At 42.5% G+C, this 117,043-nt stretch overlaps 1 protein-coding gene across 5 annotated transcripts; it reads left to right on the plus strand.

Moving 5' to 3' along the window:
• Nucleotides 1–1,098: 1,098 nt before the first annotated feature.
• Nucleotides 1,099–112,194, plus strand: ppfibp2b (PPFIA binding protein 2b). Of its 5 annotated transcripts, XM_037767634.1 has the most exons (31): nucleotides 1,099–1,297; nucleotides 30,595–30,697; nucleotides 37,449–37,657; nucleotides 59,985–60,071; nucleotides 62,525–62,638; nucleotides 70,485–70,634; nucleotides 77,558–77,785; nucleotides 78,787–78,879; nucleotides 84,695–84,806; nucleotides 84,936–84,968; nucleotides 86,742–86,803; nucleotides 86,901–86,976; nucleotides 87,084–87,166; nucleotides 88,152–88,219; nucleotides 88,306–88,362; nucleotides 88,757–88,817; nucleotides 89,034–89,081; nucleotides 91,752–91,893; nucleotides 95,682–95,823; nucleotides 96,000–96,119; nucleotides 96,698–96,848; nucleotides 97,704–97,815; nucleotides 97,899–97,987; nucleotides 98,192–98,314; nucleotides 99,967–100,092; nucleotides 100,180–100,368; nucleotides 102,408–102,608; nucleotides 105,008–105,073; nucleotides 110,167–110,235; nucleotides 110,663–110,872; nucleotides 110,977–112,194. In XM_037767634.1, the coding sequence occupies exons 2-31, from the start codon at nucleotides 30,616–30,618 to the stop codon at nucleotides 111,520–111,522; spliced, it is 3,849 nt and encodes a 1,282-aa protein (XP_037623562.1). In that variant the 5' UTR covers nucleotides 1,099–1,297; nucleotides 30,595–30,615; the 3' UTR covers nucleotides 111,523–112,194. The 5 variants fall into 5 exon arrangements, with proteins under 5 accessions (XP_037623562.1, XP_037623563.1, XP_037623564.1 ...); XM_037767635.1 differs by lacking the exons at nucleotides 110,167–110,235; nucleotides 110,663–110,872; nucleotides 110,977–112,194 and adding an exon at nucleotides 106,584–108,693 and having other exon boundaries at nucleotides 1,157–1,297; XM_037767636.1 differs by lacking the exons at nucleotides 84,936–84,968; nucleotides 110,167–110,235; nucleotides 110,663–110,872; nucleotides 110,977–112,194 and adding an exon at nucleotides 106,584–108,693 and having other exon boundaries at nucleotides 1,160–1,297.
• The last annotated feature ends 4,849 nt before the right edge of the window (nucleotides 112,195–117,043 follow it).

A 117,043-nucleotide genomic window follows, 5' to 3' on the forward strand; every position in this document is an offset into this window, starting at 1 on the left:
TTTTCAACTATTACTTTAATCACCAACTATTTAAATAATCGATTGATCAATTTAAAGTAATTTTTTTAAGAAAAAAAAAAGTCTAAATTCTCTGATTCCAGCTTCTTAAATGTGAATATGTTCTGGTTTCTTTCCTCCTCTATGACAGTAAAGTGAATATCTTTGAGACATTTGAGGACGTCCTCTTGTGCTTTGGGAAACACTGATCCACATCTTTCACCATTTTATGACATTTTATAGACCAAACAACAATCGATTAATGGAGAAAATAATCGACAGCTTAATTGACAGTGAAAATAGGCGTTAGTTGTGGATGTAGCCCTAATTATTATTTTAATATATTATTATTACTTCCTACTGCTATTCCTGCTATTTTGCTGCCTTCAGGTACTGGCGGACATATGTATTTGTATACAGTATGTTGGTACAGTTAATGTTGCAACAAAGTTATGAAATATGGGAAAGTGCATTAGTCCTTTCTGTGAGGTCTGTGTTGCGAACACGCAATGTTTAAGACTTCAGTAGCATATTACCAGTAGCTTGGAATATCAATAGCACGTGCAAGTATGTCATTAATATTTGAGTGTGGCTTTTGAATATTAACTGTCATTATGTGTAAATGATCAACATGGCCAGCAGACAGTAATAAAAGGTCCAACATGAATCTGTCTGGCACTCGAGTGCGGGAGATATTCCGAGGGGCTCCTGAAGGCATCGCGCCTATCACATGGCAGGTGATAGTGGAGGAAGCTCGCGCCTCACTACAGATCACACAGAGGGATCAGACCCGGACCCAGACCCGAACCCAGCAGGAGCCCACCAGGGACCACAGGAGACTAGAGACACACCAGGGACCACAGGACACTACAGACCCACCAGGGACCACAGGAGACTACAGACCCACCAGGGACCTCAGGAGTCTACAGACACACCAGGGACCTCAGGAGACTACAGACCCACCAGGGACTTCAGGAGTCTACAGACCCACTAGGGACCTCAGGAGTCTACAGACCCACCAGGGACCTCAGGAGTCTACAGACACACCAGGGACCTCAGGAGACTACAGACCCACCAGGGACTTCAGGAGTCTACAGACCCACTAGGGACCTCAGGAGTCTACAGACCCACCAGGGACCTCAGGAGTCTACAGACCCACCAGAGACCACAAGAGACTACAGTCAGAGCAGCTGACATGTGTGACAGGTTCATGTGTGTGTGCGCGCTCACTTTATCTTCAAGTGTCTCCAGCAAACCAAGTTAAAGGATCTGGTTGGATAAAACCTGGAGGAGTCACATCGTAAGTAACTATCAGAATGACTGCTGTAAAGTGTCCTTAAAGTGTCGTTAAAGTGTTGTTATAGCTGGTCTATGTGTCGATTTAAAGTGTCGTTATAGCTGGTCTATGTGTCGATTTAAAGTGTCGTTATAGCTGGTCTATGTGTCGATTCAAAGTGTCGTTATAGCTGGTCTATGTGTCGATTTAAAGTGTCATTATAGCTGGTCTCTGTGTCGATTCAAAGTGTCGTTATAGCTGGTCTATGTGTCGATTTAAAGTGTTGTTATAGCTGGTCTCTGTGTCGATTCAAAGTGTCTTTATAGCTGGTCTGTGTCGATTCAAAGTGTCGTTATAGCTGGTCTATGTGTCGATTTAAAGTGTTGTTATAGCTGGTCTCTGTGTCGATTTAAAGTGTCGTTATAGCCGGTCTCTGTGTCGATTTAAAGTGTCGTTATAGCTGGTCTGTGTCGATTCTAAGTGTCATTATAGCTGGTCTCTGTGTTGATTTAAAGTGTCGTTATAGCTGGTCTGTGTCGATTCTAAGTGTCATTATAGCTGGTCTCTGTGTTGATTTAAAGTGTCGTTATAGCTGGTCTGTGTCGATTCTAAGTGTCGTTATAGCTGGTCTCTGTGTCGATTTAAAGTGTCGTTATAGCTGATCTCTGTGTCGATTTAAAGTGTCGTTATAGCCGGTCTCTGTGTCGATTTAAAGTGTCGTTATAGCTGGTCTGTGTCGATTCTAAGTGTCATTATAGCTGGTCTCTGTGTTGATTTAAAGTGTCGTTATAGCTGGTCTCTGTGTCGATTTAAATTGACATTATAGCTGGTCTCTGTGTCAATTCGAAGTGTCATTATAGCTGGTCTCTGTGTCGATTTAAAGTGTCGTTATAGCTGGTCTCTGTTGATTTGAAGTGTCATTATAGCTGGTCTCTGTGTCGATTCGAAGTGTCATTATAGCTGGTCTCTGTGTTGATTTAAAGTGTCGTTATAGCTGATCTCTGTGTCGATTTAAAGTGTCGTTATAGCTGGTCTCTGTGTCGATTTAAAGTGTCGTTATAGCTGATCTCTGTGTCGATTTAAAGTGTCGTTATAGCTGGTCTGTGTCGATTCTAAGTGTCATTATAGCTGGTCTCTGTGTTGATTTAAAGTGTCGTTATAGCTGGTCTCTGTGTTGATTCAAAGTGTCGTTATAGCTGGTCTCTGTGTCGATTTAAATTGACATTATAGCTGGTCTCTGTGTCGATTCGAAGTGTCATTATAGCTGGTCTCTGTGTTGATTTAAAGTGTCGTTATAGCTGGTCTCTGTGTTGATTCAAAGTGTCGTTATAGCTGGTCTCTGTGTCGATTTAAATTGACATTATAGCTGGTCTCTGTGTTGATTTAAAGTGTCGTTATAGCTGGTCTCTGTTGATTTAAAGTGTCGTTATAGCTGATCTCTGTGTCGATTTAAAGTGTCGTTACAGTCGGTCTCTGTGTCGATTCGAAGTGTCGTTATAGCTGGTCTCTGTGTTGATTTAAATTGACATTATAGCTGGTCTCTGTCGATTTAAAGTGTCGTTATAGCTGGTCTCTGTGTCGATTGAAATTGACATTATAGCTGGTCTCTGTGTCGATTCGAAGTGTCATTATAGCTGGTCTCTGTGTTGATTTAAAATGTCGTAACAGCTAGTCTCTGTGTTGATTTAAAGTGTTGTTATAGCTGGTCTCTGTGTTGATTTAAAGTGTCCTTATAGTTGGTCTCTGTGTTGATTTAAAGTGTCGTTATAGTTGGTCACTGTGTTGATTTAAAGTGTCGTTATAGCTGGTCTCTGTGTTGATTTAAAGTGTCGTTATAGCTGGTCTCTGTGTTGATTTAAAGTGTCCTTATAGTTAGTCTCTGTGTTGATTTAAAGTGTCCTTATAGTTGGTCTCTGTGTTGATTTAAAGTGTCGTTATAGCTGGTCTCTGTGTTGATTTAAAGTGTCCTTATAGTTGGTCTCTGTGTTGATTTAAAGTGTCCTTATAGTTGGTCTCTGTGTTGATTTAAAGTGTCGTTATAGCTGGTCTCTGTGTCGATTGAAAGTGTCGTTATAGCTGGTCTCTGTCTTGATTTAAAGTGTCGTTACAGCCGGTCTCTGTGTTGATTTCATCTGAACATTGTAGCAATGCTGTCGGAGATCAGTTTACTGTAAACTTAGCTAGCATCGGAGCGGAACAAACAACAAACCATAGTCCATAAAGCTGCATTTAAGGGACTGTCTTTAGTATCGTGCTGCTGGCCATCTTGGATAATTGTTCGGTTTTGTGATTTAGTGATTTCATGGTTCATCAACTATACTGTCCCTAAGGAAAAACGATGGCAGCCTAATATACCTAAAATATTAATATCTGTACTGAGACATTAGCATACCTTTCATCCTCTGTAGCTTCTTAGCATACAGGCTACTAATGCCTGGATATTCCCATGATTCAGGGATGTGGTACTCAGTAGTAAGTTTATCAGTCCTTATGGTCACCATATCTCATGTACTTCTCCTAGCTCATGTTAACAGTGTACCATTCCTGTGACAGTCGGAGAGGTGTGGGATATTTGATATGCACTTTTATTTTTTAGACTGGACTTTTTCCACATGACAGTAAATGTGACTTGTGGACAAGCGACGTGAGAAAAACATGGTATGCTACTTTTACTGCGAAGCTTGAAGCTTCTCTGCTTGCTCAGTCGTGTCCTGTCACCTCGGAGCTATTAAATGATGTTTAGTTGCACTGACACATGCTGTGTAATTGCAGATCATCAATTTCTGACAGCATGAGTAAAGGAGGGAGGGAGGGAGGAAAAAGAGGGGATGCTGATATGCTAATGGAGGAATATCAAGGCTGATGTGTGGCTCCCCTCTGCTGAAGCATCTGCTGCATCTAACGCTGGAGATAGTGTTCATAAATACACACACACACACACACACACACACACACACACACACACACACAGACATCACAGACAGGCGACTTGAGAGAGCTGAAGGATCCTCCTCCTGCCACTGAATACAACGGGCCGGAGCCTCTGTTCTATTGCAAATCTCATTTAAAAGGGAGAGAGTTGAAAGGCGTCGTTGCACTGACGACAGTGAATTGATTAAGGCTGCTTTGGTTGGCACTTGGGTGGCATTAGCACTCAAACAACAGAGGAAATAAAAACAGTAGCTGAAGTGAAGTGGCGATGGATAAATGACCCTAAATTTATTACCGTGTAACAGTTATAAAACAGTTTGTTTTGACAGTGTTATTAGCCTACTTTGGAGTAGGTTTCAAAGCTATTTGTGTGCACATACGCATGCACGGGATGAGCAGATGATGGCTTTCATCCCCTTGATCAAAACAAGCTGCTTGTGTAATACCAAAAGAGCGGTGTTTTCTCTGCAACCATATAGGTTTCAGATGATTGCTCTGTCATCTTAACTACTGCTGCTAATGTAGTTCACTCGAGGTAATCTACCGCTCCCTGATGGCGAGGAGCGACGCAGAAAAAAGGGAGAGAAGAATAAGAAATATGGGCGAGATTAAGGCTTTAAAAAGAGAGATGAGCGGAGCACATGGAGGGACAGGGTATAGAGACCAGGAAGACAAAGTCAGGCAGTTAATCTACAAGGAATAATCCTCTGCTTTCTGACGGAGTGGAAGAACAGATATTGGCAGAGAGAGGAAGGACTGTAGTTTATTAGAGGTTATCTCTGGTTGGCTGTCAAAGGAGAGACGAGGAAATGAGAAAACGTGGTAGAGAAGAGCACGTGCACGGATGATACACTGGTTATAGTCTTATTTCTGTTAGAGAAAGGAAGACATTAAAGGACCCATATCATGCTCATTTTCAGGTTCACACTTGTATTTTGTGTTTCTACTAGAACATGTTTACACGCTATAATGCTAAAAAAAACTTGTCGACATGAATATACCTGTATTCACCCTCTGTCTGAAACGCTCTGTTTTAGCGCATTTCGACGGAATTGTGACGAAATTGCAACAGAATTGCGTTGCTAGGCAACAGCTTGGGTCCATGTTTACTTCCTGTCAGCTGATGTCATTTACATACACTGCAACCAGGAATAAACTGGGACACATTTATAATGTTTACGTTTAAATCTGTGTAAAGGGTCTAAATATTGTATATTTGTGACATCACAAATGGACAGAAATCCTGATGGCTTGTTTATAACGCACAGTTTCTGAATACGGGCTGTGTGTATTTCCTTGTGGATTGAGCGTTTCGATACTTTCACAGTATTTATATAGGATTCAACCCTGCTTTATAATTAAAAAAAACATGAAAATCTCACTTTTTTATAATATGGGACCTTTAAAAGATGCTCATCGGCTATCCTTGGATTTCTGGAAAAGAGAGAAGAAAAAGTAAAGGAATGGATTATGTTTTGTTATTTTATTTTTCAGATATTTCTTTTCTTATTTGACAGTCAACACTACAGCAACCCAGCCTGTAGGTCGGAGTTAAAGGCTTAACATAGAAAGGAGTACCGTGCTGGTGGAAATGCTCGATAACATACAAATATGCAAATATAATGTAGTATCACCACGGAGTGCCATGGAACTTCACAACAACTTTAATCTCCTTATTGTGCAGCCGTTGCCGTCTTCATGCAGATTTCAGCACGCTCTCTTAAAACACAAAGCCTCCTGCTGTGAGAGAAGAAGGAGGTAGAATGATAATGGTCGGAGATGACTCACTGGAAGATGTTTCACTTAGTTGTGGTGTTTAGAAAACCAAAGCTAAATGGGTTTATAGGGGCATTATCATCCTGACTTCATTCACAAATAACTTTATATTGTAAGACGCATGATGAAGTCAGAGCTTCTTTTTTGAATATGTGAATTTCCTTATACTGTATGTTTATAAATGACATACTATAGAATTGGCAGCTCAATATGATGTGATTAAATTTGTAATTTACAGTCCTGGTTTCAGTCAGTTTAATGCAGTCTGTTATTTCATATACCTCCTGTGTTTCTAGTGTGTTCCAAGCCTGTTAATCCACTATCAGGCCTACATGTGTTGAATGTCAACACACGATTCCTCCTGTTCAGAGAGACTGTCGGCAACATGAAGTGAGGTTGAGGAGTGCAGGTTGAATGAAGGCAAAGGACAGAATGATGAAACACAGGTGGATGTCAAATATAAATCACTATTTACTTATATTCTGCAGTAGGACGTAGCCACTGTCACGTTACCCGTTGGTTTGTGGACTGCCGTTTTGAAGCCTCGAGTTTGGTATTCTGACCGTCGCCATCTTGGTTCTTTGCAACCAGATGTTGACACGAGAGGGTGAAGCTAAATAGAACCGAACGCAGAATAAAACGTTTCTAGGTAACTTAAAGATTATAATTAACTTCCATGAAGTGAAAACACACTGCGAAAGGGTTAAAATTGTAAGATGAAAACACGGACAACTCCCAACCTGTCAATCACAAGGTAGCCCCGCCCTAAAGCATCCCCTGCTTTCTGGTCTATTTGACTCTAAATGGGAACATTATTTACTAAATGAACATCATGCTGTATTGAAGAAGACTTGAAACTAGTGATTGAGATTATAAACTCATGTTTACAATGTTTACTGACGTAATAAATCAAGTGAGAAGTAGGCTCATTTTCTCATAGACTTCTATACAATCTGACTTCTTTTGGCAACCAGACAAGTCGCCCCCTGCTGGCTATTAGAAAGAATGCAGGTTTAAGGCACTTCAGCGTTGGCTTCACTTCTCAGGCCCGGAGGTCTAGCCGCCTGAGTCAGCCTTATTGATTTTCCCTTCTACGTACAACATAACTGAACTGACCTACAGCTGCACTATTTACTTAGGCATCTCTTTTTCTTGCCTGGTTGTCATAAACTTCATCATATTTTCTGAATGGACTTTAGTGGACCTCCATTAAAGGTCCCATATCATGCTTATTTTCAGGTTCATACTTGTATTTTGGGTTTCTACTAGAACATGTTTACATGCTTTAATGTTCAAACAACACATTCTTTTTTCATACTATCTTTCTGAATATACCTGTATTTACCCTCTGTCTGAAACGCTCTATTTTAGCGCATTTCAACGGAATGGCAACGGAATTGCGTTGCTAGGCAACAGTTTGGGTCCATGTTTACTTCCTGTCAGCTGATGCCATTCACATACACTGCAACAGGAAATAAACTGGGACACATTTAGAATGTTTACGTTTAAAACTGTGAAATTGTCTATTGTAGATTTGTGACATCACAAATGTACAGAAATCCTGACGGCTTGTTTCAAACGCACAGTTTCTGAATACGGGCTGTGTGTATTTATCTGTGGATTGAACGTTTTGATACCTTCACAGTATTTATAAAGCACTTAAACCTGCTTTATAATATAACAAATGTGAAAATCTTACTTTTTACAATATGGGACCTTTAAGAAATCAACATTGATTGACTGTAAAAAAGATCATCTTAGTCCATGAATGAATGCGCAAGAAAAAAAAGGGTTAGTAGGGGTGTGGACAGGAAACGCTAAAATGGCAAATAAGGATGGAAAGAAGGGAAATTAGCTGTGTTGTTAACAAACGAGTGGAGGATAAAAGCTTTCCATCAGCTCTCATTCTGCCCTCTGAGAAAACGGAGAGATTGTGAGAGCGTTAGATGATGCAGCAGAGCCAATATACTGTATTAATACATATCACAGTTCAGCATTAATGGAAAATGAAGTATGGGATGCCAATATTTATGTATTGAAGCTGGTATAACTAATGATTTTGTACCAGTATTCCAGATGCAGTATAAACAGAAAGTTTTTCCATGACATGCCGTCATTGAAGAAGTGATTTCTTCGGTATTCTCTGCTTTGGATACATACACATTACCCTTCCTTCAAAAAGTGGGGCGTGTGAGCATCGCTGGATTCATATCTATCTGTGTTTGACTTGTCAGAAACAATATAACACAGACAAGCAGACGAGAGAGGAGGTGAGGGGGAAAAACAGAATTAGGGCGATGAGGGAGAGAGGGCAGGAGAGTAGCAGCAGAGAAGACAGGGCTGGTAGTAGAGAGAGGGAGAGGTCAGAGGTCAGTGCTGCTGGATGACCGCTGGAGTTAGGAATGAGTTCAGGGTAGGGGTGGGCGATATGGCAAAAAGATCATATCATGATCTTTTTCAGGCAGGATCACTATCCGTGATCTTATCAAGTTTTTTTTTTCATGCTGGTTTTAAAGACAATTTTACACGTTACTGAACATTACAACCAAACTAATTTCCCCATTTAAAAAAAAAAATACAGCCCTATAAGCTAATAAAACATAAGGAAAACGAATAACAGATCATTCAGGCCAAACAGATTTTAATCAAGTGTGCAATTCTGCAAAGTATGAACATTCAACAAGAATATTGACCTGCATAAATCCCATCCCAAAATGAATATTGGTTTCAAAATATAAACAACAACACTCAAGTAAAGTGCACTCTTGCTACATAACATTAAAGGTCCCATATCGTGCTCATTTTCAGGTTCATACTTGTATTTTGTGTTTCTACTAGAACATGTTTACATGCTGTAATGTTAAAAAAAAAACTTTATTTTCCTCATACTGTCTGCCTGAATGTGCCTGTATTTACCCTCTGTCTTAAACGCTCCGTTTTAGCGCATTTCGACGAAATTGCAACAAAATTGCATTGCTAGGCAACAGCTTGGGTCCATGTGTACTTCCTGTCAGCTGATGTCATTCACATACACTGCAACCAGAAATAAACTAGGACACATTTAGAATATTTACTTTTAAATCTGTGTAAAGGGTCTAAATATTGTATATTTTTGACATCACAAATGGACAGAAATCCTGACAGCTTGTTTCAAATGCAGAGTTTCTGAATACAGGCTGCGTGTGTTTCCCTGTGGATTGAGCGTTTCGATACTTTCACAGTATTTATATAGGACTTAAGCCTGCTTTATAATAAAAAAAATGTGAAAATCTCACTTTTTTATAATATGGGACCTTTAAAGGAACTGACTTTGGAATTGTAAATCAGGTAGCTGATTAGACACAGATCCATAGGTGGAATATCGTCAGCCATAACAATTACTACTGTCAGCTCTCTCGGCAGATAGAAGGGTCGACACATAACCAGCCTCTAAATCAGGGGAACAGTGACTGTCAGTGATTCGGCTGTTCACCAGCCATTATGCACATAAATATATAAATTCGGTCCAGGCGGTGGATTGTGCAGCCTGCTAGCTGAACAGCAGCGCCGGGTATCAGCGGGTGAAGCCAGGTCTCCGTTATTAACATCAGGCAGCAGTCCCTGGCGGACTTGTTAGCTGCCTTCTGTAGCTCCAATTCTTCCATTCTGATCTGGCGTTAGAGAGAAAGATGCTTGGTAGCGGTGGTTTGTGTGGATGCTTCTTTAGCCTATAGCCAGCAGCCCGGCATCACCGTTTCTGCTTCCTCTCTCTACGCCGCCTACGTCGCTTCTGCAACTGGTAGAATGTACACTGTAGCGCTGTTCTAACGATCCAGCTGTAAAGGCAGATCATAGAGATATTTCAATCGTTCACGATCTAATATCGTCATATCGCATGCCCCTACGTCAGGGGACCGTTTGACCCCTGTGGATCAATAAAGTATTTATCCACCTTCAAATCAAAATGGAAACTGAAATCAATCTTGAATTTGTTTATTAGTCAAATGGAGTAAGAACTTCATTAGTCCTGATGCAGATTCTTGTGTCTGTGCAACAGTTCCTCTTGGCTGTGGATCAGCAAGACAACGGTCCTTTTAGGCGATTAGACAACATTCATGAAGTATTTTCTTTAAAGGAACTGTTTGTAAGAATCAGAAATGTCTTGTTAACAGCGACACCTGTGGCCGTTAAGTCAACGAAAGTCAGCGTCCTGTTGCTCGCGCTGGCGCTCATGCTCGCTCTACATAGACATGAACGAGCATCGCTCAAAACAGTGAGGCGACACACGTCAGCTAAAAGCACAATATCACTCTATATTTCACTAATAATGTAAATGTAATGTTATAGCTGACCAGACGAAGGTCTCTCCATGAATCACTGCTGATCCTAGTGTTGGCTTTTCCTGCCTCAGCCTCCCGACCGCGGCCGGAGGGAACAGGGGAGACACCGGAGTTTTGGTTGGAGACGATAACGTTTCTCTCTGCGGAGCCCCGTCACTTCACAAGACACGGGAAACCTCTGTTGGTCTGGAGGAGCTGCAGCAGTTATTTCTGCACAAACGTCCACTGTACATTCACTAGATATTCTCAGAGCTAAACTAACTCTTCTGCAGTGTGGAGTGTGCGCTCATGCACGTGAGAGTGGAGCGAAAGAGTGAGAAGGAGCGCGGTGTGTGAGTGAAGGCAGGCAGAGGGGCAGAGTACAGCAGAGACTCCGGTCCTGGAGACCAAAGCTACGGTCTCCCCCGCGTCCTCCGACCGCGGCCAACACTGTTTAACAGACGACCTTCACTAGATACAACTTTGTGGTTTTGGTGCTTCCGTGTAGTTTGTGTTGGAGTCTGAGTCTGAACAGCGTAGCCACACGCGAGCGCGCATGGGACACCGACCCGCAATGATTTATACGTGCAAGAAGTTACAAACAGTCCCTTTAAAATACGAGATCTAGATCAGTTTCAAAAGTTTTGAAATTAAGTGTGTGTGTGTGTGTGTGTGTGTGTGTGTGTGTGTGTGTGCGTGTGCACCTGCTTCCTGATGACATTTACCTGAGACCTGTTAAAGACTAATACACACAGCTGCTCACGTGAGTGTAACATAACCCTGTAATGTGAGCTGACTCAGTTCTTGGTAGCAGGTCGGCTCTGTGTAACTCTAGTCTCCGGTAGCTGAGGTGCTGGCCCTCTGAAGTGCAGCGCTGCTTGGCTGTCATTAGATACAAGTTTTGTGTTTAGTAGCTTTTTATAGTTGGTGGAGAATGCTTCTATTCAGACTGAATTTGGATGGAGGCTAATGAGGATGTAGAGTGATCTCCATCCGAATCAGCTGGCAGAACACGAACAGTTGACGGTCTCAGTTGGTTTAGTCCACCAGGGCTCCAGCAGGAGGTGGCGCCGGCATCTACCATTATTGTTACTTTTGCATGCAGGTCATGGTCTGATCTCTTTTGGTTCTTCAGATGAGCACTTGGATCTTGCTCTTTCATGTAAAATGGGTAAAAGATGTGAATGTATCCAGCGTTGGGGGAGATCGGCCCAAAGATGACAAAGGTGGGCTTTATTCAGAAAAACTCTACTGGCATAAAGCCTGCTGTGTTTTGGCTTAGAGTAGCATTCCACCAATTTTACACATAAAGGTCAGTTCACTAGTCATGAGGAGTACCTCTCAGCCAACAGTTATGTAGTGTCTTCTGTGATTCTGGAGGAGCTTTGTCATAGTCAAGATGATAAAATAGCCCAGATGATAACACCGGGGTTTGGATGAATACACATTTACAGTGAAAACTGAGGGTGTGGAGCATGATGAGCTGGGCATTTACCAGCCAGGGAGGGTCAAATGAAATTATGCTATTAGTGTCATAGGAAATGTGGATGGCCAAGGAATTTTGTATTCACTCTACCATGCCAGGGACAAAAAAAAAGGGGATTTCTCAGGCTGTGCTGCTTTGATTGTTGACCTTTTTGACCTTCTTTTTTCAGTGTCTGTTGCGAGGCTCCTAGTCTGACTCACCGGATGTAGACTGTGGGTGTAAGTCTGCCATTGGCCGCGTCTCTCACACAGCATTCTCCTCCTCTATCTATTATGCAAGGGCACTGTTGCTGCATCCCGTGATTAGCTCCGCCCGAGACGATCGTGATTGTTGTAAAGAAATACAAACAAGTCGGTGCGTTTTTTTTCCCCCTAAAGTAGAACGATAATGTGTGCAGCCAGAACTCTGTTTAGTGCTGACACAGCGCTGTAGAGAGAGCTATGAGAATATGAGGCCCCCAACTTAACCTAGTGCAACACTCCATTGCTTGACTAGCCCTTTAGATACAGTATCTGTGGAAAGATGCAGGTTAAAAGCCTGGCTAAAATAGTCCATACCTGACCCACACCTCCATGTAATTATGAAGTCTTTTCAGCATTGTAAAGTAAAGGTCAGAAAGTGATGTGTTAACATGTAAAAAGCACTTTAAAGGTCCCATATCATGCTCATTTTCAGTTTCATACTTTTTTTTTATGTTTCTACTAGAACATGTTTATATGCTGTAATGTTCAAAAAACACTTTATTTTTCTCATTCCTCATACTGTCTGCCTGAATATGCCTGTATTTATCCTCTGTCTGAAACGCTCCGTTTTCAACAGAACTGCAATGGGATTGCATTGCTAAGCAACAGTTTGAGTCCATGTTTACTTCCTGTCAGCTGATGTCATTCACATACACTGTAACCGGAAATAAACTGAGACACACTTAGAATATTTACGTTTAAAACTGTGAAATGATCTATATATATATAGATTGTAGATTTGTGACATCACAAATGAACAGAAATCCTGACAGCTTGTTTCAAAGGCACAGTTTTGATACTTTCACAGTATTTATATAGAACTTAAACCTGTTTTATAATAAAATGTACACGAAAATCTCACTTTTTTTACAGTATGGGACCTTTAATGTTGCTGGTTTGGTAACGCTCAGCCAGTACAGCTGTACTGGTGTGAAAAGTAGCCTACACTATTTCCCTCTAAAATTAGCTGGAGAAGATTTGTGAAATTGCACACATGGAAATACTCGTGTTAAGAACTGGTATTCTTAAAATGATAAGAAATATATATATATATACTGTATATATTGTATTCTTATCTCTGTCTTTAATATACCATTAACAGTCATCAGTATTACTGTAATGTTATCCTCTTTCTTTGGAAAATGCTACTCACATACAGCCACTCAACAGCTGTAGCAATTAAACCAATTTGTGGTGGCAGTACTTGGTTAAGTAGCTAATTAGACCTGGACTCCATGTGTCTCCTTAAACACAAAATAAAACCTGCATCTGCTTTGGAGAGACACAACTCTTCTTTTTTTTCTTTTTTTCGAAGCCAACAGTTGGAAAGGAGAAAGAAAGAATCAAGGTGCAGCAAGAGAGATGAAAAAGGCCATTTGAGTTTTTGTTGTTTTGTTATGAGGCTGTTAAAGTACTGTTAGCACATCCAGGCCTCCCTTCCGTGACTGATGTCCTGAGGCCTGTACTATGAAGCAGGATTTGGGATTAGCGACTATTTCTGACTTATTTAGTATTCCGTTAAATTAACAAATCTGTTAATTGACACATTCGCACATCGGCATTATTTCTTTTGCCAGCTGTCCTTCCTGTATTTGGCCGCTTCAACTGTGTTACTTTTAGCTTGGATTATGTGTTTAACTTCTTTGTATTAGTCTAATATTATAGTTTGCTCGTCCTTTGTAAAATATGCCGCTCTGCTGACAGTAGACTTGTCCATGTCTGTGATTGGTCATACAGTATGCTGCAAACTCTGCCCCTTTTATGTGAACGCGCTCATAGCCAGACTGAGAAACCCTGGGTTGAATTACCGAGTTGATAACCAGCGTCGTAGAACGGCTTAGCAGGATCATGGTTGTTAGGGTTAGTGAAGCCAGATAACGAGAAGATACCCTGGGTATGTTGAACTCACTTCATAGTACAGGCCTCTGGAGCTGCACCGCTCTGTAAAAGGTCTAGAGCTTTGATCACCAAGCTTCTACAACCACATATTTGGCAAAATCGTGGATGAACTTGACTGAGCCACTTTCTGGTGCGACCGGGCCATGTTGATGGCACACCTGGTAGCTGTTAGCCGTCTTTTTTCCGAACACCTTTCACCTGCTGCTCATGATGCTTTTAAAGTAGAACCGAAAGCTTGAGAAGTGTCACCATGCCTGTGTGTTTTTGGCAGTAACTCTACTCTTACAAGTGAACCAGTGCTCATTGTGTCTAAAACAGAGAGCCTGCTGGAGCCTACTGTTTCTGGATGTTTGTCCCCCATTAGACAAAATACATTTGAACCTTGAGAGACATTGTCACATAAATAACATTAGGATGTAACTTTTTTGCGAAGCATCACACATCAGCTGTGTTGTTGAACACGATCACGCTCCGTGCGTTTAGCTGCAGGTGTCAGTTACAGAAGTTCTGTGTCGGTTGCCAAGAAGATGGTTTGAGATGTCACAAGGAAGAGGAACAGGACCCGACTTGAAAACCGGAGAACTTGAGAACCATGTAGACGTGAGGCTGTATGTGTTCTGCCTGACAAACTCACTCTGACTCTTACTGCTGCTGCACAGTGTACTGCATCTGTGTGCAACATCGCTTGTCAAAGTCATTTTATACTCTGGTCATCACACACACACACACACACACACACACACACACACACACATACACACACACACACACACACACACACTAGAGACCTAACTAATGACCATATGCTGGTGAAGTGTGGTGAGGTGGAAGAGGTTGATATATCCTAGAGATCTCATCAAGCCATTTACCATTGTTCTGTAGAAACCATGGTGACAATCCAAAACTATGGATGTGTCTCAACTAAGGATGCTAATTTTAAATGTTTTTCTAACCGATAACCGACCCTCGTTAACCGATTATTAACCGCTAACTGAGATTAGTGCGTCGCATGCAGTGGTGCTATTTTTAGTGCCTAACAAGCCGCCCAGCTGCAACGAAAAGCCGCTGCACAAACAGGTTAAATCCATCATTTATAACCAGCTATAGTGTATGAACACAACGGACAACTGAGTCCTCAGTTCACCCGACCGGGAGAGTTAGCAGCTACAATACTACGTGTATTGTTCCAGTAAGTCTCCACCGCATCAGTTAGTTAGGTATAGTTAGTTTATCTGAGAGGTTGTCAGCAGTGTGTCTGCCCGGCGTAACGTTAGCGAGTGTCCGACAAACCACGTGTGTTTGTGCTACGTTAGCAGCTGTTGCTTTGCTGGTGGATTCTTGCTCGCTGTTGTCGCACACATACGGTCTGTCAGAGTGGCGTAACGTTAGCGAGTGTCCGACAGGCTGCGTGTGTGTGGCGGCGGTGAGTGTGTGTGGGGTTGTCGATAGCGTTGCAGCTGTGAGCGAAGCAGTGCAGTGTGTGTACAGTTTATTTGTTGGTGAATAAATGCTACAACTCCTCAAGACCGGAGCCAACCTCCTGTATCAACACTGGCCCAGACTCTCTTAAGGTGGACTGTTAAGGTGGACCAGCTATTCTCCTTTAAGTGACAAGCCGCTCCTCTATTTTGTAATATTTCTTTTAATAGTTTAACCGATAGCATTAATCGGTTCAAATTGTTAATGTCGGTTAAAGTGTCAGTAGGTAGTATATTTTGGCATCATTGGGCAAAAATTCCATAATAACCTTTCAGCATATTGTAATTCAGACTTCTACTCCTCCTCATGGCTCTGTTTTCAGGCTTTAAAAAATCTCCGTGACGGGAGACTTTGACCAATCACAGGTCATTTCAGAGAGAGAGCGTTCCTATCGGCTGTGCTCCGGTCATGTGACCGGAACTTGGCTTTCCTTCAAGCCATCTCAACCTGATCTCAACATGGCTGCCGGGTCACAAACGTTCTCATTTTACAGCTAAACCGTGCACTACAAGATGATTCTGAAAACATCTGAGGAGAGAAATCGGCATTAACGTAACAGAATATTGATTCATATTTGATCAGCGCTGCCTAGTTGACCTTTTGGTCGGAGTTTGCGAGTGATTGACAGCCGGCTCTCATAGACAGCAGATGGACAGCAGACCTCAGGTCTCAGAGTGTTAATATACAGTTCATTATCTAAAAAACTGCAACTTTTGAGCAGTTTTAACAAACGGCTAGACGTCTGTTCTGTTCTGTGCTGTCATCACTTCAGTTCAGCCTGACATTTGACATGTGTTATAGCACATGTGATTATGAGCTGCTCCAACAACAAGCTGAGAGTTCAAGATCCATGAATTCAATTTCATTTTTTATTCCTCTCCATTAAATCCTCATGTTCTACTGCACTCATATCTAGATTGGTACTTACGTTTCCACTTACAGTGTAATGGGTTAATGATTTTTACGAAGTTGTTCTTCTGATTTCAATGCAAGGAAGCATGCATTGCATGTAACGAGTATGTACTTTATTCACTGTAGAGGTCCCGCAGTAGACATTCATGTTGTTGTTGGTCCAAAACGTGTATCATAACCAAATTCACACTACAGTAGGCTGCCATCACCTGTCTGTTATTGGAGGTGACATAGGTACATGACTCACTATGCTGTAAGGGCAGTGCAGCCTCAGAGTGCAACACTGCAGGTGTCTATTAGTAAACCAATATATGAAGAGAGAGAGAGAGAGAGAGAGAGAGAGAGAGAGAAATAGATTGCATTCTCATACCCTTTTCACACCAGTGACCAGGCTTGGATCAGGGTTATCTGACCCTGGAGGATTACAGAGCAAGGGGATGATAGTGACATCATCAATTTGTGCAAAAACATAAAATGTCACAGAATGATGCATGTTTTTGGGATACATTGTAAATATAGTACACACAGTATTTTAAGCTTTATAAAATGTTTAACATACGTTGTGTGTATGGAGCTATAATGTATGCAAACAAGATCTTCAAGATCTTCCAGGGGCATTGAGTCCAGTCTGGCCAAGAATGAATAGCAAGCCTGGGTAAGTTATCCTGGAACACACAAACATCCATTTCTTTAAAAAGCACAGAGATTTCTTTTGATTATTCTGTGCAGGTCCTTCTCCTGAACTTCTATATTACACAGTGGAAGTCGAGGATGCTTTACTGTGTGAGGACCAGGCCAAAAATACAAGCCAAATAAGGCCTAGCAAATTGAGATGGCTACAATTTAGGGTTTGTGAAACCTAGCTTAAATTGAACCAAAAACCAACCCATGCCTGATTTACCGAGGGACACAGATAAAACCACGTTAGGGTGAGGTCAATATAATCTAGGGCAGGATATTTGAAATAAAGCCAATCCGAGCCAGATTCTACCAGGTTAGGTCAGGCTTTCATCGAGATAGAACCAAAAACTGCACTGATTTAGACAGGATGAGATGAGGACACGTAGGCTAGGAAATGACGGTGCCTAAATTATCCGGATAAGAAAATGAAACCACACCAGACCAATTCAATCAGGTTAATCCAGTATAGTCCAGTTTGATGCATCCGATCTTCATAGTCAAGTCTTTTTTAGTCATGAGTTCATTCCGAAAAGGAGCAAGACTGGACCTAACAAGCCTAGACCCAACCATTTAGGTAAGGTCCAAAGACATTTCCTTTGATTATACTGCGATGCAATTCAATGTAATCCAGTTCAAATCCAGTTTAACAACCATTACTCCACTTTAGTGGGTTCACACCTACACATACAGACAACATAGAGATTTACAGTATCTATCAATCAACATGAACCTTTTTTCCTCTGTCTATCTACAGTACCCATTTATCATATATCAGACCACATTGTGTTATCTAATATGATAATAGAGGCTACATTTACAAACGGATCAGACACTACTGAAGACTGAAATGTATATTTCACTTACTCCACCATCCCAGCTAAGATTTACTGGTAGACTTGCTAAAGTTGTTCAGCTGGACATGTGGCAACTGTTGGATAATGTAAGAGCTGGTCCAAATGTAATAAAATGAGTTTATATTTCATTTAGTTTGCTAATAATTTGATAATGTAATGAACTGGGACTGGGTTTGTTACTTTATAACAGAGAGAGCAGGCGACAGGTTGATCTTTTTGCAGGTTTATTTTGAAAGATAAAAAGTTAAAAAAGGTAACGTTATAAATAGAAGATGTGTAAACACACTTTATAAACAGAATGCCTAAGAGACAACCACAACAACACATAGCAGATGTAACTTACACTGTCTTTTATATACTCCTCTACTTCACGTTTTCTGTTTACATTTATCATTTGATATTGCAATATATTGTTGTTAATTGTTTTTTATTTATTTGTTTGTTTTATTGACACAACAAACATTAATTATTTCTGTATTGTTTTCCACCATTTCCATGTTCTTTTTAAATATATATATATATATATTGTAATTTGATATTTAATGAATTGTATATATGTATATATACTGTATGTTTTTGTTTTTATTAATTAATTAATTAATTTCTTATTATTGAATTGACGCTTTGGCAATATTGTTCACCTAACAGTCATGCCAATAAAGCATATTGAATTTAAATTTTTTTAAAAATGAGAGAGGGAGAGAGAGAGAGAGAGAGAAGGAGGTAGAGAGAGGTAGAGTAAGAGAGAGGTAGAGGTAGACTTTGAGACTGGTCTAAAGGACAGAACAGGGAACATCCTCATCCTAAATGTCACTGGTCCCGTCGCATTGATGTTAATTGGTGAAGAATCTGGTGTTTCTTGTTGGCTTTGCTCCACACACACACACACACATACACACACACACGCATACACACACACACACACACACACACACACACACACAGAGAGAGAGAGAGAGTTGTATTTAGCGTGTGTGACAGGAGGGCCTGGGGGGTTTAGGTCTGGCCTCTAGCTGGTGATACTAATCCAAACAGGCTAAGCCAAATGAGGAAGAACGGTAAACTCACACACCCCTTGCTGTGTGTGTGTGTGTGTGTGTGTGTGTGTGTGTGTGTCTTTCTCTTGTGTTTCTCTGTGTTAATGTTTGACTCGTCTTCTCAGCCATACAGGTTCACATGCATTCTGGTATTTCCTGTTCTCACAGGCCCGTCCCAGTAATTGATCCTTTGTGAATGTTTTTGGTGATGCTGGAATTTCAAATGTTTGAAGGTTTCCCACTTTGCAAATCAATGTCAGCTTTCTGTAGATATTTGACGAGAAGGTTCACTTAATATTCAACGCGTTGAAAGCCCTGACTCTCCTGCTTGTGTGTTACTGATTCATCCTGAAGGCACGTTTGTGTCACGCGCTTTCACCCCCCACCCCTACTGACAGGCTGGCTTTGGTCACTGGAGGTAGCATTTTACTTCAGTGTAATACTCTTAAAGGTCCCATATCGTGCTAATTTTCAGGTTCATACTTTCGTTTTGTGTTTCTAATAGAACATGTTTACATGCTGTTATGTTCAAAAAACAACTTTATTTTCCTCGTACTGTCTGTCTGAATATACCTGTATTTACCCTCTGTCTGAAACGCTCCGTTTTAGTGCATTTCAACGGAATTGCATTGCTAGGCAACAGCTTGGGTCCATGTTTACTTCCTGTCAGCTGATGTTATTTACATACACTGCAACAGGAAATAAACTGGAACACATTTAGAATGTTTACGTTTAAAACCGTGTAATGGTCTAAATATTGTATATTTGTGACATCACAAATGGACAGAAATCCTAACGGCTTGTTTCAAACACACAGTTTCTGAATACGGGCTGTGTGTATTCATCTGTGGATTGAGCGTTTTGATACTTTCACAGTATTTACATAGAACTTAAATCTGCTTTATAATATGAAAGACGTGAAAAATCTCACTTTTTACAATATGGGACCTTTAAGTAACTGTAAATACTGTTCTTTTTTGAGGAGATTTCATCATTTGCATGTGTAATGTATGCATATCCAAATGCTGGAATAACGCTCCCAGCCTCCTGTTCCTGTCAGGCAAGTTAGAAAACCAACTGCATATGGAACATTTTCTTCTCATAGATCTCAACTGTTACCGGTTCACTGCCTCACTTTCCTGAAATGTCCCTTTGGGTTATAGTCAGGAATGCAGTGATGAATGAAACCACCTTCATGTTTGCAAGAATAAAAAGTAAAAAAAAAGAGTCTTCAACATGCAAATTCATACTGTGTCATATATCGTAGTAAGTAGTATCAAACTGAATTAGTTGATTGAGTTCAATTATAGCATCTACAGTTTCTCATTGGGGAAGCTATAGTATTTAGCATTAGTAGGACACAGGGGGGCAACCTCCGGGGGAAGCCAATGCGGAAGGCCCTTAAAGGTCCCATATTGTAAAAAGTGACATTTTCATGGCTTTTATATTATAAAGCAGGTTTAAGTTCTATATAAATACTGTGAAAGTATCCAAACGCTTAATCCACAGAGAAATACACACAGCCCGTATTCAGAAACTGGGCTTTGAAAGAAGCCGTCGGGATTTCTGTCCATTTGTGATGTCACAAATCTACAATATTTTGACCATTTCAAAGTTTTAAACGTAAACATTCTAAATGTGTCCCAGTTTATTTCCTGTTGCAGTGGATGTGAAAGACACCAGCTGACAGGACGTAAACATGGACCCAGGCTGTTGCCTTGCAACGCAACTCTGTTGCAATTCCATTGAAATGTAATCAAACGGAGCGTTTCAGAGAGAGGGTGAATACAGGTATATTCAGACAGACAGTATGAGAAAAATAATGTATTTTTGAACATTAAAGCATGTAAACATGTTCTAGTAGAAACCCAAAATACAAGTATGAACCTGAAAATGAGCATGATATGGGACCTTTAAACTCGCATTCTTTCTAATAGCCAGCGGCGACTCCTCTGGTTGTATAGAAGTCTAGGAGAAAATGAGCCTACTTCTCACTTGGTTTATTATCTCAGTAAACATTGTAAACATGAGTTCTGTATTGAAGAAATAAGTCTTCTTCAATACAGCCTGATGTTCATTTAGTAAATTATGGTCCCATTTAGAGTCAAATAGACCATAAAGCAGGGGAGGCTTTAGGGCGGGGCTACCTTGTGATTGACAGGTCGCTACCACGGCGTTGTCTGGTCTGGGAGTTGTCCGTGTTTTCTTCTTAGAACTTTAACCCTTTCACTGTGTGTTTTCACTTCATCAAAGTTGATTTTAACCTTTTTGGTCACCTAAAAATCTCTTAATCAGCGTTGGGTCGTACTCAGCTCAGCCCTCTCGTGTCACTTCTGGTTCCAAAAAAACAAGATGGCGACAGCCAAAATGCTGAATTTGAGGCTTCAAAATGGCAGTCAACAAACCAACGTCATGGTGACTACGTCCACTTCTTCGATACAGTCAGTATAGAACTGTAAAGAAGTCAGTCAGTGAACGGTGGTAGGACAGCGCCCGTACAGATGTCTACACTTTAAACAAGGATTTCAGGTCTTCATCTCACAGTCCAAAGACATGCTGGTTAGGTTCATTGTTGACTCTAAATGTCCCGTAGGTGTGAATGTGAGCGTGAATGGTTGTCTGTCTTTATGTGTCAGCCCTGTGATAGTCTGGAGACATGTCCAGGGTGTACCCCGCCTTCGCCCAATGTCAGCTGGGATCGGCACTCTGAGAGCGCAGACCTCCGCCAAGGTGCCTGACTTTAAAAACAGGTCACAGCTCACAGCTGGCGGTACCGTGAGGTGGTTGGCTTGTTATTAACACGGTGTGTTTCCGTGTAACGTATCGGCGGATGCCTCTCTCATTCAGCAGCCATGTTATGTCTGTATAACGTTACACTATGTTGTCTCTCATCCCGTCAGCTACTGCTTTTTTCTTTCTCACCGCGGACGGACAGCAGCTCCCGCCGCACCCCCGGGAGTCCCGCCACACATCCACACACGTATCTCTCTGCTCGAAGAAGGAAGGAGGCGGGGTCACGCGTCATCAGTTACACTGCGCATGTGTTATAACCTGTGGTCTTAATGCTCAGGCTGATCGGAACTCTTCCAGATCATTATCCGGATCACCACCAAAATCTAATGCATTGTTCATTGTGCTACACTCCACCCCTCCAAATAATTTCATTCAAATCCATCGCGGAGTAATCCTGCAAACAGACAGACAGACGGACGGATGGACGGACGGATGGACGGACGGACGGACGGACGGACAGACAGACGGACAGAGAGACAAACCAACGCTGGTGAAAACATACCCTACTTGGCCCAAGGCCTTTGGCCTTGGCGGACGTAATTACATCCCAGACCCAACGCTGCCTAAGAAACTAAGTGAGCTTAATGCTATTTGCTATAGTGATGGGTTGGAATACTTGGAAGTCGTTTATTGCGCTGCTTTTGTCCATTCAAATATACACACGCAGGTCTTGTACAGGTTGAATCTATTGATCTGAGCTGTTGGTGCCCTGGGGCAAGTTGTCCCACCGATGATTACCATAGTCAAGCTGCTCCGCAACTGACATGACAAGAATGTAGTAATACTGGAAACTACAGGTGTGAGTGTGTGTATTGTGTATCTTCTGTTACAAGTTAAAGGTGTGCAGTCCAACGTGTGTGTTCATTCATCAAGGTGGTCAGCTGTTTTCATCCTCCACTGTAATTAATAAGCATGTGAAATGAGAGGAATCTGTAGCATTGACACTAAACTAAAACCTCTGCCTGTAAAGGTTCCTGCGACGCGGTCACATTAAAACGGTTTGCTTTGTCGCAGCGCATCTGTATCTGAAGGTCAAAGCATTCTAAACGTTTGAAAGCACGCGGTAGAGAGTACAGGGCGGTGTTGTGATGTCATACGGATCCTCTGACTTGTTTCTCTACCTTCCTGTGACTTTTGTCACCAGGCTGTAGTTCAGTCTCCAGCTGCTCAGTGTGGAGCATTCTCCTCCGTGCTGTTGTGTTTTACTGTGTTACCTCAGTTTACCCAACATTTTACCTCTAGATTTCTCCCACCTGACTCTTCATACTCTTCGTGACTTAAATGTATTGAACACATTAACACCAAGCTGATGACGAGTCATCGTGTCTTCTAAAGAAAAACGATTTGAAGTAATGTTTGTTACTCTCGTGGTGATCATTGACTGGAAGTCATGTGTTGTTTTGTATTACGGTTCATTAACCTCACTCTGACGGAAAAAAATAGATTACAGCGGAAATGAGAGAGGAAGTCAAGTGGACAGACAGAGTAGAACCCAGAGCACAGTGGAGGAGAACAGAATCAGATAATAGAGAGAGAAAGTGAGCAGAGTTGAATGAAATGCACTTTAGCAGGACTGGGACAATATAAAGAACAGAGCAGTACAGATGAAACTATATTCATGCCCCCCGCGCAGCAGCCATATATCAGCCACGGTTCACAGATCACACTGCCCACGGTCGTACACTAGAAAAGATCATCTAACCAGTGTTCGAGCCCACAGACTTAGCGGTAAGATGAGACTTTTTATAGCTTCTGCCTCTGCTGGGTCTGTGTGTCGGGCTGCAGTGAGCCTGGGGAGAGAGGAACCCACTTAAAGAGAAATAAGACGGTTCTGCTTCTTAGTGTCTTCACTGAGCAGATAGTGCAGTGTGTAGTTCTGCCAGTAGAGGTTGTCTCAGCAGGGAGGAAAGGTTTGACACAGAATTATTGTATTGGTTCATAATTTTAAGGTCCCATATTGTGCTTATTTTCAGGTTCATACTTGTATTTTGTGTTTCTACTAGAACATGTTTACAGGCTGTAATGTTCAAAAAAGCACATTATTTTTCTCATACTGTCTGTCTGAATATACCTGTATTCACCCTCTGTCTGACACACTCCGTTTTAGCGCATTTCAACGGAATGGCAATGGAATTGCGTTGCTAGGCAACAGTTTGGGTCCATGTTTACTTCCTGTCAGCTGATGTTATTTACATACACTGCAACAGGAAATAAACTGGGACACATTTAGTATGTTTACGTTTAAAACCGTGTAAATATTGTACATTTGTGACATCACAAATGGACAGAAATCCTGACGGCTTGTTTCAAACGCGCAATTTCTGAATACGGGCTGTGTGTAATTCTCCGTGGATTGAGTGTTTTGATACTTTCACAGTTTTTATATATCTTAACTTAAACCTGCTTTATGATATAAAAGACATGAAAATCTAATTTTTTACAATATGGGACCTTTAATATTTTGTCTAAGCACTTTGTTGTACCAGGACATGTGCAGCACAGTTGACCTTAGTGAAACTGTGCTGCTGTACATCCTGTATAAAGCAGGAGCAGGAGCAAATCCTGGAGCAGGATTAGTTGACACTGTTTAACAGACGGGCTTCACTAGATATAACTTTGCGGTTACCTCTAGATTTCCTTGTAGTTTGTGTTTGGAACAGCGTAGCCTCACATGAGCGCGCATGGGACACCGACCTGCAATGATTTATAAGAGTGTAAGTGTAAGAAGGTACAAACAGTCCCTTTAAAGCTGCATTAATCAATACTTTCATGTTTACAATGGATCAAGTGAATACATGTAATGTGAACGCGGTCACTTGTCGTGATGAAACCTACAGATAATTACCACCCATCATTTCCCCCTCTACTCCACTGAGCCTTTTAATGTCCTCCAACACATTGTTTTGGTTCACACACATTTCCTGTCTCTGCCAGTCTCACCGCTTTCTGCAGCTAATCCCAATATAAACTATCCTTCCAGCTGGTGAACATAGTGGAGCATGGAGCAGCAGATGTTGTTCTCAGGGGTTGGAGGACACTAAACCAGAGCTAAAAGGAGAATGAATATCAGACTGGAGTACATATCAAGTAGGCTTGCCAAAGAGATATAATACCCCCTTTCACACTGAGGACTCAACCAGGGTTGAACCAGGGTCGATTGTGTGTATGAAAGGGTTAACCTGCGTTGGTCGACTCGCCTTCGCGACCCAGGTCGAGAGGTGGGTTTGACCAGGGTTGGACCAGGGTCGATTTCGATGTGAATGGCACGGACCAGGGTCGCTAACAAACGGGGCGGGACAAAGCTCTTCGTTTGCAGATGAGGGTGCACGGTCTTTGTGATGGTCCTGGTGGCACTAATCATGAAGCTGCTCAGCCACAGGGAGATAGCCATAGCTTCTGATGGGTGCTTGCTGTACATAAACACACCCTCTTACCTGTCCACTCATCTCCTCCCTCCCTTCCTCTTCCTCTTCCTCTGTCTCTCTCTCACACAGGGATCTCTGTGTGGTTGAGTCTGACCGAGACTGGAGGGGAGAGGAGGAGTGAGGTTGGAGTAGAGCGGCGGACACACTGCTTTGTCTTCTGTCCTCACACCACAGGTGCAGCACACGGAAAAGATCTCTTGATATGATTGTTTGCACACAGGCGCCTAGCAGACGTTCATGGATAACAGGGCTGGAAAAGTGGAACTGTGTGTTTAGACATTGACTCGCTGAGTGGACCATTCCAACACCCGAATTCAGTCCGGCATTGGGTCTGAAAGTTGAAGCATTATCAGTGTTTACTGTAAACTGCTCCGTCAACATGCACAACATGGTCGACCTGCTGGCTGTAAAGGATTGAGTAGCCAATCCTGTTGGTTTCAGATTGAGTTTTTAATTCACGTGTTTGGAGCTCTTGGTCCATTTGACTTTCTCAACCTTGAATATTGTGTAAAAGTAGTTCTTATATTCTTCAGTGTTGAGTGCTGAGCTGAATGGCAGATTTGTATTTGCATGCTCATACTGTTAAGACTTCTTGTAGCTATCCAAAGTTTACAGCTCTATAGACACTACACGTCCTATCAGCACCTGATAGAGGTTTTCCCTCTCAGTGAAGCTGTCCGTTGTTAACACAACAGACAGATTGTAAAGAGAGACAACTTCCCTTTTGACTCCGGAGACGAGAGCTGTCAACACTAAAGCGGGTGTAGCTGTAAGAAACAGGTCACATATCGTCACGTTTGACAAACTGGTTTTTTTGGACGTCATTCTCTCTTGCTGAGGCACGTCTTGTTTCTACATCAACAATCAAGGAACACGGACAATGTGATTTAACCTCAGGAGCCCATCCTGCCATTCAGTAAAACAGGGATACTTGTCTGCGTATAATTCAAACAATGCAATGATTATTTAATGTGTGATTATTATTATTATTATTATTATTATTATTATTATTATTATTATTTTTAAGAGAGTAATGCACAACACGTGGCACTGGTAACCTACTGTAGCTGTCATATTATAATTTCTCCCTAATCCTCTCACTATAGAGTAACAAATACAAGTCTAAAATAAACCCTTAACTATGTATTCAACTTATTAACTTATTAAAAAAACTACAAAATACATTTTAATTGGGAACACCATGTATGGTGGTTACAACTTAAGAAGACACGAGCAAACAGACAAAACACAAATAAGGAAATCTTCACCAGTTTGACAACACACGCATAGCATTAGAAAAAAAACACTGAAAAGTGAGAAAACACATCAGATATAGAATTACTAGGGCTGGGACAATTCACCTGTCTCCCGATTTGAAACTATCATGATACTTGGGTGCCGATTCGATATGTATTGCGATTCGATACTGCGATTTATTGCGATTCTTTTTTAAAACTAGACCATGAGAAAAGGTTGAATTATACACTTCTAGGGACTTTTACTTTGATAAATATCTAAATTAGTACAGTAAAATGTTTGATTTTCAGCATGTCTGTAGTCAGAGATGTCCTGAAGTCAAATATATCAGTCATTGTCAGGAATTATTTATTACATTTTTTCCCAGCAACCCAAAAAATCAAAGAATAAAGACATTTACCAGACATTTTATTTTTAATTTATAAGGGACATGTAATGTTTTATACTTCTGGTGAATATAATCCATCAATCAATTTCCATAGATGTATTTTGGATATACAGTTCAGTGTCACATGTGTATACTTCCTCTATTTTCACCGAGTCCGTCGCAAGCTCTTACCGTCAGCTCCGTTCTCTTTATCCATCCATGGTCAGCTCCATCGGGGCCGTTTGAATGCAGAGAACATAAATGTCAGTATATTGGTGCTCTACAGTTGTTGCGTCGGCCCATTTAACCACGGAGACGAGAGCGACGGCCGGCTCCACCGCACATTACGATAACATTTCCTGTCCGTGACAGAGTTAGCATGCAGCTTTAGCTATGATGTCTAGCTCTGCTTTTCCTGTCAATGTGTGAAACCTAAAGTGTTCCCATCCTTTACTGGATGTGTATTGTTTACCACGCTGAATTTCACATGTGAGGGTGCAGGTCGTATCCACGCGGACCACTGAAACCACAACCAAATACAGAAACACCTTGCAAAAACACAGAAAACACAACAGAATACAGAAATACTCTGAAACACTGAAAACACAACCAAATACAGAAACAAGCTGCAAAAAAACAGAAAAGACCTATAATTTTTTTGTTTTAATTAAATGCAGCATGAGTTGTGTGTCAAATTGATGAATATGTTATATTCTTTTGCATTTGTTTTTCCCATCAGCATGTTTTTCACAAGTTACAGTAGAGTGTATTGATCTCTCAGGGCCACTGTACAAATCTCAGTTTTAAAAAACTGTCCTAAGCAAAAGGGTCGTGTCTAGAAGGTAACCCTCAATTTGGGAAACTCTCAGGAGATGTATAAGGTTAGGCATTATTACCTTGAATAGTTAAGGTTAGGATAGGTCATCGGTAGGTCTGTCCCGAAGGTCAGAGGTCAGGCTGACAGGTCAGAGGTCAGCAAGTGGATGACAATGTTTTCTATGTGACATGTCCTTTGAAGCATTGGGCTCAGCCCTAGTCATCGGTCTAATCACCTAGTCACGTGAGAGTTTTTGCGTGTTTTCGAAATTTGCGGGTTACCTTCTAGACAAGACAGAGCAAAACGCAAAAAACATCAACTAAAACATTACGTGACTAAAGGAAGTATCAAACCGTTACGTTACAGTGACACATTTGTATACACAGTTTTAAACATTCATTTGAATCTTTAGGCATCTCTTTACCAAGATCCTGAGGAGATCCAGAGAACCTCACACACACAGACACACCCTCACTATTCACTCTCCCCTCTCTCTCACTGTCTTTCCTACCAGCACACACACACGCACACACACACACAAACCCATTTCCACACATAGCAGTTGGAACAGCTGGAACAGGACAGTAATCTCTAAATTAGCACCTTTACAGACACTGTGTCACAATGGAACACACAGAATCATGAACAACACACACTATCCTTGCTTACACACACTCGGTGTCTCTGAAACTCTCTCTCTCTCACACACACACACACACACACGCACACACGCACACACACGCACACACACACAGAGAGACAAAGACACTGTTGTCACAGTGCTGGTGAACAGTGTCAGTCTGTCATACTGTCTGAATTGTGCCGTCACCCTCTGTCTCAACAAGATTAATACGGAGCCATTTATGATTATTAACAATAAAAATAGCAGACTTTTTTTTTCAAATACACACATCAGTATCTGTACACACTCGTGCATCATGGCAGCAGACACATGCTTTGACTGAAAAATGGGAGAACCGTGACGGCGCCAGTAATGACGGCGTGTTACTGTAAGTCCATTGCCATTGTGTGTTTTATACAGATTTTTCGGTGTTAGCTGTCACGATGAGCTGCTGCTGTGAAAGTTAGTGCTAATGTAGATGAGCATTAGGCTGCTCTGTAGGGGGTTTATTCTCCCCAAAGGCGTCAATAGATTACATCACTGTCCTTTCCCCTTGATTTCTGCATGTTGATGCCCGTTTGTCTGTAAGTCAGCATGACAGCATGACAGAGGGATGAGAGCCTTGAAGGAGAGATGACAGAGAGGGCATGAAAAGCAAGAGAGAAGGATGGCAGGAGATGGAGGGGCAGCCAGAGGCAGCGATGACGGATGAAGAGGAATAATATGCTTGTGTAGAGTGTTCATGTATGGGTTGCATGCATATATACATGAAATAAACACAGTGATATACAGTGTCGGTGGCAGAATCCTAAAAACGCAGTAAATAAACCCAACTTGTTACTTGTTGCAGAAAGCAGAGTTTTATATGACAACATTAAAGAGGCATTTGAAATCTTTAAAATCCGTGGACCTCTGTTCGTGACAGGTAGAAATGGCAACAACATCAGTAGAATTTAACTCTTGCTCGTCCTTTTAAGTAATCGTTGAGTCATTGGCATTGATCAATAACCATATCTTCACTGTCTCAAATATTTTATAGTCATTTTATATCCTGGAATCATGCAGAACAGGAGTGTGCACAAACCGCATAACCAACATAGCCTTGATATTTATAATGTAAACCATTCTCATGCATCACAGATGTTCCTTAGTCCCTCTCTGGTGTAACCCCTGTCATTGTTCTGTTTCTTAGTCCCTCTCTGGTGTAACCCCTGTCATTGTTCTGTTTCTTAGTCCCTCTCTAGTGTAAACCCTGTCATTGTTCTGTTTCTTAGTCCCTCTCTGGTGTAACCCCTGTCATTGTTCTGTTTCTTAGTCCCTCTCTAGTGTAAACCCTGTCATTGTTCTGTTTCTTAGTCCCTCTCTATTGTAAACCCTGTCATTGTTCTGTTTCTTAGTCCCTCTCTAGTGTAAACCCTGTCATTGTTCCTTTTCTTAGTCCCTCTCTATTGTAAACCCTGTCATTGTTCTGTTTCTTAGTCCCTCTCTAGTGTAAACCCTGTCATTGTTCTGTTTCTTAGTCCCTCTCTGGTGTAACCCCTGTCATTGTTCTGTTTCTTAGTCCCTCTCTAGTGTAAACCCTGTCATTGTTCTGTTTCTTAGTCCCTCTCTATTGTAAACCCTGTCATTGTTCTGTTTCTTAGTCCCTCTCTAGTGTAAACCCTGTCATTGTTCCTTTTCTTAGTCCCTCTCTATTGTAAACCCTGTCATTGTTCTGTTTCTTAGTCCCTCTCTAGTGTAAACCCTGTCATTGTTCTGTTTCTTAGTCCCTCTCTAGTGTAAACCCTGTCATTGTTCTGTTTCTTAGTCCCTCTCTATTGTAAACCCTGTCATTGTTCTGTTTCTTAGTCCCTCTCTAGTGTAAACCCTGTCATTGTTCCTTTTCTTAGTCCCTCTAAGGTGTGAACCCTGGCATTGTTCTGTTTCTTAGTCCCTCTCTAGTGTAAACTCTGTCATTGTTCCTTTTCTTAGTCCCTCTCTAGTGTAAACTCTGTCATTGTTCTGTTTCTTAGTCCCTCTCTGGTGTAACCCCTGTCATTGTTCTGTTCCTTAGTCCCTCTCTAGTGTTATCCCTGTCATTGTTCCTTTTCTTAGTCCCTCTAAGGTGTGAACCCTGTCATTGTTCTGTTTCTTAGTCCCTCTAAGGTGTAAACCCTGTCATTGTTCCTTTTCTTAGTCCCTCTAAGGTGTGAACCCTGTCATTGTTCTGTTTCTTAGTCCCTCTAAGGTGTAAACCCTGTCATTGTTCTGTTTCTTAGTCCCTCTAAGGTGTGAACCCTGTCATTGCTCCGTTTACTATTTCCTCTCTGGTGTAAACCCTGTCATTGTTCTGTTCCTTAGGTCCTCTGTAGTGTTTGAAGTGTCAACATCTTGCATACTTTAATGCATATAAAAAGACAGTGCTAAGTTGCTAATAAATCCAATTTTTTATTTTTCTTTCTACAGAAATTCAGAATTTGAGACCTGATGCTTCCCGCTATCACCATGGAAACGGAGGCCAGTCACATGCTGGAGGCGGCACTGGAGCAGATGGATGACATCATCGCAGGTAAGAGCTACGTAGTAGCAGCGTCGTCGTTGTGACGTGGGAGTGACTGGAAAAAGTTGTCAATACTGGTTGTAGAATCTTGTGTGAGATGATGTGGGTGAGTGGAAGTTACAGGATCTCACATGCACAGGTTCACCATCCTATCCATCTATAGACTGTGTCATTTGGTCAGTTAGTAGGTATGGGACGATACACCTATCTCCCTATTAGATACTTCACGATCATGATACTTGGGTGCCGATTTGATATGTATCGCGATTTTTAAGTATTGCGATTTTATATTGTGTTTTATTGTGATTTTTGTTAGACCATGGGGAAACGTTGAATCATACACTTCTAGGGCCTTTTACTTTGGAAAATATCTAAATTAATACAGTAAAAATGTTTGATTTTCAATATGTATGTAGTCAGAGATGTCCTGAAGTCAAATATATCAGTCATTGTCAGGAATTATTTCATACGGTTTTCCAGCAACCAAAAAAAATCAAAGAATAAAGACATTTCCCTCACAAATTAGTGGCATTTTCTCTTTAATTTATAAGGGACATGTAATGTTTTATACTGCTGATTAATATAATTCAATCAATCTTATTTACATATATTTATTTGTTAAGTTTCCTTTGTTAAAACCATATTTTGAAAACTGGACATATACACACGTGTATACTTTCACTAACTTCACCAAATCCATCGCTAGCTCTCCGGTCAGCTCTGTTCTCTTTATACATCCATGGTCAGCTCCATCGGGGCCGTTTTAATTAATTTAACATAAGTGTCAGTATATGGGTGCTGTACAGTTGTAGCGTCGGTCCATTTGACCAGGGAGATGAGAGCGACGGCCGGCTCGACCACCACGTTACCGCGATACGATAACGTTTCCTGTCCTTGACAGAGTTAGCACGCAGCTTTAGCCGTGATGTCTAGCTCTGCTTTTCCTGCAATGTGTGAAACCCAAAGTGTTTCCATCCTTTACTGGATGTGAAGTGTTTACCATTTTGGATTTAAAATATGAGGGTATGAGTAGTAGTAGTAGTAGTAGTAGTAGTAGTAGAGGCAGTAGGAACAGCAGCAGGAGCAGTTGCAGTAGTAGTAGTAGTAGTAGTAGTAGTAGTAGCAGTTGCAGTAGCTAGAACTTTTAAAACTGTAAGTCGCTAGACAGAAAATAGTAGATAGAGTTACTCTGTAGTGATTTTATTTTGAAAAAAAAATGTCCTGAGTTCCCTGTTTTATTTTGAAAAAAACAAAATAAAAAAAAAATTGGTCCCTCCCCAGTGACCTGTTAACATATAGTGAGAGTTGGGGGCTTTTATTTTGAAAAACAACCCCCATCCTGAGCTTCCTGTTGAGAAACAGTTACTCTCTGAGGCTTTTGTTTTGAAGGGGGGTATATGATAGGAAAAGGCCCTTTGGCCTACTGACTTTCTTTTAACTCTGGGGACAGACAGGAGTCCCGTATTCTGAGAGAGGAGAGTCCTGATTGGAGCATAAGGTTTGAGGAGATCTGGCAGGAAGGAAGGGGGGTGTCCATTTAAAATGTAAAGTCTGATCTGACATGATAGGTAGCCAATGAAGGGAAGCTAAAACTGGTGTAATAGGCCTTTTGTCTGAAAATGAGAGAGAGAGAGAGATTAATTTTTTCAGTGTGTGTGTGTGTGTGTGTGTGTGTGTGTGTGTGTGTGTGTTTGTGTGTGTGTGTGTGTGTGAGAGAAAGACAGAGGTTCTTTTAAACGTGAAACATCTGAAGGCTTGAATCTGCTAACAGTAAAAAACGTAGAGAGAGATCCCAAAAAGAGCTTAAGAGCCATGCACCAATCAGAGACAGGCAGAGAGTGATGGAGCTCTAATCAGCCAATCAGAATCACCTGTGTTTCTGTTTGAAAGTGCTGAGTCATGGTTGGGCATGACTGTTGAAAACACAGAAGGTGCTACCTGAAAAAGACACCCACAGTTAAAAACTATAAGTTTTATACCTGAATATCTTCCCTTTGAGCGCCTCAAGACCTTGATGAAGATGTAGACGTGTTATTTGTGTGGATAAAGTTAAAAATGACTGAGAACTGGCAGTTTAAAAAGCAAGCAAGCGCAGGAAAAATAGGTCCGACAAAAGTTCAGCTCAAAATGTTGCGGTTTAATTAAACTCAATGTTCCCAGTTCTTGACTTGACAAAGCTTCCACCACTGATGGTCATCCTTAGATAAAGGTGGAGGTGTGAGCAATCTCACTACTGAGTGGTCTTGGTAGAAGAGCTGACAACATAGCAAAACATTTCTGTTTTATTTGTATAATTTTGCACAAATGATAAATTGAGCAAAACGTGTGTTGATGGATGTAACATAAGTTGCAACTTCAGACCAATATCGGCAATTTCAAATTTTAAAATGTCACACATTGTAAGTATAAAATTGTGTGTTGCATTGTGGGACGATAGGGTCAGTCAAAATCACACTAAAAAATCAATCCAGGGATTTAAGGATGTGCGTTGGCAAGCATACGTTCTTCAATTACAACATATTATGTACAGAATTATAATTAGTATGGAGAATGTAATTGGGGCTTGGGCTGTTTAATGAATATGGAGTCCTATAACTTGTTGGCCCTAATAAAAACTACCAGTTTGAGTCTACTTTACCTATTTTCTGTGTGTGTGTGTGTGTTATACACATTTGTGTGTTCTTCTGTGTGTGCAACTGGGGTCATGTTTGCTGCAGCCTGTTCAGCCTTGACTAAAGAGATTGAACTAACAGTGGAGTAAATGTTTAATGTGGTCCACTGACAGTGTGTGGGAAAACAAAGGTTGAGCAGAGCAAAGTATCTAGAAAGAGACAGAGACAATTACTCAAAATTAGAACGTTTTCTGTGACTGATAATTACCTGAATACGAAGAATAACATTTGTGGCTAGGTTTCCTGCCCTCCTGCATCACATGATCTGACCCTCAGAATCAACATAACACCTCCTCACGTATAACTCAAGTGAACAACAACAGAGGGTATGAAGGTACCACTGTCACATCTGAGGCTCATCGAGCTCATCACTGCTGTTTGCCCAAAAACACGCTGACCTCATCGAGTGCTCTGAGCGTGCTATTCCGGCTCTCAGTGACCACAAATAGAAATACATTAAAAACCCCATTAGCGATAACATCGGCCAATCACTAACAAGGAAATTAGAGACACTTATCAACAGAATTTCGATATGCAGGACATATTGCTTTCTATGATCAACAGTTTGTTCTCTCTGGTTAAGCATCTTGTGGGAATACTAGTGAACACACTCCACTGGTTAATGACTCATACTGGTGTTGTTGTGACCATTCTCCCCATTAACCTCTAACCCCAGAGTGAGCTTCAGAAAAGAGAGCTGCCATGGATCATGGTTAAAAATAACTCTAATCTGGAAAAGGACAGCACACATTGTGAGTGGTGCAAATGATCAGAGGCAGACAGTGAACTAAGAGTACACATACAGACCTTAATCCAGAGTAGAAAAGCTGGGAATGCTTGTGAGATTAGTGGGTGTAGTAGTAGTAGTAGTAGTAGTTGCAGATCAGACTGCATGGACAGATGCAGCATGGCGCTGATACAGTGGCATCACAACCACACTATGTTACTAAGATGGCACTACTACAGCAGAACCTAGTACACTGTATGCCAGCTGTATCTCAACTCCAGACTACTAATTCTAAACAGGTTTTAAATATACCCCAATGAATACAGGATTGTTGAGGCTGATATCAATATTTGAGAGTTTAAAAAATCCAGTAACAATATATTTTAGTTTTTTTTATTTTCTGTCATAAACAAACATCATATGTCATATGCTTTCCCACAGTTACGCTGCACAATGACGCGTACTCACGCTGTATCATGTTTCAGTTTGTTTTTGACCGGAGCCACGGCTGAGAGAAAAAAAAAAAAACGCTCAACAGCATGGCGGTACTAAACCTGAGGGGCTCAACCTATTTTTCCTGGATAAAGCGACACTGTAAACAACAAATCTGTGTTTCGATTCCTTAAATAGCGGAGCTACTAACATTAACGGAGGTACCATTGAGTTATTATTATGAGGCGTTCACGGTCTGCTCAGCAAAATGACCATTGGGTGAAGGTAAATTACAACGTTATCATGATGCCTTCAAATGTAATCTCGTAAAATTAAGTTTTTAGCGAGAAACTTGAATAAATCCAGTTGTTTGAAGGAGATGTTTTTACAACAATATAAAGTAGATATTAGAGAGGGAATTATGACCTGTTTAACTTCGTAACAACTTACCAAGACTTTTTTTTTTTAATCAAAGCAAATTTTAAATAATCATAATCATTTAAATTGTGTGTTTTTATGCAAATAACCACTATAGGAGACAATAACAAAGTACAGTACTGTGTGAAGTAACCTCCTTCCCCCAAAAAATAGGGCTCCCCCAGACACTACGGTGTAATTAAACACTGTAATTAAACACAGTAATTTACTGTGAATATAATGCTTTTTATGTTAAATATATAGAATATTGAATGACTTCAGATCTGAAATGTTATTCCTTCACTTAGCGCAGAGATTTCAAAAGTGTCAGATAACATATCTGAGTGGCAGACAAAAAAAATACTTGAGTATTGAGTGCAGTGAAAAAAATTCATTTCAGACCCTGGTCCTTGGGCAAGACCCTGAACCCCAAATTGTTCCCAATAGTCAGGCCAGCACCTTAGACGGTACGTGTACGTGTACCTGCCACGGGTGTGTGAGTGAATGGGTGAATGAAAGACACATTATAAAGCTCTTTGGATAAAAGCACTACTGTATACATGCAGTTTGATAAGGATACCTGAAATGAGTTATTTTAGAGAATTGTCAGTAAGGTTGGCCTCCCTGTGTGATAAATAGTAAAGGAATCACAGTTTTGTTTCATAAATGTACAACGGATCTCCAAACCTGACAGCTTGATAAGTTGTGCTGCTCCTACAGTTGTTGTGCTGGAGGTGCTGATGGTTAGTATCTACACCGAGTTGACAGTGTGTGAATAATGTTTTCCTCTGTGTGCTCTGGCCCAAACACACTGCATGGATGGATGGATGGGGAGATCGATGTGTTCATGTTCTGTTAGTCATGTTGTAAACACTCATGTTCACTTCTCCTCAACCAGTCTATAAACTTCTTTGTTAATACAATGTGCAGTAAAGGCAGCAGTGAGTTAGTGCACAATGTCCCACTGTCTCTATTGATACTTGTACATCCTATGAGACTCACTGTGACTCACTTTCTTCATAACCTGTATCCTTCATATCAGCTCACACCCGGGTAAATAGATGTTTAGTACTTCAGTGATAACCCTGTGACGATTAGACCTTTTTTCCTTCTGCTACGCGAGTTCGATTTTTTAGATAAACTTCACTGACTCTGAGGCTTGGTTCTGCTGTACAGAGGCTGCTTTAAAGGGCCCATATTGTAAAAGGTGAGATTTTCTTGTCTTTTATATTATAAAGCAGGTTGAAGGGCTATTTGAATACTGTGAAAGTATCAAAACACTTGATCCATGGAGAAACACACAAAGCCCATATTAAGAAACTGTGTGTTTTAAACAAGCTGTCAGGATTTCTGTCATTTTGTGATGTCACAAATATACAATATATAGACCAGGGGTCTGCAACCTGCTGCTCCGGAGCCACATGCGTCTCTTTAGCCCCTCTCAAGGGGCTCCCTGTGGATTTTTTAAAATGGAAATTAATAACTATTTTTTTTTTACATTTTCATTTTTATTTATCATTGTTGTAGGTCTATGGTACGATGGAGTATTAGGGCCACATTGAGGGATAAAAAAATAAATCTAAGATTTCGACTTTATTCTCGTAATATTATGACTTTTTTTCTCGTAATATTATGACTTTATTCTGGAATTTTCAGATTTGTTTTTCCTTCAATGTAGCCCTAATACTCCGTAGTACATTTGCACTTTGGCCCTCACTACATTAGACTTGTATACTTTATACTTAGACTATAAGCTGTGTTACCTTCATCACATACTCAGACATATATACATATTTTTTTTTGCCTAAAATGGCTTTTGATAGTAAAGGTTGCTGACCCCTGATATAGACCATTTCACACTTTTAAATGTAAACATTCTGAATGTGTCCCAGTTTATTTCCTGTATGTAAATAACATCAGCTGACAGGAAGTAAACATGGACCCAAGCTGTTGCCTAGCAATGCAATCCAATTGCAGTTCCGTTGAAATGCACTAAAACGGAGCGTTTCAGACAGAGGGTAAATACAGGCATATTCAGGCCGACAGTATGAGGAAAAGAAATGTTTTTTTTAACATTACAGCATGTAAACATGTTCTAGTAGAAACACAAAATAGTATGAACCTGAAAATGAGCACGATATGGGACCTTTAAGACATTCAAGCAAAGATTGTTTTCATTATGTGATGTTTAATCATTTTGGACTCGATATACTGTATGGAAGGACTGTAATGTGTGGCTGCTTTTCACAGTCACAATTATTTGAGTGCATCCAGATGTGAGATGTGTGTGTGTGCGTGCGTGCCAGGGAAATGATCCAGGTGACACATGGACACTGTGTGTCTCTGAATAAATTCTGCTCTCCTAGTTTTCAAAGCTCCACTCCACTCGGTCCTCTTGCATTACCGGTAATAAACCTGACAGATTAGTCTAGCATATTGCAGTCATGTTTCAGTTTTGAATAATGACATTAATAATGTGTCCCTCCTCTCCCCCTTCCACACCCTCTTCCAGGTTCCAAAGCAGCAGCGGTCGAGCTTTCTCACAGCATGTATGACCTGGGTTCCCCCGTCAGCGCCGGTCCTCTGCAGGTCGTTCAGTTAGCCGAGGACCTCAAACTCGCCTTGGAGCTCTGGCCCAACCAGGACGACAGAGACGGCCTCAGAGCACAGTTACCTACAGAAACAGCACAGATTCTCATAGACTGGCTGCAGAGTGGAACTGTGAGTACAACTTCCATTAGAATGTGACTTGTTGTCTTATTTGTAGTCTCAAGATAAAGTTTGCTTTCTGCAGTTCAGTGTTCAAAGAAATGTAACGTCAGCGCCTGGAGTCAACTGGAGATGTCACAGTTCATTTCTCCTCCACATCATCATAATGTGTTTATGTTGTGTTTCTGTCCTCTTTAAGCAGTCAGAAAGGATGTGTTTCCAGTGTGTAACATTATTTCAGCATGGTAGATCGCCATTGAGTTGAAAAACATGAAGCAAATAGCTGAAGATGAGCATCAGTCCAGATGCACTCTCTGCTTTTTTTTCTGCTTGGCTTTTCAAGCATGAGGAACTGTTTCCTCATTCCCGTTAAGCATTGTTGTTGCAGATTATGTTCTCTCTCTCAGTGAACCACATGGAGAAGGTGTGTTGGTGTGTTGCTTAACCGGTGCCTCCAGAGTTTGCATGTATTTGTAGTCCTGACACACCTAATCTCGTTATCAATGAAGTTATTAACTGACAATTTGAAATGTCGGCTAACTCATTAAATATGTGGCTTTAGCTGCGTGATGTAGCACCACTGCAGTCATGCCTTCAGTAACCTAATTAATGCAAAATGTTACTAGTAAGTATTTGTGTGAGACAACTGCACAGTGTCTAGATAGTTTATGAAATAACATTTGAATACAACATTTAAACTGGACGAAAGACGAAAAGCCAGCACAGGCGTACATTAACATATACCCACCTCCTTAGCTTATGAAATGAGATAAGATTTTTGGTGGTCAGAGCTGGCGCCTATGCCCTGGTTACTTATTCAGCTCCAGTAATCAGTGTTAATAAGTCTACTTTCAACAAGACTTAAAGGTTCCATATTGTAAAAAGTAAGATTTTCATGTCTTTTATGTTATAAAGCAGGTTTAAATGCTATATAAATACTGTGAAAGTATCGTAGCACTCAATATACAGAGAAATACATACAGCCCGTATTCAGAAATTGTGCGTTTGAAGCAAGCTGTTAGGATTTCTGTCCATTTGTGATGTCACAAATGTACAATATATAGACCATTACACGGTTTTAAACGTAAACGTTCTTCATGTGTCCCTGTTTATTTCTGGTTGCAGTGTATGTAAATAACATCAGCTGACAGGATGTAAACATGGACCCAAGCTGTTGCCAGGCAACGCAATTCTTTTGCAATTCCGTTGAAATGCGCTAAAACGGAGCGTTTCAGACAGAGGGTAAATACAGGTACTGTATATTCAGGCAGACAGTATGAGGAAAATAAAGTTTTTTTGAACATTACGGCATGTAAACATGTTCTAGTAGAAACACAAAATACAAGTATGAACCTGAAAATGAGCATGATATGGGACCTTTAAACATGTCCACACAGGAGGTGAGGTGGTCTGGTTGTGAGCACGCACACAATACATTCAGGGACAACCTGAATGGTTGTAGGTCAACCAAATTATGGCAGCGTTCAGTGCGTAAAACACAGTTACAGTAGTTACACATGTAAAACGGAAGAAGGTGTGTTGTCTGTTCTTGAAGTGTAAAAATCTGTGTTTAAAATGCAGCCTGTGTAGACGGCTACATTGATTCAAATAGTAGCGTGTCTGTTCTGTTTGGTGCACAATGACAATGCTAACATGCTGATGCTAATGCTAAGTAGGTATAATGTTTTGTAGTTTATTGAGTTAGCATGCAAAATTTGCTAATTCATTCTAAACTCAAAGTAGAGCTGAGGCTGATGAGAAAGTTGTTAGTTTTGCAACTATTTAGTCATGAAATTATTGGACAAATTGAAATTTGGACCTGATGGTGGCGCTAGATGAAAATTCAGAGAATCACCAAAGTGATTATAATCCATCCACATTAATGTCCGTTCCGTTTTTTTTCTCTATTAACTTATTTGCTTATTTAATTTATTATTATTACTTTCTTTTGTTTGTATTATTATTATAATTTTTTTAAATTATTTTCTTTTCTTATTAATATTAATATTATTATTATTATTATTATTATTATTATTATTATTATTATTAATACTTTTTTTTTCTTAATTTTATTTCAATTTTGAATACTGAAGTTGTTTTCCCTAGTGTACTTATTTTGTTCGTCTCCAAGCTCAACTATTTAAAAAATTGGTTTATAAACTATTGTAATTACGAACTGTAAATTGCATATATGAAAACAACCTCGAAAAAATGAAGTATGAAAAAAAAGAATGTCCGTTCCAAATTTTCGCGGCAATCCATCCAATAGTTGTGAATACATTTGACTCAAAGCCACAAATTTGAACCTCACGGTTGCGCTAGAAGAAAGGTCAATATAGGAGTCATCCTCTGGGGACCATCACATTTTCATGAGAACCAATCTGGTAGTTGTTTAGATATTTCAGTCAGGACCAAAGTGATGGACCGACCATCTTGTGTTAATGACCAGAAGGTTTACAAAGCTGCTCATGACATTATGAATTAGTGGTGAAAGTCTCGCTGCCCTTAGAGATTACACAGCTGGGTTAGACGTTGCACTGTTTGCTCAGTGGACATGTCTCCGCTAATAAAAGTTGCGTTCACTGGCACTCAGAACAGGATGGATTGCCCAGTAAAGCACAAGCTCCATAACTATATTCATTGTGATGTTGACGCTCTCAGAGATATGCAACATGTTAAGCAAAAGAGCCAGCTGTTCTATGTTCAGGGAATATTTATGTTTATAGTGCACAATGTGTGTTTTTCTCTTCTTTTCTCTCTTCGTCTGAGTTATGAGGCTGGATTCATGTGTTCATCCAGCAGTAATTAGAACATGAGGCTGTTTCAGGGAGTGCTGGTTCTACACAACTATATTTTTCTACACCTCTAAGGTGACATTCTATGGTCAGAGCCGTTCAGCTTTATATTTAAAGGACCCATATCGGGCTCATTTTCAGGTTCATACTTGTATTTTGTGTTTGTACTGGAACATGTCTACATGCTGTAAACATCCAAATCCTTTATTTTCCTCATACTGTCTGCCTGAATATACCTGTATTTACCCTCTGTCTGAAACGCTCCGTCTTAGTGCATTTCAACGGAATTCTGTTGCTAGGCAACAGCTTTGGTCCATGTTTACTTCCTGTAAGCTGATGTCATTCACATACACTGCAACACGGCTTGATTCAAACACACAATTTCTGAATACGGGCTGTGTGTGTTTCTCCGTATATTGAGCGTTTTGATAGTTTAACAGTATTTCCATAACACTTAAACCTGCTTTATAATATAAAAGACATGAAAATCTCACTTTTTACAATATGGGACCTTTAAATGATGTCGCACACCAGGCCTGCATCACTTCAGATATTTAATCAAACACAGAGGGACAGTTTGAGTCTCAGTGAGACGGGTCAGCTGTCGGCTCAGAGGGAGAGGAGAGGAATTTAGCTGCTGTGCTACAGAACAGCTATTCTCTGCTGCAGTAGGTTGGCATGTCTGTGTGAGAGTAAACTCAGGGCTCATTGGGTCTCTGTGCCATCTATTCACCTGTTTCATCATCATCATCATCATCATCATCATCATCATCATCATCATCTCTCTCTCAGTTTCAGTTCAATGGGGCTTTATTGGCATGGTGTGAAATAAAAAATGTACGTACAATAAGTAAAAAACCTACTAGAAGAGAGAAATGTGTGAACAGAGCTGTGCACTATTGTAATAAAACATTGACAGTTGACAGTTTGATCGGCGGAGATCGGCAGTTTCGTGAGCAGTGATTGACGCCGCCCAGAGACTGCTCGAACACGCGAGTCAGAGGGTGCAAGCAAAACCCCGTGGCGCAATGAAAGTGAGAGCCGGCGCGCGCCGGCTGAGGTGGGATCCTGGCCCAGCAGAGTCGGGCACACCACCGGCCCGTCTCGCCCGCACCGTAGGGGAGGTGGAGTGAAAGTAAGGTGGTATCGGTGCCGTTGTATCGGAGCCGTTTTGCACGTACGAGTACATGAGCACAGTTTGAACCCGATACCTAATACTGGTATCGGTATCGGAGCATCCCTATTCACAGTGATAATACCGTATGCCGCTATAGTGTTTACAGCTTGCTTCTGTGGCCGTGCTTACATTAAATTACACACAACTTATCGTCACACAATAAACACGGGGCTTCTCGGGCCCCATGGGGGTCTGAGGCCCCGGGGCAGTAGCCTGTGTTTCCCTGTTGGTAACTCAGCTTGGGTGGAGCTACAGAGGCTACATGTAAACCTGGCTTTAATGACACTGATGACACTGTGCTGTTTGTAGCTATACTTTGCAGTGTTTTCACAGCGAGGGAAGGAGGGAAGAAAACAAGGGGAGAGGTTTGGGACGGGTTCCATCAAGTTGTCCTCAGGGACACTATTACAACTCGCCTATGATCAACTTCCTGCGCTGAGCTGCCCGCCTCACACCCTCCGTCTATCTTGCATGGCCTCTCAGCCGCTCCAACTTCTCTGTTTACAACATCCCTCACTATTTTACCTCCCTCCCTCTCTCTCTCTCTTTTCCACTGCATACTGCCACTCTCCCCCTCTCATTGCTACTCTGCATGTTTGGACGCCCTCCCTCTTCTTTCTGACATGAGTGTGTTGTAAATGAGGTACTAGTGTAGTAGTCAGGCGCTCCAGGCTCTGGCAGGAGGATTGCATTGCTCAGGACTGTGAAGGTGAGATCAGACTGAAACTCAAACATGGTGAAAGATCTCTCAATGTTTGTCTCAATGTATTGGATGTACTATTTTTGCTATGCATTATATAGTCAGAAGGTCTTTTTTTTCTGTTTTTGAATGTTGTTGTTTTGAATTTCTCCTGTTTCTTGCTGAACTCACTGACATACAGCTGTTCTACTCAGTCTGTTGCTGTTGCTGAGTGTTGTCCTGCAGAGGCTGCTGTTTTCTGCTCAGAAAGCAGCAGCGTTACACACTGATTGAGACAGTTGAGGCTGAAAAGGGAAAAGCGGATCTTGGATCCGGTTCAGCAGCTTTTTGAGCTCTTACATTGTTTCGACAGCAGATGTCTCACATGTTGCACACAGTCTCTGGCCAACCCCTCCCCTCTCTTTTTCTTTCTGTCTTTGTTTCTTACTTGGATTCCTCCAACTCTCTCTCTCTCTCTCTCTCTCTCTCTCTCTCTCTCTCCCCCTTTTCTCCCTTTCTCTTAGTCACTCCTCCCCTTCTGTCCCAGTTGTTATCTCTTTAGGGGTTGTCTTTATTAATCTATTCATTTACTTTATTTGACCATATAGAGGAGAGAGGTTCAGTCGATGGACTAGATGTGATGTGTTTAGAATCAGGTGAAACCCGTCAGCCGACTTCAGTGCCTGCGTTGTTTCCCTCGAAGCAATATTCCATCTCAAGTGAAACTGCTGTAATTATACTAGCAAAACGTCACCGTAGTCTCCTAAAGGGATCCATGCTATGCCTTTAATAATCTTCAATAAAGGCTCATTGGTTTTGATTTTTTACAAGTTTTAACCATAAAAATATGTGGATGTTTTTAAAGGAGCATATTGTTTTTTTCACCCTGACACATGCAGACCGTGTTGTTTCCTGCTGCAAACTTGTTGACACACGTCCACCACCATGTTTACAGTATACAAGGTGCTCTGGTTGTGAGCCCTCCTCACAATATGCTTCTGGAAATATTCAGAAGGTAAAGACAACATCAGCTGCTGATTATACACCGAGTCGAGTTCAAAGTAGCAGAAATGGGTACTTTAAAGGGACTATTTGTAAGAATCAGAAATGTCTTGTTAACAGCGACATCTGTGGCCGTTAAGTCAACGAAAGTCAGCGTCCTGTTGCTCGCGCTTGTGCTCGCTCTACATAGACATGAACGAGCATCGCTCAAAACAGTGAGGCGACACACGTCAGCTAAAAGCACAATATCACTCTATATCCCAGCTGCTTGGCAGTAATGTTAGCTGACCAGACGAAGGTCTCTCCATGAATCAATGCTGATCCTAGTGTTGGCTTTTCCTGCCTCAGCCTCCCGACCGCGGCCGGAGGGAACAGGGGAGACACCGGAGTTTTGGTCGGAGACGATAACGTTACTCGCTGTAGTGTGTAGTGTGCGCGCATGCATGTGAGAGTGGAGCGAAAGAGTGAGAACGAGCGCGGTGTGTGAGTGAAGGCAGGCAGAGGAGCAGAGGAGCAGAGTACAGCAGAGACTCTGGTCCTGGAGACCAAAGCTACGGTCTCCCCCGCATCCTCCGACCGCGGCCAACACTGTTTAACAGACGGGCTTCACTAGATACAACCAAGAGGTTTTGGTGCTTCCGTGTAGTTTGTGTTGGAGTCTTGTCTGAACAGTGTAGCCACACGCGAACGCGCATGGGACACCGACCCCCAATCATTTATACGTTTAAGAAGTTACAAACAGTCCCTTTAAGTGTTTACTAGTGTATATGTTGTACAATTTGCTTTTATTATCAAGGTTTTACATTTGCATCTGCGCATGGCCACTATGGTATATGGTTAAGGTTAGGAAAAGATCATTTACAGCTGATTACAGCTAATAGAACTGTAGGTTTTAGGGTTAGCAGCATTGAAAAGGTGCTTTTGAAAAACTCAAAAGAAACATTTGTTTCCAGAAACAGCATCCCAGTTATTGTGATAATCCACAATCCTCTGTCAACTGTTACCAAAGGGAGTGTTTTTCCAGTGGAGAGCAGTTCCTGTGAAGCTCAAAAGCCTGGCAGATTATCAAGGCAGCTAATACACATCTATTATACTGTATATGTAAGGTTGGCTGCTCCCTCTTTGTCCTCATACTATCCACCGTCTCCACCTTCCTGCTTGTTCCTGCTGACCAGAGGAACCAGTCTGCACACACACACACACACACACACACACACACACACACACACACATGTAAACACAGGAAGCATCATCAGTGTATTATTGGCAGGAAGTTGTGATATCCCGTGAGTGCTGCTCATTACAGCTGACCCAGAGACAGTAGCATGCAGGGTCTGAAATTAACTTTTTTCACTTCCTGCCACTGTGGCAGGCAAGTATTCTTTTTTGTCTGCCACTCAGAAATGTTATCTGCCACCTTTGAAATCCCTGCACTAAATGAAGACATAACATTTTAGATCTGATGTAATTCAATGTTCGATATATTTTACATAAAAAACATTATAGACATGGTAAATTACAGTGTTCCAATTAAACCGTAGCTTCCGGGAGAGCCCTATTTTTCGGGGGTGGGAGGGTAGTGTACACAGTACTTTACTTTGTTATTGTCATCTATAGTGGTTATTTGCATAAAAACACACAATTTAAATGATTATGAATATTTAAATATTTGCTTTGATTAAAAAAAATCTTGGTAAGTTGTTATGAAGTTAAACAGGTCATAATCCCCTCTTTTATATCTATTTTATATTGATGTGAAAACTTCTCCTGCAAACAACTGGATTTAATCAAGTTTCTTGCCAAAAAAATTATTTTACGAGATTACATTTGAACGCATCATGATAACATAGTAATTTACAGTACCTTCAGCCAATGGTCATTTTGCTGAGCTGACAATGAACGTCTCATAATAATAACTCAATGGCACCTCTGTTAACGTTAGTAGCTCTGCTATTTATCCAATCAGGACTGTGCTGCTAACGGCTGCTAACAGCTAACGTCACTAACGCTCCTCCTGCTGATTTCAGCACAGGTTTGTTGTTCACAGTGAAGCATTATCAGGGAATAATAGGGTGCGTCCCCTCAGGTTTAGTAGCGCCATGCTGTTGAGTGCTTTTTTTTCTCTCCACCGTGGCTCCGGTCCAAAACAAACTGAAACATGATACGGCGTGCGTATGCGTCATTGTGCATGTGTAACTGTCGGAAAGCATCAATAAGAGGAGTCGATAGTCACGGAGGCATGAGATGCCAAGAAAGCGGACAACTACTGTTCTCTTTTCCCATCTCTAGCGTTTTCCCTGCCTGCAAAAGTGGCGGGTGTCTTGATGATTTCACGGGTGCTAATTTCAGACCCTGGTAGCATGTCTTCAGATGATGTTCCTGTGTTCCTTACAGAGGTGACAATCTTTAGTTTTCCCAAACTTCCCAAACAGAATGTATTTGCCAAAGAGAAAGTGTTTTTTTCGCCACTTCAGGCAGCACAACAATCTGTAACACGACATAGACACATTATCACCTTTTACAGCTGATATATGTTAGTAGACAGTTAGTATTTACACATGTAGCAGTCACAGAGCAACCATTGATTTGGACTTACAAATGTGAGTCCAACATTCACCCACTCCTGAAAGAAATATCTGGCTCTTAGCTCCACTTAACTAACTGTTTCTGTCTGCTGCCTGGAGTTAGGCTGCTACTGCACATGTACTGTGGGCTCATCAGAGCTGTTTTGGTGAAAACAGTTGCCTGCTACGTCTGGAAACAACGCTGACGAGAGCAATACACCAAAACAATAAGCTGAAAGACACAAAATGTTTATTAAAGCAGCTTTAAAAGTTCGAAATCACTTTAAAGGTTGACATCACCGTTAATATATCATCAACAACTATTGTCTATGTAAAAATAGACAGTAGAGGAGTAATGTCTACCTGAGTCTATGATATCACAGCATTAATATATCATCAACAACTGTTGTTGCCAGATGACAGTGCAGTTTGAAGTATTCAGCTGAAGGTGACATGAAAGCATGTTTTACTTGATGTTTTAGTTAGCTAGCATTAGCGGTACAGCTAGCAAGCTAATAATTACACATTACATGAGTTTAGGTCATTCTGCAGATGGAAGAAATAGCTCCTTTCCAAGCTGAATATGTTACTATTGTTACTAAAATACCTCTATACTGTCAAAAATCAGTATTCCAACCAATGAAATAATAATAGCCAAGATGTACATCCTCTTTCTAGCCTTGTTTGTCTCTCATCCTGTACAGATCTTGAACTTACGGAAGAATATCAGGGCCAGGCATGAGGACAAAAAAATTAGAGGAGGAAGATTTATCTTTTCATTTTGCATTTCGAGCATAGACAGTATAAAATATGGACGCAGTCTCCGTGACGTCAACCATATGTTTCTGAGGAACAAAATGAAGCTCAAAGTGGGCGGCTCCCGGTGACCCCGACCGTCGCCATCTCGGCATAAACGTCTCCAGCTAATCCAAAAATGGGCAAAGAGGTGGAGCATGGATGGAGCTGAGGCTGCCTGAAGCCTGGTTACTGAGAAACACCCACCTAGCTCCAAGCTACCAAGCTAGCTAGCTAAGGCTAAGAAGCTTAGGCTAAGAAGTCGGGCTATATCATGGAAGAGAACAGGCTACATGCTACTCTGTGTAGCCGGCTAACGTTAACCAACAGTAGCCTAACGGCCAACACACCAGCAAAGGTCACCGCCAGCAAAACTCCGTGGACTTTTCCGGTATGTTCTGAGCCAGTTAGCGGGGGACCTCCGTGCACGGGGCATGGAGTGAGAACGGGTTCCATTACTGTTGCTCTCGGTTGCCAGTTGGTACCGGTGCTAACATATACATAAAATAATACTAACGTTAGAATTTCACTCACCGAAAAAAACTGGAGCACAGACTTCTTCAGTCAATCAGTAAATTTATTTGTCACACGAAATCGTACAAGGTAACGTTACAACTCCACAGAAATGCAATCCCGTCAGCTCCTTCAATTTGTGAATGAACGTTAACGTTATTCACCATAAAGCACACGCCTCCTACTTTTTTCTTAGAGTCCTCTGTTTTGTCAGATCGGTATATAGAATATATCTAATAATATATTATTTGTCTGATATGTTCATTGAAATATCTCCAAAAGGAACCAATATCACAAACACGGCCGAGAGGCTAAGTTCAATGACTCGAATTAGCAGATGTGACACCTAGCAGACAGCTAGCTAATATCATTTAAAAGGATGAGTTGTATAAAAATTCACCAAAACCATTTTTTGTACCAGGCTGTAAACATGTTTATTTCTGCTGTAAAGTCGGTCATTTTAACATGGGTGTCTATGGGGGCTGACTCCCGTTTGGAGCCAGCCTCAAGTGGCCATTCAATGAACTGCAGTTTTTGGCACTTCCGTGTTGGCTTCACTTCTCAGCACCGCAGGTTGCCGCTTGATTTTGAGCATAAAGTCAAAATGTCAAGAACAGGTTTAGAATAGAATATAACTTTAAGTATTAGTGCCAGGCATAAGAAATAAGAAATCAGAGGAGGACAATCTTTTTTTTTTTTTTTTTGGCATTTTGAGAATAAAGTCGAAATGTCAATAATAAAATTGAAATGTTGAGAATAAACATAGAATTTTTTAAGAATAACTCAAACTATTGAATACTGAAATTTTGACTTTATTCTCGACATTTCAACTTTATTCTTGAGATTCAAAATGTAAAAAAAAGTTCTTCCTCATTTTTCCTCCTTGTATACCTGGCCCTAATACTGCTTGGACACAGACATTTACTGCTCATTTTCTTGGAAAGATAGAGAGCATTCGCTCTCAAATTTCACCCAATCCACGAAATCCTCCCACCAACAATAATAATCCTGTTTCCTTCTCCCACTTTTAAACGGTTATCATCTCAGCATTATGTAAATAAATCTCTGTTTTTATCTGCCTTTTTTTTTTTAATCTGTAAAGCACATTGTAACCTTGTTAAGAAAAGTGGTATATAGATAACGTTTATTATTATGATATAATTACCATGTTATTTGACCCATCAACAGTAATCCTTTTATAGTCCTTCATACTGCAAAACGGACCCACCCTGCTCTGTACACTATGTACTACATTAGGCCTATGTGGACGTGTTCTACACATGTACAGTCCATGTGCACGTAAACTTTGGGCGTCGTAGATGTAAATTTACTCTCATGGACCAGATGAGGACATGCACGTCTCACAGAGCCTTGCAGCTCTGCACATGTGGAAAGTATCATTTGGGCTCATTAGACTCAGAGGTACACAATATACAACACACACAACATCAAGTTATGTGATCAGTTTCAAACATACACACACACACACACACACGCACGCACACACACACACACACACACACACACACACACACACACTCATTTGAAGACATTTTGAATAGCCCATAATCTACAGGGCAGTTATAATATATAGCAGTCGCAACAGCGATGCTGGTATTGTTTTCACCTTATGAGTCTCTCTGTCTGTCTGCCTGCATGTCTGCCTGTCTGTCTGCCTGTCTGTCTGTCTGTCCGTCTGTGGACAGAATGTGTCACCGCGATAGTGTCACAACTGTGCCAGATGCAGTCAGGAAACTTTACAGGTCTGTAGTTTGAAGATGGGTGTGGACTGAGCAAGGGCGCCGAAGTAGGGGATAAGAAGGGGCCCTCCCCCCCACACACTTTACGCCCCTGGCCTGATTTGGTGTTGTGGCCGGTGTGATCCATCACAAGAAGCTCTCTAGTTGGCTGATATTGTTATGGTCAACGGTTTTGTAAAATATACAGAAAATGGAAACCTAAGCTAACGGAGTTAAACATGAAGATGATAGAAAGAGAGACAGAGAGACAGGGAGAGAGAGAGAGAGTGAGAGAGGGAGCGAAACAGAGACACATAGAGAGAGAGAGAGAGAGAGAGAGACAGAGACGCACAGAGAGAGAGAAAGAAACAGAGAGAGAGCATGGGCCAAGACTTCGACATAAACAGATGACAGAGAAAGAAGAAAAAAAGTGCAGACCCTCCCACCACCCCCGTCCTCTCTGGGCTGAGCCCGGAGAGAGAGAAGACGAAAAAAAAACAAAAGAGAGTAGGAGAAGGAGGGAAGTGAAAGGAGGTGAAGGAGAAGAAGAGAAGAACAACTCCAACCAGAGCAGAGAGGAAGAGAGGAAGGAGGGTGAGGAGGGACAGAGAGTGTGTGATGGAAGGAGAGATAAAGTGAGGGAACAGAACATGTGGAGGAAGTAGAAGAGAGAAAAGAGAGAAGAGCTGCGCGGGAGGAGGGGGACAAACTGGGGGAGTTGTCCCACTCGGATCGTAAAACGCCCTCCTCCACAGCTGAGAACAACACACACACACACACACACACACACTTTCATGACAGTGCTCACATGCTACAGCAGTCTGCTAGCTCAGGAATCCGGTCTTACGTTGTCCCCGTGTGTGGGCTGGACAGTATGGTAGAGCGGGACCGGGACACAGAGGAGACAGGTCGGGCAGCTATGGGCTGGGAGCATGGATACTCCCATTGACTTCTACAGGCACTTCTCCTGGCTCAGAAAGGTGAGCGCTGAGCTTTCATTTCACTTTCCAATCTTTCATTTTTCTATGTATCACATTCCTTCCGTTAGATTGAGGCCATGAAGACGTTTGGAAAAGAGAGAAGAGCTGTTTGTGAGGAAGAGGAAGAGGGGGGAGCTCCTCTGGCCCCTGACAGATGCTTATTGTTCCCGCCACAGACTGATTTTTGATGTAATTTCCTGGGCTGCATCTCAACTTGTTGTGGTGGTGTGTGTCAGGGTGTGTGTGTGTGTGTGTGTGTGTGTGTGGACTGTGTTATCAGATTAGAAGCATTATCCATCAGCTGACTGTTGTTAACAAAGCAGCGTCTGATACCACTGGATTCAATCAGAGAGAGACTGTGCCATGTGTTGTTCAGGCATGAGGTCTTCAGGAATGACAGTGTTGAGCCGGAGCTCGGTTTGTTGCCGTCTCGAGTATAAGCGGATTATTGTAGATATAAATCAGCGCCTCGTCAAGTCTGTCATTTTGTCAGATGCCTTTACAGCGGGCTTGAAATATTTTGCTTTTAATACCCTAAAAACCATGCTGATTTCTTCTTCATTTCCATTCTTGTTAGTGTTACAGTGACCTTTAAAGTGACCTTCACAAACCTTTCAAAAGGATACTCTCAAACCACGATTCAGGCCATAAGCGATGCTCACACAGACAGGTAAAGCTGGGCATACACTGTACGATTCTAGCCCGTTTCCGGCCCGCATTTTGAGCCGCATGACTCATTTTGCCGTTGTTTGCCGCGCAGTGCACAGAGTGGACCGAGGACCGATTAACTCGGATGAATTTCTGACACAGATTTGGGTCGGCCGACCACAGGCTTTTGAACAGTTGAAGCAGAGCCACGAGCCGATTCCCCAACGTCAAGATAATACGACGGAGTATTAGGGCCACATAGAAGGAAAAAAAAATCGGAGATTTCGAGAATAAAGTCATAATATTACGAGAAAAAAAATTGTAATTTAATGAGAATCAAGTCGTACTATTTCAAAAAAAAGTCTTAATATTGCGAGAATAAAATCATAACTTTATGACAAATAAAGACGGAATATTACAAAAATAAAGTCATAACTTTACAGAAAAAAGTTGTAATATTACGAGAACAAAGTCAAAACTTTACGAAAAAAAAATTGTAATATTATGAGAATAAAGTCATAACTTTACGAGAAAAAAAGTCGTAATATTACGAGAATAAAGTCAAAACTTTACGAGAAAAAAAGTAATTTCCTCCTCCACAAAAGAGGCAATTTCCCCATCAGGTCCGTGTGGTTCTTCGGAATAAACTTCAAGGTCCTGATACTGATGATAATGTGGTGCTGATGTGCCAAAAGATGAAGTATTTCCTTATTTGTGAAACTTTTACTAAAGTAGAACTTCCCAAGATGCTCCACTTTATAATATTATGATTTTATTCTCACAATGCTACGACTTTTTTCTCTTAAACGTATGACTTTATTCTCAGAATATTACGACTTTATTTCTCGTAAACTTCTGATTTTATTCTCATAATATTATGACTTTTTTTTCTCGTAAACATGACTTTATTCTCGTAAATCTCAGATTAATTTTTTTCTCCTCAATGTGGCCCTAATACTCTGCAGTAAGATAACAATGTAGGTTACAATAGATCTAGTAAAACGTAGCTAGCTTCCCTCCAATTCTCTCTGCAAAATGGACAAGCCATTCAGTCCACATCTTCCTCGCCACAGCGAGTCCAGATAACGTTATGCTGCTGCCTCTTTTTGTTTTAGATGTTTCAGCAGACAGGATGTCACAGATGATGAAGGCAGCACGTTTCTGCATGGTTAGCATTGTGACCCGTACAGACCTCTGCTAGCAAACACACTTTACCTGCCTCTGAGCTTTCAAACAAATCTTTATTGACAACTGTCAACGGCCAGAACGGCCCTCAGGGGCCTATTTTACACGTCCAGTGTGAGCACTCAGGTCGTGGCTGATGATCGGACCGTACAGTGTGAGCACATAAGTCGTGAGCTTTGGCTTTAAACAGATCATTTATCATGCAATGATTTTGTTTACTCAAACCAATGAAGAAGGTTGTTTTCCTACAGAGCAGCAGCTTGCTGCTTGTCTCTGTGACACATCCTACTGTATGAATTTACACAATACTCACGTAAGTACAAAACGCTGGTGGTGCAAATCTGTTCAGATGACTGCAGCTGTCTCTCTTTATCTCCTTCAGTTGATGAGTAACAAGATGTACACCCACGTTTGGACCTCATTACTTTTTGCTTCAGTCATGTCATGTTGCATTCTGGGTACTTTTTGATCTGCTGATCCGCTCTGTTTTTTCTCTGATATCTAATGGATTGAGCCTGCAAAAGCAGATATCCTGCTATTTCTAGCCCGTACTGCTGTGTTTCTGATTCAGCAGATACATAGAGTAGAGGGAAGCTGGGGAAGATGTTTGAGTCTGAAAAGTCATCCAGTCATTGTTTCCTGTTCGTCTTTAATCTTTTTCTCATGTGATGCTTCTGAAATGTCCCTGTGTGTATGTGTGTGTGTGTGTGTGTGTGTGTTATGTGTGTATGTGTGTGTGTGTGTGTGTGTGTGCGCTCATGCGTGAATTAGCTCATGGCTATTTTGTTGCCAGGCCCATGTGCCTGTTTGTCTCAGAGTTATCACATGCTGTAGGGATGAGCGCTGTGGTTGAAATCAATCTCGTCATGTTGTTAAAAATACTAGATGTATGTTACATCACATAAAAAATGATGTTCACTGCAATGAATTGTTTATATTTTTCCTTCTGTTAAAGGGACTGTTTGTAAGAATCAGAAATGTCTTGTTAACAGCAACACCTGTAGCCGTTAAGTCAACGAAAGTCAGCGTCCTGTTGCTCGCCCTGCTGCCCGCTCTACATAGACATGATCGAGCATCACTCAAAACAGTGAGGAGACACACGTCAGCTAAAACCACAATATCACTCTATATTTCACCTGCTTGGCAGTAATGTTAGCTGACCAGACGAAGGTCTCTCCATGAATCACTGCTGATCCTAGTGTTGGCTTTTCCTGCCTCAGCCTTCCAACCGCGGCCGGAGGGAACAGGGGAGACACCGGAGTTTTGGTCGGAGACGATAACGTTTCTCTCTGTGGAGCCCCGTCACTTCACAAGACACGGGAAACCTCTGTTGGTCTGGAGGAGCTGCAGCAGTTATTTCTGAACAAACGTTCACTAGATATTCCCAGAGCTAAACTAACTCTTCTGAGTGAGTGAAGGCAGGCAGAGGAGCAGAGTACAGCAGAGACTCCGGTCCTGGAGACCAAAGCTACGGTCTCCCCCGCGTCCTCCGACCGCAGCCAACACTGTTTAACAGACGGGCTTCACTAGATACAACCAAGAGGCTTTGGTGCTTCCGTGTAGTTTGTGTTGGAGTCTGAGGCTGAACAGCGTAGCCACACGCGAGCGCGCATGGGACACCGACCCACAATGATTTATACGTGTAAGAAGTTACAAACAGTCCCTTTAAAATTCATATTCTGGAAAATAGTCCAACTGCAACTCCAATGAGACGAATATGAATCTGGACACAGCACACCTGTTGGGTTATCTCTTCAGGGAAATGTTATGGTGTACAGTGAGAGTGTCAAACAGAAGGCCCAGTTATTGCTGAAACATGCCCTCACCAAGCACCACCCACTGGACAGAAACCACCATGTCTATCCTGTGGGTTTTACCCTGGTTTGGTAACATCACTGTGTGTAGCATGATTAAGCATGTTTAGAGCATGCTTAACTATATCGAGAAAAGTATGTTTCAATGTAGATCTGCAGATCCAGCAAATGAAAAATGATTCACATTGAATTCCCACGCTCGGGAACATCGACAACTCAGACAGAACATTGAGAACATTGAATTGGACCATCTTTTTAAATCTGATTTAGAGACACAGTGGTGTGACTAGAGAGATTAGCTCAGCTAATGTGTTCCACGCGCTCCTGGACCAAATTACATGAATTGCTCACCACTGAATTTAATAGCAACACATTTGACCAGTGTTTTCACTCAAAATAGGAAAATGAACTCAACGGTAGACAATGACAAAGTGAGCACACGTTAGTAAAGTGCCTAAGTCCCGCCCCTTCCATTGGACCACCATGGGACCTTATTTCAGAAAAAATATGAACGTTAGTTAACGGAGAGAGACAAATATTTTTTTGATCCCGTTTGAATTGCTCCATGAATCACACATATGTTTGTCAATTTAAAATATTATATTTCAAGTCCAAAAAAGTCTCAATTTGTCGTAGTATCATTTAGTATTTCTTTGAAACCGCTCAGTGAACTATATCTCTCGTCTCGCACAACATCAGCTAGCTAGCTAACTTAGCTATGTTCCATGCAAAAATTAAACGCTATCTGACCTGATGTGTTTTATCAGAGACTCCTGGTCTTTTTATCAGCCGTGAAGAGAAAGAAGGATCAGACCCGTTACTGGTGTGAGTTCATCCCAGTAGGAAACACACGCCTCCTACAGAGATGTCACTACGCGACTTTTGGTTGTGTCGTCTTTCTAATTACGTATTTTCACAGTCTGATATTTCTGGTCCACCAGAAGGGGCGGGAATTAACCTCTTTATGTCTTAGAGGCTTTAAGTTCTAGTACAGTACGGTACGTTACCTGTTAGCAGCCGGTGGGCAGCACAGTCCTGACTGGATAAATAGCGGAGCTACTAACGTTAACGGAGGTGCCATTCAGTTATTATTATGAGGCGTTCAAAGTCTGCTGAGGAAAAAGTACTATTGGGTGAAGGTTAATTACAACGTTATCATGATGTGTTCAAATGTAATCTCGTAAAATTAAGTTTTATAAATAATAATAAATAAATTGAATAAATCCATTTGTTTGAAGGAGATGTTTTCACATCAATATAAAATAGATATTAGAGAGAGAATTATGACCTGTTTAACTTCATAACAGTAGCTCTAAGCAGCTTGCCAAAAAAATTTTTTAATCAGAGCAAATATTTAAATAATCATAATCATTTGAATTGTGTTTTTATGTAAATAACCACTACAGATGACAATAACTAAGTACAGTACAGTACTGTGTACACTACCCTCCCTCCACGGTGTAATTGGAACACTGTAATTTACCGTGTATATAATGTTTTTTTATGTAAAATATATGGAACATTGAATGACATCAGATCTAAAATGTTATTCCTTCCTTTAGCGCAGAGATTTCAAAAGTGGCAGATAAAAAAAAAAGACTTGTCTGCCACTATGGCAGGCAGTGAAAAAGTTCATTTCAGACACTGGGTACATCATACTGTTAGTGCTTTATATTTACAGTAAAGCCACTGTTATATGGAGCTTTTTTTGTGAGTCATTAAAAGTAGGTGCTGTCCTGGATGTTGTCATGCATTCTTAGACACTGGGATCATATGTATGTCATTAGGAGCTCCACCCGCTCCCTCTCACTCTCCCACTCCCACACTTGTTGAATAAAGACGAGCTACATGTTGTTAAACTCTGATTGTATTTCCATTAGTCTTGGAAAAATGCCCACAGACGTGATAACGTGATAACCTGCCGTCCACACTGACAGACAGACAGACAGTAACAGCCTGGCCCGGTTCCTTTATGAGCCCGCCCTGAAATGGCCCCGATGGGAATATCATTATCAACATTCATTTAAATACTTCCTGACTTCTCACTGGAGGGAACCACAAGTCACACTGTTACAGTATTGCAAACCGAAATATTCTGTGTCTCTCTGTGTAGTTGACAGAATGTTAGTAATATGGTCAGTGTGTGTGTGTGTGTGTGTGGGGGGGGAGGTCTGTATCCATCCTCTGAACTCACTGCACACTGACTCTACAGTTGTTTCTCTGTGTTGTTAGACATTCAGAGAGATATAGGTAAGAAGAAGCGGGTTTGATGTAATATTTTGACATTTTTAGAATTTTGGCATCGACCTGGTACTGAAGTATCGGTTCTCGTGACATCCCTAGTCATGGTTGGGATGATTGGTTCTGCCATTTCACACCAGCTTTATTACCTCCTTCCAAGTCCTTTGAGGTTATGTTTTCACCGGCATTGGTTTGTTGTTTGGTTTGTTGGTTTGTTGGTTGGTTGGTTTGTTTGTTTGTCCGTTTGGACGATAACTCCAAAAGTCCTTGATGGATTTTAATGACATTTTTTGGAGGGGTGTGGTGTGGCACAATGACCAATCCATTAGATTTTGGTGGCGATCCGGATCATGATCTGGCTTCGGGATTGGTTTTTAATAACTCCGCTCAACCTGTGCATTAACACCACAGGCCACCACAGGGGGGCAGCGACGTACATGAAACCTGCCTTGGCGGAGATCTGCCCTCTCCGAGTGCACTTGTAGTTGTTACTAGTATTTCACCAGTGCTTTTGGGTCAGCAGGAAACATGATCATCTGTTTGGAGTAGTGTTTATGTCCACCTGATGAATAGAAGCCTGATATTCCCTCATCTTCCAGCTCTGACTGAAACATGTGTCTGTTTAACTGCTAAATGCTCCTCTGTGTTCTGCAGCTATCTAGCTGTGTCTGTCTGCTGCTGAGCAGCTAGTGCTCCGTGGGTTTCTTGCTTAGAACAGCTGCCTGCTAAACTTCAGTTACGGTCTTGAGACGATTCATTAAAAGGCCGAGACTGCTAGATACTCTTCAGATCCATTCTGGTCATCCTTTGCAACAGTTAATAATGAAAACAATTCTCGTTTGTTTTTTGTTATGTGCCAAAAAGTGATAGTATAGCAAATGTCCCAGTCAGTTGTCTCCCGGCGTCTCATATCTAATGCCTCAACATTAGTGGTGATTAGGGATGCACCGATACCACTTTTTTCAGACCGAGTACAAGTAAAAGTACTTACATTTGGGTACTCGCCGATACCGAGTACCGATACGAGTACTTCTCTATGCCAAAAGACCCTCGTTAACAGCCAGCTGGAGGGTGTGAGGGACACACGGCAGGCTGGGGAGTCCCACATACGAGGCGGTGCGTCGCGACCGACCCATCTCGCTCGCACCGTCGGGGAGGTGGAGCGTGAGCGCGTGCGATAGGACCCAAAAGATGGTGACGAGAGGCTAACGTCACGCTGCCGTAAAGTGGTATCGGCGCTGTTGTATCGGAGCCGTTTTGCGAGTATGAGTACATGAGCACAGTATCGGACCCGATACCCGATACTGGTATCGGTATCGGTGCATCCCTAGTGGTGATAATGATTAATCGGTGATAAAATGGGTTGCATTAAGCTGAAAGGGCAGAGCTTTCTTAAAGTCAATATAGGCAGCTCCCAGCAGCTTTAAATAGTCGACTCTAGTGTGTAGTTTGGTCGGGCTACAATATCATGTCATGTTTTTGAACCTCAAAAGGTATTTGTAATCAATCTTGATGAATGTATTTCTATTGAAACGGAGGGTTTCTGAGCATATGGTTTGTGAAGGGACTGTAGAGCTTTTCCTCTGCTCTGAAGCTGAGAGAAGCAGAAACGTTATCTTATCAGGTCCAGGCTTCATAGCTGGATAATCGTGTTTTCCTCTCGCTCTATTTCCCAGCAGCAGCAGCAGCAGCAAGCTGAGGAGTCAAGGAGTCAGCAACCCTGGACACAGACACTCAAAGACAGGATAATCTGGCTCCTTAGAGAGAAATGGAAACTACACCATTTAAGCATTCCGTCATTTAAAATAGTTCTGCTTGATTCCTGTTTATTTTTGTGGAACACATCGTTCTGCCGTAACGTTAATAGCTATAGGGCCGAGGAACTGGCAAAAGATTTCTTTCACAGCGTCTGCGTATTGCAAAGCAGTCGTATTTCTAGACTAGAGCCTGACCCGGCTGCGCTGCTGTTCGTTAGCCTCGCTGGTCCCCGATGGGAATGATATGGCCTGTAAAAAAAGCAGGAACACCAGCTTCAGAGAAGAAGTGCTAATTGTGGATAAATGGGAGTCAGATAACACAGACGATCTTTCATAACTCTTTATCATCATGTGCTCTGTGAAAAACAGACCAACCCTGTACATGTCTGGTACTCTCACTCTCATGCTCTTACTTCACTGTATCTTCCATTAGGGCTACACAATTAATCCAATATTAATCACAATTTTGGCTTCCCACAATTAAATGAACATGACCGACTGCTATATTGACGTTTAAAATATGTGCTCCACTGCATAAATCAAGCGCTTCCTAAACTAACAGCTAGAGACACACCGTCAGTTAGCAGCCGATCGAAGCCGGACGGTTTTCAGCAGTCTCGTATATACGATTTTTTGCAGATCACACACACGTGTGCAGCCGTCACATGAAGGTTTTACCACGGCACACAGCGGCACAGTCAGTAACGTCACACACACACACACACACACACACACACACACACACACACACAAACACACACACACACATGTCGTCGGTGTGAAAGTTCTTCAGCGTGACTGAAGAAGACATAAAGCTGCAATTTGTCACAACTGTAAGTCCAAAATAAGACGTGGAGGAACGACCTTAAAATAACCTTGGAACTAACTAACTTAATCAGAAACTTATTCTATTATAATTCATTTCCATGATGCTGCTCAGAGTCATCACAGTTCGCTGAACAGAGCCACACGCTACACAGCTGGTGCCTTCAAGCTCTACACATTACAATGAGTATTGGGCGATGGTAGATTATAACGCTAGCATGATGCGTTCAAATGTAATCTTGTAAAATGTAGTTTTTGGTGAGAAACTTGAATAAATCCAGTTGTTTGAAGGAGATGTTTTCAGAGCAATAGAGGGAAATATGACTAACTAATTCCAAGATTTTTCAAAGTAAATATGATCACTTATTTACTTTATCATTTGAGTCGTGTGTTTTTATATAAATAACCACTATAGATGATAATAACTAAGTAAAAGTTTTTTGATGGTTAGAATGTAGCACAACATTAAAGTGAAAGCAGCGTTCTGTTTATTTAAATATGAATTTGCAATAAAAATATTTTGTCCCTAAAATCTTTGAATAATTTTGATAAATAATCGTGATCTCAACATTGATCGAAATAATCGTGATAAGCATTTTGGCCATAATCGTGCAGCCCTATCTTCCATAGTGTGAGTGATTCATGACCTGGCAGACAAAATGTGTGACAGTTCAGCTCCCTTTAACAGTATTCCCTCCTCTGTGGACGTTTTTCATGTTCTAATGTTTTACAACCTGGAAATTAAATTTTTTTTAAATTGGCTTGTTTGACACTGATGAATAGAAAAACACCCTTTAATGTTTAAGTGAGAACCGATGTGTAAAGTGGTCTACAATGATAGAAGTTTTCAGCCCCTTTAATGGGTTTTAGGATGAGTTCAGTGGAGATCAGCAGTCAAACCTGGTTGAACTAATCCAGACTAACATGATTTGTGTGAGCTCAGTAATCCACTTTATTTAAAGGACTTATTGAAACTAACTCCCATCTAATTGAAATTGTATTTTCATTGTTTCAGTCCATTTGTAAATTAATTATACTTCTGATACAACATTTCATTCATTTTAGTGATGATTGATTACCATTTTTATCTGGTTGCACAGTGAAACGTTCGGTTTGACATGCCGCATGTCTTTTGCTCACAATAACCCAAACTAGATTGGCTCTTTTATTACCTCCGCCAAGGCCGAAGGCCTAGGAAGGACATTATGTTTTCACCGGCATTGGTTTGTTGGTTTGTCCGTTTGCAGGATAACTCCAAAAGTCCGTGATGGATTTTAATGACATTTGTTGGAGGGGTGGGGTGTGGCACAATGAACAATCCATTAGATTTTGGTGGTGATCCGGATCATGATCCGGCTTCGGGGATTTTTTTTAATAACTCCGCTCAGCCTGTGCATTACGTACATGAAACCAACTTTGGCGGAGGTCTGCACTCTATTAAACTGGTTTCATTTTATTCAATAACCTTTATCTAATTATCTATTGGTACATTATAGTATCAATAATAATAATAACAATAACAATAATGATCTCATAAAGCTACTCAGTCACCCATGAATGAAGAGCAAGGTCCTGCAGCAGGAACAGTTGTTTTACCTCTGTGCTTACTCTGTGTCTTTATCCAGGTGAACCCGTGTTCTCCAGCCAACAATGAAACCTACCAAGAACGACTGCTCCGCCTAGAGGGAGACAAGGAGTCTCTGGTGCTACAGGTCAGAACTGTGTGTGTGTGTGTGTGTGTGTGTGTGTGTGTGTGTGTGACGTTACTGACTGTGCCGCTGTGTGCCGTGGTAAAACCTTCATGTGACGGCTGCACACGTGTGTGTGATCTGCAAAAAGATGCCAAGGTGTGTTTTAGTGAGTAATGCTTCTCAGAGATCATGAGGCCTGTGTGTGTGTGTGTGTGTGTGTGTGCGTGTGCGTGTGCGTGTGCGTGTGCGTGTGCGTGTGCGTGTGCGTGTGTGTGTGTTTGTTCTGTTTACCACTGAGAGACAGAGAGTCTGCACAACCAGTCCGTTTCACCAGTTTGTTCTGAGAATGTCCAGTCTAAAATAAAAAAAAAACATGAAAACACAAAAGTCCCCCCGGTTCGATTCCAGCCGGGAACTTGTGTTGCTTGTCATCACCCGTGATCTCCTCACTCGTTTCCTCTCAGTCTCTACCACCACAACACATCTGTCTGCATCTGTATTAGATGGGATCAGTGGGACTTTTGTGGTCCTACTTTTGCTAAAAAAAAAAAGAAGAATACTCCACAATCAAAGATCCATAATTATTTTTCTAGTGTTTATTTTGACATAATTATTTGAGTTCCTACTATGAGTCAGTGAGCTTGGGATTTGTCTGGAAAACACTGTGTGTAATCCTAGTACGGCTCTATAGCTATCTCATAACAAACATGTCTGAGCGTGTGTTCACTGACGGCTTTTACAGTCATATCTACATCAGCGCTGCTGTGGTGAAGCACAAGATTACAGATCTGTGCACTATGTGATGTCAAGAGGCATCACTTTAATAGCTGCTCCATACAGCTGTGATCTCATCAGTCTGCCTGCACTAATCACAGCTCTCTCCGCCTGCCGAGTGCGTGTTTGCTTTAAGGTTATGTGAGTGGATCTGTTAAATGTTGAGTTGAAGTGTACCACCGCGCCTGGAAGAACCATATCTCATTTCTCACTCAGTCACACACCTACTTGTTCCACATTGTGGTCTTGGGACCAGCTGTGATTGATCCACAGACACACAGATGACTCTAGATTTAACTGGATGTTGACAGGCTGTTCTTTGCTTGACTTTCCCTTCACCTATACCTCTCCTTCAGGACTCTCTTTGTGTGAAGTGTTGTCTGAGTTAGCACACACACACACACACACACACACACACACACACACACACACACACACACACACACACACACAAAACTGTGTTTAGAAAGTCACGTCCCTGCAGCCTGTAGGGACCTTTGACCACCTTTAGAGTGAGTACAGCTCAGCAGCAGCAGCAGAGCACAGAACAGGTAAGAGAGTCTTTCTCTTCAACATTAGGACTTAAAGGTCCCATATCATGTTCATTTTCAGGTTCATACTTGTATTTTGTGTTTCTATTAGAACATGTTTACATGCTGTAATGTTAAAAAAACACATTCTTTTCCTCATACTGTCTGCCTGAATATACCTGTATTCACCCTCTGTCTGAAACGCTCCGTTTTAGTGCATTTCAATGGAATTGCAATGGAATTACAATGGAATTGCGTTGCTAGGCAACAGTTTGGTTCCATGTTTACTTCCTGTCAGCTGATGTTATTTACATACACTGCAACAGGAAATAAACTGGGACGCATTTAGAATGTTTACGTTTAAAACTGTAATGGTCTAAATATTGTATATTTGTGACATCACAAATGGACAGAAATCCTAACGGCTTGTTTCAAACACGCAATTTCTGAATACGGGCTGTGTGTATTTCTCCGTATATTGAGTGTTTTGATAGTTTAACAGTATTTATATATCACTTAAACCTGCTTTATATTATAAAAGACCTGAAAATCTCACTTTTTACAATATGGGACCTTTAATAGTCATATCAAAGTCATGCCTTGTCTTTGCAGATAGCTTTGTGGTGCAACACCCTTAAATAATGGTATATATAGCTGATAGATGATACATTACATTTGTCAGGTAATAGTCAAATAGGTGCTGAACACACACAGGATGGATCTTAGATGTTACTCATTCACTTACATGTTCATTAATTTACTCACTTGTTTGAGGCCACCAGGCTACCAGATCATTCACAAATCTCTGTTACAGTGCAGGTCCTTGTTTTCGTTGTAATCTGGATTTGGATACACATTGAGCCACTAGATTCTTTATTTTCTGTGTGCTGTGAGACAGTGTTTGGACATGTGTGTGTGTGTGTGTGTGTATTGTCTGGGAGATTCTAGTAAATGTGACAGACTGCTGAGTAAATGTTGTTGTTTGGAGGATGAATGAAGAGAGAAAGAGAGACATGGCCATGTGGGTATGAAGTTAGATTTATTTGTGTGGATTTGAGTACGTGGTGGGGTTTTCTAACAGTAAAATCATTGCCACTACATCATGTCTGTGAGTGTGTGTCTCACTACGTCTTTTCTAATAGAGAGTGAATGTGTCACCCATTGCTGCAGGTGAGCGTTCTGACCGACCAGGTTGAGGCCCAGGGAGAGAAGATCAGAGACCTAGAGAGTTCTCTGGAGGAACACCGGCGGAAACTGGCCTCTACAGAGGAGATGCTGCAACAGGTGATGCACGCACACACGCACGCACACATACACACACACACACCCACACACACACACACACACACAGGCCTCATGATCTCTGAGAAGCATTACTCACTAAAACACACCTTGGCATCTTCCATCTGCATTAAGCAGGGCAGCTGTATATTTGTATTACTCTTGTACATTATATATTAATACTTGTTAAAGCTTCAGTAGGCAGTATATTTTTGCATCATTGGGCAAAAATTCCATAATAACCTTTCAGCATATTGTAATTGAAGTGTTCTGAGAGATAACTAGACTTCTGCTCCTCCTCATGGCTCTGTTTTCAGGCTTTAGAAAATCTAGCCCGTGATGGGAGACTTTGACCAATCACAGGTCATTTCAGAGAGAGAGCGTTCCTATTGGCTGTTCTCCGGTCTTGTGACAGGTACTTGGCGTTCCTTCGAGCCATCTCAACCTGATCTCAACATGGCTGCTGGGTCACAAACTTTCTCATTTTACAGCTAAACCGTGCACTACAAGATGATTCTGAGAACATCTGAGGAGAGAAATAGACATTACAGTAACAGAATACTGATTCATATTTGATCAGCGCTGCCTAGTTTGACCGTTTGGTCGGAGTTCTGCTGGACAGCAGCCCTCAGATCAGCTCTGACTGCTTGTTTTCCTCCGGTCTGTGAAATCTTGCAGATGCCGTTAGGAGCACCAGAGGACACAGAGGAACATGATTTTTTTCAGGTTACCTGTTTCATGTACTACTGTCACGATATAGCGACCGTTTTATAAAAACAACTTTTTTTAATCATATTTACCCCAATCTCGCCTACTGATGCTTTAACTCACATTGTATATGAATTGACCGGCCACAGAGTGGCTGCTCACACTTGAACATAAGCAAGGAGGAACCCCTGGTTGGTTTTGTCAGAAGAAAAAGAAGCCAAGTGTGCAGCTGCAGATGTCTGGAGGAGGTAGTTAATGTGGTCTGAACAGTCCTGTAGGTTTAGCCACAACGTGTAGAACACTGCTCACTACAGTTTAGAACAGAAGGTGTGAACTGCTCAGACTGAAAGACGGCTGATCAACAGCTGATTACACAAAGGTTATGTTCGAAGGGGACTTTTTCGATAAAGCTCTGCCACTGCTGTTGTGTCGTACTTTGTCAGTTTGAAGCACTAATATTGGCTTTGCATAGCAGTATAATGATGTCCACATGTTCTGCTTGTCATTGGTCCTGAAGTTAAAATGTTTCTTCGAAATGACAGAGATTTGCTGCAATCTCTGCGGGACACGGACCTTCAGTAAGCGGTTAGCTGTAGCAGCTTGAATTCAGCCAGTGCAAACCCAGCCAGCACTGGAGTCTGATCCCGGGGCACTGATCTCAGGGGATCTGATCCCGGGGGACTGATCTCAGGGGATCTGATCCCGGGGGACTGATCTCAGGGTGTCTGATCCCGGGGGTCTGATCTCAGGGTGTCTGATCCCGGGGGTCTGATCTCAGGGTGTCTTATCCCGGGGGACTGAAGGTGGCACACTGTCTTGGCAGGTCAGTGTAAAGTAGTGTGAAACACTGAATGTCTGCTAAGTTGTTGTCTTGACATCAGTGATGAGGCCGCCTCATGAGCTCTGCCAGGCTGGAAGACCCCCCCTCTCTGAACCACAGAATCATCCCTCTGTTTAGACTCCTCAACGCGCTCTTTGTCCTTTTCGTTGTCAAAACGGAGGATAAAAAGACTAAAGCGCCAAAAGAAATAGCCCTCTAGGGGCTGGGACGTTTTCGAATCAAGAGAGGCTCTGTCTTTTTCTGTGGAAGGGAGTTCTCTTCTGCTCTCAGGTGTAATTGAAAAACAGAAGTTGTACCATGCTACTGTTACAGTGAAATGGACGCATTTTGCTTCATAGCTAATAAAAGCATCAATTGTTGCAACCACAGATGTATTCACAGTATGCAGTCTTTCAATCTAACTAGATCTCCACCTGCCACTGCACAACGTGTCCTCAACAACGGTTCATATATCTTATGAAAAGTTATTACCTCCGCCAAGGCCGAAGGCCTAGGAAGGAGGTTATGTTTTCACCGGCGTTGGTTAGTTGGTTTATCCGTATGCAGGATAACTCCAAAAGTCTGTGATGGATTTGAATGAAATCTTTTGGAGGGGTGGGGTGTGGCACAATGAACAATCCATTCGATTTTGGTGGCGATCCGGATCATGATCCGGCTTCGGGAATTTCTTTTTAATAACTCCGCTCAGCCTATGCATTAACACCACAGGCTTTAAAGGTCCCATATCGTGCTCATTTTCAGGTTCATACTTGTATTTTGTGTTTCTACTAGAACATGTTTATGTACTTTAATGTTTAAAAAGCCCTTTATTTTCCCTCATACTGTCTGCCTGAATATACCTGTATTTACCCTCTGTCTGAAACGCTCCGTTTTAGTACATTTCAAAGAAATTGCAACAGAATTACTTTGCTAGGCAACAGCTTGGGTTCATGTTTACTTCCTGTCAGCTGATGTCATTCACATACACTACAACAGGAAATAAACTGGGACACATTTAGAATGTTTACATTTAAAACTTTGAAATGGTCTAATATTGTATATTTGTGACATCACAAATGGACAGAAATTCTAACGGCTTGTTTCAAACGCACAGTTTCTGAATACAGGCTGTGTGTATTTCTATATGGATTAAGCGTTTTGATACTTTCACAGTATTTATATAGAACTTAAACCTGCTTTATAATATAAAAGACATGAAAATGTCACTTTTTACAATATGGGACCTTTAAGACATGCGCAGTGTAACTGATGACGTGTTCATGACGCCTCACCCTGCCTCTTTCCTTCTGCCTGCAGAGAGAGGGACAGAGAGAGAGCGGAGGCTGGAGGGAGGGGGGAACACCTTTAGATTTGACGTTTTTTCACATTAAACTCTGCGAAATTACAGTTGAGTTCGACCAAAGCACACTTGGTGATTGTTGGAAAGAGTAACAACGACGTTTTTTTTTCATTAATTTTCGTTAATTTTCCAAAAAAACTGTGTTTTTATGACCCATCCATCCACCCTGACCTCCTCCCTATGCATTGTTTGCCGCTTATTTATTTTTCCTGGTTGACTCTGTCCCGTTGATGATTGCTGGTCAATAGCTCATGTGATCTGAGGTGTTGAGGTGTTTGCTGAGAGAGATGAAGGTGGAGTATGGAGAAAGATTGTGCGCTTGTCTGGGCTTCTGGGTTCTGTCTGTCTGTTGTCTTGAATCTTTTTGGATTATTAATTTGTTCCTCTTGAATATCCTCAATATCTAATTGGAGAGTTTTGTAGGATTTAAAAGTTGACAACGTGTCTGCAGCAGGATGTCCTCCATCTGGGTCACTGTTCCTTTAGTGTGTGCATGAGCGTGTGTTTGAGTGAGAGAGAAGCCATGTAACATTATGCATCAGTGCCGCAGGGCTGCTACTGGCTGTGGGAACTACAACTAATCTAATAAGAAATGAGCCTTAGTCAGCGCACCCACCCACCCACACACACACACCCCCACACACACACACACACACACACACAGTACAGTGTTGTCATGCTAGAGGGGATCCTCCCACACATGTAGTCATACTGTGACTACATGTCCTGCTATGCCTTTATTTAGACACAGAAATAACTGTATTGAGACATTTCTGTGTGCTCTGTTTACACACACACACACACACACACACACACACACACACACTGGGGGTAGCTGTTGTTGACCAGTCAGAGTTGTCATGGCTGACTTTAACAGCGTGCTGTGTGGGCCGCTGAAGGGAGTGAGAATGTGTTGGACATGCAGCAAGAGACAGAAAGACACGTGAACATAACTTTGGTTGTGGTTGAACATCGATTCGTTTGAGCAAGCATTTTCTACATTGTGGCGTGTTAAATAATCAGAATGGAAGGTATTTAGAGAAGAGAGCAGTCACGTTGTTACTGCAGTCAAACAGTATCACCATCATCGCTGGGGGTTTAGTCCAATCAGATCGCAGCTCAGACAGCCTCTCAGACCAATCAAGGGCTGTATTCGAAACCGCCTTCTACATACTACTGACAAACTCAGTAGTATTATGCAGTATGCAACGGTTAAAGCAATGTATTTAACAGTATGCTAGCCCAGGCTAGCTGGCATGTTAATACCCGGTGTACATGGGCTATGGGTGTCAGCATATAATGCCTACATGGAGATCATTACACCTTCTTTCAGTCATTTTCTAAGAATGGGTGTCTTTCATATTGTGGATATTTCATTTTGAAATGACACTCTTCGGATATTAAGAACCGTACTCTGTGTAACTGTTTAACTCAGTTGTTCAGTTGGAAGGTGAGTGGCGCCTCTTTAAAGAGTTCTATAAATGCTGCAGAGAGGATGATAATTTGTCACGTGTTGCTCCTCATAATTAGAGGGAAGCAGATGTCAGGCAGCTGAGCTGTGGGCCATGACCACAGAGTTCTGATAAATTACCTCTAAAGACTTCGGCTTATCCTGCTCTAAGTGACACTGGTGTTAGATTGCAAACTGACAGTCAGCTGCCATAACCTAAGATTCTGTGAGTGAGTGTGTGCGTGTGTGTGTGTATGTGTGTGTGTGTGTGTGTGTGGCTGCTGAGCTGGAGTGATTATGGGGTTTTAGCTGTCTGTCTGTGGCTGTGCTGTTGACACTATTTGTTTACCATGTGATCTTTCCATTTGGACGCTATGGTATCCCTCTGTTGTGTCTAATGTGGCATCCACACGTCCTTAAGAAGAAAAGGAAAAGTATACATGTTTAAGGTCCTAATATATTTATTAGTACAACTAAGTGTAACATAAGTATGTGCAAATATTAAAGGTCCCATATCATGCTCATTTTCAGGTTCATACTTGTATTTTATGTTTCTACTAGAACATGTTTACATGCTGTGATGTTAAAAAAAAACGTTATTTTCCTCATACTGTCTGCCTGAATATGCCTGTATTTATCCTCTGTCTGAAACACTCCGTTTTAGTGCATTTCAACGGAATTGTAACGGAATTGTGTTGCGAGGCAACAGTTTGGGTCCATGTGTACTTCCTGTCAGCTGATGTAATTTACATACGCTGCAACCGGAAATAAACTGGGACACATTAAGAATGTTTACCTTTAAAACCATGTAATAGTCTAAATATTGTATATTTATGACATCACAAATGGACAGAAATCCTGACGGCTTGTTTCAAACGCACAATTTCTGAAAACGGGCTGTGTGTATTTCTCCGTATATTGAACGTTTCAATACTTTCACAGTATTTATATATCACTTAAACCTGCTTTATACTATAACAGACATGACAATCTCACTTTTTACAATATGGGAACTTTAAGTGGTATTTTTATGGCAATGTAGGTTGGTTGGTCGGTTCACCGCTTTGGTCCTCACTGAGATATCTGATCAACTATTGGATGGATTACCATCCTGGTGCCCAGAGGATAGATCTTACAGCTAGGGTTGGTAATCTCAAGAAACACAGCAAGAGTACACCAGATTCTAAAAAGTATCCAGCCCAGTGTTGCCAACTCTTTTCTAGTGAAGGTATAGCTAGCTGCTAACTAAATCCCTAAATCCCACAGCCTACCGTATTTTTTTTTTTTTTTTTTTTTTTTTCAGAACATTTGATTTATTGATTGCTGTCGGGATGTAAAGAGAATTTCAATAAATATAGCACAAACTGTTTTTGAAGAACATCAGCAACGCTAGCTTTAATGATGGGAACCTCCTCTAGCGCCACCAGGATGTCGATATATTTATTTTGTGTAAAATGTCTCGACAACTATTTGATGCATTACTATACAATTTGGGGGCGGACTTTCATGGCCCGCCTCAGGATGAATTGTAATAACTTTAGTGATCTTCTGACTTTTTATCATCACGTTCAAATTTTAATTTGTCCAATGTTTTGGTTCATGACCAAATACCTGCAAAACTAACGACATTCCCGTCAACCTCAGTTGTACTGATTAGCAAATGTTAGCATGCTAACATGCTAAACTAAGACATTGACCATGTTAACCTCTACCTGGTAAACACCAGCACGATTGTCACTGTTAGCATGTTAGCATGCTGATGTTAGCATGTAGCTCAAAGCACCTGGTGTCGTTTTCTTTAAATCATAGTTGTCTTCAAATCAAATTCAGTTTGAATAAGATGTCTTTAAAAGCCCTACATGTGGATCTCTGTAACATGCAGATGCTCTAAGAACTGCAGAGTGTCTTTTTTTAAATAAGGAGAACCGGTCAGACTCCAGTGGAAGAACAACACTCCACTTTATTGTATCACTTCAGTAAAGTCATTGTACAATGTTATACAATATACATCAGTCTGCGGTTCCAGTTAGGGTTAAGTTTGCATGATAAACTGTATGGCAGGACGGAAATAGAAAGTCAATGATTCAGGTACTTCTCTTTCTCCAAAATCATCTCAAAATCCCACTATTGCTCAACAGAAGTGTAAGCTGTGTAACGTTACAGCCCTCTGAATAAGTCAGTCACTTTGATGACTCAGGAATTCTCCATTTTCTTAAAAACAAGAGACATCAGATCACTCAAATCACCAGATGCAAGAGAAACAATCCTCTATATTTCAAGATGATGAAGACGACAGTTAAGTGTAAAACTGTTGGAATCAAGTGAATTAACTGGCAGATTTTTCTTTTGATTTTGTCTTAAAGGGGTCATATCATGCTCATTTTCAGGTTCATATTTGTATTTTGGGTTTCTACTAGAACATGTTTACATGCTTTAATGTTCAAACAACACATTATTGTCTGTCTGAATATACCTGTTTTCACCCTCTGTCAGAAACGCTCCGTTTTAGCGCATTTCAACAGAGTGGCAACAGAATTGCTTTGCTAGGCAACAGCTTGGGTCCGCGTTTACTTCCTGACAGCTGATGTCATTCACATACACTGCAACAGGAAATTAACTGGGACACATTTAGAATGTTTACGTTTAAAACTGAGAAATTGTCTAAATATTGTAGATTTGTGACATCATAAGAAATCCCGATGGCTTGTTTCAAACGCACAGTTTCTGAATACGGGCTGTGTGTATTTCTCTGTGGATTCAGCGTTTTGATATTTTCACAGTATTTATATAGAACTTAAACATGCTTTATAATATAAAAGACATGAAAATCTTTTTACAATATGGGACCTTTAAGGAGAACAAGATACAGGAAGTGTGTTTCTGTATCTGTTTTAGTTGAATGGAATCAGTCATTTTTGGTATCAAATAACAGCAACAAGGATGGATCAGAGCCAAAGCTTTGTTCACCACCTGGACCTGGTTTATCTACCGAGTGGGCAAACCTTTTACAGCCTCATTTTGTTCTCAGTTTCCTCTGAGTGTAAGAAGATGGATGTCAGAGGCTTAAACAACAATCCAAGGCAGCTTCAGTTTGAGTTTAGAGAAGAGGAAGTGGGACTAGAAGTAGATTAGATGAGGAAACGAAAGCAACAGACACACTGAGAGTTGGCAAAGAGATCCATGTGTTTGTGCGAGTCACTTCTTCATGTTCAGCGGCCTCTCTCTGTCTCTCTCTCTCCCATACCAAAGAAGCACAGACATGTATTAATAGAGCCCCTAGCTCGCCTGTGTGTGTGTGTGTGTATATTTAGCTTCGTGGGGTCTGGGCCCCCGGCCTCGTCCGCTCTGTTAGTGTGGGAAGAACATTGTCCGAAGTGGAGCAGCATGCTGGCTTCTCTACATTGACCTCCGATATCTGCGTGTGCGTGTTGTGTTTGACATTTCTGTAGGTGTGGTCTGTAAAAGCTGCTTTAAATGCATCTAACTTACAGTGTGTGTGTGTGCTTCCCAGGAGCTGATGAGCAGGACCTCTCTGGAGACTCAGAAGCTGGACCTGATGGACGAGGTGTCCTACCTCAAACTGAAGCTGGTCGGCATGGAGGAGACACACACAAACTCACACCCACAGGACCCCGCGGAAACAAAGCAGAACAAAGCTGAGGTATGGCAAGTCGACAAACCTGTGTGTGTGTGTGTGTGAGAGACAGAGAGAGAGCTTGTGTGTGAATGTTTCACAGAGCAAACACTGCTCAACTCATTGCTGCTGTGTCTTGGATCCAGCTTGTATTTAAGTTGCTATAGGCATAGATCCCTGCTGCATTCACCTGGGTGAAAAGTTTTCACACATACAGTATATCCATATATACATACAGTATATCCATTTATATTATGGAGTATAGAATACATCTTAACTCCCAATTCAACCAAAATACATTTCAAAACATTTTAAAATGTTCTTCTGCTTTCCTTAAAATACCTGAGTCAAACATTTTCAGAAGTGAATTTAGTGATGAAATAGCTACGAAAAATGTAAAAACGAGCCGTTTTTGGATGCTGTTGTTGTTGTAACCATAGCCTGTACCGTTGCAGCACATTGCATTGTGGGATACAGTAGACGAGGTAGACTGGTCCGATGCATACTGGAGATTTTTTCCAAATCAGTACGACATCCGGGTACTTTTGGCATACTGGAGATTTTGCTTTTGTTCGCATACTACATACTACATACTACATACTACATACTACATGCTACATACTACATGTTGGCCAAATCAGTACGTACTACTAGTATGGTATGCGGTTCGGAATCCAGCGATTGTCTGTGACTTGGTGTATTGGAATACATGGGACTTGCCTGTTGTTTGTGTGAACTCACCTGGTGGTAGGTGATCCCACTAATGAGGAGTGGGATTAATGGGATGTGTGTTGGATGTGAAGCGGGTCTGTTCTCAGATCAGCCTGGGGGTTGTCCTGTTTAAACAATTTTAAACCAAGTGGTTCTTTGGGGTCATCAGTTTCAGCTTTAGACACTCTAGTGTTGGCTCCCATTATCAAACCAGCAGTGTGACGTTGTTGCAGTTGTTGTCTTTCCAGATTGGTTTTGCAACCAACAAGTCCTAGACGTTGGGCTTTCCCACGGCCCTCTAGTGCCAGCACTAAGTGAAAATCCCAGATAACATTCATTGTAACAGTCTACCCAGCAGATGAAGGTCTGTCCCATCTCCTCCAGATGTGAGGTAATAACGAACTGACTCTGAATGAGATGTCAAGCTGCAGCGTTGAGGATGTCAAACAAGCCAGAACATATCAAACAGCCCCCTGAGACAGTTTGAACCACACCCTGCAGACGGCCTGCCAGACAGCTCACACCAAACTGTTAAGTCAACACTACAAAAAATATCTCTTTTAAAGGTCCCATATCGTGCTCATTTTCAGGTTCATACTTGTATTTTGTGTTTCTACTAGAACATGTTTACATGCTGTCATGTTCAAAAAAATCTTTATTTTCCTCATACTGTCTGCCTGAATGTGACTGTATTTACCCTCTGTCTGAAACGCTCTGTTTTAGCGCATTTCGACGGAATTGCGATGGAATTGCAACAGAATTGCGTTGCTAGGCAACAGCTTGGGTCCATGTGTACTACACATTTAGAATGTTTACATTTAAATCTGTGTAAAGGGTCTAACTATTGTATATTTGTGACATCACAAAATGGACAGAAATCTTAACAGCTTCTTTCAAATGCAGAGTTTCTGAATACGGGCTGTGTGTATTTCCTGGTGGATTGAGCATTTTGATACTTTCACAGTATTTATATAGGACTTAAGCCTGCTTTATAATAAAACAACATGAAAACCTCACTTTTTTATAATATGGGACCTTTAAATAGTCATTTAGAGTGCTGAATAAAGTCTTACTAATCGATCTCACGTCCCTTAAAATACAATCAGCTTCTTACCGGAGTGGTTGCTTCCTACATGAACACAGTATTTGTTACATTTCTCAGTTGGATAAAGGGATGTCACTCACTTTCGTGCACCAATCAGAGTTCAGCTACAGCATCTAGCAGCTGGACAGCAGACCTCAGATCAGCTCTTACTGCTTGTTTTCCTCTGGTCTGTGAAATCTTGCAGATGCCGTTAAGAGCACTTGAGGACACCGGAGGACACAGAGGAACATGATTTTTTTCAGGTTACCTGTTTCATGTACTACTATCACGATATAGCGACCGTTTTATAAAAATGACTTTTTTTTAGTCATATTTGCTCCAATCTTGCCTACTTCAGCTTTAAAATTGTCTGTCGCTTATTTAATCAAGAATATTTAATTTTACCAAGAAAAACTTTAATCAAGCTGCCTGGGGGCTGTAAAAAAATGAAACTGTCACAAAAAAGTGAAATTAATAAACCGAGCTTAAGATATTGAGCCTCAGTAGTACAAGGTCACTCAGTCTGTCCACTAATAAATACTAGTGTTGGCTCACCAGGTCATTTTTGTCACAATAGCATTTTTAGTCTTTCTATCTGTTATGAAACTGTAATTTGAAAGTGAACATCAGAAGTCACTTTTTATAGTGGCTTTGTAAGCTCCTCCGTCTGCTTCTCTGGCCTCGTTCAGACCTGGTATTAACATGCGTCCTCAGTGATCGGATCACAAGTGGACACCTTTGTTCCTGACCCGACACCCGCCCGTCCGTCCGTACGTCCACCAGCCTGACTGCCTGTTCAATCTCCTCCCTGCTCTCTGAAGCGCTGTACCCCGCTGTTGTCTGGCAAAAGCAGCAGTACTGGCGACGCGGAGGTCCCCGGGGACCGCCGGTAAAATAACCTTTTATTTTGATGTTAATAAAATGTACCAGAATTCACGAATATGTCAGATATTACTACTGACATTTATGTAATATAACGTCACAACGTCTGCTGTATTGGCCGTTTGTTTACTACGTGTTTATTTGCATATAGAGCGGGGAAGTGAGATCGGATCACAAGTGGCCACTCAAGACGCATTCTAATGCCAGGTGTGAACAGACATACTTAGAGCTGTCCGATCCGATCACTGAGGACGCATATTAAAGATCCCATATTGTAAAAAGTGAGATTTTCAGGTCATTTACATTATAAAGCAGGTTTAAGTGATATATAAATACTATTAAACTATCAAAACGCTCAATATACGGAGAAATACCCACAGCCTGTTTTCAGAAATTGTGTGTTTGAAATAAGCTGTTAGGATTTCTGTCCATTTGTGATGTCACAAATATACAATATTTAGACCATTACGCGGTTTTAAACAAAAACATTCTAAATGTGGCCCAGTTTATTTCCTGTTGCAGTGTATGTGAATGATATCAGCTGACAGGAAGTAAACATGGACCCAAACTGTTGCCTAGCAACGCAATTCCGTGGAAATGCACTAAAACGGAGCATTTCAGACAGAGGGTGAATACAGGTATATTCAGACAGACAGTATGAGAAAAATAATGTTTTTTTTAACATTACAGCATGTAAACATGTTCTATTAGAAACACAAAATAAAAGTATGAACCTGAAAATTAGCATGATATGGGACCTTTAATACCAGGTCTGAACGGGGCCTCTGTTCACCTGACTGCACAAACAGTTATATTAAAACTGTGTGTTTCTTATTCATCGCATACACAAATAATTGCATGCGCACACAAACACACACACACACACACACACACACACACACACATGCACGTCACCCAAGTCAGCAGTCTAGTAGCCTTTGCTTGTCTTCACTAGTTTCTTTGTTTGGACTTTGTTCATTGTGGCACCCAGCTGCTCCCCACTGGCACCACAAGATACTGAAGCTACTCTTGTGGCTCTATGTGTGTGTGTGTGTGTGTGTGTGTGTGTGTGTGTGTGTAACACAGGCCAGCCAGCACCCACGGCCATGCTTTGATTGAATAAACACGATACAGCGTTTTTGACATGCAGGGACCCATGTTGTGCACACACACACATGGGGATGGAGCATGATGAGCATCAGCAGAAGTAAACAGCGAGGGAGAGGAAGAGGAGGTGAGGAGAGAGAAGGAGCAGAGGATGACAGGATGAAAGACAGATGGAAAGACAGAAAGTGACAGGATGTACTGTGGAAATATACTTTTCTGTCCTGCAGTGGCGACACACAAAGTGAACATGCAGGACATTCACACTAAGACATCCTGCGGGACGTAACAGTCAGTGACGTCTGCCTCTGTGAGAAAAGCCCCGACTCTTCTGGTAACATCTTCTGCCTCTGTGAAGCTCACGTGGAAACAAGATTCTGAACTTAGCAAAAAGAAAAGTTGTCTTAGCAGTTGATTTCAAACTTCTTTTCGGTCATGACGCTACATTTATAAACAAAATGAGTAAGATCCTTAAATGCATAAAAACACTAAGGCACAAGAGGAAAAGTTAAGGGATCACCAAAGTTATTAAAATTCATCCGGAGGGGAACGTGAATGTCTACCAAATTACATGACTATCCATCCGTAGTTAGAGGAATGTTAAAAAGGGTCATGTTGTCTTAGCAGGTATCTCTCTGCCCTGTCAGAGGCTGCTCTTTCCTCTCCTCTTCCCTCGCCACTCTGCTGCTCTGTAGCCGGCCTGTGAGTGTCACTGGCCGGCTGGCGAGCAAGCTACGCCCGCGGGCGATTGTGGAGCTTTTCAACTCCAAAAAGGCAGATAAACACAGGTTCCCGGTCATTTATAATGGACATTTGTGTTGTGATATTCAAACAAACTATCCGTAAACAAGGAAATAAAAGCCCCTCGTCTACAGACCGGTCTCTAGAGAGCTCCAGCTCATAGCGGTCTGTGAGAGTGACTGACCGGCTGGCGAGGTAGCGACCTCAGCAGGCGCTAGCTAGCTTTCACGGCAGTTTGTGGAGCTTCTAAACTCTTAATACGTTGGAGCAAATGTTCAGTTCGCCATAATTGTCGACGATATATTATTGCTGATATCATAGACTCAGGTAGACATTACTCCTCTATATCTTTACATGGTCAATAATTGGTCCCATATTGTAAAAAGTGAAATTTTCATGTCTTTTATATTATAAAGCAGGTTTAAGTGTTATATAAATACTGTTAAACTATCAAAACGCTCAATATACGGAGAAATACACACAGCCCGTATTTAGAAATTGTGCGTTTGAAACAAGCCGTTAGGATTTCTGTCCATTTGTGATGTCACAAATATACAATATTTAGACCATTACGTGGTTTTAAACAAAAACATTCTAAATGTGTCCCAGTTTATCTCCTGTTGCAGTGGATGTGAATGACATCAGCTGACAGGAAGTAAACATGGACCCAAACTGTTGCCTAGCAACGCAATTCCGTGGAAATGCACTAAAACGGAGCGTTTCAGACAGAGGGTAAACACAGGTATATTCAGCCAGACAGTATGAGGAAAATAAAGTTTTTTTTTTAACATTACAGCATGTAAACATGTTCCAGTAGAAACACAAAATACAAGTATGAACCTGAAAATGAGCATGATATGGGACCTTTAATGCTGACATCATAGACTCAGGTAGACATTACTCCTCTATATCTTTACATAGACATTAGTTTGGGAGAAAAGTCACACATTCACTTGTGGTTTGCTCTGTAGAGAAAGAGCTGCACTCATTCATTCCCTTTATTGTGATTCTCCAGCTGGTTCAGGGATCACTGCATCTCTTCACCTTCACTGTGTGCTGTTTAACAGAGCTGATTTAACATTGACAAGTTGATGCTTGGCTGGTGCAGTAATGAGATACTGAGTCTGATCTCACACCCAAATCCAACATATCCCATGTACAGCGGTGGTGGTGTTTGGCTTTGGTCATGTTACGATGGCAACTGACAGCGGTCTACGTTTCCGTCAGCAAAGTGATGTTGTGTGTGTTTGTGTGTGTGGTGTGTAACAGCTGCAAGGCTCCGGTCGGCTGGCAGGAGGAATGGCAGGCATCTCAGTCTGAGCATTCCTGAGGGACAAACACTTTCACCTCAGGAAACCAGTCCAACAGCACACACACACACACACACACACACTGCTGTCTGAAGAACACTCTGGATCAATAAAACAACAGCTTTTTTACAAACAAATTGATGAGCAGGCATTTTTGTTTTCTGTAACTGGCTGTGAAAAGGTTTCATAAGAACACCTGTGTCTACCTGAATGTCTGTTGTTCCTCTCTGTTTGTCTGTCTGCGGTTCCTGACTTCCTCCGTCTGGGTTTAAATTCTGGGTCATGGTCCTGTGTCGGGCTATTACATAACGGTCCACTCAAAGGCAGACCGCATCAGAGAGTGGACTTTGGGAGAGAAAAGTTGCTTTACTTTTTTCACAAAGTCAAATGTATTGATTAAAAAGACAGTACAGTCCCACACACTCTCCCTCTCCCTGCTCAAACAGACACTCCTTTAGCACAAGGACGATCACATACTGGGTAGTTGTGTCACCGCTCACGGTATTGTATACGTTTGTATTTCTGGGAGTTACTTTTGGGTTCCTCAGTGCTTTATGTTGGGTGACATGGTGCTGCTAATGGTAATGTCTTCATTTTACACAGTTGTAATTCCTTCTTCTGCATTCATTTTTGCAATTAATATTTATGTTATATGTTGTTCGATGGTTTTTGAGTGTTTTTGTTTCCTCAGTAAAAAACAGCAGTCATCGAGATATGGAGATTCCCAAATACTGACGAGATCGACAAATAAGTTCATGTCTGATTCTCTCCTCCCCTCTCCTCTCATCTCCTCTCCTCTCCTCTCCTCTCCTCTCCTCTCCTCTCCTCTTTTGTTTCCTTTCTTCTCCTCTCTTGTTTCCTCTCCTCTCCTCTTTTGTTTCCTTTCCTCTCCTTTCTTGTTTCCTCTCCTCTCCTCTTTTGTTTCCTCTACTTTGATTCTGATCCTTTTCCCTCCCTTTTTCCTCCTCTCCTCTCCTCTTTTGTTTCCTTTCCTCTCCTGTCTTGTTTCCTCTCCTCTCCTCTCCTCTCCTCTGCTCTCCTCTTCTCTCTCCTCTCTCCTATTTCTCCTATCTCTTCTACTGCCCTTCATCTGTCCTCCATCACTCCATCCCTCCTAGTGTGTGGTAAATCTCATCAGTGAGCTCCAGGAGCAGATGTGCAGGTTTCAGGAGGAGATCAGCACTCGTATCCAGGAGAAACGGGCCCTGGAGGAGAGGGAGGCCCAGCAGGGGGAGCCCAGAGGCAGCCTAACCCAGGGCCACAGCCCTCAGGCTGGGTTAGCCTGCTCAGACATGAGCCCGTCTGGCTCTGACGTCCAGATGCACAATGGAGGACAGACCGTACACGTAGGGAGACTCGATGGATGAACTCATCTTCCCCCTCCTTCCCCATCATTTCTTCTCCTCTTCTCTCCTCCCTTTTTAACCAGTCCACACGCCACCCGGTATTTGGAAAATTCCCACAGAATCAAACTAACAACCTCTCTGGTGTGTGTCTGCAGTGTGTGTGTGTGTGTGGGTGTGTGGGTGTGTGTGTGTGTGCACTGCAGGATGTCGGGGTTACACTCTACTCTGGTTCTTGCAGATATGGAGAGGTTTTCCAAATACTTCCATACATTTGAGGGTTTATTAAGGTTGTTGAAGCTGAGTCGGTAACACTAGGGTAAAATAAGGAACCCTACAAGTAGTGTGACCTACTAGTAGATGCTAAAGGCATAGTAATTCATAAACTTGCACTGCCCAACTCCTCAAGTATTTGAAGCATTTGGAAAAACACATGCTCTGGATTGTGTCTTTATAAATCATTTCTCTTTGGGGTTTTGGAGCAGCCATTGTGTTTTTATCTGATTTGATGTGGTTTTGTTTGCACGACGGTGGTTTCCTCCCTCTACTAACAATGTCCGTTTCCTCGTCCACTGACCAGGTGGATGGCTCATGTTACTGGATAATAACATGTAATGCTCTACAAGGTTTCCTTTGGTACAATGTGCAGCCTGGACAGCTTTCAGGGGTTCATCCTTTTCCTGGTCGTTGTTGATAACTGCACGCTGTGCCATCTGTTTCAGGAGGATCATGTTCCCTTTATTAACCACTTTTCAGTCCTGGAGACCTTTATAACTGCACTGAATGTGAACCTGATGATTGAATACCCTCCCGTTTATATGTTGGCATGTGCACAGTTCAGTAACGATGGTGATGGGGATTCTGACATTTAGATGTGATTTTCTTTCAGAATTTATATAAATTTCAGAATAATTGTGCGCAAGTAGATGAACTCACCTGCATGCCTGTTTAGACTGCTGAATAAGACGTGAAGTAAATGATGCTGTGTTTTGGTTTGTCTGCAGGATTTGCTACAAGAAGTGAGGCAGCTGAAGAGCAAAGTGGAGGAGCTGGAGGGAGAGAATGGCCAGTATGAGAGGAAACTCAGAGCCACCAAGGTAGTTATTAAACCAGCATGTAGCGCCAGAACCTCCCATCTCTATGATCAGCACACCTGAACTGTTGCACATACTGTACTTACAAATAGGTCACACACACACACACACACACACAAACACACACTTTCCCTAGAGAATCGTAAAACCGGACTGAACCAATGTGTTAACACCAATGTGTTCATCCATTTTGGGGAATACGCTTCCTGGAATCTTTCCTCAGCGTGAGGTTGCTTAGCAACCAACAGAGACTCCAGCATGTTACTGCTCCTGGTCAAGAAATAGGCTTTATTCGAAACCGCATACTATACTAGTAGTACGTACTGATTTGGCCAAAATGTAGCATGTAGTATGCAAACAAAAGCAAAATCCAGTATACCAAAAGTACCCGGATGTCGTACTGATTCGGAAAAAATCTCCAGTATGCATCGGACCAGTCTACCTCGCCTACTGTATCCCGCAATGCAAAGTGCTGGACCGCTTCAGGCTACGGTTACAACAACAACAGCAGCCATAGCTACACATTTTTCGTAGCATCACTAAATTCACTTCCGAAAATTTTTGAGGCGAGAAATCGACTGTGTCGATTTAGAATATTGACAGTTTTACGAAGTTAGATGGGAAATCGAACATTTGCTCCGACGTTTTCGGAGTTTAGAAGCTCCACAAACTGCCGTCACAGCTAGCTAGCACGTGCCGGGGTTGCTACCTCTCCAGTCTCGTAGACGAGAGCAATGTTTTATATTTCCCGTCTACTTCACTATGAGCTGTTAGAATAAGTAGTTTAAACCTGCTGTATCTTATAAAGTATAAAAACATAACATAAACAACAAAATCAAAGTTGTATTTTTCGATAATATTGTAATAGTGGTATGAGTTACTTTTTTTGTCCAGTGCTTAAAGCACTGGACAAAAAAAAGACAAAAAAAGACAAGCTGTTTTAAAGGCTAAAGCCTGGTCTAGCATACTGCTAAATACATCGCTTCAACGATCACATACTGCATACTACTGAGGAACGCAGTATGCAGTACATACTGCATACTACATACTGCATACGTCAGTAGAATGCAGTAGGCGGTTTCGAATACAGCCATAGTCCATAGTATATAGTGTATAGTGTATATATATACGTATATATATACGTATATATATACTGTATATATGTAATGATGACACTTTCTGAATTACCACAAACCTTGTTTGGCCTTTCTGCACTGCAATCTCTTCTTACTTATCGGCCCACATATCACAGAGCTGCTGTATGAAAGGAGAGATCATTCAATGTAGCAATACAGCCTGGTATTTAAACAATGATTGTGACGTGAGGATTAGCAGATTAAGTGGCAGTAAGTCATTCATAGCTAACAACCAGCTCGCATGTCGTCTCATTTTCACAGTGGACAGTAATGAGGTGGCCAATGTGAGAAACATCTAGTTTGATTTGATTGATTTGATTTGATTGATTTCTGTCACTTATCCACAGAAATATTCTTTATCTACATCATTGTTTTCTAATCCTTCTATTGAAGCTTTATGATGCTTACACTGCACTAAATCTTCAAACCAAACCAATGTTTTAACTGCAGTAGAAGCATTTTATACTCCTTTCCCCATAAGTCAACCTCACATATTTGGTATTTTTCGAAAATCTGAGGCCTTTACTAGAAATTTAAAGGGACTGTTTGTAAGAATCAGAAATTGATGTTAACAGCGACACCTGTGGCCGTCAAATCAACGAAAGTCAGCGTCCTGTTGCTCGCGCTTGTGCTCGCTCTACATTGACATGAACGAGCGTCGATCAAAACAGTGAGGCGACACACGTCAGCTAAAAGCACAATATCACTCTATATTTCAGCTGCTTGGCAGAAATGTTAGCTGACCAGACGAAGGTCTCTCCATGAATCAATGCTGATCCTAGTGTTGGCTTTTCCTGCCTCAGCCTCTCGACCGCGGCCGGAGGGAACAGGGGAGACACCGGAGTTTTGGTCGGAGACCATAACGTTTCTCTCTGCGGAGCCCCGTCACTTCACAAGACACGGGAAACCTCTGTTGGTCTGGAGGAGTTGCAGCAGTTATTTCTGCAGAAACGTCCACTGTACATTCACTAGATATTCTCAGAGCTAAACTAACTCTTCTGCAGTGTGTAATGTGCACACATGCATGTGAGAGTGGAGCGAAAAAGCGATAACGAGCGCGGTGTGTGAGTGAAGGCAGTCAGGCAGAGGAGCAGAGGAGCAGAGTACAGCAGAGACTCCGGTCCTGGAGACCAAAGCTACGGTCTCCCCCGCGTCCTCCGACCGCGGCCAACACTGTTTAACAGACGGGCTTCACTAGATACAACCAAGAGGTTTTGGTGCTTCACTGTAGTTTGTGTTGGAGTCTGAGTCTGAACAGCTCAGTCACACGCGAGCGTGCATGGGACACCGACCCGCAATGATTTATAAGTGTAAGAAGTTACAAACAGTCCCTTTAAATAATGGTTCATGAGTTTGAATAAAATGTGGTTGCACAACATGGCTCGGTAAGGACGGCCCAGCAGGGTTTAAGAGGTTAATATGTTGCTATAAAGCATCTCTCTCCTAACACGTTGTTGTTACTGCAGACTGCCAGTGCTTTCTCTGTGCTTACAGTGCTTCCTTCCTCCTCTCCCTCCTCTATCCTCTCCTCTCTGCGGCTGGCTCTCTTCACTTCTTGTCTTTCTCCTCATCTCTACATCCCCCCCATCATTACCCCTCTTCCTGTGTCTCTGCTCTCTCTAGCTTTCTATCTCTTACTCTCTCCATGTGTGTTACCAGTCACTCATGACCCAGCTGTCCAGCCTCAAGCTGACTGTGGAGCACACGCAGCTGGAGAAGCAGCACTGGGAGGAGCGCTGGCGCAGCGCACAGGTGCCTCTCCTCTTCCTCCTCTTCCTCCTCTTGTCCTCTTGCTCGTCACTTCTGTGTCTGTTCCTTTGCTCCGATTAGTCCTTCTGCTAACACTCCCCTCTGTCGTCCTCCTTTGCTACCTCTTCCTCACCAGTGCTCTCCTTCGGCCGTACGCTTCTCCGCTTCCTCCTCTCCTTCCTAATTTCCTCACTTTGCGCTCCAGCTCTTCTTTTTTTCCCCTCCTGCTCCTCTTCGTTTTGCTGTTGTTGGTCTTGTGATGTGTGGCTGAACTTCCCTTACAAATCACAAATATTCACAGAGACAGAGACAAACAGTTAGATAGTAAAACATTCTGATTTTGATAAGGTATATGTGCTCATATATCAGTGTGAGGAAGCAAAAAAAAAAGGAAATCCCATCCTTCTGACTGTCTCTCTTCCTTTCTGAGAGTTTGTATGGATAATGTAAATCAATATGATTGTGATGTGTTGTGTGACCAGGACCCCAGCAGGCAGTGACAGATGCAGCTGAAAGTGGACAGACTTAATCCTGATGTTTGTAGGCAAAATAGCAAACGTCATTGTTCAGGAACATACAGGAAACAGACCATAACTCTACAGTCTCTCTGCCCGCTTCACGACTCTATCTGGCGTCTAGTGAAGGCTTCTGCTCCTTTTGACTTATAGGCTTTTATTGTGAGGCAGCTGGAGGAGCTGTTGAGTTTGCATTTAAAGCATACCACCATTGTAAACACGCAAGCCTGTGCACACACCCGTTGTCTCCAACTGTCAGCAGCTTTGTCCCTATTATGCGTCAAAAAACACCCCCGAGTCCTCTGTTTCCTGAAACTAGGAGCAAGCAAAATCACAAGCTCAAAAATAGGGCACATGTTGTTGTGATCAACTACGTTTTACAGTCGTGTTAAAGGGACTGTTTGTAAGTTCTTACACGTATAAATCAATCCGGGTCGGTGTCCTATGCACACTCGCGTGTGGCTACGCTGTTCAGACTCAGACTCCAACACAAACTACACGGAAGCACCAAAACCTCTTGGTTGTATCTAGTGAAGCCCGTCTGTTAAACAGTGTTGGCCGCAGTCGGAGGACGCGGGGGAGACCGTAGCTTTGGTCTCCAGGACCGGAGTCTCTGCTGTTCTCTGCTCCTCTGCTCCTCTGCCTGCCTTCACTCACACACCGCACTCGTTCTCATTCGCTCAGCTCGCTCCATCTCTCACGTGCATGCGTGCAGACTCCACACTGCAGAAGAGTTAGTTTAGCTCTGAGAATATCTAGTGAATGTACAGTGGACGTTTGTTCAGAAATAACTGCTGCAGCTCCTCCAGACCAACAGAGGTTTCCCGTGTCTTGTGAAGTGACGGGGCTCCGCAGAGAGAAACGTTATCGTCTCCGACCAAAACTCCGGTGTCTCCCCTGTTCCCTCCGGCCGCAGTCGGGAGGCTGAGGCAGGAAAAGCCAACACTAGGATCAGCAGTGATTCATGGAGAGACCTTCGTCTGGTCAGCTAACATTACTGCCAAGCAGCTGAAATATAGAGTGATATTGTGCTTTTAGCTGACGTGTGTCGCCTCACTGTTTTGAGCGATGCTCGTTCATGTCTATGTAGAGCGAGCACAAGCGCGAGCAGCAGGACGCTGACTTTTGTTGACTTAACGGCCACAGGTGTTGCTGTTAACAAGACATTTCTGATTCTTACAAACAGTCCCTTTAACCAGAACGGAAATTATTTTTGAGGGGGGCATTTCATGCCTTTATTTGAAGGATGACATTCAACCAAAGCCCCTGGCCCTGAGTGAACTGGGGACGTTGCTGTTCATGGTTGGTGCTTCAGCCCCTACACCACCAGGGCACTCTGATACAGGATACCTCTTTTCTTTTTGCATTTTTTGTATTGGACAGTCGACAGTGAAGAGGTAGACGGCAAATAAGGGGAGAGAGAGAGAAAAAGGTCTGAATCAAATTATGAACACCAAAACTATAAACCAAGTCTTTAATTCAGGAGAAGTGAGGAGCTTGGCTGTTGGTCATGAGGCAGTCAGGGCAGTCATGTGAGAGGCATCAACACCACATTAATAGAGACGGGAGCTGATGTTGGACAGCGTGGTGCGTCTCAGGGACACAAAGACTCCTCTTTTTAATAATCTGTCCCCTGTCCAGATCTTCTTCGGGGAACTCCCCAGTCTTGTGGTGTCAGCTGTATGGAGGTGTGGAGAGATGGGATGGGTTTGGGCTCAAATGTGGGTGGGACCAATAAAATGGTAGACACCTCATGAAGGTAGTGCTTAAAGTAGAGGTGATAGAAAGTAACACAGATAGGTAAAACACATCTTTAATACGCAACAGAGGCCTGGTGGTGGATTCAGCACATTTTCTAATAGTTGTCTCGTGTCCTCTGGCTTGCTGATCCAGATGCGAGTGTCCTCCTAGCCCTGCTTTTGGTGATGGACTTATTCAGTACCCAGTGTGTCCTCCCAGTGTGTCTCAACTGCTCACAATGTTGTTTCATATCATTAGCTGAGTGATTTGACGCCTCATTCCGTGTGACCGGTGGCGCTCACATGAGTGCCATCAACCTGTAAATTTGGGATGACTTTGGCTCAGTGGGTAGAGTGGGTCGTCCTGTAACCGCAAGGTTGGCGGTGCGATCCCCAGCTCCTACTGTCCTACTGCATGTCCAAGTGTTCTCGGCGCTTTACGGCAGCCCAGGACGGGGTTGAATGCAGAGGTCACAATTCATGCATGTACATGTCTGAATGTATTCAGTTTGTTTTTGTTAAATCAAATGAATAAATTCTGAGCCGTCCTGTCAGCCACTAGACCTGATAAAACACTCTTGTTTTTAGAGGACAAGTCCAGTTGCCTACAACTCGGCATTATCCAACGACCTGGAACACCAACACAGTTCACGGACATGTTCTCTGTCTTCCTCCACAGGCGGAAATGTCAGAGCTGCAGCAGCTCCTGGCCTCCAAAGACGCTGAGATCGAATGCCTGCAGACCCAGCTGTTGTCCAGAGGCAGCTCAGCCAATGACAACGCAGAGAGAGGTACACACACAGCTGACAGTCTGACCAATCACATCTGTCCGGTGTGGATGTAACATCTAACCAACATGTCCCTCTCTCCTCTGCTGTACACTTGACTGGTTCTTGACTCCCTGCTGCCCTCTGCTGTAGAGGAGCTGTATATCAAGCAGCTGATTAACAAATGTAAGGCATGGTGAGCTGTTGCCATGGGTCCAATTTTCAACCAAACTGCTCCGCCTATAAAGACACGGGGACGACTTTTTTGACATGATATGTAAAACTTCCTAACACGTATCAATTCTGTTGTCAAGTGCTGCAGAACTTTAAATGTAAAGCTCAGTAGCCTGTTGATCCGTTGCCTGGTGGAGGAGTGTCTGGTTGAAGACTGGACCACAGCTCAGCTCCAGTTTGTGTTGGTCCCAGTAAACGTTCAGCTACATCCTTTTCAAGCCCTCTGGCCGGTTTGGTTTCCAAAGAGCTTCTCTGATTGTCGGGCAATGCAACATGGAGAGTATTATCGCGCTCACACCACGGCCACCCGCCAACACGATATGTCAGATTAGAAATATCAGTGGTTGAGGCTGGACCAGGAGTAGCTCTGCATCCTGCTCCACCATGTTACTGAAACCGTCTCTGCAGCTGAGATAACGTTACATCTCTCTCACACACACACACACACACACGTGCACACTCATACACAAGCCCTTCACCTGCTATTTAACACTGGCGCTTTAACAAACTGCAAACAAACACCTGCGTCATACAGCAGGTGTCCGGTTACACTGTCTGCTTATCAAAAACTTCCAGCCAATCAGAATTAAGGATTTGTCAGTGGCTGTGGTATCAGCGTGTATAGAGCTGAATGTGCAGGGCCATCTAATATGTCAGATTAGAGCCCGAGTCTGTCAGTTTGTTTTGCCTAAGTCAGATATTTTAAAGGGGAACTCACCAGAGACAGAAGAAAAGAACAGTCCACACGGATGAAGCCGTAGCCGACATCTCCTGATGTATCCTACAGCAGCTTTTCATTGGACCCTCCCTACCTGATAGATGCTGTACCTGTAAATGTGTAGTTCATACTGAGATAACCCTGATGACATCACTATGACATCATTAGGGTTATTCTCCTCTGAAGCCACAGAACATATTATACAACTGTGTTCACAGGCTGAGTAGTGCTGCTAAACGGACCTTTATGTGTAAGACTGGTGGAGTTCCCCTTTAAGATACGTTTCTGTATCTGAATGACATCACGCCCAGTGTTGTATGTGTATGTGTGTGTATGTATTGTGTTGCTCGTAAAAACCTAATGTCTATAAAAGTGTAGTATGTCATAAAAATCATTAAAATATTCATAGTATAGTATGTCATAAAAAGTCGTAAAAATAGTCATAGTATATAGTAGTATGCCATAAAAAAGTCATAGTATAGTATGTCACAAAATAATAAAAATGGTCATAGTATAATTTGTCATAAGAATCATTAAAATAGTCAAATGTCATAAAATGTCATAGAATAATATGTAATAAAAAGTCATAGTATAGTATGAAATAAAAAAAGTCATAAAAATAGTCATAGTGTAGTATGTAAAAAAAAATTATAGTATAGTATGTCACAAAATAATAAAAATAGTCATAGTATAATTTGTCATAAAAATCATTAAAAAATAGCCATAGTATAGTATGTCATAAAAACAAATCATAAAAATAGTCATAGTATAGTATACATTTTAGGAATCCAGGAGAGATGTTGGTATTGGCGTTGTTGCTATACACACGGCAGAGCTGCAGTGTTGGTCACAGGTGATGGTGTGTATGGGCAGCCCGCTGTCAGCGTGCATTTGTGTTGCTTGTTCATTCCCATTAGCATGGCTGTCATGTCTGTCGCCAACATCAGACGGCCTAAATGAACAGGACGTGACGGTAACATTAGAATGCTTCCCTTTTTCTCTGTCAGACCAGGAATACCAGAGGCTGAAGGTGGGCATGGAGTCTTTGTTAGCTTCAAATGATGAAAAGGTAAATGAAAGCTGTTTTTAATACACTGCCGTGATGAAAACGTTCCCTTTACTGTTCAGTTTGATGATACATAATGGGGGTGTGTTGCTGATCACAGGACCGGCGTATAGAGGAGCTGACCATTCTGCTTGGCCAGTACAGAAAGATGAGGGATGTCATGGCACTCACACAGGGTGAGAAATCAATTACATCCTTTTTCTCTCCTGAAATCTGAAAGTAGCAAACGCTGTTCTGTCCTGTGTAGTTTCTGTAATGGTGTGGTGCTGTGTGATGTCGGTAGGGAGCAGTGAAGAGGAGCTGAGTGGCAGTCTGAGACTCCGAGCCATCACACACAAAGCTCAGTCTGATTTCGTCAGGTCAGAGGTAAGATGATGAAGCACATAACCTTTTTTACAACCTCTAACATCTCATCTCATCTTCAACCACTTATCCGGGTCGGGTCGTGGGGCAACAGCTCCAGCAGGGGACCCCAAACTTCCCTTTCCCAGGCCACATTAACCAGCTCTGACTGGGGCCGAGGCGTTCCCAGGCCAGTGTGGAGATATAATCTCTCCACCTAGTCCTGGGTCTTCCCCGTGGCCTCATCCCAGCTGGTCGTGCCTGGAACACCTCCCAAGGGGGGCGCCCAGGGGGGCATCCTTACTAGATGCCCGAACCACCTCAGCTGGCTCCTTTCGACGCAAAGGAGTAGCGGCTCTACTCCGAGTCCCTCACGGATGACTGAGCTTCTCACCCTATCTCTAAGGGAGACGCCAGCCACCCTCCTGAGGAAACCCATTTCGGCCGCTTGTACCCGCGATCTAGTTCTTTGGGTCATGACCCAGCCCTCATGACCATAGGTGAGAGTAGGAACAAAGATTGACCGGTAGATCGAGAGCTTTGGCTTCCAGCTCAGCTCTCTTTTCATCACAACGGTGCGGTAAAGTGAATGCAATACGGCCCCTCCCTCACCCCCCCGCTGCTCATATTCTCCGGCCAATCTCACGTTCCATTGTCCCCTCACTCGCGAACAAGACCCCAAGGTACTTGAACCCTTCACTTGGGGAAAGGACTCATTCCCTACCCGTACTAGGCAATCCATCGGTTTCCTGCAAAGAACCATGGCCTCAGATTTAGAGGTGCTGATCCTCATCCGAGCCGCTTCACACTCGGCTGTGACCCGATCCAGTTCTACCTCTAATGACGGAATGCAATTATAAGCAGTAATCAAAACCCTTCTCGACCTGTGGGTCATCTCACAGGATTCGTCCTCTGAAAAATGACTTCCCCGGAAATGGACACTGATATTTTGACTGAAGAACTGTTCACAAAAACTGGAAGAACTAAACTGTGATTTGTCTCTGCGTAGATATCATCAAGAGGGTCTTCTCCACTTCTGCTTTCTTCATCTCCTTACCAGAGAGAGTTGGACTCCAGGTATAAAATATATACACACACACACACACCACACATCTGACAGCTGCTTCCTATTAATCGTTCATCTTATGTGCCATCTGTTGTAGTATCCAGAACTCTGTGGACACATCGCTGGTGTCCACAAGCTTCCTGAATGGATCCTGGTACGTAGAAGATGAACATAGTAAAGTAATAGTATATTATGTCATAAAAAGTAATAGTATATTATTTCATAAAAAGTCATGGTATAGTATGTCATTAAAATCATAAAATAGTCATATATTATGTCATAAAAATAGTCAAGTCAAATGTCATAAACAAATATATCACAAAAAAATCATAGAATAGTATGTCATAAAAATCATAAAAATAGTCATAGTATAGTATGTCATAAAAAGTCATAGTATACTAATTCCTGAATGGATCCTGGTACGTAGAAGATGAACATGTCAGAGTTGACCTAAAAGGACTCACCTCAGATTGAAGGCAGTCATCGTGTGTGAGTTCTAAATCCTTCATCATTTCTAATTTTCGAAGTCTGTTATTTTTTTTTTCCAGGCATCAGCACAGGTTGCTGTCCAGCAGTCTGGAAGAGTTGCAGAGTGGATCCTTACAAAAGGTTTGTTAATTCATAGAAAAGGACTGATCGACTTCTATCTAATCCAACTCATCTACTGCATGTCTACGCCAACCTGCTGCTGCTTCTGATCAACTAACTTTATCAATAATCATTCATGTTCTTTGATTCTAATGGTGTGAATGCTAACCTGCTAACTTTGTGTGTGTGTGTGTGTGTGCGTGTGTGTGTGTGTGTGTGTGTGTGTGTTGGCTATAGGCTGTAGACATCCAGCCAGTTGAAACTGAATCAGACACAAGGACAGAGGTACTGATCTGCTGCATGACTTCACACAACCTAACCGTCCCAAACACACCACTGTTACTGTTGCCCATGTAGCAGCGACAGGCTCCACTGCATTTCAGTTCACTCCTGAGTGAATTCAAAATACCATTTTTATAGATCTTTACATCAAAAAAACTACTTCTCTAGATAAAACTGAAGGTGAACTGGATCCATCCCAGTTATACCTAATAAATAATGCATAATGACGTCAAGGTATTCATGCACGTGGGATGCAAGGATGCACATCCTTACATATTTAAGCCATGACCACGGAGGGTGCTTGCTGTTGTTTTGTTTTTTTATTCACCCTTTATTTTAAAGTACCAAATAGTTCACCAGGGGCCAGATGCATAAAACTCTGTAGATTCTCAGAAAGACAGATGCATCCTTTTCATCAGATGTATAAACCAGCACGTATGCTTGATTCTGTTTGATAAACCTCATTGTGGAGCTGGACTCACATGAACATGAAGCCTCGTGTCCGCTCTCACAGGTAGCCACAGATGGATGGAGATTAAACATCTGTTTGCAGATGGATACCTGTGCTCGCTCCAGTCAAGTCAAGTCAATTTAATTTGTATAGCCCAAAATCACAGATTTGCCTCAGGGGGGCTTTACAATCTGTACAGGATACGACCCCCTCTGTCCTTTACAGTACCACCCTCTCATCTCAAACTCCCCCATAGAAAAACCTTTTAACAGGGAAAAAGAAAAAAATGTTAGAAACCCCAGGCAGAACAACAGAGAATTTAAACTTCATTTTTATCGTCCCGTACATACATGAAATGTAACCCATCCTGAGCATCAGGAGCAGTGGGCTTTACAAAGTCTTTCACAATTCCGGATCAAATCCAAAGATCACTAACAGGGAGATGACGTGTCTATAAAAACAACGATAGCATTCATCTCTCATAATGAAGTTTATAAATGTGCCTTTGACGTTTTATGGAACTAAAAACAAATTTTACCCGTCTCTCAACCCATATTCGGTCTCCTCGCCATCATCTCACCTGCAGCTATCTCAGCTAAACCGTGTGTAAGCTGGTCTGAAGTCAGCACTAAGGTGTCCTCATTCTCACCGCTTTATTAATACCTGTGGTTTAATAATGATTACTTGAACTATCAATGGCCATCATGTGACTGGTGTTCAGCTATTTACACGTGTACAGAACACTGGACACGGCTTCTGCTTCTGTCAATATTTCTCTCTACTTACATATAAACTCATTCATAAATCCTGTGTTCATCACTTAAAGGGACTGTTTGTAAGAATAAGAAATCACTTGTTAACAGCGACACCTGTGGCCGTTATGTCAACTAAAGTCAGCGTTGCTCGCGCTCGTGCTCGCTCTACATAGACATGAACGAGCATCGCTCAAAACAGTGAGGCGACACACGTCAGCTAAAAGCACAATATCACTCTATATTCCAGCTGCTTGGCAGTAATGTTAGCTGACCAGACGAAGGTCTCTCCATGAATCATTGCTGATCCTAGTGTTGGCTTTTCCTGCCTCAGCCTCCCGACCGCGGCCGGAGGGAACATGGGAGACACCGGAGTTTTGGTCGGAGACGATAACGTTTCTCTCTGCGGAGCCCCGTCACTTCACAAGACACGGGAAACCTCTGTTGGTCTGGAGGAGCTGCAGCAGTTATTTCTGCACAAACGTCCACTGTACATTCACTAGATATTCTCAGAGCTAAACTAACTCTTCTGCAGTGTGGAGTGTGCGCTCATGCACGTGAGAGTTGAGAGAAAGAGCGAGAACGAGCGCGGTGTGTGAGTGAAGACAGGCAGAGGAGCAGAGGAGCAGAGGAGCAGAGGAGCAGAGTACAGCAGAGACTCCGGTCCTGGAGACCAAAGCTACGGTCTCCCCCGCGTCCTCCGACCGCGACCAACACTGTTTAACAGACGGGCTTCACTAGATACAACCAAGAGGTTTTGGTGCTTCACTGTAGTTTGTGTTGGAGTCTGAGTCAGAACAGCGTAGCCACACGCGAGCGCGCATGGGACACCGACCCGCAATGATTTATATGTGTAAGAAGTTACAAACAGTCCCTTTAACTACAGTACTTCAGTAAATTTACTTAGTTACTTTCCAACACTGCTTTCTGAAATTGATTGTTGCCGGTGAAAAGCAAAGTTCCCCCTCTGAGTAAAAGAACAAATGTGTCCTGATCACAGCCCTACACACACACACACACACACACACACACACAAAGGGTGTGTGTCAGTAGTGCTCGGCATCATGGCTGCCTCCAGATGTTTCTCTCTGCTCTCATCACCCAGTCGGCCTCCAGAGGACACTACGTTATGCTCCAGAGCACAAGGAGCCAATCAGATCAGGAGTCCAGAGATTTAGGCCAGTAGGGGAAATGTGATTTACATAAAAGTCACATCTCACACCACTGAGTTTCAATCTTTTTAAGCCATAACTATAGTATCAGAAGCAGATGAAGAAAACGGTGTCCACTCCATCAGAGTTATCTGTCGAGAATATTGTTCATTAGAACTCAAACTGCAGTGAATTGTGATTAAAGGCTAGTAGACGTCTGTTAGCGTACTTTCAACAGACATTATGGCTCTTTTATTTTGGAAGTTGATGCTAGACGACTAAAAAATAACTCACTGTTTTGTTTTTTGATATCCTCCAGAACCCCGACATGGAGCTGAGCAAGTACCAGACTCTGCCGGGGAAACTAAAGAGTAAAAAGAGGGAGGTGAGGGTCGAGCTGAACGGAGATGATGATGATGATGCATTTCCTGTCCACGGCCACGGGCACGACTACCGTCTCAGTGAGTTCCTCTGAGCAACACAGAGATCATGTTCAGTAGTTTCTACCTTTGATAGAAGACTGTGTTAATGACAGTGGAGTCTGTAAGAGGGACATTGGGCCTCATGCAAGAACCATTAGCAAAATGTGTTGTTAAGTGGCTCATACAAGGCTTTAAATGAAAACATGTTCCCGGATGCAGAATACTCTGGTTGTCCTTTGACAGTACAGTCATTTTGAGGAGGGGTCTAGACCCGTCGTACAAGTCACACTCTTGTTTGACCTATTATGTAGAATTATAATTCCATAATCTGAATGAATTCGGACTTTAAATATGATACCGAAATCTTTTGAGATGAAATAGAATAAATACAAAACTGGATTGACTGCAAATTAAATGAACCTGTGTAGATACCAAACTAATGAGGTGAGAGAGTGTGAACTGGAATGATATTACCCTGTGTGGCTGTGACCATCACACTCTGGCCCCGTTCAGACCTGGTATTAACATGTGTCCTCAGATCACAAGTGGACAGCTTTAAGTATGTCTGTTCACACCTGGCATTAGAACGCGTCTCCACATGCGTCTTCAGTAACCAGTTGTGATCCAATCTCACTTCCCCGCTCTACGTATATGCAAATAAACATGCAGTAAACACACGGCTGATACAGCAGACGTTGTGACGTAATATTACAGGAATTTCAGTAGTAATATCCTACATATTCCTGAATTCGGATACATTTTTATTAACTTCAAAATATAAAGTTATTGTACCGGCGGTCCCCGGGAACCTCCGTGCCATCGACACAACTACCTTTACCAGGCAACAGCAGCGTGCAGAGCTTCAGAGAGCCGGGGAGAAGAGAGCGAGCAGGTGGTCGGTCGGGTGTCAGCTCCGCGCAAAGCAGCCATCTCCGACAGTATGATAATAATGCACTTCCTGTTCCCAGTCTGATAGTCTGTAGATTATGTAGCCTATAAACAAGATATAATTTAATAAAATACAGTTGTACCGACAGGATACAGTAGAGCACAGAGGCCGTTTCCATGCTGTGAGGCAGACCAGCGCCCGTGTCTGTCTGTTTATTCACACGAGGAGCTCAGAGAACCTGCTGATCCCAGCGGGATGTCAGTAGAGTAGGCGGTCCTTAAAGGTCTCATATTGTAAAAAGTGAGATTGTCATGTCTTTTATATTATAAAGCAGGTTTAAGTGATATATAAATACTGTTTAACCATATCAAAACGCTCAATATACGGAGAAACACACACAGCCCGTATTCAGAAATTGTGCGTTTGAAACAAGCCGTTAGGATTTCTGTCCATTTGTGATGTCACAAATCTACAATATTTAGAGCATTACATGGTTTTAAACATAAACATTCTAAATATGTTCCAGTTTATTTCCTGTTGCAGTGTATGTAAATAACATCAGCTGACAGGAAGTAAACATGGACCAAACCTTTTGCCTAGCAACGCAATTCTGTTGCAATTCCGTTGAAATGCACTAAAACGGAGCGTTTCAGACAGAGGGTGAACACAGCTATATTCAGACAGACAGTATGAGGAAAATAAAGTTTTTTTTTAACATTACAGCATGTAAACATGTTCTATTAGAAACACAAAATACAAGTATGAACCTGAAAATAAGCACGATATGGGACCTTTAATGTGGCCCGGGACACATACGCGTTCACATTGCTAAAAGAATGTGGTCATATGTGTCCCAGACCACCTCTGAATGTCGTCTGAAAGATCCGATCTCAATGCGTCCTCAATGCGTCTTGAGTGCGTTCACACCTGTACTTAGAGCTGTCCACTTGTGATCAGATCACTGTGGACGCATGTTAATACCAGATCTGAACATGGCCTCTGACAAAACAAAGTGAGAAATGTGCTATCTGTGCCCGTCTCAGGACTGTAATAAGCCCGTCCTATCATTTAATTTGGCCCGACTGGGCTTGGTTTTTAGGTGGGATGATTTCTATTAAATCTAGCGTACTCCGGCTGGTTTCTGAAGATTACCAACGCTAGCTTTAAGTGGGAAAATAATGATCTTCTTAAACAGAGCTTTTAATGTACCAAAGTAAACTGTAACTTTTAAATAACTCTCCAACTCAACTAACATCAACTAACTCTGCTCCAACTGCTTCCTTCTCTGTGCCCTTCCTTCCTTTCCTCCCTTCCTCCTGTCTTTGTGTTCGTGGCTGCAGTTCGCTGCAGGAGTGCCAGCGCTCCGGCTTTAGGTACGGTATGCTAATTCAAAATGTCACCAGAACTGAGTTGTTGCTCTGACTCTGAAGTCATTACAAAACAAGCTTTTTCTGATGAATAAGACTCGTGTCACACCAGACTGACAGCCGCTACCTTGGAGGTGAGCGGTGTCAGGGGTGACGAGCTGTTTTCACAGAGGATCAAGCTGCTCTATAGCCGGGATTATCAGGACTCCTTCACGAGAGCTGTCGGAAGATAACCCCCCGCTCTCTCACATCAGCATTCGCTGAAACTCTCACACACACTTAAAGCTAATAGGCATATAAGCTCGCAGCCAGCCGTGTATCAGCCTGCACAAAGCCAGCGCTGGCAGCAGGACGCTCATCAGAGGGCTGTGAGAGGGCGAGGGATGTGTGCACTTCAACTAGCTTAGACATCCAAAGGAAACAAACAGAGATGCAACCTGACATCCCCCCCGCCCCCCGTTGCTCTCCCCCGCCTCAGCCAGCACTCTCTCTCTCTCTCTCTCTCTCTCTCTCTCTCACTCTCTCTCTCTCTCTCTCTCTGACAGTCTGAAGCAGGATACCGCTGACAAAGAGCAAGGCGAGCAATTGCTCAAAGTAAACAGGCGTCAGATAAAAAAGAATCGCCCAACTTCCCATCAAACACGTCATTTAGATGGCAACAGAATTGTTTGTTTTAGCACCACCTTGGTTCAACTTCTCTTTTTCAGCCTCTGGTCAGGCGTTTGATGGGAACGTTTCAAGAAAGAAACCGGGTGCGGGATGACCTCATTCTTCTTCAGGTCGTCCTGTCGGCACCGGTCGATCTCTCATACAGAACCTCCCACTCTCTCAGTAACTGCAGAACAAATAGCAGTTTCATGTAAACAAGCAGACTTGATCCCGTCGGAGTTTTCTGGCCCAGTTTGGCACCTGCCTGAGGCTCGGAGATTTGCATGTTGCTGCTTTAGACACTGAACATGTAAACAGTGTTTATTTTGGAGATAAAGGGAGTGACTAATCCTGGCTTCTGCTTTATTTCTGCTGGCTTTTCTTCTACCTTCACTGACCTCCTCTGTCTCAGGATCTCCTGGCAAACATGACCTCTATGAGGGTGGTGGGTATTACATCTCAACCCCTATAAACTCTGTAACTCTGTGATGTTACCATCCTGTTGGATCAGTGAGCTCCACATGAGATGAGTGAATGCTATGCCCAGGGTGAAATGTACTTCTTTGTAGTGCAGGAGTATACAGCATAGAAGAGAAATCACACAGGCTTCATGCATTATTGTGTTTATTGAGAACGACTGCCTCCAGAGCGAGCGGAGAACAGTAGGCTCCTGTTGCATCATTATGACACCGTGAAGCTGGGACAGTTCAAGCAATCATTACTGGTAGAGATGTTAATGTACAACTACTGATCTGATACTCCATAAGGCCACTACTACTATACAGCTGCATCAAGTCATTTATTTTAGAAACAAGCTGCCTAACAAACACTTTCGGCCATCACACACTTCTATCATCATGCTCTAAGCCCTCATAGCCCTCATTGTGTGTCAACTCTCCTATTGTTGTGTTTTTGTCCGGCAGGACATCCAGAGAAGCTGGAGGAGTGTCTTCTGTCAGACCAGTCCCCCCTGTCCTCTGGAGTGGACTCTGGACAGCAGTCCCCCGTCTCACCAGAGAACAGGAAGAATCACAGAGACAGAGGCATTAAAAGACTCTGGGGGAAGTAAGTTTTGAAGATATATATATATATATATATATATGCACATACAGTAGAGTAGTTAACAATAACATTAACAATATCTTTTTGTTTTGCTGTCACGTTGCCACATTATCTCAGTCCCTTTCCCTTTTTCCATTTTCCCGTCACACACTCATCATCAGTGTTTTGGTTGTCCCCAGGATCCGTCGCAGCCAGTCAGGCAGTCCTGCCCAGGGTCACGACCCCGAGCTGGGGGAGTTCAAGAGGGGAGGCTTCAGAGCTACAGCTGGAGCGAGATTGTCCCATTCAGGGAACACACGGTATAAAGACACAGTGATACTGACACATCTTATGTGTGTATTAAATATCTCCTGCAGCAGAGGGAGGGAATACTGTTGTGCTCAGCTCTTATTAGCCTGCATTATTACCACGGAGTCAAGGGGTCATATCTTTGTCAATCACAGTGAGATTGTAGAGGAGCACTGGCAGCCTCTACTGTCTACTGGTTGCGGGATGTGAGGCATCATGTGCTGTTTGTACTTGGAAATAGTCAGCAAAATGGACATGATTCTCTTCACGTGTTCGGGTCTGTTTAAAATGCAGAAAAACTGCAGATATTCAATGTACACTTGTGATGGATTCCCCATCCCACTCATGTTATACTAATATGAATTCGAAGCTGCAGCTACCTGGATGGTAGGGATAATGGATTGAAAATTGAAAATCAACAATATATTTATTTGGTAAATGGTCGGCAATAAAGTTGTAAAGGAGCTGAAATGTACAAAGACTTGAGTGAATTAGTTAATTTTGTGGCACGTTGGATCTATTGCGCAGATTAAATTCTGTGCGTGTCTCTGCTCAGTGTGAATCTGTACTCTTTTCTTCTCCATGGCAGAGACCTGAAGATGCCCTTCAGTAAGTGGAGCACAGAGCAGGTGTGCGACTGGCTCGAGGAGATTGGACTCGGCCAGTACGGCATTCTCGCTTGCCACTGGATCACCGGCGGTGATACTCTACTGTCAGCCACGCTGCAAGACCTGGAGAAGGTACACACAGACCACCTCCTCTGTACGGAGCAGGTTTCACGACACATCTGTCTGACAAAATCACCCTCCATTCTTTCAGCCTGTCAGCTCATGTGTCAGTTCTACCTGTCTGGTTATGTTGGCTGTCTTGTCTGTCTATCTGGCATTTAGCCATGGCTGTCTCTGCTCGTCAACCTGCTTGTTAGTTTCGCCTTCAACGCTGTCACATTGTCCACCTCTCTGGGCTCTCTCATCAGGACAATTTCATTTAGATAATTCACTCTAACGTCCGGCACACACAGGGAACGTCAGGAGCGCGTGGCGGCTGCGTGGCGTGGTGGCTGTGTGATTCACGCATCGGGTGCCCTCAAGCGTTTTTTCTGTAGACAGAATTTCTTCATTTGTTAACACGAGGCTTTCATTCTGAAATATGTGCCTGACAATGTTGTAGAACATGCAGTGACTTGGAAAGCTCCATGAATGAATATAGTACAGAGTTTTAATTGTGGATTATTACTATTATTTACAAATTACCACACGTTTCTTAACCTTTCTCTGTCTAAAATAAATATAAATGATATTTATAATGAAATGAAATGGCCATTAAAAGGCAAACTCTATGTAGAAAGAAAGGGCTGACAGCAGCAGCTGCAGCAGCAGAAACGCAACCGACAAGCAGCTGCAACGCAGCTGGTGTGAACACCCGACGCGTGAATCACGCAGCCACCATGCCACACAGCCACCACGCCACACAGCCACGGAAGTAACGGTGCTACAGTAAATTCTTTCTTTCTCAGGTGAAGCTGTAGGTTTCATCTGTAAGATGGAAGTAACTGTGACCAGATGAAACAGGTTATTCTCTCACTGTGTCTGCAGGAGCTGGCGATGAAGAATCCGCTCCACAGGAAGAAGCTCCAGCTGGCCATCAAGGCGTCGAGCAGCAGGCAGCCGGAGAAGTCTGCAGAGCTCGATTACATCTGGGTCACCCGTACGCACTGAAAATCACACACTTAAAATCACTTCACTCTGAAGTTCACTTCCATTCAAACTGTGATATCTTCTGTTCCAAAGGTTGGCTCGATGACATCGGACTTCCTCAATACAAAGACCAGTTTAATGACGGGAGAGTTGATGGGCAGATGCTGCAGTACCTCACTGTGGTCAGTTTGTAACTGACGATCAAAATGATCGGTCACACTGCTTCAAAGTTTCAACCATCAGGGTTCAAGGGGGAATCAGGGAGCGTGGGTTATCTTTCAGATGATACATGAATTCAAAACTTGACATACCAAAAAAACGTGAATGCAGAGACTACTGTAGATGCTCACTTTCTCTTCTCTCCTTCTGTCTTGCCTCAATCTCAGAATGACTTGTTATTCCTTAAAGTGACCAGCCAGCTGCATCACCTCAGCATCAAATGTGCCATTCATGTTCTCCATGTCAACAAGTTTAACTCCAGCTGCCTCAAACGCAGGCCCAGCAACGAGGTCAGTAGGTGTGCGTGTGTGTGTTTGTTTAAAGATGAGCTGTTTTTTGGCTTCTTGAGCAGTGTTTCTATGTTTCTATGTTTCTATGCACCACATATCTGAACAAACTAGAAGGTCTAGAAACTAGAAGGTCTGCTCCAAACTCTCCATCCATTGCATTCCGCTTATCCGGGTCAGCAGGCTTAGCAGGGTATTCCAGACGTCCCGATCCCCAGCAACGTTCCAGCTCTTCCTGTGGGACGCCGAGGCGTTCCTAGGCTAGACCAGATGCAGCGTGTTTCCAGGCACCAGGTGGATGTGCCTGGAAAATCATTAATCAGATGTTGAACCACCTCAGCTGGCCCCCTTTCGACACAAAGGAGCAGCGGCTCTACTCCGAGCCGAGCTCCCTCCAGGTGTCTGAGCTCATCACCCTATCTCTAAGGCTGAGCCCAGCCACCCTATGAAGGAAGCTCATTTCAGCTGCTTGTATTCGCTATCTCATTCTTTCGGACACTACCCAAAGCTCATGACCATAGGTGAGGGTTGGAACGTAGATGGAGCGGTAAATCGAGAGCTCCGCCTTCCGGCTCAGCTCCCTCTTCACCACGACGGTCCGGTACAGCGTCTGCATAACTGCCGACGCCGCACAGAACCGCCTGTCCATCTCCCGCTCCATTTGATCCTGCTCCAAACTCTTGTTCCTTATAAATTGAGTCTTTAAAGCTGGAGCGCAGGACTTTCACATATAAATAAACGTGTGTTATATTCAAGAAAAACAAGTTCACACGATGCTGATTGAGCCTACCACCGCCAGGGAAAGCTCTCTGTATTTCACAGTTTAGCCTATTTCCTTCCCATGTTATTTTTCTTTTTAAAAATCCTATTAATATGTGCCTTTTTATATTGCCTTGTGTTTCTTTGATACCTTATCTTAATGCCATACAGCACGTTGAATTATTAAAGAAATAAACTTCCCTTGGTTTAACTTAAAGGTCCCATATTTATAAAAAAGTGAGATTTTCATGTTTTTTTTATTATAAAACAGGTTTAAGTCCTGTATAAATACTGTGAAAGTATCGAAACGCTCAATCCACAGAGAAATACACACAGCCCGTATTCAGAAACTCTGCATTTGAAAAAAGCTGTCAGGATTTCTGTCCATTTGTGATGTCACAAATATACAATATTTAGACCCTTTACACAATTTTAAATGTAAACATTCTAAATGTGTCCCAGTTTATTCCTGGTTGCTGTGTATGTGAATGTCATCAGCTGGCAGGAAGTAAACATGGACCCATGCTGTTGCCTAGCAACGCAATTCCGTTGCAATTCCGTCGAAATGCGCTAAAATGGAGCGTTTAAGACAGAGGGTAAATACAGGTATATTCAGGTAGACAGTATGAGGAAAATAAAGTGTTTTTTGAACATTACAGCATGTAAACATGTTCTAGTAGAAACACAAAATACAAGTATGAACCTGAAAATGAGCACGATATGGGACCTTTAACTCCACATCATGTAATGTTTAAATGGGTGCTAACCGTTTTTGAATGCAGTGCTACAGTTTTTAGATGTTTGAATGGTACGTTTAAGAAAACATATTTTAGAAAATAAAATTGTCTAAATTTAAAAAAAAATCTAAAACATGCATGCATTTGTGTGTGTTTCAGAACCAGTTCACTCCCAGTGAGGTGGTCCAGTGGTCCAACCACCGAGTCATGGAGTGGCTGAGATCTGTGGATCTGGCAGAGTACGCACCCAACCTGAGGGGCAGCGGCGTGCACGGAGGGCTGCTCGTGAGTACACATGATCGCACAGTTTATGGGACAAAAAAAAACCAAAACGCTACAGAAAGGACGTTGAATGCATCTCTCCCGTCACAGATGCTGGAACCTCGGTTTAGCTCGGACACACTGGCCATGCTGCTGAACATCCCTGCTCAGAAAACACTGCTGAGACGCCACCTAACCACCAACTTCAACAGCCTGGTGGGAGCACAAGCTCATCAGGAGAAGAGGGAGTACACTGAGGCAGCAGGGTACAGCCCGCTCAGCATCACAGCTAAAGTCAAGGTAAGATAATACATGAGCAAGCACCACTATACGGAGTGGAAGAGGAAGGAGGCTACTAGCGTGAAGAGAACACACTGTTCTCTTCCTGCATGTGTAGAGAGAAAGCACCTTAATCCGAGGAGAAACCCGGGTGTGTCAGCTCGCTTTAAGCTCTGAGCCCTTCAGTGAGTTTAAGCCATGAGAGCAGAGTAAACATGGGACCGACCACAGCCTCAGCTGTGCTCCTGTGTGCACATACGCTGATGTGTGTGTGTGTGTGTGTGTGTGTTTGTGTGTGTGTGTGTGTGTCTCCTCACTGAGGACCAGCCAGCTACCCGGTGATATCCTATAGTATAATTGTAATAATATCACAGCGGCTTTAGTCAGCAAGAGCAAGCTTAGAGGACACTTCTGTGTAAGCCGCTACAGTATGGAGACAAGAAGACACTGCTTCCAGATAGACTGCTCTAAAAAAATGAAGGGAACACTTAAATAACACATCAGATCTTGATGAACAAATTATTCAAGTTGAAAATCTTTACTGATGTACATTGTATAATTAGTTGAGAACAAAATGAAGTAACGACGGTCAATGGAAACCAAAATCATCAACCCACTGAGGTCTGGATTCAAAATCACACCCCAAATCAAAGTAAAAAAATGAAATCACGGGCTGATCCAACTTGCCTGAATTTCATCACGGCAACTCATAATGTGACTCAGTAGTGTGTACGGCCCCCGCGTGCTTGTATGCATTCCCGACAACGTCTGGGCATGCTCTTGATGAGTCGGCGGATGGTGTCCTGGGGGTTCTACTCCCAGACCTGGATCAGGGCATCAGTGAGCTCCTGGACAGTCTGTGGCGGTACTTGGCGGCGTCGGATGCACCAATACATAACGTCCTTGTACGTACCTTGTATGCAAAGAGTGCTATCAGCTTGATTCAATGTACTCAACATATTGTACTCACAGAGCTCCATAGAGCTGATGGGACCTGCAGCCTGAATGAGTCAGTTGGGCGGCAGTAGCTCAGTCCGTGGGAACTTGCCGTGGGAACCGGAGGGTTGCCAGTTCAAGTCCCCACATGGACCAAGTGCAGAATGTGGACAAGTAGCTGGAGAGGTACCAATTTGCCTTATGGGTACTGCCAACGCACCCCCCCCCCACCCCAAAACTGCCCCCTGGACGCTGTATAGTAGCTGCCCATTGCTCCTAAATGCAGAGGATCATTTTCACTGTGTGCGACAATACAAATTGATTTTAATGTAAAAATTGATTAGAGCAAATCTTTTAAAGTTGTTAAAATACTAAATGATAGCCAAAACTACAAAAATAAGTTGTGATAAACTAAAATGATTATTATTATCATCAGATCAGATCTTAAAGCTGCAGTGCGTAGAAATCCGGAAAACGCAAAATCCTGCATCCCCTCGAGCTGCTCTCTCCTCTCTCTCCTCTCTCCGCTCTCCCCTCTCTGTCCGAAGCCCCTCCCCCCACACGAGAACGGGCATATGCACGCGCTTCATACGTGCTCGCTACATCTGAGGAGGCTACCGCAGCGAGCTACACATTACCTTCTAACGACATCAACAGTTTGGACTGTCTTTTTGAAAGTCTGTCTTTCTTTTTTTGGGTTGTTTTGAGGTGTAGGCAGTTGCTGCCAATGCTGGAATAGCAAGCTTTCCAGTAGGTTGTTCCGCCATTGACCGAGGCTTTCACTATCTGCAGAGACCAGACGTGAACGCGCATCTCCTTTTGTGGAACAGCCAGTAGGAACGCTCTCTCTGAAATGACCTGTGATTGGTCAAAGTCTGCCGTCACGGGCAAGATTTTCTAAAGCCTGTAAACAGAGCCATGAGGAGGAGCAGAGTTGTAGTTTTCTCTCAGATCACTTGAATTACAATATGCTGAAAGGTTATTATGGAATTTTTGCCAAATTATGCCAAAATATTGTTGCCTACTGCCACTTTAACCACTCCATGATGTTATATTTTTTGTTCCTCAGCTGTGATTCAGTCCTATCATATATCACATCCCTTGTTCATGTCTTGTCCTTGCAGCCGAAGAAGTTGGGCTTCTCTACCTTGACTCACCTCAGGAGGAGGCGGCTGGACGAATCCACGGACTACGTGTGTCCAATCGAGTCGTCCTCGCCTCAGTCGGGACAGTCTGCGGGGAACGGGGTGCAGGTGCGGCCGTACGCCGGCTTCAGAGGCCTGAGCCCGATCCTGGACAGAGAGCCCGACCGCTGCAGGGACCAGGTGGGGCTCGACGACGGCAGAGCCGACCCATCACCGTGACAACGGCTGTGACAACGACATGGCGATACCGTATCGACATGCTTTCCATCAACCAATCAGCTGTCACTGCTATTACTTTGCTTGCGGCCCCATAATAATACCTCAGCCTGCTCCTCTAACCCCCCCGTGCCTTATGAGTGAAGAGATTCAGAGTGGACCAGTCAGCTGCTCCTACTGAGACCATGAATCTACACGCTAACTAACCCTACCGCCGCCTCAAACCTGTGCCATGATCTAACTCCTCATCAGAGAACACAGCATCTCTCTGGACATCACTTCCTGTAATCCATACTAAAGTGTACATGGATATCTCTTGTATAGTATTAAGCCATCGCTCTAACGTTTGTCCACCACCATTAGATGATTTTATATGTGTGAATCCGCCATCGCATCATTTTCCAGTTCAATGCAGTTCTGAGATGAACGTGTGCAATATTTGCATAATATTATGGAGGGCTTTTATTTAATATTTATGTCATTGCAGAGCTAATTATAAAGTAGCATGTTTAGTTTGAACCTGAGCTGGTCCTTTTGTACTGTTATTTTCATATTTGCTGAAATAGTATTTTTATAGGAGAGAAAATCCTGCTCCACTAAAGGAAGCTTACATGTGGTCATGTAAATGTAACAAGATTTATCAAATCATTTAATAAACAAAATCATACGTGTGTAAAAACTGATTCCTTCTTTCTACACAAAAGGCAGACAGATCATATTAGGGACATGTATTTTCTTCAGGAAGCATACACTGTGTCCTGTATTTCTCTTATTAAATCAATATCACTCCTACAGACTAGAATGGCACTCAGAGAGCGCAGACCTCCGCCAAGGTGCATGACTTTGAAAACAGATCACAGCTCACAGCTGGCGGTACCGTGAGGTGGTCGGCTTATTATTAACACGGTGTGTTTCCATGTAACGTATCGGCGGATGTCTGTATAACGCTACACTACGTTGTCTGTCATCCCGTCATCGACCGCTTTTTTTCTTTCTCACTGCGGACGGACCATAAATGTATAAAGAGAACGGGACGGCGAGCAGCTCCCGCACCTCGGTGTCTCGCCACACATCCACACACGTATCTCTCTGCTCTCAGAAGGAGGCGGGGTCACGCGTCATCAACGCGTCATCAGTTACACTGCGCATGTGTTATACCCTGTGGTCTAAATGCTCAGGCTGATCGGAATCCTTAATGATGATCCGGATCGCCACCAAAATCTAATGGATTGTTTAGGGATGCACCGATACCAATACCAGTATCGGGTATCGGGTATCGGGTATCGGGTATCAGGTATCGGGTCCGGTACTGTGCTCATGTACTCGTCCTCACAAAACAGCTCCGATACAACGGCACCGATACCACTTTACGGCAGCGTGATGGGTCGGTGGTGCGGCCGACTCCGCGGGGCCAGGATCCCACCTCAGCCGGCACACGCCGGCCCTCACTTTCATTGCGCCACGGCGTTTTGCTTGCACCCTCTGACTCACGCGTGCGTTAGACTCCTTGGTCCGTGTTTCAAGACGGGTTGGGTAGGTTGCTGACATCGCCACAGACCCCTGGCGCCCTTTACGTGGGCCGAGCCCCGCCCTGGGGGCACGACGCGGTTTGGGCGCACTAAGGACAGTCCCCCCCGGTCAACAGTCGCACCGGGAGCAGGGGGCCCCGTCCCTTCCCGGTGGGGAGAGAGGGCGCAGCGAGCACTTTGTCCACGGCCCCGGGAAGCACCTTCGCCCCAAGCCTTTCCAAGCCGACCTAGAGCTGGACGCGGCGCACCACCTCGTATGCGGGACTCCCCAGCCTGCCGTGTGTCGCTCACACCCTCCAGCTGGCTGTTAACGAGGGTCTTTTGGCACAGAGAAGTACTCGTATCGGTACTCGGTGTCGGTACTCGGTATCAGCGATTTCATTCAAATCCATCGCAAACAAACAAACCAACGCCGGTGAAAACATAACCTCGGCCTTGGAAGGAGGTAATAAAGAAAAACAGATGTGGACAGCATGCTTCATCCACTAACCTGCTTTCATCATCATCATCATCCTCATCATCATCATCATGGTGGCTGTCATGGCTGGCTATGACACCAGCTTCTGCCTCGGCGGACCAATCTGAGCCAAGATGGCTATTGCCCATTACCATGGTAACCCTGTTAAAGATGACATGGGAAGTAATGCACGAGGACTGTATCTGCAGCTGCCTGCTGACTGAGCCACACTCAGTGATGTATAGTACACTTCTGTGTACTTACACAAATGCTAATTTGATTCATCACCATATAGCAAAGCCTCAGAAACTCATCATTGTTAATGTCTGTGATCATTATCATGTGTGTGTGTGTGTGTGTGTGTGTGTGTGTTGCAGATGGCGATCACGGAGGGTACCATGTTGCAAATAGAAGCTCTGTCTGAAAGCATCAACAACCTCACAGTAAGCACCAACACACACCAGCTGCTGGTTAATGACTTCACACACCAATAGCCGCTCCTCATCGCTTCTAACACAAGTTTGAGTCACTCAGATGGAAGAACTGTGGAGTTTATCTGAGGGAGAAGCCCATTAAAACAAGTAATACGACGACTTCAGGAGTGAAACCTGCTCGCTGCTACTTCAGGTCTGCTGATATCAGGCAGATGCCAGTTTTGGTTCTTTTGCTCCCGCCGTGTTTGCTCAAGTCATCTGAGTAATTGAACCCCGAGGCTTTGGCTCAAAAACATGTAAAACCACAAATGTCTCCAGTGATCCAGCTGAGCCTTGAGATCTCAGAGGAATAAATATGACCCTATTATTTCATTACTATTGAAAGAGTTTCAATTCAAAGTCTCAGAACCTGTAAAGATGAAATCATTCCTACATTTGTTATTTTTTGATAAATACAGGTATATTCAAGCAGACAGTATGAGGAAAATAAAGTTTTTTTTTAACATTACAGCACGTAAACATGTTTTAGTAGAAACACAAAATACAAGTATGAACCTGAAAATGAGCACGATATGGGATCACGAAGAGCAAACGGACGACATTCTCAGTTAAAACTTTCATTTGTTATTTCAGAAATTCCACGTTGTATTCTTCCCATGTGGCCCGAACTAATCAAACAGAGAAAATACAGCTTTTTCCCAGCAGACATTTTGAGATTTCATACCAGGAAGGGCACAGGTGTAATTCATAATTTTAATAATGGCTGCCTTCTGTGTAGGGTTGCTAGCTCCAGGGTCCTGTATTGTGCATGCTGGCTTATGCCGGGTACACACTACACGAGAATCAATCTGAATTTGGGCCCGATTCCCCCTCCTCCCGACAATCGTCAGCAAAGCCCTGATCTTTTGATGGTTATAAAGATTATCTTTCCAGATGTTCCTGTGGTGTAAAGTATGGTAAGAGTGTTTTTTACATCCCCCTATCGGCTCGGAAGTCCATCCTGGACGCAACAATCTCAAATCGTAAATATTAAACATGTTCAATATATACGAAGTATAATCTCTGACATATCGTAGTGTGGAATGATCAAGTAGCTGTATTAGTTCCACCTGTGTTTTCATGCTATGACGAGTCAAATTATCTGCTTATTGTTCCTTAACTCTGCTGTGAAGCTGCTTGTGCTCTGACTTGGGATACGTTTTCCTCATAACATCCTGCAGTGCTACATGTTATGTGTAGCACTTTAGACATAACTGGTACCATTTTCAATAACAAATGAGGCCTCTGTTGACACCGTTGGAAGGACTTCCTTAAGGTACTGCCCTCAAAAGCAGGACCACATTTCCCATCAACCCTTGCCATTGTTTCCTCTGAAGTCAAAGTTTAATAAATAACAGTCTGTGATGGTCGTATGTGTTTTACAATTTCCCCATATATACTTAACTGATCCCAGCTCAGTGGCAAACACCAACTCCCAGCTATCTAACCCATTACCACTCCCATGATGCTTTGCTTCCAGTACCTGCTCAGCCAAGACGAGCTGCAGAAGGAGCTGAGGCGGTCTCAGACGGCGCTGGTTTGAAGGACAATGACCCCGAGACGTGTACAGCAGCAACCAATCAGACACCTGCACTGTACCTCAAGCCCCGCCTAACACCGCAGTGTGGAGCTGATACTTCTACTTCTACTTCTACTATCCGCTGATATCTCACGTAACACCAACCGTCACTCTGAAGTCCTGCTGTAGAGGACTGAGGAACACCAGTGGACTAACACAATGTGGAAAACAATCATTGCTTACAAACATCTTTTTTTTTTTATTTCTACAATAATGAACTGAACTGCTACTCATTAGGCCTTTGGGGTATTTTTTTTTTACTGCTTTCCTTGTTTCCCTATGCAATGTACCCTCAAATGATCATACTGTACACTGCATATACTGTACTGGTATGTCAAAGGGGGAGAATGTTTCATAGCAATCATTTGACATACAGAGTATAATATATTTTATGGAATCTATGATGAAAGAGGGAACAAGAATTTAAGCACAATGGTCAGCCACTTCAGATCTCATAAGAGACCAGAGTAGAGCCAGATTGAAAACTGATTCAATCGATGGCAAGGAAAGAAACACACACACACACACACACACACACACACACACACATAATGGCGGTTGTGTTGAGCTCCTCAACATGATCATGTTGAAATGACATATTGTTACAACTGTTAGATCTTCTCAGAGGAGGCCGTATGTGAAAAGGCTGAACAGGACAAACACTTACCCACGTTACTTTGTTGAAATGAGTTGCATTATTTCAGCAAGGAAAGATTCAGTAGTAACTAGAATGGCACTTGGAGAGCACAGACGCGAACGCCACTAGTCTTCATAAGAAGCAGACCCATGACACGTCAGAGATTCTCACAATGTCATGAGATAACGTGAGAATCGCAGGATCACATATCACATGAAAACCCATCTTGTCAGGCTTCAAGTAATGCGTTTGTGTCAGGCAAGCCAAAGCACGGACCACTCAGCGTTCTGTTAGGACCTACTGGCAGCTACAGGCGTGGCTTAGGTATGTGAGACACGGAGAGGCGGTTGTTCTAAACAACGATGGAGGCTCCTGAAGAGGTTAGCGTAGATGCTGCATTAACATCAGTTCTATCAGAACTAGAGAGTATTTCTCCACTGAAGGAAGAGCAAAGAACAGCACTGAAGGAGATGTTCTCACTCTTCTCCCGACTGGCTTCAGCAAGAGTTTGACTGATTGAGTTTGACTGTTCATTCAGTCACCGGCCAAGTATTGAAAATACGTAAATAAATTTGAAATAGAAACAGTTTCCAATGACGGCTTCTCAGATGGTTCAGTGTAAAATAACATCTGGTGGGTCAGGTTACATCAGTGACAGGACAGAAAGAGCCTAGACACTGGAGATAATGAAATGACCTGAAGGCAGGTGGGCGATGTGTCCGGGGACAGTCTACAGGTCAGTTTGAAAGACAGGATCAGTGATCTCGTAGTTAAAGATTAGCATCCAACAACTAATCAGTACATAAAATGCCAGAAGAAAGTTGGGGAGGATTTAGCAGCATCAGAAAGATGGAAAATGTTTCGACTTCCATTCAGGCCAAACTAATACATAGAAGGTCAAAATGATCCAGTCCAGAAATACCAGATATATTTAGGAACAGTGTCACCATTACATCATTTGTTCAACTGAACCTAGTACATATCATTGTTACAATTCTGAATGAATAAAGCTGCACTAATCAATATTTTTATATCAAATGTGGATCAAATAAATGTGTGAGACTCCACAGTTCCCCTTAGAGCTTTTTTAGCGTCTTTTAGCTCATTCTTTTGGTTTCACCTCCCACAACTTTAGCTTGTCAACCTTGTTCCAGCCACATCAGGCAGCTGTTTTCATTGAAAAAGTCGATAAACACACTTTACACTACCTGCTCAGCACCAAACAGCAGATAGACACAGTTAGAGACTAGCTGGTGAACATAGCATAGAGCCAAAGAGACAGATGAGTTTATCAGGGTTTGGGGGGTAAAAGGAATCCTTATCAAAGATAGATTTTTGTGTTATGTGTTTACGTTAATAAACTCTCTAACAGGCCACTAAAGAACTTGTGTTGTTTCAACAATTTAAAATGATGGGACTAGGGATGCACCCATACCACTTTTTTTCAGACCGAGTACAAGTACAAGTACTTACATTTGGGTACTCGCCGATACCGAGTACTTCTCTGTGCCAAAAGACCCTCGTTAACAGCCAGCTGGAGGGTGTGAGCGACACACGGCAGGCTGGAGAGTCCCGCATACGAGGCGGTGCGCCGCGACCGGCTCTAGGTCAGCTTGGAAAGGCTCGGGGCGAAGGTGGCTCACGGCCGCAGCTTTACAGCGCTCCCCGCCCAGAACTCGCCACACCGTGACGAGGCTCCCTGCTCCCAGTGCGACTGTCAACCGGGGCTCACTGTCCTCAGTGCGCCCCAACCGCGTCGTGCCGCCAGATCGGGGCTCGGCCCACTTAAAAGGCGCCAGGGGTCTGCGGCGATGTCGGCAACCCACCCGACCTGTCTTGCGCGCGACTCAGAGGGTGCAAGCAAAACCCTGTGGCGCAATGAAAGTGACGGCCGGTGCGTGGCGACTGAGGTGGGATCCCGACTGAGGTGGGATCCCGGCCCAGCGGGGTCGGGCGCACCACCGTAAAGTGGTATCGGTGCCGTTGTATCGGAGCCGTATTACGAGTACGAGTACATGAGCACAGTATCGGAGCCGATACCCGATACTGGTATCGGTGCATTCCTAGAGGGTACTATTTTTTCAGGACTTCTTAATCAGGACTTAATGGTTCATTTGACCAAGTACTCCCCTACTGTACTGTATACTGTATATGCTAGTGGACAGCACTTTTTTCAAGCATCGTTTAAGTGGCCCTGTCCACTTAGGGAAGACGTAGAAATCAAAACCTACTTTTACTAAGTATATGCACATGGCTGCACAAATAACAACAGAATAGTATAGTAGGGATTGTTGTGTTTGGTCCTCTGAGTGGTCAACAGTTCATGTTAAGGGATTTGGAAAGTAAACTCAGGCTAATATAATACAGTATGCGCTTCCCTGCATTTACACACTGGTATAGTAAAACCATTGGACGCTCCTACAGCTGGACTACCATACGAAAAGATGAGAACAAGAACAATAAACGTCATATGTGACCCTTAAGTCCCTCCTAAGCATCCAGCCACCCCCCATTCATGAATTTGAAGTGAAACTCCCCTCTCATTCTGTAATGTGACATTACAGCACTATTGTACTGTGAGAGCCAAACTAAAAGCTCGTTTGCGCTTCCTTTTGAAGAGAGACAGTTAAGTATTTTGTTTGCCCATCAAACCCTTCAGGCTTACCCCCCACCCCTTTGTTGACTTACCTAAAACTTGAAAAGTTACAAGCACCACACCCCGTGCTAACACTGTCAGCAGAAACCTGGGATGGGAAATTCTCTTTATTCTACTGAAAGTTCTGTACATGTCAGGAGACTGACGACTGAGCTTCACATACAGCACCGTACACACCCTGTGTATCTCAGCAGGGCAGGGGACAGGAGCAGAGGCCAGGTAGTGTACTTGGAACTACAGAACCTTCCAGACCCGTCCTGGTGAGTATTTTTTGAAAACCCATCTTTTTTTTTTCTTGAAATCAAACAATGTTATTCCTACTGTGTTAGTGCATTGCATAGGTGGACAGAAAATTGGTAGATTTTTAATATGCAACATGGAAAAATAGTCATGTTTCACTGTTAAATGACAGTAGCAATGGTTCCATATGGCAGGACAGTATTAATACAGATAAGGGTTTTCTTCTTTACCTCAAGAACACAACTATCAAAATACTTAATGTTTACCAACCATATCTTCATGTCAGATTACACTTTATACTCTAATGGTACAAATTCTATCTTTCCAGTGTATCAGGGAGACCACCCTCTGATCTCCGTCCTCCATAATCAGTCCACCATGGGCCAGAACATCACCAAACCTGCTTCTAACCCCTTCCAGAACTTCAACTTCTTCTCCTCTTTTAAGCGTGGCTCCCCCAGCCGTGCCTCCAATGATCTGAGCATGTCCCCTCGACCGAGCATCTTCTCCACACTGAGGCCCCCCGCTGCCAAACCCAACAATTTCATAACTCTGTTCAACGACTGCATCACCACCGCCTCATCCAGAACTCAAGAATACCTCCTCTTCAAAGACCCAGAGGACAAGTTCCACCCGAGCCCTGAGGTGCTCACTCAGGTAGGTAACTTTATACTTCCAAAGAAAACTGAAGACAGTACCCCTTTAGAATTTCACAGCATTTCTTTTAAGTGGCCTTTAAAAACATCTTGTCCTCCCAACAGGTCTTCCTGATGACCTACATCACTCAGAGCGTCAGCCTCAACATGACGGACACCTTCAACTGCACGGCCATGACGCCCGAGCAGCGCATCCTCCTGGGGCCTGACTGGGTCTGGGCTGTGCTGGAGAAGCCCACCAAGAACCCTAAGATCCAGATCGCGGTGCAGGTCCTGCACCTGCTCGACAGGGAGGATGCCGAGGAGAACGGCATCCCCCCGGAGGCCCTCAGCGAGTCCGTCCAGATCGCCCAAGAGCATTCCAGCAACAAGACCATGTACGAGAAGATGGTGGACTTCTGCGCCTCCATCGGCAAGGACTGCTACGCCCTCTTCTTGTTCTTGGGGAAGAAAAGCGACAAGGGCAATATCTACGGCGTCCTCAGCAACAACTTCGAGGCGGCCATTGGGAAGTGCGAAAAGATCGATAGAGCTTTTATTGAGAACTTCTTTAAAGGCTCAAGGTATCTCCACACACCTTCAGGAATGATGCAGGCCATTGTCACCAAGAAAGAGGGAGACCCTCTCACTCTCATGATTAAATTCAGCTGAACCAAAGGGACTCGTAATATTCAACAGCCAATAGCACGACACAGTGATACAGTAATACAACTTTATGTGGTAGAACTGTAGATGCTGTTCCAGACCTCCAGACCTACTAAGATGTTGAGTTTGATAAAGTAGAAGGCCTTTGAGAGAAGATTCTGGTTATTTTCAATCTATCCCAGTTGCTGATGGTGCTTTTTTATAACTAAGTCACTTAACAAGTGTTCTGCTTTTTACTTGGAGTCCTGTTCTCTAACAACTTAATCTAGCAACTCACACATCATTTAAAAAACAAGACCAAGAATACTGCAGTTACAGTACCTGCGTCTTTAAAGAGCTGCTTTCATCGTACCATTTCAGTTTGTCCACTTCTTAAACAGCATAACATAGTGCTTAAAGTTTTAGTGGGTAACTGGAAAGCTAGGCAGGTCCCAATGCAGTGTGTGAATGTGTTTTGCAGAAAATATGTTTTAATCAGTTCTCTTTATTTGCTTGTGATATTTATAGTGTGTGTCAGCGCTTGAAGTGGAAAAAAAAATAAGTGCCGGTACTCCCCTTATTCACGTCGGCCTGTGTATTAGCTGGTATCAGCAATCTCTTGTGACTTATTCCGATTCATTCATTATTTCTTTAAAGGTCCCATATTAAAAAAAAGTGAGATTTTCACGTTTTTTTTTTATTGTAAAGCAGGCTTGAATCCTATATAAATACTGTGAAAGTATCGAAACACTCAATCCACAGGGAAATATACACAGCCCGTATTCAGAAACTCTGCATTTGAAACAAGCGGTCAGGATTTCTGCCCATTCGTGATGTCACAAATATACAATATTTAGACCCTTTACACAATTTTAAACGTAAACATTCTAAATGTGTCCCAGTTTATTCCTGGTTGCAGTGTATGTGAATGTCATCAACTGACAGGAAGTAAACATGAACCCAAGCTGTTGCCTAGCAACGCAATTCTGTTGTAATTCCGTCAAAATGAGCTAAAACAGAGCGTTTCAGACAAGAGGGTAAATACAGGCATATTCAGGCAGACAGTATGAGGAAAATAAAGTTGTTTTTTTTAACATTACAGCATGTAAACATGTTCTAGTAGAAACACAAAATACAAGTATGAACCTGAAAATGAGCATAATATGGGACCTTTAAGCATGTTAAACTGTGTCAGTCATAATCAGCTGTGATTTTATTGCTATATATACTTGGGCTATGCATCTCCTATAGTAGGCCTATAATACTCCAACATTATTACAAGTGGAACTCGGTGTGTTTGTATGTAGTGTTAATACTTAAAGTGTTTTCTGTTGCTGTTGCTATTTGTAGTATCACCTATAGTATATTATAGGATGTGTATAGGCTGGAATCAACAGCAGCCAGCCAGACAGACAGGTATACATGCAGAGCTGAGGTCTGTGAGCTATTCAGGTTTTAGGAGCAGCGTCCCAGTCAGGATGCTCCTACATAATTATACAGAGACACATTCTGAATTTATACACTGAATAAAAGATACTAAGAGATGTTGGGTTTCGCTGTCCTTCTGCAAGAAAATTTGAATGTTTTTGACATAATTTTATTATTACTAGTGAAATTACTATTTTTATTATTTATCACAGCCTACAAGTACATCTGAACATTTAGTTCTTCTGGAAATGTTTGTCCTGTAAAATCATATTCTATAAATCAGAAGAGCAGATTCAGTAAACAATTTTTAAATAATTTGTTCACAAATAAAAAAAACGTTTTGACGAACAGTTCACTCATTATTTTACAAAAAGGACGTGAACATTGTATTGATAAATTACAGCAACCTCGTGCTGGCGCTGCGCCGTTATGAATCTCCATAATGAATCACCATTATGAATCTCCCAGAGAACCCGATATGGAGAGGGCAGAGCTCCGGTACGCATGAAAATGTCACGGTACTCGAAGGAGTAAAATGTAGAAGTGAGTACCGCTAACTACCGGCCTACTTCGAGCACTGGCACTGACATGATGGCAAAACAAAGAAAAAATGAAATCCAAAGTTGAAAATAAGTGGAATTAAGTATCACATATCACACAATATGTGTTTGGCCAAAGATCACCACTAAAACCAATTTGCCTTAAAAAAAACAAAAAAACATTCTCACAGTGGACATTTTGACTTGTTAAACCCAGGTGTAACATATAACATTAGAGTGACTGTTTGTAACAATCATAAATGTCTTGTTAACAGCGACACCTGTGGCCGTTAAGTCAACAAAAGCCAGCGTCCTGTTGCTCGCGCTCGCTCTACATAGACATAAAGGAGCATCGCTCACAACAGTGAGGCGACACACGTCAGCTAAAAGCACAATATCACTCTATATTTCAGCTGCTTGGCAGTAATGTTAGCTGACCAGACGAAAGTCTCTCCATGAATCAATGCTGATCCTAGTGTTGGCTTTTCCTGCCTCAGCCTCCCGACCGCGGCCGGAGGGAACAGGGGAGACGCCGGAGTTTTGGTCAGAGACGATAACGTTTCTCTCTGGGGAGCCCCGTCACTTCACAAGACACGGGAAACCTCTGTTGGTCTGGAGGAGCTGCAGCAGTTATTTCTGCACAAACGTCCACTGTACATTAGCTGCAGTAGCTAAGAAACATGTTGATGAAAGGGACTGATGAGTCATGTTATATACAGAGACACCAACACAATGGCATTCTCAAATGATGAAGATATTATTAACATGGAGAGGGTTTCTTGTCTACTATAATATTGTTTGAATGCTGTTACCATATAGTACATTAGTACACAATTAAAAAATATTTGTTTTCATCATTTATCAAACATTATTTACAAGTGAAAGAAATCAAACGTTTTGATGTAGAGTAAATGATTGTATGAATTTGAAATTATTGTAAATCTCTCTTATTGTCACATAACATATATCATTTAAATATTAATACAGATCTTCTCGATATGCATTCTTGTTGTTTTTCTTTTTAGAATCAACTAGTGCAGTGCCCGTTGAAAACAAGCCTGTTCAGAACGGGCTGCATGCTCGGCCTGGGATGTTGCCATGGCCATCATATACTTCTATCATAATGTTCTAAGCCCTTATACACTTATTCAGAATTTATTTTAATTCATTCATTCATTTTTATTTCTGATTTATGACCAGAACAACTCTACTCACAGTGCTGAGCTGCATCTTAAAGGTCCCATATTGTAAAAAGTGAGATTTTCATGTCTTTTATATTATAAAACAGGTTTAAGTCCTATATAAATACTGTTAAGTATCGAAGCCCTCAATATACAGAGAAATACACACAGTCCGTACTCAGAAATTGAGCGTTTGAAATAAGCCGTTTCTGTCCATTTGTGATGTCACACATATACAATATTTAGACCATTACACGGTTTTAAACGTTTACATTCTTAATATGTCCCAGTTTATTTCCTGTTGCAGTGTATGTGAATGACATCAGCTGACAGGAAGTAAACATGGACCCAAACTGTTGCCTAACAATGCAATTCCGTTGCAATTCCGTTGCAATTCCATTGAAATGCACTAAAACGGAGCGTTTCAGACACAGGGTAAATACAGGTATATTCAAGCATACAGTATGAGGAAAATAAAATTTTATTTTAACATTACAGCATGTAAAGATGTTCTAGTAGAAACACAAAATACAAGAATGAACCTGAAAATGAGCACGATATGGGACCTTTAATATTCAGGTTCCAGCTTTCAGATTGTGTTCACCTCTTTTATGACTGCTAATGCAGAAACAATCACTGCTCTCGTACTTGAAGAGCTACATGCATGTGGCCTACCACTGTAGAATTTGTGGTTTTGGATCCGACGGTGCCAGTGTGATGACGGGTTCAAAGGGAGGATTAGGTGCCAGGCTGAAGCAGACTTCAGATATTATGATAACAAGTCCCTGTATTAATCATAGGCTATAGGGACGCAAATGTCCTGGTGAAGTACGTAGAAGTGATTGTGTATTGAGTATCCAAAGCACTCAGCAGCTTTTGCCAAGTCTTGCAAAGTCTAAACTATGCCCCTCATGGTCCAGAAGACATGCAGGACATGTTGGCTGTCAACTGGTAAAGCTGTGGCCAGTGTAAGCCAAAATCTGGTTCAGGCAGTTCAAACAAAAGGAAACAATGCAAAGTTTGTAGGTGGACTGCTCGTGTTAAATAAAGTTCTGCCTCATCTGAATAACCTGTCAAAATTGTTTCAAAATGACCGCACCTGCTATACATATCTCCAGCCTGGTGACCCGCTCTATCAAAACGACAGCAGAAACAGGTGTTGTGGCCATCAGAGGCCGGCAGCGGCGAGGAGCAGACCGCACAAAGCGGTGGACATCTGGACAACACCGGAAGGGGACTGTGGAGGCGGAGGACAGGAGGAGAACTGACCCACAGCGTCATGTTATTTTACACTACTAGGCTACTTATCTCTACTTTCTTGTGTTCAACACAAAATAAGCAGCAAAACAAAGGCTTTCAAGATTTTTTTTTAAAAACAATCACTGCAGATTCGCGTGTGTGTAATGTGTCAGTAGAAGCCCGTCAGTCCAACGAAGGGTGAGTGGCGTCGCACGCCACCGTAGTCCCGCCGTGTGTCAGTCCAGACCGCTGAGACAGCGAGGCCCGAGGCCGCTCCCCGGCTGTGTCCTGCCGCTGCCGCGCCCCAAGTCCAGATCCATTCTCGCCGTTAGCTTACAGTCCTTCAGGGCTGCTACAACAAGCTAATAGTTGCATTGGCTAACACAATAAGCTACTAGCTAGCTAACTGCTCGATAAAAAAAGAGAAACGTAAATCTGAAAAAAGGAAATTTGGACTCTGTTGAAAAGGCCTAAATAAAATGTCATTTTTAGTGATGTGTTAAAAATGTAGTTAGTAATTTGCACGATAATTTATTTTCTAATACGCTACTGTGTGAATCTATCTATCTATCTATCTATCTATCTATCTATCTATCGCTGTACTGTCAGTTCATCACACTCACGTACAAGGTAATTGTACCTCTCAAAAACAGAGCAACCTCCTCTGCTGTGACAGGTGAAGGGAGATGAGCAGTGTGTGTGCTGCTGTTTTATAGTGTGATTGCAACCCTTCTGATTGAGCGGTGACTGCAAAGATCTGTCTCGTACAAAATATAACTAAAAGTTCATTATCTTTCCATTAAACTGTGAAGAATACTATTTATTTAAATCGTATTTATTTTAAAATAATACTGTGTTCAAATATCCAATGCAAAGGCACATAACAAAACAGTAATTTTCTTGCATTACTAACAAGGACTTTACAAAAGGTACAAAAAACAACACGACACCCTACTGAAAACTAAGAGTCCTGCAGCCTTGTCTTGAAACGGCTGAGGACAGAGTTTTTATTTTAAAGTTACTGTGTTTAGGATTAAGTGGCATCTCCAAGACTGCGGTAACGTGAGCCGCCGAGTGCAAAACCGTGGTAACGCCATTGGCCTCGCTCAGAGGACATCCATACCATAATAACACTACTTTAGGAGCAACGGAAGTCCGCCT

This window comes from Sebastes umbrosus, chromosome 4 (assembly GCF_015220745.1).
Source record: "Sebastes umbrosus isolate fSebUmb1 chromosome 4, fSebUmb1.pri, whole genome shotgun sequence".
Classification (NCBI taxonomy): Eukaryota; Metazoa; Chordata; class Actinopteri; order Perciformes; family Sebastidae; genus Sebastes; species Sebastes umbrosus.

Coding starts and splice junctions, on each gene's coding strand:
- ppfibp2b (XM_037767634.1), top strand. CDS start 30,616: ATGCTTCCCGCTATCACCATGGAAACGGAGGCCAGTCACATGCTGGAG. Junction 89,082..91,751: donor AATCAGACACAAGGACAGAG/GTACTGATCTGC, acceptor GATATCCTCCAG/AACCCCGACATGGAGCTGAG. Junction 100,093..100,179: donor GCGTGCACGGAGGGCTGCTC/GTGAGTACACAT, acceptor CTCCCGTCACAG/ATGCTGGAACCTCGGTTTAG.